Here is a 144,179-nt window from a genome sequence, read left to right on the forward strand (position 1 = left end):
ATGGTTGTCCATTGCAGCCCATCCTATGGACGTGGCACGCCTGACATGCTGGGATCAAATATGAGAGAGAGAGAGAGATGACTACAAAGAAGCCATGCAACTCATGGTTTGAAAAAGAAATAGAGAGTTATTTAATGGAACCCTGTAGAATCCTACATTTCCTAAAGCACATACAATTGGGCTCTTTGAAATTTGGAGCCGTGTAGCTGATAATAAGGTTTTAGCAACTCCCCCGAGCCTCTTGAGTTTGTTTCCCTACACGAATGGTGGATTTGAGCTTGAAGAAAGGAGAAAATATTGCAGCTTCATCAAAAAAAATTTATATTTGTGTGGGTGATTTGACCTATGTGTTGGAAATGCGCGGGTGAAATGAGGCAAAATAAGAAATATATAATTCAAAAGAATGTTCCAATCACGAAGTATGAGCAATCACAAGACAATATTTGTCCCTTATTGATATGATAGGAATAAGTGTGAATCTAAGTTCTTTAGGTAAATTTATCCTCAGGATACAAGGAAGTAGGCGACTGAGAAACTATTTGGTCAATACAAATGCACGAAGATTGTGAAATCTAGAGCACTAAAGTCGCCTATTTTCTAAAGAGTCCCCAAAACACTTTTCAAAGTTGTGCAAAACTTAGAACACTGAGGAGGAAACGAGTTCCTATCTATAGAGAAAAAAGAGTGCATTTTCATCTCGATCCAATGTGACTATTCGAACCAGTTATCTCTTTTGAGTTCATCATGCTTTATGCAATGTGGGTCGCAAGATACCAGAGCACGCCAAGTCACTGGGCACACTCATTTACTGGAGCCAAATTACCAGAAATGACTCTTTTCCATCATGTGGCTTTATCCATAACGATCCTTTGCGCCCTGCAAAAGAACATACGCATGTGCATTCAAATGCATTGTGTGCTCCAGCTGGCCTTCTCTGCCTTAGTTCGTAGAACAAAAGTGAAGAGAATATTTCCATATTTAAGCATGATTTTCCTTATTTCATTATTCAATATGGAATAAATAGCCACAACTTCTTTATCTACAAATAATTTAAAACACCCATTTAAAAACACTATAATATAAAGAGATATTATTTGAAATAATACCTAGTATTTTTCAAAAAAAAATATAACATTTTTCTTCTACAATTTCAAAATAATATGAAAACATTAGGTAACATATATCACTCGTATATCATGAAGGTATCTTTTGATTTGAATCTCCTAGTATATGCTCTATAACGTAAATCAAGTTCCATGGTAGCATACAGCTTTGAACCAAAGATTTTATTCAATATAAGGGTAGCACAATACACAAATGACATACGAACTCTGGTGTCTTTATACTTGCAACTCGTTATTGCCCTTGAGCTTATTCTTGATTTCATTAGTGCTTTAGATACGAGTCCATTCTTATATAAAATGTCCTCACTTTCACACCTATATAGGTGAGTCTATCGACGGTGCCCCTATATATAAAAACACCCCAATTGATGTGAGTTATAGACATCATTAACAGCATAGCTCAACCTCTTTTTATAAAGGTCAACGCTACACTTATATACCATCGATCTTTCTAGAATGGGTTCTTACAAATTATTTAATCATGTCTAACAATCCAACTAATCACATGAATTGTTTATTATTGCCACATTGAATCTAAACCTCTTTGAGTTAACAAAGACTAAATTGGGTTCCCACTGTTGGTTAGTTTATGGACTTTAGCCCTATTCGACATAACATCTTACTTATGTTTTCCATTGCTATGCTTTTGGTTGAAGTATCGATCTAATTCTCATTTAATCCACAAATTCTAGACTTTCTACTCTATCTTTTACGTAATATTTCTAGATTTGTCATTAGAAGTATCACTATTTGCTCGAGTAAATGTGACAAGTTGCCGTTATCGGTTTCAGCCAATATAGAATACCATGAAGCAAGTTTTCTATCACGCCACATTTTCACAAGCAGAATCGAGTACAATAAATTCCGACTCCAAGTGCATCGAGAAATGTACATCTTTTTTTTAGAGCCCCATGTTACTCCTCAAGGTGAATACCCATGCAGATTTGATAGCGAATCTTTGAGTCACACTCTTGCATTACTATATCCAATGTTATATATATGTATATATGTCAAAATTGATAGTTCTTTCGAGATATCTCCAAGGTTGAGAGATTGTATTCGAATGCTCTTTATTTGGGCAACTAATAAATACATCAAGTTTACCCACAATATACGGCTTTGTACAACTCATTGTATACATCAAATTACCAAGCACTCTTATATACTCAATTTAAAAAATACACTTTCCTTCATTTTTTGTTGACTCTATATGAGTATCTATTGATGTAAGTGATGACTTACAATCACCATACTCAAATTTATTGAGCGTGTTTTCGATGGAATGAGATTGGGTTACAACCAAAACATCATATTTTCACACCATCTTAATACCAAGCACCACATCAGCCCCTCTTGGATCCTTCATATCAAAAATAAATATGGGGAATATTTTGATTTTTTATACAATTTTCAAATTAGGGGCCAAATTAAGCATATCATCATTGTACATGCATGATATGAAACTCTTTATGTTCTTGGCTAGGCATAAAAAACCCCTCGGATTGTTCCATTAAAATTTGTTCATCCAGCTCACCATCTTGGAATGTGTTTTTCACATCTATTTGGTGTATAAGTAGACGGTTAGTGCGGCAAGAGCAAGTAACACACACATAGTAGATATCCTTACAACATGAGCATACGTGTTAAAATAGTATATACTTTCCTTATGCTTAAAATCTTTGGCAACAAACTAGGCTTTATACTTCTTAATTGACTGATCAGTATTTCTTTTTCGTTTGAAAATCTATTTATATCTAATAGTTTTTAGAACCGGATAGAAAATCTACCAACTTTCAAGTTTTATTAGTGTGATTTGAGTCATCTCACTATTTACATCCTCACTCAAAATACAACATCAAGGATCTCTTCTCCCTGAAATACTTATCCTCAGTCCTACATCCTCTTCAATGGGTTCATTACAAGTTTCTTCATCTCTTCTTGGAAGTGGATCACTCTTTCACTCTTATTAGTCAAATTCTCAAAGCATTCAGCGTTTCTAGATTCAATTATTGCAGTAGAACTTAGTTCCAGAAAGCGTGGTATACCATACTATTTTGCGTATATCCGATAAACACACATCTGGGGTCCCAAATTATTTATTTTTATATTTAAGAATCTAATATATGCCACACTACCCCACACTTTGAGAAAACCCAAATTTCATTTTTTCATTGAACCATAGTTCATAGGGTGTCTTTTTCACCTTCTTAAAAGGAATCTGATTAATGATAAAACATGCAAAAACTTTCATGCCACAGAGGCAAAGGCAACTGGAATTGATAATCATGGTGTTAACATCTCCACCAATGCCCAGTTTTCTCTCTCGGTTAAGCCATTCTATTGAGGGGTGTAGGAGGTTGTGACTTATTAGATAATCCCTTTATTAAAAAAAATCAATTATTTATCAGAGAATAATTTATTTAAAATAAATGAAATATCTAAGAGTATGAAAAATAGGAAATATCAAATTTCTCTCTCATGTCCCTTCTAAAATTAAATAAAATCATTTTAAATCAGTATTAGTATCACTAGAATAAATAATATTTGTAATTTAAATTTTTAAAAATTTCATCACGTATCTATAGTCTTAAGAAAATTTAATAGTAACATGAGTTTTAAATTTTTTTTGCATGATTCTTTTTTCCCAACAATTTTCTTGAAAGCCACCCTTTATCTCGCCATACACAAGAATCTTTACTAAAATAGGACTTCCAATAAAGTTTTCCTAAAATTTCAAATTTCTTAATGTCAATTGGTATTATCTATTTTAAAAGTTTTGTTATAGATTTGATGTTACAAAGAGGGCATTTTCTAAAAAGCCTTGGACCATCTAACTATTTTATCAGGTCATAAATTGTTTAATATAAAATAAATAACAAGAAAATATATTAAATTATCCATGAGAGATGAACAATATAACGCTTTGCCCCATATCTTTTGACTTCTTTTCAAAAGACTCATAGAAACACATGGTCTTGTGTTTGAATAGTGGCAAATGCCCAAAATGTTAAACTCTCAATATGTGATGGGAATTTTGATAAATTGCCGAATGAAAAATAAAAAATAGAATTAAAAATTGAAATGACTATCAAAAAATTTGTAAACTCCAATTTTGTGAAATGCACATGGCATTAGCGGGTGGATGCAGTGTTTAAAAAAACGCCGAGTCAAACCGGACTCGCCCGGTTCGACTCGGGAATCGCCATGGACGGATCGAATCGGCGAAAAAAACGGGAATCGCCCGGTTCTAGAGTAAATCGGCGAGTCCCGTACAGTGAATCGGCAAGTCCCGTACGGAATTTTTTTTTTTTTTTTTTTTTTTTTTTTGTAATCCATGATCGATTTTTTTTTTTTTCTTTTTTTTTGTAACCCATGATAGAATTTTTTGTAATCCATGATCGAATGTTTTGTAATCCATGATCGAAATGTTTGTTTTTTTTTGTAATCCATGATCGAAATGTTTGTTTTTTTTTTGTAATCCACGATCGAATTTTTTGTTTTTTGTTTTTTTATAACCCATGATAGAGTTTTTTGTAATCCATGATTGAATTTTTTGTAATCCATGATCGAATTGTTTTTTTCTTTTTTTGTAAACCACGATCGAATTTTTTGTTTTTTTTTGTTTGTTTTTTTTTGTAATCCATGATCGAATTTTATGTAATCCATGATCGAATTTTATGTAATCCATGATCGAATTTTTTGTAATCCATGATTGAATTTTTTGTAATCCATAATCGAATTGTTTTTTTCTTTTTTTGTAATCCACGATGGAATTTTTTGTTTTTTTATGTTTTTTTTTTTTGTAATCCATGATCGAATTTTATGTAATCCATGATCAAATTTTATGTAATCCATGATCGAATTTTTTATAATCCATTATCAAATTTTTTGTAATCTATGATCGAATTTTTTTTAATCCGTGATTGAATTTTTTGAAAATTTGTGGTTTTTTTTTTAATCCATGATCGAATTTTTTTTTGTAATCCATGATAGAATTTTTTGAAAATTTGTTTTTTTTTTTTTTTTAATCCATGATCGAATTTTTTTTTGTAATCCATGATAGAATTTTTTGAAAATTTGTGATTTTTTTTTTTAATCCATGATCGATTTTTTTGAAAATTTGTTAATTTTTTTTTTAATCTATATTATTCAAAGAGAAAATGAGAGAGATGATGATTCTGAGGCCACCCTATCCCAGCCATATTATTCACATATCGAGTCCCAACAGCAACAGTGTAGGGATGAGCACGACAGTACAGGTGAGCATGAAAGATGGACAAGCTTCGGGGATTTTAGATTGGAAACACAACAAAACACTAACACTCAGGGATTTGAGAATAGTCATACGCCTGCTAATATCGATGATTCGTTTTTAGATCGAATCAATGAATTGTTAAACGAATTCAATCGATGGCACCAGCGTGACCAAGAAGAACAATAACGTCGTCTATCATTTTATTTTTAGATCATATGTTACTAATTTTATGCTTTATTGTAGTCCATGTATGTTGATATACTTATTCCATGATAATTCTATGTTTATCTTTTTGTATGATGTAAATTAAATGCTGAATGGCGGTTCATGCAGAGAAAGAACATATCAATATTCGCATATTCATTCAAAAATATGAAAATTCTTAATGGAGTACCCTCATTTCTTATTGAATTCCTAAAAAACAATATTTATAATGAATTTTAATAAATTTTTCGGATTTTTTTTAAGCTTTATTCTGACCGATTCATACGATTCCCGATTCGTATCGCCGATCCGAATCGGTTTTTTGGGTGCCCGATCCGGATCACCGATCCGTTTTTTAAACCATTGGGTGGATGTATCATGGTTGACAAGATTGTTTTATCATTGCATATATCAGCTGAAATTAAAATCGAGATAAAAAAAATACAATTAAAAATTAATGTTTGAATAAGTAAAAATAGAGCTTCATTCGACTCACTGCCATTAGCTAATATTATAGCTAATTAATATGAGATTAGAGAAACCAAAAGGGTGATTATGTGGGTCATTTTGGATTTGATAGGGAGAGAGAGATTGTACTTCTTGCGTATATAAGGGGGGATAGAGAGAGATGATACTTCTTGCTTTTATAAGGGAGAGAGAGAGAGTGTGTGTACTTCTTGCATTAATAAGGTGTGAGAGAGAGGAGAGAGATGGTACTTATTGCATTTTTATAAGGAGAGAGAGTGCACTTCTTGCATTAATAAGGGGAGAGATGGTACTTCTTGCATTTTCAGGAAAGAGAGAAAAAGAGAGATAAGGGGGGGGGGAGAGAGGGATAGATAAGGAGAGAGAGAGAGAGATTGATTCTACTTATTGCATTTATAAGGGGCTCAAGGGGTTTTAAATAAAGTGGTGTACTCTTGTCTATATTTTTCCCATTAATTAATTTATTTCCAAAGATAAACATTCTCAGGGCTTCTTTACTTCAAAAATTATTTTCCTTTTCAACTTTCCATTTTTTTAGTCACCAAATTCCCAGATCACATGCACGTCTTCACCTAATCCACACCCTTCATTCTTGCATAATTCCTGGGAATAACTAAGAAAATCAACAAGCACATACCTCAATAATTTATAAAAAATGGGAATCAAAATAACATTTTTATTTTAACATTTTAGAATAATGAAGGGGACAGACATGATGCAGACAACATCGACATTGACAAGGACTATGAGTATTTACAAAGCAATAGCATTAAAAATAGCAATAAACATTTAAAAATAATAAAATAACAATAGCGATAGTAACAAAAAAACAAAGTTTGACATGGTTTCCATGTATGTTATTATATTCAAAAGTGATAATAGTAAATTGACAACATGGGTCAAAGGTGGAATTACCAAGTGATTTTATCCTTATAAAAGGAACCTTGATGGATGTACCAAAAAAATATCTTCCTTTGGTATATTAAATTTCTGAACCACCTTACATATGATATAGGGATATATCATTCTAACTGTCAAAAGACCAAAAAAAATCATGCAAGTGGTTAAATTAATTTACTTTTATAAAACTCTTCCATTCAGGTAATACTTCAAGAATTTTATTAAAAAAATGTCTAATTTGTCTTTGCTCTAGGTTTGTGACATTGAACAAGTGATGGTATTTTGATAATTTAACATGTTTAAGTCGCTTGAGCCGCATAATAAAAATACTTATTCTTGTTCCGGTTTTCAAACTTGAAGCATGTTTTTTCGTTAGAACTGTTATGGCTGGCTTGGAATTCAGAACAAGTAAGGACATTCCTGCAATTAGACTTCACTTAATCTACTCAAGTCAAAAGATGTAAATTTCCTTGCTTGTTCTGCTTTTATAAACATGAACAAAATTTTCTAATGAAAAACATAGTCAAGGTTTGCAACTTGGGACAAGGAGGAATATTTAGTTAACTTAGCATGATTAACTTAAGTGGTCAAACGGTCAAAATGCTCTCACTTCTTCAACATCCAATCTAGAGCATGAGGAATATAGATTTTTTTCAACAAAAATGTTTAGGGGGATCTGAGTGAAATGATTTTTAGATGGAGTTTAGAAAAATTAGCTTATTTAACCACCTCATTGATATTTAGGAGGGTTTGATCATTTTATTAATATTTTCCCGGTTACATATTTAGTCATAATTCAAAAGTTCACTATTATTCTTAGTAGGTTAGGGTTCTAAGTTGTCAAGATCTGACCGAATCAACAACCTAGATGGTCATATTACTAATTGGTGTCTTGTCTGGTCTGGTCCAAACTGAAATTTGGATTTGGTCAAAGACCAGTTAAAATCAATGAATGTTTGACTGGTTTTTGCCAATTTGACTGACCGATCTTAATTGGTTAGACCGGCTATTGAGCAACTTTTTTTTGTAATATATTTCATATTCTTAAATTATTTTATCAATTTTATTTAGTTTTTCAAAATTTGGTCCAACCAATTTAATCAGCTATCCAGCTGGTTTTGACTAAACCAAAGCCCTCATTAGTTCGTTGGTTGGTCCGATCACAAGAATATTCATTTAAACTTTATAGTTTCTTACTTTTTCTATACTCCTTTACGTTCGTCTCTTATAAACCAATAATTACCCTACTCATTCCCAAGTGTATTTTCAAATTTTTATTTTTTTTCAAATTATTTGTGATTCTCTCAACGCCAACTACCATTATTGCTATGTCTAGGGGAGGCCTTTAGGAATTTGAACACACACTTTTTCTCAATCCAAAATAATGTGATAGATTTGTGATTCTCTCAACCCCAACTACCATTATTATTATGTCTAGGGGAGACATTTAGGAATTTGAACACTTACTTTTCTCAATCCAAAATAATGTTAGAGTTTTCTTGGAAAAATATCTTGAAACTCATTATTGTAGGTTTGGTACATAACATGTTAAAAAGGCCAATTCCAATCATGGACCGCTACTGATTATAGTACCCTTACCTGCCTGACAGGTAACTATACATTGAGCCAGCCTGTGTCATTATCACATGTAACAACGGTCCAAATTGGCAATCGACGGTTATGATGGTATGTACCAAACCTGTAGTTGGGATATCCTTTTGGGTGGCTATCAGTAAGACTTGAACTTTGTATATAGTACTGCAATTGTCAACAACTAACCAATCAAGCCTGAGACCGATTCCTTGACATATACTTATCATAGAGTAGAGTCGATTTAGTTTAGCCGATAATCTAACGTGGTAAATTTGCAGATTTAACCTATTCAGCCTCGGCAGCCCTTGTAAATTTTTCAGGGACAAACTGATCCTCAAAATGCTCTCAAACGAGTGTGTAAAATGGCATCCAAACATACCCTAAACCGAAGTCCACTCTCCTAGTTTACTCTTAAATTTACTCTAGTGCAAGGGTAAGGATTCTCATAACACACTATGCAACTGCACTACTAAATTATTGCATTTCTATGTTGTCAACATCATCATCATCCAAGGTTTATCCTAATTATTTGGGATCGGCTACTACATTTGCATGTATATTCCTTTATATATTTATAGATTCATTCTTTATTGCACATGGATGTACATACTTCCATTCTCTTAACACCTGTAAGGGTGAAGTCACCTTGTGCACATGTACTACCATACATATTTACCCCCAAAAAAATGAATCACCGTACATGTACAAGTGCTAGTGTCTTAAACCTAAGGCCTTGAGGAGGGGACAGGTAGGGATTCGTAGCGTCCCAAGCCAGAAGCAGGCAACTTAGCTCAGACAAGTCTGTTCAAGACTTGACCAAGTTGGTCAGGTCTTGAGAGATTTAACAATAAACCTTCGTAAGCTGACAAGACCTGGCCGGTTCATAAGGTTCTTCTTCCAAACTCGATATTCTATCAAGTCTGAATAGTTTTCACCGGACGGACTCGCCGAGTTTTAAATCACTAGTCAATGTCATACATACCATCGACAACACGTTGTTACACCATGCATTGTCCATTATGCCAAAACACATATACATGCATTGTGTACCTTTTCACATGTTACCACACACGTGTGTACTGGCACATGTGGAGATTGATAAAGGCTTGAAAGTGACATAATTGGCTTTGTTTGGGGATGAAGACACGTGAACTCGGGTCTCAATCCATTGTCCCAATTTCCAAATTATTGTTACCCTTTTGCTTAGTTTGCTTTCATTTAAATTCACCTTTAAGAGAACAAACTCCTTCAAAATTTTAGTAATTTACTCATTAATTAAAACAATTAGTTATTTTTCATTCAAAAAAGATCAATTATTTATTTTTCTAAATGTGGGGGAGCCTATTTTTTGATGTATTTTGAAGAAGGGATGTCCCGTGACCCCTTGTCCTCTTCCATTTGTTGCATTGCCACCCATAAAGCATGAATCATTTGTCCCCCCCCCCCCCCCAAACCCTAGCTCTCAAAACCCTAGAACACTAAAACAACTGCATAATCCCACACCGACAAAAGAATGGACGGCTCATATCCTCCACACACCCGATAAGCGACCGCCTCGGAGCATCCGCGGCGTTGATTCCATACCGTGGTTGTTTTACCTTGAGGAAGCCATGAAAGATTAGACATTGCATGGTACAATTGCAGGGTACAAATTCAAGACATGGGAGAAACATGATGGGCTTTGGGACATCTCAACCGTCCATCTAAACTCTAGATAGAATCCATCAATTGTCACTATTTACAAGAGATAGATGAATTAAATTGCATACAATGGTTTTTAATGTTATTAGAAGCTAGCTATATGAAAAGTTAGAGTTTCAAGAGAATTAGGGTTTTGGGGAGCAAGGAAAATCCAATACAAACGACAGTGGGTAGTCATTATTTATAGGGAGGGTGGCAGCAACTGCAAGAGAATCGTCCCCTACTAGTTATAACGTGAACACTTGGGCCCTACAAGATTGTGAGGTTTGGAATCTTTGCAGCTCACAAGAAGTTGACATGAAAAATGACAATCTCATCTCCTTTGAGAAACCAAACCCCACTTTGATTTTGTTTTACTTTGATTGCTTATATGGACAACTAAGGTCTATGGGGTGGTAAATTTTGTATCCTCATAAAATGTGAAAAACCCATGATTGCCCATTGCTTGAATTTTGTCAAATTCTTTGTTTTCTTCTTCTTCTTTTTCTTCTTTTCTTTTTATTTTTTTTATTTTTTTATTTGAGGTAATTTAATGGAGGAAGATAGGTCCCTACCCGTTTTTTTCATATAGATTAAGGAGTTAACTTTTTTGAAGGTGTTAGTGAGCGGTATCTGAAGGATTGGAAACCATATCATGATAAACAGGTATATGGGTGCTACCACCACGACCCAACCCCTTTCCTATTTGTCGAATTCTTTGTTAAGATATACTTACTTCTATCACCTTTTTTGTCATTCATTTTATTCCTTATTCATATTCTTTTTACTAGACACATTTAATTTATCACCTTTCTATTGTTCATTTTATTCGTTATTAATTTTGTTTTCTTGATGGAAGATGGTGAGATGGACCATAATCTATATGATAAAAAAAATAATGAAGTAGTAATGTTGTTCTTTTTCTCTCTCCTTTTTTTTAATTATTTTATTAATCATCTTAAGAAAAGGCCAAAAATATTGTAGTTATAGTTCTGTTTGTTAACTTTATGGCCATATGCCTTTTCATTTTACTAAATCAACGATTTCTACTTGCAATAATGGCTACATAAAATAAAGAAAAATACCATGTTATTGTTTAATCATTCATGGTCTACCCCAAGTGTTTTCTTGAGAAATTAATAGATTAAGAATTTATTCCTTGAATAAACAGGACTAAAAAATGTGTGTTCTAATCTTTATGCATGGTTTTACGGTTGAAATCAAATGCAATTGGTTAATTTAGTGATCTTTTTCTTTCATTTCTTGAGAAAAAAAAAAGTATGAATCTCAATCAAGCATTAGGTTAAACCAATGGGGGACACAATTTGACTCGTTTTAAATCCATTCAATAACCATGCTTCATTGGCTAAGTTGAAGGGATTAGCACATGCTAGCACTCCTGTTTATCCATAAATAGTGTGGAGATGGCCAAAATCACCAAGGAGGTTGAACAACTATCTTGTTTCATTCAGTACATGGTTTTGAATTTACTTTAAACATGCAGAAAAGAGAATCAAGGAAAGATAAATTGGAAATATAAGCAAATTTAATTGGTAAGTACATGGAAATTAAACCCTTGGATGAACGTCCTATGGAGTAGAGATATCTGGATGAATTCTCAGGAGCTCTCCAGGAACTATTTCTCTTAGTCATAACAGAATCCGGTAATCCGGTAATAATGTTGTAAATTCATATGACTTAATGATACACAATGATTTTTCTTCTTAGGGTGCCCTTTTTAAAAGGTGCTAGGTTAGCTTGTTTGGGATTTTCTAGACAGACTTTAAGAGTTCAAACCCTTAGCCTCCTTCACCTAAACTGATATGTCTACCATTGAGCATTGAGCTGAAGTCTGAGAAATGCCTATTTTCCTTCTTTACCTTTAAGGATGTCTCAAAAAAAAAAACATATCACCACAATATATAACAAAAATTGCATGACTTTTATATGCTACTAAATTTCAAGACTCACTAGTGATATAAAGAAACAGTTGTTGAGACCTTGCACTTTTACCTCCTCAAGAGGTAAAGGAAAGGATCCTTTAAACCAAGTATATCCTCAACAAAGATGTGGGCACCAAAAATCTGATCAAGTAAAAGTACCTATGTGGTTTTAATCTGACCTTAAAGCAACAAATTGTTTATTGCATTACAACAACAAAAGTAATGTTGAAAGTTCTCACGAACGGCTTTTGAAGCAACTAGCCTTTACCAATCATTTCTAGCAAAGTTGATGAATCTTGCACTTCACAAATGGAGGTCCTTTGTATGTGTCACTTGACTCAAGGGCACCATGGTAGGGGTCATGCCTTACACCTCTCTTACCTAACAATAAACACATAAGAAAATCCAGAAAACATAACAGGTCTCCTTACACTGAAGTAAATGACAGGTATTCATGCATTTGTCAATCATAATAGTCTTCATAGAAATTAAGATCCATACATGACTAAGGTGTTTGCGCACGTGTTTCAAGTATATAAATATTCAAAACATACAGTAACACAGTTTATCTAGTTTATCTTTGGTACAAAAGGTCCGGTATCACCTCTAGCCACTAGATTCGATATTGGTTCGCTGGAGTCTGCCATTGGCCAAGCTCAAATTTCGAGAGAATTTTCTCAAATGTTTTGCTGAGAAGAGGTCATCGGATTTCACATCTGATGGCTTGAGGTAAATGTGGCTTTCTTTTACCAAAGATAAACAATTTCTATAAAATAAATGTTCGTATTTGTGTATTCACATGCGTACATACATTTGTGTTTTTGTACGAGAATGTACATGTGCCCATCCTTCACTCTTCACAAAACAAGGAAAATAAGAAAATGTCCCTTAACTTATCGTCTTCAGCACAACTAAATGATCCTCGGATTGTATGAAGCACTACTCATGCTTTTACTTGAATACTTAATATATGACAAAGGCTATATAAACTATTGCCGTGTCACTTGTTACAAATACAATCAGCAGGTATTAGTAGAAATTTGGTTGCATAACTACTGACGACTTAGCTAGCATACCTTTGTCATTGCTTTCTCAAATAAAAAGTTCATCAATTTTGAAGTGGATTTCATATTTTCTCTTTTAAAGGGAAAGAATACATAGACATGGCAGACATGCACACAACATATATATGCACCAATAGTTTTGATAAAAGAGAGATTATTTGTTAACTAGTTGCTAGAATGTCCTTCAAAAACAATGCTCTACAATTACAATATTAAAACATTAAATATCTCATAATTTCTACAACCAAGCATTGGAAAGGAGTCAATCCACTTAAATTGTGTTCAAATAAAGTGGATTCTAAACAATTGGATACTTGTATATCAAAACCCTAAATAGATTTAAAATTACAATTTGAGCAAACTTATGGGCACCGGCAACCATAGGCAAATGGCCAAAAATAGCTTTATAATTGATAGTATTTTTCTAAAGGAAATAACAAGAGCTATAGAAAAGTAATTCACACTCATGAATTTATTTTAACTTTTTGGCAATTAAGTTTGAATATCTAAATTTGATCCAAAAACAATCAAAGCATATCAGATATTTAGGTAAAATGATCATAACTTATTGAGTTTGATGCTACCGGCAATATTATATTTCCTTAGTTCTTTTTAAAATGACATGTTTTCTCAAAGGATCATGAATTTTTTGAAGTTGTGTTGTTTCCCTTTACTTTCATAAATATGCTCTAGTCTTGGTTTCTTCATTTTTTACTGTATTTCTTGCTATCTTTGAAAAGTTCTCTCCCTATATTTCTTCACTTCCACATTCTTCAATATAATGCTACAATCTTTGATGCTACACTTTGTCTTTGTTAATTTTTTGTGCGATGTATATGCTACCAATTAGTATCATATGGCTTTAGCTTTTTACAATAACAAGCTGAATATGGATCCTAAAATATGTGTGAAAGTTAAAAACAAATTGCAAATGAAGAGTAGTAACAATAAACATTTGATAAGCGATATGCTAGGTTTATTTGATGATGAAAACCATTTTAGACTTCATGATGAGAGTTTCAGTCACAACTGGTGCAGTAATATTTAATACTGCATTTTTTAGAAGCTTTGTTATTTATCCCTGTAGGTTTCACATAATATGCTACAAGTTAAGAGATAAAATTTAGATGTTCTCCATGGTGGATAAAAAATGTCTGCATATTTATGTGTTTTAATTCATGTGGAGCCCTTCTGGGTTGCTCATGATTGGAAATATATAAAGCTTCTTTATGATTTTTTATGGCTAAATGTCTAAAATATGTCCAGGGATTCAAATTTTGTTTGCAAACGAGTGACAAGCTTTCCTCGAAGATCTTATTACAATGTAACTTAAAATGGTTCAAAAGATTTTATCAACACTTTAAGTTTCACAATTATGTATTACCACATTTCCGAATATTAGTTTAAGAAATAGAAAGTTTACTGCTGGTACACAAAAGCCAAGATCATCCCTAGCCATTAGATGTGAAATCAATCAACTAGGGGTGGCTCATTGGTTGTGTTCAAAGTCAAAAAAAAAATTCTTGGACTTTATGTGGAGAAGTGACATACCTAGCTGATTCTGACATTCTTGTACTAAAAGTAAATGGTTTTATAACAGGGTGTGGTTCGTAAAAAGGGTCAACCTTAAACAATCCAAATAAGGTGTAATTCCAAAGGCCTTCGAGAGATGTAATTTTGGTATCGAAAATTTTAATGATGACTTGAAATTCTATCTAACATCTAATTATGAAATTTAAAACTCAACGAATGATGCAGATCTACAAATACATGAAAATCTTGTGAATGGATGGTCAAGATAATGCATTACAAGACATACCATTTTTTGGACTTTAAATTTATTTTTTTCTCACATCCATACATCTCAAGGTTGAGATGATTAATTAGAGCGTTTTAGCATTGGAATAACCATTTTCAATAAATAAATTTGCGTGCCTTTCGTCTACAGTATAAGGTTCCAACCTTATATGAACTTTTCCCTTTATAATATACAATCCCATAAATATGAACTAACAGACAAACGATATCCCTATGTATCTTTACATGTGAATATCAACAACTCCATATGCATGGTATGTGCAACATACAATTAAATGCACATGTGTATGTAACTGAATTATGTATGCACATTTACATCTATATATAAGAACGTATATGTTTCTATGCATGCATGTGTACCTAATTTGTGTGTACATGAACTTTTCACACTTAAATGGTAAATTTGAAGATGCTACTTGGGTTTTTGGGCCATTATTCTAAGTCTATATAATGTTATGAAGTAGGACAAGCAATCTGAGATCCATAGGTATATAATTTGAGGTTTGAATGAAGACATGTACAAACTATACAAGGAGTATATTTGATCATCTTGCAAATAGAGAAGCAAAAGAAATTGCAAATAGAATATGGTTACTCTTGGAATGGAGCTTGCACAGACAATTTGGATAAGACTAATGCAGGTTCATCTGGAAGATATAATCCAGTGAGCGATGATCTCTCCCACTGTTTTTCTTCCATCTTAGTGTGAGATCCAAGTTTCTTAAGGTTTGAGGCCTTCCTTAACGCTCTTTTATCCATTTTAGAAAAGAAAAAGTAGAACGCTCTCTCTATGATATTGGCACAAATCTGAGCGTAAACAAAACTACAAACAAAAATCTACACATGCATGCAATGTGTGTGCGTGTTTGTATATATAAGTCATCTGAGGGCCTATAGAACAATATAGGCTTAATGGCCTAGATTGAAGCCACGAAAATGAACAACCAGAGTTATGTATAGGTTTTTCTTTAAAAAAAAAGAAAAAAAAAAAAGAGAAATCGGACTTCTATCAACCCCAGATTATGTCTCTTATCTAGCACATTAATTTCTTGATTGATTGAATGAAAAACAAGATAGTATGATTCTCTATTCCTGTCAATGTAATCAACCATTTCAAATGGTTCACTTGATTCTTCTTTCTGCTTGCTACCTTTTCGGAATCCTCCATTGCCATTTGACTCTCTCCTCTATAAGAATTTTATAACACCACGTATCTCCTTATGAATCTTGAATGTATGGTATTGTTCAACATCTTACAACAATAAAATGTGTGGTTATAAATTGATCTCAGACTTTTTCCTTTGACTCTCTCTTATGAGTTAGGCTAGTTAGCATACCCCACAAAATAAAATATAATAATAATAATAATAATAATAATAATAATAATAATAATAATAATAATAATAATAATAATAATAATAATAATAATAATAATAATAATAATAGTAATAATAATAGAGGAGGGAAATATAATAATGAATAAAGGAGTGACATTTAAAGTGTTTCCTACTCATTATTGAGAAATATTTAGAGTTGATTCAACTTTCACATAAGTAAACTTCATTATTGACACAAATTTCCTCATAGAAAGAAAAATTTAGTCGTCATTCAAGTCAACTTGGGAGCAACTTGTGCATACTTTTCAAAATGAAGGAAAAGACACGCATCATTTTTTATTGGGATGCGTTTTAGTTTTAGAGCCGCTTCCTTTTTTCGTTATTATTAATTATTATTTTATTACTATTATTATTAACAAAATTTTAGAAAATTTGTTGTCATGTATATGTATATATAATATCAATGTGAATACTAGAAATAAACAAAAATGATTTCCTTTTTACTCCAAGTAGAAAAATGTAGTTAAAGTGAAGTATGTTCTAATCTAGAAAGAAATTATTGTGTTCCATTATTTTATTTTATTTTATTTTAGTTTATTTTTGTATTTATATTGGTTTGTGGTATTGTACTGCAACGGTCATTGGTGTGTTGAAATTTTGTCATGTTTGACTGTGTAAGATTTTTTGGCTGTTTTATTGCATAATTTCCACAAAAGAGAGAGAAGGTTAAGGGTAGTATTATAGGATGGTAGAATAGTAGAGAGAGAGAGAGAGAGGTGAGAGAAAGGGAGATAGGTTTGGGGGTTGTTTCAGTAAGTTAGAATGGTAATAGTTGTAGTGGAGAGAGAATGGGAAGGTGGAATGCACGTTGTGGTTGTAGAGAGAGAAAGAGAGTTGTAGAGAGAGAAAGATAGTTTTAGAGAGAGAGAGAGAGAGAAGGGGGTGGGGGCTATTTTAGGGTGTTAGCATTGTAATCCACGCTCTTGCATGTATTTCCTCACCTTGAAAAGGCTCAACAACCCTTGCTTTTCATTGGTCTAGCCGATGAACATGCAAACACACGTAAAGAATGTGAAAAGAAATCTACCACCTCTCTCTCTCTCTCTCTTTCTCTCTCTAGGATTGCAGCATTTTCAAAATACATTAAAGAGTCGGAACGAGTAGCTTCTTTAATGAGCAAGGTACTGAAGTGTCTGAAGTCTGTTTACCAAAGAATTGCCACCTTTTGAAGGACATATAATGTAGGACCTCCTTTTGCGCCCAACAAACGAAAGAGCAAATATTAGATAGGCATTTTGCACACACTACCACAGTCATAAGGCATGCATATCTCAGAACTGCATGAACAAGAAGAACATTAAAGCCATCCCCTAGAGAGAGAAAGAGAGAGGACAAAACCTGTGCTAGCATGTCTTAGAACTGGGGGGGTAAGAAGACAATGATAATATGAAAGAGAGAGAAAGACAGAGAGCGGCACACTGAAAGTGAAAACTAGAAAGCACTACTAAGAACAGCAAAGAGTAAAAACATAACAGTGGTTTAGAGAGAAAGAGAGAGAAAGAGAAGGAGAGAGAACTAAGCGAATTCATCTAGCTTAGCAAACAGGTTTAACATACCTTGGCTTAAATCTTATCTCGAGCGCACTCGATCCCGACCTCTCACTGCAAATTCTCACGTCTGTAAGACTTGAGGCCCGAATCAAGCGAAGCCATGGCTGCCTGATGATGGTCCCTCTGTGAAAGTCCTCTCCCCATGTTTCTAGCCATGTTCTCGACCCCTAAAAAGTCCCTTGTCAATCTGTCTCCTCCTCCTCCTCCTCCTCCTTCTTCGATTCTTGAACCCGAACCCACAACTCCATGCAAAAAGCCACCCTGGTGCAATCCATGAACACCTTGCATCATACCACTGAACCCACCATAATGGTTTTGCTGCTCATTCTCACTGTTGCTACAATCTCCTCCAAATGTAGCGGCACCACCGCCGAATATGCCGGTCCCTCCTCCCGCTAAAGAGTTCATAATGTCTTGTATTTGTGCCTCTTCTCCACTAAAATTAGTCCTCATTTGATGATCTAACCCTGAGACTAGCTCTGGTTTTTGTTGGTCTTGCCATGAAAGGCCCATTGTAGAAGAGAGATCAGGCTTTTGATGAGCATTAGTGTTTGACGGAGAGCTCAAACCTCTAAGTAAAGAAGCAGTGTTGGAGCTAGTAGTTGCACCCATTTGAGCAGCTTTCTGTAACAACGCCGTCGCCGACATTTGAGGGAGGCCATGACCGCTGTACAGAGATGAAACACCGCTATTCATTTGATCATTCGCCATAATTCCGAGCTGCTCCGACATCAAAATACTCGAACAATTCGGGTTATTATCACCGGAATTATTGTTATCCTCTCTGCTAGTGCTAGCTCCCATACTGCTATTCTTGTTTCCGGGATTCTGTAGAAAACCGTGTCGAGCTTGCTGTTGGAAATCCGGCGAGCTCCCAGCAAGGATTCCGGCCAGGTTGCCAGAATCTTGCAGGTGGAGGCCGAAGAAACTAGGGTTTGGTGGTGTCTGGAAATTAGGGTTTTGAGGTGGAGGCATGAGGTGGTCCATCTGAGAGTTCCCTGAAAGCCTCAGCAAATTAGGGTTTGGAGGTGGCCTCATAGCTGGGTTGTGAATTTGGTCCAATAAAGAAGCCATTTGAGAGCTTGGTTGATTTAGGGTTGAGTTTGAACCAGTGTACAGATGGCCACTGGCTGAGCTGAGGAAACCAGAGGGGAGCCTTGCACTCTCTTCAGCTAAAGCATCACAGAAGGCTCTATGTGTTATGAAGCTGTCCCTCCTGTAACAAAAAACCGACTTGCTTGAATCAGTAAAAATTCTACGAGTTTTTGGCTCTCTCTCTCAAAATTATGACACACCATGTGGAGTTTTTGCAGGTTGGGGTAAGCTTTGTCTCTCATCTCTCATAACTTTCTCTCTCATCAGATTGTTCAAACTATGACACCCCATATGTTGATTTTGTGAGTTGGGGTCATCTCTCCTCTCTCTTCATGGGGTTCAAACTATGACAGTCAACATGCAGATTACATATGATATTGATATGGAATTTTTGCAGGTTGGGGTAAGGTTTTACTCTTATCAGATAATTCATCGTATGATAGTACCGATATAGAATTTTTGGGGTATCAGAATGAATAATTCTGATTTAGCCTCTTCTTTTGGTTTTTTTCTTTGTTTATTTCCTGTGTTTTGTTTTGGGGTTTCATTCTCACCGTGGAAATCAGTTTCTGTCTCATGGCAACACGTGAACTGAGGAGAGAGAGGTTGGGCGATTGTTCCGATGCACTAGTTTTACTGTGTGTCGTATTGCCACCAGTGGTTTGAAAAGATTAAAGTTCCAGCAAAAAAATTCCAGCCAAAAGAGAGAGAGAAAGAGAAGAGAGAGAAAGAGAGAAGAGAGAGAGTTAGAGAGAGATGGGAGATGATAGAGAGATTAGAGAGTGTGATAGGAAAGGAGGAAGGGAAAGGTAGAGAGATGATGTGAAAGAGAATAGAGAGAAAGAGAGAAGCAAGTAGTAGAGAGAGAAGTAGGAGAAGAGAGGGCACAGAGGTGAGTAGAGAGAGGCTGGAGAAAGTAGTAGAGAGAGAAGTAGGAGAGGAGAGGGCACAGAGGTGAGTAGAGAGAGGCTGGAGAGAGAGAGAAGCCAGAAGAGAGAAGAGGAAGAGAGAAGCAAGAAGAGAGTAGAGAGAGAAGAGGAAGAGAGAAGCAAGAAGTGAGTAGTGAGAGAGAATTAAGAGAGTAGAAAGAGGGCACAGAGGTGAGTAGAGAGAGGTCGGAGAGAGGCAAGTAAGAAAGAAAGGAAGAAGAGAGAGAAGCAAGAAAGAGAAACTAGAGAGAGACTCAAGTAAGGAGAGAGAGAGAGGAGGAAAGGCAAGTGAAGAGAGAGAAAATCTCTTCACAGGAAGACTGTCACGGACATGTATAGACTGTGAGAGATTCCAATCCAAAAACCATGTAAAAACAGAGAGAGCTAGAGAGAGAAAGAGAGAGGCGACAATGGGCGAAAAAGTACAATGGGTTTTTTTTGGTTCCATTCATTTGTTTAATGATGGCAAATGGCTTTTTGGATGCTTTCTCTCTCTCTACCTAGGGTTTTTTACCTGGAGAATAGAGTTCCACAGTCGCATCTATATTCCCTAGTTCCACAGGTCTTAGAGTGAGCCTTCCAATCTGATTGCACTGCATATTTCTTTGAGCATTTCTCACACTTCCACTTCTTCTCTCCATGCTTCCTGCTGAAATGCTTCTTAATCCCTGTTAAATCACCAAGAGCTCTTGATGGGTCATGGTGCACACAGGTTGGTTCAGGGCAAAGGTAAACCTTTCTTCTCACTTCTTTTGTCGACTTTTGCCTCAGCTTCCATGGCAGATTGTGGCCTCTCCTATGGAGTTGCAGGTTTTGCTCTCTCTGAAACCCTTTGTTGCAGACCTCGCATATGAACCTGTTTGTCGCCATTAGCGTCTTCGGAGATAGCGCTATCACTTCTGCATCAGGGTCTGTAACACAGAGAGAGATAGAGAGAGAAGCCATTAAGAAAAAAAAGAGAAATTATTGCTCAAAAGCCATCTTCAATTCACAAGAAAGAGAAAGACTGAGACTAATTCTTGCGCTTCTTGAAAATTACTTCTGTCCTCTCTCTCATAAAAAGGAAGATTGATTCATCTCTCTCTACAACCCAACTCCCCTTTCTCTCTCTATCGATCCTCTATGCTTCTCTCTCTACCTGAACCCCCTTTTTCTCTCTCTAGGTGTTCGGGATGTACTTGCCTGGTGTCCCCGGGAGGTTTCTCTTCTTCTTTTGAACTGTGCTTTGTGATGAAGAATTGACAGGAGCTGAGCCACCTGGTGGTGGCGGCGGCGGCTGAATAGCTTCCGGCAGCCTCTGCGGGGGCATGGAGATCCGATCTTCTTCTCTTATCGTATTGAAATACGGCGGCTTCGCAGAACCAGCCATCTTCTTGTTTTGCCCTAATCTTGACCAGAACTCAGTGTTGCTTCTCTCTCATACACCACGGCTCAATTCTTCTAGCTCTTGCCCTTTTGCTCCCAATCTAACTTATGGGTCTTTATCTCTCTAACTCTAACTCTAGCTTTTGGGTCTTGGGCTCCAATCTAAAAAATGGGGTTTTCTCTCTCTAAACTGCACTTCATTCCTTGAGCAATACCAACCACTGATTCTCACCTCAACCACACAATCCCTTGCCTATAACCAGCAAATGATATAAAAAAAAAAAAAAAAAGGAATAAATAAACCCCACCATATTCATATTTTCATAATACAAACCCCCATAGATTCTTTATTCCCATGCCTTGTGTTCTCCTCCTCCTCTCTCTTCAAAAGCTTCTCTCTCCCCCCTACAGTGAATGTTTTGCTTGATTTGATTTGCTGGTTACTGGTTTTTCTCTTCCAAGGGTCTTACCCCTTTCTCTCACCTCTCTTTTAGAGAGAGAAAATACAAAGGAATTATTAATTGAGGGTCTCTTTTAAGCGTTCATGCTCCCCTCACGCAGTTTGTTGTGTCCTCATATGGCCAAGGGTTGGGGCCACCGACCTGTAGCCCTTACCCTCTCCCCTCAAAAAAATATCATTTCTTATCTACCATGTGGCGACAGGCAATATTTTCGTCCTATACTAAAAAGAATATTTCCCAACCCCTATTTTTAACCTTCCCTTCTTTCTCTCTCTCTCTACCTTACCTCTTTCTTTCTCTCTCTACCCTACCCCTCTCTCTCTCTCTCTCTCTTAAAAGCTCATGCCCTTATTATCTCACTAGTAATCTCGACAACATTTACACGCAAAAGAACACCTTGGTTTCCTTAATGGGCAAATTTGCTCCTAAAATCACGACCCCCACACTTTCTCACACATCCTAAGTGGGGATAGGAAGATTGATGATATTTAAGAAGAGAGAGAAAGTTGGCATATGTTGCATTGAGAGATAGAAAGATGGCACGTTATGAGAAAAATCAAGCGGTTTAAATTCTAAGTGCCCGGTTAGTCGGGTCGAACCAGGTGCATTGGTTCTAGTTTCGATCGGTTTTAGTGAATTGGCAAGAGATTTTAAAAGAAATTTAAAACAATTATATAAAATCTCAAAATCGGTTCTGTAATGTATTCATTTTGGTTGGAAAATTTTTTGGCTATTAAAACTTATTTTCATATTTTTCTATTTTTTAAAAAAAAATTCAAAAATATTCAAGGCACTGATTCTTTTAAATCAATTTTTTTTATAATTTTCAACTTCATTTGAACGTGTTTTATTTAATCATATTTGAAATATATTTTTTATTTTTTTAACACTTTTTTATTCGCTCAGGACTTGCCCGATTAAGCAGATTGAATCGATCGGTTTATCAGTTAGGTTGATTGAGGCTTCCGGCCATATCAAGTTAGCCACTCCGATTCGATTGAGTTAGCCACTCCGATTCGATTTTTCCGAAAAATATATGGTATAGTTGAGAGAGAGAGATATGGTATAGTCAAGAGAGAGATGGTATAGTTGAGAGAGAGATGGTATAATTTAACATTCTCTGGAGAGAGAAAGTGTCCACCCGTGGGGAAAGCATTGTATCATTGCAAAGGGGTCATTATTGGATTTAGAAAAGAAAATTTCTCAAAGTTTGCAATAGATGGACATCGAATGGTACACGAGGATTTATGTGGGTACCAATTGGAGCTCCTTCATGCCTTGAAAATGACATAAAAAATCCCTAACTTTTTGTCAAATAACAACTGTGAGTTTCTTTATCTTTTTCCTTTCGGTGGGACAGAGGCCCACAAATTTCATCATCTTCCCCTTTTTTCCCTAAATTGATAACATTCTCCTCAGCCATTAAAGCCTGGTCAGGGGCAAAAGAGACATTCGTCAGAACCCCACAGAAAGAGTATCTAGTTTTGAATTTTTTTTCCCATATAGATTGAGCATTTTCCAATTCCACAGTTCAATCAATGGTTATGTGTAGGTACCTTTTGGGCTCTTTTATCCATTTTAGAAATGGTAGGCACATTTTAGTTGTTTATGGAGATGGTAAGGGCCAATTTAGCTGATGTTTCTAGTAAAAATACTTTTTACTCTCTCTAATATGGTAGAGAGTGAGGATATTCCATTTTTGTGTAAATTATAGAGTCAAGTATAATTTCATTTTGAGAAAGAGAAAATAAATGAAAGAGAGGATTTGCTACTTTGGGGTTTTTAGGGGAGAATTTACTTTTGTATAAAATTAAGCTCCTCTATGATTTCGAAAAAGATAGTATATGATGGGTCTAGTATAAGCTAGATGGCTCAGATTTATTTTTCATTGTTTTATATAAATGTTTTAAGAGACCTGCACTTTATATTGGTGTAAAAAAAAATATAAAAATAAAAATATGCTTAATAAGCGACGTAGATTCCTTCATTCAGACTAGTGATCGTTGGCCACCTAGATCACTTAATCTCGGACAACCGGCCTATAGCATTTTATAGGTCGGCGCTCATGAACTCCTCATCCCTTATTTTTCAGTGAGAGAGAGAGGATCATGTAAAATGGGATTTATACCTTTACTTTGATAGAATTAAGGATAATTTACTGAGAGATGAGAGAGAGAGAGAGAGGGAGATTATTTACAATTAGATTTGAAAGGGAACTTGTGTTTGAGAGACTTTTAGTGGGGGGTGGGGTAGAGGAGGAATTGGCTTTGAAAGGGAAGTTTTACTTCCTTAAAATTATTATAACTTACTCTTAAAGAGAGAGAGAGAGAGAGAGAGTTTTTTACAATTTGAATTGAAAGGGAAGTTAGGGTTGAGAGAGGGGGGAATTGGTTCTGAAAGGGAAGTTTCATTTCTCTATAGAAGAGAATTAACACAATTTACTCTTGGAAGAGAGAGAAAGAAGAGAGAGAGAGAGGACATTGTGGTCCACACACGGTAAGAATGATGGTCCACCCGGCTGGGGTCACAGTGGTGGACTCCCGGGACTTTTTAGGTCCCAACATGGACTACAGGTTTTATCTAATCTCTAAAGCCCACATCAATATGTCATTCCATGAGATGTTGAGGGCAGCCGCCACAAAATTATGCGGATGAGCATGGAATTCAGTGGGTAAGACTCTCATGTCAAAACAGTCAGCTTTCACGTCTACCCCTCCCGTTTTTTAATCTCCCTCTCTCTCTCTCTTTCTCTTTCTCTCTCTCTCTCTCTCTCTCCCCTCTCTTTCTCACTTTTTCATTTTCACAACTGTTTAATCGCAGACCACTCGTTTGTTATTTTTCGCTAAAGCCAATCTTAAACTACTCACTTAAAAATAAAAATAAAACTAAAAATAAAAAGAGTCAAACTAGTTATCTACTATTAGGGAAATAAACCCATGGAAAAGTATTTGATGAGTTGGCCGGCGTACCCACCTTTGCGTTTCACGTTCCAAATCACTGAAAATTCATTTGTCTTCGACCTGTGAATTTAGAGTTATAAAAAAAAGATAAAAACAAATACATGCATGATATTGGAAGAATTAAAAAAAAGTAAAAGTAAATCATTTTTAATGCTCAAATTTTGGCTTTTTCTTTTTTCAGGTCTATTATCGTGGTGGTCATGATGATTGGCACATAAAATTCCAAATTTCATATCCAAGATGAAGTTTGAGACCGTGTACTCATTGTAAGAGGTACATTCTAAGATGCACCTAAATCCTTCCTTTTTTTAGATTAGTCACACTCATCTAAATCGTTGCTTTTGAGTGTTTAGATTAGCTAGGCTCATCTAGAGGGTCCATTTTAGTAGATGACAACCAGACTGAATTGATGGTCTGACATTTGGATCGCCGACTAGTACTTTAGCCAGTCTGATCTAAAAACAAAAACTAGACTTGGTCGAAAACTAATCAAAATCAGTATTTTGACCAGTTTTGGCCAGTCGGACCAGTATGTTTTACCAATTCGACTAGTTAAATGAAGTTAGCAAATTTTTTTAATATGTTTTATATTTTAAACTTTTATATCAAATTTTGTTTTATTTTTTTTTTTAAATCTGATCCAACTGATTTGACCAATGATTTAACCAATTTTAACTAAACCAAACGTCTCATCAGTTTAGTGACCTATTCGATCTTAATAGATTGATCTCAACCATGTAGGCCGCAAATGGATATGAATTGTATTTTCACCATCATGCCCACGTTCATTTATTAGATGATCTAGGCAGTGAATCGTAACCTAGACATAGTGGAGGCAATGGGGCGATCAGACCCAGTCGGTCCGGCCCTTAAAAACTAGGGCTTAGGCAACAAAATGCAGCTCAATGGTTGGGCCACCACAACCCAAGGGCGAGACCGGTTTCGCCTGGCCCAACCCAACCCTTTTTTTTCCCTATGTTTTTTCTTCTTCTTCTTCTTTTTCCTTTGATTCTATTTGACGTAGCTCCACTTAGCCCGGCCTTAATAAGGCTAGGGGTCGGGCCTCTTCAGGCCAGCCCTATAGGGATCGTGGTAGGCTAGGGCCATGGTTGGCTCAGCCCAAGGTGAAAGCAGTGTCAGCCCTACCTAGATAAGTACATGCTTCATCTGAGCACCGTTGAGCAGCCATGCAAACGGGTTGAGCTTAGGCCAGGATCTAGATTGGGTTCAATCCAACTCGGCCCGACCAAAAACTGAAAGAATAAACGAAATACTATGCAGATAAGTAAATGTTCAATTTTCTATCTAGAAACCAACCCTAATCTCTATATCTCTTTGTATTCATAGATCATAAAAAGCCCAAATTACCCAATTTGACAATAAGAAATTTTATGTGTCAATTGGAAACTCAATATTTTCTTCAAGAATTTATCCAAAAGAATCTTAAGAGAACAGAACTTTTCTACAAACAAAAAATATTTAAAATCTTGAAAAACTACGACAAAGATCTTGAGAATATACCACAAGAATATCATGAGGAATTAAAATCATGCAAGATTTTCACAATTTAAAAAAATTAATAAATAACTGAAATTTCTGAAAAATCAGGTTATTTTTGTCAAATATACCACAAAAATATCATGAGGAATTAAAATCAAGCAAGATTTTCTAAAAAAAAAAATGAAAAGTTTTCAAAAACTCATGTTATTTCGGTCTATATGCGGCGGCGCGGTAGGCATCCTTAGGCCCTTTGACCAAGCTACCCCTGTTTTATGAGTAGATCACTTTTTAACCTTTAAACTTTAAAGAGAGAGAGAAATGGAATCATATTAGAAAAGTGGGCCGTGAAATGAAATTGAGGAAAGCTTTGCTTCGACTTGGGCAGGAAAAGGAGTACGATGTATGATGCCTCATTGACTCGGACACATTCACACACATATGTACTGCTGCTGCTTAATGCCACAAACAAAATTTTGTTGCAAAAAAATCAGTGACTTGCATTCAATTTCCATAGATCATGTTGAAAAGTTACATGATGCCAAAACTGAAGCTCTCTCTCTCTCTCTCTCTCTCTCTCATGAAAGAAGGTGACACTTCTCAAGTATCATCAAGGTGAAACAAATATTTACCGAAAAAAAGGTGAAACAAATTGTAAATGGACACCATTGTTTTCCAACGAAAATTGTTTCATGACCGTATTTCTACATTTGCGGTCCCCGAGGTATAAAACATGTATCTTTAAGATGGATGCAAATAGGGGGTCTATCTAAAAACGATTTGAAACTAATGGTCCAAAAGTTTTCTTAATAGAATTCTTATTTCTAATTTTCAATTCTTATTTTGTTTTTCATATTCATGATCTCCATGTCCTTAAAAATTAAGTCCAAAACTCCATCTCAAAAATAGATTTCTAAGAGGTAACTCTTTTCTACATAGACTCGTAAAAACCATTTCCTATAAATATAAGATTCAACTAGTGTTATTAAAATCAGACCAGCTACATAGACTTGTAGAAACCGTTTCCTATAAATATAGGATTCAACTAGTGTTATTAAAATCGGACCAGCTACATAGACTTGTAGAAACCGTTTCCTATAGATATAGGATTCAACTAGTGTTATTAAAATCGAACCGGTTGGAACCCTGGTGGTTAGAGGCGTAGGAGTCTCAAGATAACATCCCCCCATCCATTCTTAATGTTTAACTTATCAGAAATATATTTATCCTTATCGGATTGTCTGCTAAGGGCTCTATTGGAATGCCACTCGTAATCGGTTGGACCGGATTAAAAAAAAGAATATATATATATATATATATATATATATATATATATAATATGCAATATATTAGTTTTATAATATAAAATATAATGCAATAAAATTGTACAACTTTGTTCGCTAGTTTAATTGGCCACAACCCATTGGTCAGATCATTTAAACATTAACTTTGACTGATTTCTCACCAAATATGACCTCTTTTTTTTTTTTTTAATCAGACCTACCAAAGCACTAGCGGTCCAACTTGTCGTTATCGGATAGTCTACTTTGGACTTGATAGTTGTGATTCAAACTAGAGAATATGAATATTAGAAATGGCATTTAAATTTTAGGAGATAGCCAATCCCAAATAGTATGGGATAAGGCTTTAAAGAAGACGATGATGATATAAATTTTAAGAAAAATATTATCAAAATAGTTAAACCATATTAAAAAAATCAATGAGGTGGTTAAATCAACATTTTTACTAACAAAATGTTATTTTTTAAAAATCGTTTCAAGAATTTATTAAAATGCCTAAATTACCCTAGTCATGGTTGGTAACACTAAACTATATCATTCTGGTGATCTAATTAATCACTTGAGCTAAATTATCTAACATCGTTCTTTCCTCGTATTTTAAATATATAACATATTTTTTTGAAAAAAAACTTGTTCGAAGTTCGGAACAAGCAAAGACATTCTGGTAATTTGGTCCCAACCAAGACACCTAGCCAAAAGATTTAAAAACCCCTACTTATTATTGATTCCAAAATTGAAACCAGATTTTAAAAAAAAAAAAAAGTGGTCCAGTTGTGGAACCCAGAACAAGAATGATTGTTCAGGTCCTTTGTCTTAAGCAACATAACCAAATTATCAAAATACGCTCGGGGTTCCAACCCAGTATCGGCACAACTCCTGTATTTTTTTAAAAACCTCATTGAAGAGGTACCAAAGTCAAAAGATTTTCATAAAGTGACAATATTGTTGGTAAATTAGTAGATTTAACTACCTCATTCATTTTTTGAGGCGCTTGGACCATTTTAGTATTCTCTTCCCACAATTTTAATTCAATACATATTATACATTATCATGCCTTCAAACCTCAATTATGCCATTGAAAACAAGACACTGTTTGTTGGAATAACTAACAAATGGAGCCATGTGAGAACACTTTTATTAACTTCTAATCATATTAATCACAATATTCTTGTTTCTTTGTACTAGTGGCTCTATACCAAAAGCAAAAATGATCACTCAAGGATAGATAACACTGAGGATTTAATTGCAAACCAAACCCCCTGCAGTTCAAATGCTCTACAAGTTAGAAAAGCTTTTCACGGGTATCAACAAAGGTCTTGTAAACAATGTATCAGATTTGTTTTTGAGAAATTTATCAAAACACTTCTAAATTTTCAATAATTAATGGGTGCGGTTTTTATAGAGCCAAGGTTCTAACCAAACAAAGTAAAGCGCACCTTCAAATAGTATCGAGAAATGTGGTTTCAATACTATAAATCTTTGTGATAGCCTTAAAATATATTTTCATCTTTAATTATAAATAGTTTACCCTTTTTCACAATTATCACATATATTTTGATTGGTATTTCGAAACTAAACTAAAGACGCAAGTAAAATGTCAAACAGTTGATCTCCTATATGTATTTTTGATAAATGGGTAAAATTATGAAATTTATACTTTGGTTCAAAAGTTTGGTACTTTTACCACGAGGTCTCGCTCTCTTGAATTTTATTATTTTTTATAATTTTGCTCTCAGTTTGATGTTTTAAACATTTAACATCTTACTACTTCATATTATTATCTTTTTAACATTTGTAGGGCGGTTTGACGTCTAAAATATCAAAATGCCTCATTTTTAGGTGGCATGTTAACTGCAACATTGGATCGCCTTACATTTTTTCCCCATCTTTCTTTATAGGGTAATCCGAAGTTACAAACACCGGACTACCATTTTCTATAGTCTTTTATATTTTAATGGCTGAGCTTTCAAACATTGGAACACAGATACTTAGAAGAAAAAAGGTACTTCAAAAGTGGTGCAAAGTTCGAAAGCTCGGACCGCTACAATACAAAAAACAAAACAAAAAAACTATGAAACAGGGCGGTTCAATGTTTGTAACTTGGACCACCCCATAGAAAACTTTGGTCCTATATTGCATTTATTGGACTGTACTACAAATGGGGCGATTCATTAAAATGCAAATAGAACGACCCCACAAATGTTATAAAAAAAAAAATGGTTAGATATTTGAAACATCAAATCAAGGTGAAATTCAAAAATAAAAATGAAAATGAGGGAGTAGGACCTCGAGGTAAAATTACCCAACTTATACACCAGTGGTTAAATTCGATAATTTTATCTACTTCATACATAAAAAAACCCTCGATAAATTTCCCGTATTTTTTAGAATGAGTTATTAGAATGTCTAGTTTCTACTAATGTTCTATTGGATTTCAAAATATTTGAAGTGATTTCTTTTGGAATCATTCATTGGATTTCTTATTAGTCCACCTAATCCATCCTGTATTTGCAAACTAGAATGCTCTTGAACCTAAAATTGGGTACATTATCTTTTGATGCTAAGGGCCAGTTTGGACATGCAGTTACCTGATATAAGTCTATCACTTTGGCTTCTTTACTCACAATGTCTCTTTCTTTTAATTATAAGGGATTGTATACTATGAGATCATTTATTTTTATTATAGAGAAATCACAAATATCCTTAGCTATTTAATTTCATATTGTACAGCTTGGGATGCTTCATAAAATTCGAGGAATTTGTTTTCTGAACTTTAAACTTTGGTTAGGTACATACTTATAATTTTAAACCTACTTTAGCTAGTTGTCCACACACATGCAAGCATGATAAAGCAAGGGGCTTACTCCAAGTTAGTAGGAGTGGACCAAACTTTTTCCTCTTGTGCCTTCAAGAAAAAGAGGGAGAGTGATGAATTTAGATCTTGTCCGAACTTGCCTTTAGCCAATATTCAAACTAAAACTTTGACCTTTATACTCCAAACTCAGGTTAGATTTAGAGGTCTAAACCTATGGGTGTGGTTTGTATAAGGCCGAGGCTTTGACAGTGTAGATAATACATTACAATATGCATTATTTGCAAGACTTGATATCTATTTTTCCTTATGTCCATACATCTTGAGGTTGAAATGATCGAATTGAGGGATTTTCAGCATTGAAACAATCACTTCTAATTAATTTTTGAGTTGCACCTTAATTTGATTGTTTTGAACCTTAGAATTGTCTAGAAAAAAAATAAAAAGAAAGAAAAACAGAAGTATCTAGCTTTAGACACAATTAACTCCAACTACAAAAATAAAATTTTGAGACAAAAATTGAAACCCTTTAACAAAATTGGTGCCGTGGATGTCAATTGCAAAATTGATGATAGATTTTTCACCATAATCTCTCTCTCTCTCTCTCGCCAAATCAGCCAGAATCAATAGTTGGACAAGATGCTACATTTATCCCATTTTATTTTCGGAATTTAAAACCAGTTCTCTAGATTTCATATTTTATGCTCAAAACTCACTTTTGAGGGTGATATCGTATTTTAATCTTACTTTTTTATATATCTGATTAAGCTCAAACTTGGGACATACATACTTCTCACCATTGTGCGAGTAGAAAATACAAACAAAAATAATTTGTAAGAAATAAAAAATTTACCCAAAAAGGCTAAAAATGAGAAACAGGTATGGATGTGGTTTATGAAAATATGTGGTTGTTTTTCTAATTAGATGAAAATTAAGGTATATTTTTTATAATTTCCCTATTTTTTATAAATGTATAATGGTGACAAATATGGATATCCAAATTTTAAGCTTAATCCAATATATAAAAGAAAAAACTATATTCTGTCAAAAATTGGGACTTGAGTGTAAGTGATAAAATATTTGGGACTATGTTTAAATTTTGAAATTAAAATAGGCTATTTTTTGTAAATTTCTTTGAATTTTTTAGCTTTATATTTTTATCATATTCCTATAGTTGTTACCAGTGTTTAAAAACTCGTCGAGTCGAGCTGGACTCGCCCGGTTCGACTCGAGAATCGTCTAATACCGATCAGATTCCACGAAAAAATCGAGAATCGCCTGTGTCCAGAGAGAACCGGGCAGTTCTCGACGATTCCCAATAGTGAATCACAAGTCTCACCGAGAGTGACTAGTGGCAGCCTCATGAGAGTGACTCGTGGCACCCAAAAATCCCCAGCCATTCCCAATAGTGAATCGCGAGTCTCACCGAGTGCTAATTCACCTCACTCGTAAGCCCCCCTCTCTTTTCTACACGCGCAGCTGATGGACTAGTACACAACATTTTATAGAGAACAAAGAGTCACTCATCTTTCAATCTGGGATAATTCTACAAAAGACCATTCAATCAAAATGATTAAATATGTATTATATTATAGAAGCTAATGAATCACATCAGGCGATGTGGTGATGTTGGTCGTCGTTTATATAATACAACATTTTTTTAAGATAAAGATAAAAAATAGAAATAAAGATAAAAAATAAAAAGATTTTCAAGATAATGAATAAAAAGCTTGAAATAAAATAGAAAAAAAAAAAAAAGCTTTTCTTGTTGTAAAAAAAAGCTAAAAAAATAAAAAATAAAAATCTTTTCAAGATAAAGATTAAAAAATATAATACAATATTTTTTTATTTTTCTTGTAAAAAAAATACAAGGTAATGTAAAAGGTATTTCTTGCAAAAAAATTAAATAAAAGGCATAAAAAAAAATTTTGATAACAAAAATAAGCAAAGGCAGAAAATACTGTTGTAAAAAATTAGAAAAAAAAATAAAATAAAAGGCTTTTCAAGATAAAGATAAAAAATATAATACAACAATTTTTTATTTTTCTTGTAAAAAAAATACAAGGTAATATAACAAGTATTTCTTGTAAAAAAAAAAAAGGCATAAAAAAAAAAATGTACTTTGGCAGCATCATTTTTTTATTTTTCTTGTAAAAAAAATAAAAAGTAATACAACAAGGAAAAAAAAATGTAGCACAACATCTTCTTCTTTTGTCAAAAAAAAAGAAGATAATCAACAAGTATCATATTTATCTTGTAAAAAAAAATAAAAGATAACACAATAAGTATTTCTTGTCAAAAAAATAAAAGGTATTTCTTAATACAACCTAAGGATAAATGGTCTAATTATATTTTTTATTTTTACAACATGATGGCTTTTAACATAAATTTAGTAATATTAATTTAAAGATACCATTCATACAATGAGGCCATTTGAAATCTCTCTTTCTGCTAACAATCTTTTCTACTAATTTATTCTAGAAACCTAAAAAATTAAAGAAAATTGATACGCATTCTAATAATTTCTACATTGATAACCAAATCTTTTATTTTATTTATTAATTTTTGTATTATAAATCATGTAGTGTGCTATTTTTTTTACAGTTATCAATAATACATTTTAAATTAGATGATATTATAAAATATTTTGGATTTGTTATTATTTATATAATTAAATAATTATAAAATATTGTTGGTATATAATATTATAGTTAGTTAGGTTGTAATAATTTGGATTTTTTTAGCGGATTAGGATTTTTCGTCAATTCGAGATTTTAGTGGCCAAATTTTCATCGATTTAGTCAACTCTTTATTGTAGTCCATAGATGATTATATAATTAATCCATGATAATTCTATGATTTCTTTTTTGTGATGTAAATTTAACGGTCAACATAAGTTCATACAGGGAAAAAGTATCTGAATATTCACAAATTGATGAAAAAAATAAAAGTTAATAATGTAGTACCCTTATTTCTTATTAGATTCCTAAAAACAATATTTATAATTAATTTTAATAATTTTTTCGGATTTTTTTTAATATTTAATCCGACCGATTCAGCCGATTCTCGATCCGAATCGCCAATTCACCGATCCATATCGGTTTTTAAGGTGTTCGATCCGGATCATCGATCCGCTTTTTAAACCATGGTTGTTACAAATACTTTCGAACTTCGATCTGATCACTCAATCAATCAAGTGAGGAATTGCAAGGAATTTCCGATTCTCAAGTATAATTGGGCGGGTTCCTTATTAGCCCATGCAAAACGGCCCCAAATAACATATATCCACTCCTACATTTACCCCTTTTAGAAAGGGAAAAAGCCTATATAGAACCTAGGATCTAAACAATCAAATTAGAGCCGACCTCAAAAATTTCACTAGAAGATGTTTTGATACCCAAATGTCATCAAATTGATCATCTCGACATCAAGATGCATGGACATGAGAAAGAAATGCATTTCAAGTTTGGGGCATAGTGCATCTTGTAACGTATTTTTGGACCATCAATTTTCAATATTTTCAAGTTTTAACTACTTTTGAAGCTTTAAATTTTACAATTAAAGATGAAAAATATATTTTAAGGCCATCACAAAAAATTTCAGTATGAAAATTATACCTCTCGACACTATTTGAAGGTGGGCTCTAATTTGATTATTTAGTGGCAACAAAAAAAAATTAAACAAATATTTAAAGTAAAAATAACAAAATAAGTAGTGTAAAATAGATTTTAAAAAAATACAAAGCTTATATAAGGGTGAGGCACTAAACAATCAAATTAAAGTGCACCTCAAAAATTCACTAGAAAAAGAAGTTTTGATGCCCAAAATTCCCCAAATCGATCATCATGATCTTAGGATGTATGGACATGAGAAAAAATAGATGTCAAGTCTTGGAAATAATGTATTTTGTAATGCATTATCTAGACCTTCAATTTTCAAGATTTTCAAAGTGTTTATAGATCTGTTTGATCTACATTATTTTTTAAGCTTTAAATTTTATAATTAGAAATGAAAATAAATTTTGAGGCCATCACAAGGATTTTTAGTACCAAAACATCTTTTGACACTATTTGAAGGTGCGTCTTACTTTGATTGTTTAAAACCTCACAAACTCAGTATGGTATATATTAGGAGGTGCAGGTTGGAGCAAGTGGAAGACTCAAAAAAGGTAAGCGGTAAAGCTCAAAAAGAGATGGTTAGGAGTAGTGAGAAAAGATACAAAGACTTATAGCCTTACTGAAGGTATGGCCCTTGATAAAGAAGAAGCCTCACTGAAGGTTTGGCCCTTGATAGAGAAGAATGGACTATCAAGATTTATGTACTCGACCCACATATTTGAGAAAAAAGCTCTGGTGATGATTGTGTATACTATGCTCCCTCGGGAATATAGTTCACTTTCTCATCCTAGGTCAAAATACCTACTTGGGAGGATTTTCCAATTTGAAAATTTTGTGGACCACTTAAAAATTATTAGATGATTATTCTAAAAAAAGATTTGAAATTTAAGTTTTCGAAGACTTAGATCTCATTATCTAAAAATTGGATGGTCTTTATTCAATCTCGAGACAAAATTTTTTCAAACATATAAAGGTTACATTTAGGAATGATTTTTAATAGGCGTTGACCTATGGGTTGAAGAGGCTACATCCCCAAACATTAGGGTCCCAAAACTAATTCTAGGTGGGGTTTCGCCCAAAGCTATAATATCTTTAGGCATTTTCATATTGTTAAAACAATATGGGCATGTTTGTTTTGGTAGAACTTTCGGGTAATGCGAGACCCAACTCCACCAAAAACCCTTCCATGTTTACTACACCTTGGTCAAAGCCGCAAGAAAAAAGCGTGATGTTCCACGCGGATTTAAATTTGACATCAAATGGGGTGTGTTTTTTGAAGCCTTCCCTTCCATGCTAGAGGATGGCAAGGGTGGGTGGCTTCCATATTTTGTGGAAGAGGGAGCTTTTGCAGCACCTCTTCCACAAACAAGCATGGTTAGGATTTGTAACATAGGCTTCCATAATTTTGATATGGTTAGGATTCTTATGGAATTTGATGACAACTGCTTTTATTACTTTTTTTCCTTCAATTTTCTGGTTTATATTTTATCATTTGCCTAAAGTTTGTTGACTATTGAGTCCTATGACCAAAAAAGAAGAAACTCAAGATGAACACAATATTTTGTATTTGTAATGTTATACGACACACAATTGTGGCGGCATATCTGTCTTCAAACAGATAGCGGAGATGAACTACAAATTCAATGAAGAAAATTATCTCCAGGGTGATGGGTCATCTCTACCTTTATTACAAGAACATTGGACAGCCTATGTTACATAGACATGGATCAGGTATCGATGTTTGATATAAATACGAGTGTCAAAAAGGTCTATTTCAAAATTGACCTTATGAAGCCATACATTCATGTATCATCTGAAGTAGAGAAGTAAAAATTTATATGACAAAAAAATATCTAAATTTCTAAAGTGTCATAAACTATTGCGTACTAGTTGTATCGACACACAAAATGTCAGAGTCCATATTCCATGGTGGATATTATGATTGTATACATGAGCCAAACACAGCTGCATCCGTGTTAGCTATATTTCCTTGTCACTCTGAGTTGACTAGAGTTCTCCCCTATAGTTGACCCCCCCAAACCAAACTAAACCATGGTTAAGAATTTTGTACCTATGTGAATCAAGTAAATAAAATAACCATTGAAGTAAAAATTGATCATGAAAATGTCCAAAAATGCTCATGCCTTAAGTGCGTAGTCCCTAAATCAACATTGTTTGGCTTTTTCTCAACAAGGCTTACTAAATTAGGTCATGTGACACCATGATGACACATCTCTAAAAGTTTTGGCAATATTTTACTAAGTGGCACATGTTTGAGAACTCAGACAAGGAGTGGAAAGAAGTTACAAGACGCATCTAATTAAGGAAATGTAATTAATGTCTTTTCAGAAAGGCGCCAACCATTTTTGAAACGCTTGCACAAATTTGGGGGTACAGTAAAATATTATTTTACCAGCAGTGATTTAAAAAACAACAATCCAGACTGTCGATTTACCGATCCATATCGGGGGTACTCGATTTGGGTCACTGATCTGTTTTTTAAATTATTGGTTAAATATAGGAGCTTCAAATCAAATTGAACCCATCGCGACCTAACCTGACCGATTGGGTCGGTTCTTGGTCTATAACTAAAAAAATATAAATATTGTATATCATATATTTAATATTAAAAAATTATATTATGTACTTAATATGATTAATATGTATTTATATACCAGGTTAGGGTATACCAGGTTAAGATGACCATAACTTGGACTCGACTCGACCCAACAAGATCTAATCTTAAGCTGGACCCAGATCCGGACCCTGACCTGGGTTGGGTCAAGGTCAAATGGACCCAGACCTGACCCTGTCGGGTCCAATACCTAAGTCTAGATTTGGACCCGGTTGCGTTGACCCATCAAGTCCACCCATCCCACCCCTAATTGAGTCTAGGTCGAAATTTATATTTATTAGTTATATTTATAGAATTAAAGATATGTAAATTTATACTTTTGTATAATTTATGAAAGATGTATTTTTGGGTGGGGTCAGTGGATCAACCGGACCTAATAAAGAGACCTACACAAATCCATGTATCCATGCCTATCCATAAATGGGAAACACTTGCATACAAACGCCCCTTTCAATTTGACCATCTAAACAAGATTTGTTTGACTTCAAATTTTAGATACGATCCTAAAAACACTAACCCTAAATCTAACAATGCACCAAATGAGACATTTAAGATCAGTGCCATTTTCTCTCATTAAGAAACTAGTTTAGAGGATATTTATTTCAATATTCTTATGTATATGTTCACTAGAATCAGGGGAATGTGTATTTAAAAACTGGAGTTAAAACATTTCCCCCTATCATCATATTCTTTAAAAAAAAAAGGAAGAACCAATTTTTAGAGCATCAGCCTAGTAGCTAATATAAGCGTTCTCTTATATAAAAAACATAGGAAATGTATACAATAAGACCTTTTTATTTTTGGCATAAAGAAGTCACAATCATTGTTAATTGTTTGATATAAAATTTGGTAGTTAAGGATGTATAACTGACTGGGTCCAAATTAAAATTTTTCAACTTTTTGACACACTTTAACCTGTCGGATTTATATCTAATGGCTGATAGCGATTTGTGTCCTCCTTGTATCGAGAGTAAAAGATAATATATATGGCTATACAAACTTGCCTTTGTAGTTGTGGGGCTCAGATGTTAGTGTTTGCATGTAACTATATATAATATATATTCATATATATCTGCAAATATACATGGGAAAATTGAGAAGATACCACGGATTGGAATTGGAAGTAACCATTAGATAGAATTACATTACTTTTTCATTTCATTATATGCATATGCGTTTGAAGGGAATGGATGACGTGCCATATGTATATAATATACATGGAAAAACTAAGAATATATCACCCGTTTAGAAAATTCTCTCATTAGATAAAATTTTAGTAGATTTATTTTGATTAAAAAAAAATTGTGCCCAAAGTTTTTGAAAAACTAGTTTATAGATTGTATAAAGGAAATATACACAATAAGACCATGTACTTTTGATTTAAAGAGGTCGCAATTACTATTGACCACTAGGTGTAAAATTGGATGGTTGGGATGTGTCATTGATTGGGCACAGAGTCCAAAATAATTTTTTTTTGAATATTATGATACCCTTCAATCAGTCAGATTTTACATCTAATGGCTGAGAGTTATTATAACACCTTAATCATAGCATACAATCCCTACTACATATTACTCACAGAAATGGTTCATCTCCGCCAAACCAACTATGAGGAGGAATTTGTTGCCAGTGTGTGTGTGGGTATATATATATATATATATATAACAAACTAACTCTTCTTATAGGCAAAAATAAATAGTGATTTCACCTACCCTAATCACCGTCCAAGTTTCATCGTGCGGTCACGATTGTCCAGTAGTGTTTATTTTTCATTTTTTTTCTATAAATCAAAATGACCTGGAATTTAAAGAGCATATACATCTTACTGAGGCGCATCTAATAAAAATATAAAAAAAATTATCCGTAAAAAATTGACCAAAATACCCCTAAAAAGTTTTGGGGCTATTTTGGTTAATTTCTTTCATGTAAAATATTTTTTTTATATTTTTTTTGAGGAATCCCCTATTTTTTTATGAATACACATTTCAATTTTCAAGTCATTTTGATTTGTAAAAAAAAAAATGAAAAATGAAACACTACCGAAAAATCGTGACCGTGCGATGAACTTTGTACGGTGATGGGGGTAGGCGAAATCACTGTTTATTTTAGCCTATAGGCGTTGCATAGTATTTTCCATATATATATATATATATATACACACACACACACACACACGGGGGCAATGGTTTCATGCAACGGTTTTATAGTAATATGATGCAACACTTTCAAAATCCATGTTATGGCCATTTGTTCGATCCAAAATTTGAAATATACACTCTTTTCATTCTAATGAACAATCACAAAAAATAAAAATTTGAAAACACAACGAAAAAAGTATTTTTTTAGCCCAATGAACATAGGCCGTTCATTTTGGTGATATGGTTAGATCTAGGCCTTAAAAGGATTTTTCATTTCCAATTTTTTTGGATGGCATTATTATCATTAGATGAACAATGTTAAAAAATAAAAAAATTATTCTGAGTTCATAAAGGCTAAGATCTTGAAATTCACTAAATGAATGGTCTAGATTCGTTTTTGAAGGGGACTCATTTTGACCATATCTACGGTTCAAATTGAATTTTTTTTTTTTGGATTGATTATTGAGATGAAGAGAGTGTGTGTATAAAATTATGGGTCATACAAATACCATAGACATGGTTTTCTAGAAGAGTCATTGCATTATGCTATGATACAACCGTTGCATGAAATCACTACCCATATATACACACTTATCTAATATACATATTTGTATTCATTTTATTTTCTAACTGGGACCTAGTGGTGATCGGTTCAGCCACTTGATCATGTTTTTAAAAAGGAAATTTTTCATATTTTACAATTACTTACTTTTTTTTAGTACATAAAAGTGTATTTTAATTTTATTTGGATTAAGCTCAAATTTGGTATCAAAAATAAATTCAAAATAAATAAAACTACCAAATAAATATTAGGGCATACTGGTAAATTTATTTATTTTCAATTATTTTTTAATACTTTTTATAGGTATATAAAGGTAAGAAGTATGGACTTATCAAATTGGCACTTAATCCAATGTATATAAAAAGAGATAAAATTAAAATATACTTTATAATTTTAAAAAATGATCTTAATTATAAAATACAAATTATATAACACTATAATATTAAAAATAAAATAGAATTTATCTGTAAATTTCTCTTTTTAAAACCTTGAGAAAGATACTTGTGTTTTGGTTTCAAACACTAAGCTAAAAGTCCCTTAATCATCTGGTGTCAGTAAGAAACGGTTTAGTGGATGAAATTTGAGTGGAGTGGAGCAATAATACAACTCAATTGGCGTCTAGGACAGAGAGGGAAGCATATCACCAGCATTGTTGGGGAATTAGTTAAGTTTGCTGCTTAATCTAAGAAATTTGAGGTAAGCCCCACTCCCAAACCCAACCTTGTGGCTACCAATTAAAGACATAACATAACATTTGGTCTGCCAAAGGGTGGACTAGAAGAGGTCGTCCTTCATTTAGGCATCCCTAGGGTATTTGTCTCATACCAAATCCGACATATAAATCCTGTAGATTCTAGCAAAGGAGAACAAAAGAAAATCGAAAAATTAAAAACCCCAGCACACATACGCGCGCACGCACACACACATATATATGAAAACTCTTCCCAACGTTTATAGGCGAAAATGAACAGTGATTTCGCCTACCCTCATCATCAAAGATGGATGAAATGTTTTAACCCAATTATTCTTCTTTCTCTAGTGGTTTATCATGTTTTGTTTTAGTACTGCAATAATTGTAATGACTCATTTGATATAATAATATTCTATACTCTTATCAAATAAAGAAGAAATGTTTTAACCCAATTAAACTGTCTACTAGCTTTTTGTGTCCCACTTTGTCATTGCTATTGTTATGAGGGAAAGCCCCCCGTCCGCATCATGTGGACGGTTGGAAGGGTGCATAATCACTCTTCAATCTCCTAGATTGAACCTAGCCTCATTCAACGCTATAAAATACATTTATTTTTGTTTATTATTTTTTAAAAAAATTATTTATCTAAAATTTGGGGTGTAATTCATTTTATAAGGGAAATAAAAATTATTTTATTTCAAAAATTAGTCAAAATTCCCCTAAATGTATTTTTGTAAATATTTCTTTCAAATATTTTTATTATTTTATTTGATTGTCCTTATAAAAATGAAAATATGCAGTTAATTTTAGATAAATAGAGCTTTTAAATAAAATAAATAATAAAAATAAAATTATTTTATATCCCTTGGATAAGGCTAGGTTCAATCTGAACAGTGGTGCAGCCTTTAAGCATCTACTTGTCGTTGATGCTATGAAATCCCTTGTTTTAAATCTTGTTGCTACTTTCACTTAAATTTAAACCAACATGATTAGTGATTTACGGCCTGTGAAATTACAACAATTGCACTATTTGATCTTACACGGTGATAACCTTTTCAACTTGACAAGGTTCTCGGAGAAAGCATTGCAGCTTAACAAATTAAATAATGAAAAAGAAATTTATCAAAATATCTATGAGAGTTTAATATTTACTCATATTGGTTGATTTAATTTCAAAACACTCTTCAAAACGTACATGATCATGAGTTGGAATAGTTGTAAATGTGTAAAATATTAACATTGTACATGTCATCACAGGTAATCTAATAAATTTCCCATAATAAAAAGATGAAATATTTATCTATGTACTTTATGTACTCCTCCAAATAAAGTGTAGACATGTGGGTGCGTTTCTAGTGGGAGGGCACACCCATGTGTACTATACTGTTGGAAATGATGATATCAACAATCACCCACCTAACGAAATCCCATATTATACGAGGATTGATATTGAAATTGATAAGTTTCTTAAAGGAAATAAAAATCCAAAAGAGAGAGACTCCTAACTTTATATATATGGGATGAAAGATGAAAAACTATGTGTGCCCTATTTAGCTCACCATATAAGAAATGCGATTTCTTCTAAAAAGAGAGGCAGGGGCTTCCCATACATAGGAGGCAAGGCCTCCCCTTAGAGAGAAGATAACTTTCTATGGAGAGAAACACCACAATGTACCTCCCCGTTGATTGAGAGGTTGGTTTCTTGTAAAGAACTAATTCTATAAAAAATTTGGGTGGCTTTCCCTTTTAGTGAGAGAAAGTCTTTGTTACTTTAAAGGGTCTCTTCCTGGACAATATGAGAGGCAAAGCCTTTTAGAGAAGCGGTTCCCTTGAAGATTTTGGGTGGTTTTCTTTTTTAGTGAGATTTTTTGTGCTTTCCCGTTTTAGTGAAAAAACTCTTGATTGCTCTCAAGGTCTCTTATTGAACAACAATTTAGATGTAGAATAGAGATGAGTCTCTTTCTGGACAGTGGTTTAGTTATGGAATAGAGATGAGAGGTTGGCGGGTGCCGATCGAGAGAGCAGATTTAAAAGGGTTTACTCGACTGGATTTTGTCAAAGGTTAGAGATGTAACTCTATGTCCTAAAATCTATGATGAAATGTAATTTTCATTAGTGTAGTAGATTTCAATTTGTCGTACACGAGGATATGGCCATCTCAGGGTGAACTACATAAATCTTTGTGTTCTTTCTTGTACGTGTTTCATACTTTATTTCTTGTATTATGACTCGTATTCTCTCTTCTTTTTTTTCTAGCTGGATAAGTACACGATCTTGATAGGAGCCAACTTTTGGGATTTATGTTTTAGCATTTAAGAGGGTTCTTAAATCATAATATATATTCTCTTCATGCCTTACGTTACTTCATAAGAGGAAGCTGGGGAGATGTTGCACCTCTTCATAAGGGGGTTACCCTCCCATGAATGACATACACTATGTATTCTAATGGTACCCATTCATGAGGAGGTTACTCCCACATGAATGAGGGAGGCCTTTCTCTCATTACAAAAAGGGGAGGGTTGGAGGTCTCTATACACAACAACACATATGATAAAGGGTATGAGAGCTCATATTGAGAGAGAGAGAGAGAGAGAGAGAGAGAGAGAGAGAGAGAGAGAGAGAGAGAGTACAATCAATATCCCATTTAATATCTAAGGAAAGACCCAACCCTAAGAGATAGAGAATTGTGCGTGAGAGAGTTGAGTTCGGACTGCTCCTATTATAAAATTTGAGAGAGTATTCATAAGCTTCCACCTTACTCAGGATTTGCAGTGTAGAATTGATTTCAGCAGCTCTAATAGTTATGGAACTTACATACGCGAGTTGATTATTCATATCTAAAATAGTTGATTAAAAAATGGTTTGTGAGTACTCAGGTATGATACTTGGTACCTGGTTGTTTAAGTTTTGCTTTTACTTCGGCCATTGGACCGGTTATTCTAACATTTAAAAAAAGTTAAATCAAAGAAATAATATAAATTATTGTAAAAACTTCTTTTCAATTAACTTTTAAAAATCATGAATCCCTAACTGAGAAAAGTAGAAATTAAATTTCTAAAAAAGTAGTTTATCTAATAGTATTCATATTGCTAAACAAAAAATTAATAATGCCCATATAGATAAATACATAATTCTTTGGGGAATACTATAGAAACAAATCCTTATATTAATTTGTCAAGAAATAAAAAAATATATAATAAAAAAAGGAAATTGTTGGATAATTTATGCTACTAACCTTTTACTTATGAACTTTAAAATCAATGAAAGAAATAATAACCTGGGAAATTCTTATTAAAAAACCATAAAATGTTTTTTGGTGTCTATACTAACTCACTTCGCTTAGAAGCTCATAAAAAAAAAAGTCCTCAATATAAACCAATGGTTATTATTAATTCTAAAGGAGGGCTCGGAATATGCAATCCTTGAGAACATTAGTGTATGTAGTAGAGACCTTGGTGCAAGAAGGGGCTTTGTATTGGCAAATACTAAGTACCTGTGCATTTGGCAAAGGGTCAGAATTGATTATTTTTCATGAAAATAATGATAGTGTTTTTGTTATCAAAAGTAAATTAGGAAATTTAGGTAGATATTTTTTATACTTTTTGAAATGTCAAAAATATTCTCAATATTTTATACTTTACATTCATGCCCGATTTTTTAAGAGCACATCAGTTTTTCAATTTTATCTCTTTTCTATGAATCTAATTAAGCACAATTTTTTGGTGTCTATACTTCTCACCATATTACAGCTGTAAAAAAAAAAAAAAAAAAAAAACTTAAATACATAAATGACCAAAATGAATAATAACAATAAATTTGTATAAGACATTTTGGTAACTTCATATTTATTCAATGAGAAATGATCCTATAGGATCTTCCCCCACCTATGTGTGTAGGACCTCAAAGAATCACCATTAAATTTGACACGGGTATCTAAAAACGTCAAGTCTCACACCCATGTGATAACTTTTATAGAGATCTGTATTAAATTTAATGGTGATCCTTTAGGGTCCTACATACATGGGTGAGGGACGGTCCTATAGGATCATTACTCGTATTTAAGTAGTATTTTTTTACAGTTGGGTAACAGTGAGAATTATGGACAGATGAAATTTGAGATTTATCCGATATGTAAAAAAAATATAAAATTGAAATACTAAAGTGCTCTTAAAAATAAGACATAAAAATATATATGGGTCAGAGTTTTGTAATTGTTCAAAAAACACCATCCAACAGTTATCAACTGTCAGATCTACAAACAGATGGATGCAAAATGCACACCCCTTTGTCACAATATGCACACCGCTAGTGTTATAAACGTTGGATGCAATATGCACACCACTTGGTCCTAGCTAGTGTTATACAGGTTGGATCTCACACGCATTATGCTTGCGTCCCCTCCGTGTACATTTGCAGGCGCGAGTAGCGTCATATAAAATTAGACTGAGCCTCAAGCCTAAACCCGCATGCGTGCGAGGGGCACCTTATAACACCAATGTGAACATATGAAATACAAAGTGCGTCATCAAGCACCCTTTTACTCTAGCACCATTGTTTTATAAATAAATATAAACCATGAGAATGATTACATATATGTACTACTCATTTTTCACCCTCTTCTTCAATGTGGGACTAAAACCCACACATTTCTCTCTTAATGCTATATGAAACATAGGAAAACTACAATAAAACCTTGTGTTTATTTAAATGCGCACAAGTGTAAAAATACTAACAAAGATAAACTTGAGATTCTTTTTTTTCAATAGGAAACCTTATTATCAAATACATCATCATCATTCAAGCTTTATCATGATTATTTAAGATCAGTTACATAAATCATGTTCTGCCATTTCGCTCTATTAAAGGTCATTACCCTCAGTCAAATTATAAATCATCATATCTCTTCTCACTACGTCCATTCATATCCTTTTGGTCATTCTCCTTGCTTTTTAGAGCATTCACTCGAACCAAATTGCTTTTCCTAATAGGTGTTGTTTTAAGTCGACGCTACATTAATCAGACTACCTAGTGTACTTTCCCTCATCTTGTCGCCTATTGGAGCCACCACTAAGTTCCCTCGGATATATTGATTCCAAATTCTATCTTTTATTGTCATGCCACTCGTCTATGTCAACATCATGTATGATATACTTATTCTATAAATATATTGTTTTTTGACCTCCCAACATCAACGAGTATCAAGATGATAAAATGGATGTAAGATGGGGCAAAATTGATTTCAATAATACAACCCAAAAAATTGCATGGTTTTCAAAAATTTGGAGAATTCTTAATTTTAACCGATTAATCGCCGCGTTTACCAATCACCCCAGTTCTTGACTCTGATCCACAAATAGTCTTATGTATAAGCAAGCCCTATTTGATTCAAGCAATTACGATTCAGATCACCGATTTTTTAAACACAATATATTGCCTTTCAATATTAACTATGCTGGCTACAAAACGTGGGCTAGTAGTAAGGTGAAAGGAAGACCCAACATCCAAGTCATGCCTTGTGCCGGAGGCTTGCTGTTTCCCATCACCATCCGACCCATTGGTTGGACGGTGATGATCACCATGACTACATACCCCATGTGATCATGTGAATATTGATATACTTTGCCTTTGTAGCACATGCTTTTGTTCTTCCATAATTCCCGGATCACGAACGTATAAAGAAATGCATAAGAGGGAATGGGTTGACATGGGTAGAGCAACATCATAATGACAGGTGGTGCAATCTCTATCGTCCATTGAAGGCAGATATTAAACCTGTATCATACACGTGGTGCAGCTTAAATCCGTACACAGGTGGTGTATGGCATGCTTTTCCTTTCCCCAGCTTCCTATATGACGGTGCGCGAAGGACTCAGTTCTTTGATTCCTTGCATTCAAATGATACACAAGCCACGTAAGTGCTTACCAACTCAATAAGTAAGTTTGACCCATCTCTATGTGATAGTAATTAATAAATTTATTATCGTCAAAGTTTTTTTTTTAGGGATAGACTATAATAATGAATAAATTGATAACTAATTGATTAATTTTTTTTAAAAAATATCCAATAAATAATTGACCATAAATGTATTCCCATGAAGCATCGTCAATCGTCTGCACTTACTTCCTCTTTACGTCTTTGCCCCAGCTTGTTACTCGGGCCGAGCTGGGTCGTGCCAAATATATTCTAAAAAAAACAAAAAAAAAAAAAGTTTGTCAGTTGAACCTCGTTGGTTGTCATGATCCTCTACCTGGCCCGGCCTTAACACCGCATGCTACATCTTATGGCCCAAGCCCTTGGTTTAAAAGGCGGGACCAGATTGGACCGCCCGACCCATTGCCACCTCTACTTGGTTTTTCACTTACCTGGAATGTGTCTTAGAATTAAATATCTGACGATTCTCAAAATAAGTTGGACCATGAGTTTATAAAAGACCTGATTACCTAAGATATAATCATCTAAAATTCAATGTTGGCTTAATTTCTATATTAAAAAAAAAAAAAAAAATACATTTACTCCTTAATTTTTCAGAATTTGGTTGTTAAGATTAGGAGATTACCTTCAATTTTGGGTCTTGAAAATGCCAAAATACTGCTTGGTGTTTACGCAAGCGAGCATTTACCCGCGGGGGCACATGATCTTTTGGCATAATAAATATTACCAACAAGTTACAACCACGAAAAAGGTCGGTCTTCGTAGTGAAGTTATCACCGCGAACAATACATTTTTTATCTCTGTGTACGGGTATGATTTAAAGACTATTTCAATCACATAGTCCTCAGGATTATATTAAACTCCACGTGTTTTGAAAGTTGTTTCCTTCTCTCCCACCATTTTTGAAAGTAGTGCATAAAACTCGAGCACCATCCATTCCAACTCCTGAAACTTAGGGTTTGCTATTAAATTAGGGTTCGCTATATAGAGAATTGGTGTTCATCTTTATTTTTTGTGGTTTATTGTTAGGTTTAATTTTTTTTGGGGATTTTTTTACTTCTTGGTTTTCTTCAATTTTCCTCATTTCTGGCTTTTCAATATTCAGGAAGATGATGAGCGAGAATGAACGGTATTCCTTCTTCTTCTTCCTTTATTTTGTTAATTTTTCGTATTACTATATGGTGTTGTTTGGTCATGGAAAAGTAATTTCTATGGATTTATTTATTAATTTTTGCAGAATGGATGATGAGAAGGCAGAGTTTTTGAAGGAATTTGGTAGGGATTATGGTTACCCAGAAGGCTCAAAAAGCATTGATGAGATCAGAGCTTTAGAATTCAAGAGATTGAATGGTCTCTCTCTCTTTCTTTCTCTCTTTCTATTTTAAACCGAATTCAGCTATTGATGATTTCTCTCTCTCTCTCTCTCTCTAAAACAGGACTTGTGTACTTGGATCATACTGGCGCTACTCTATACTCAGAGTTGCAGATGGAAGCCATTTTCAATGACCTGAAATTTAATGTCTATGGAAATCCTCGTATCCTTTACTTTTCCAATTTTCTGGTCATTTGTTCTCTGAGAAATATTCAACTTGAACTCTTTCTTCATTGTAATCACATTACATTTTGCTGTTTCAGTATCAATTTGAACACCAGTCTTCACTATTTTGGGACCAGTTTTTCAATTTTTAACTTAACTTGGTGATTATCAGATAGCCAGAGTGATTCCAGTTTGGCTGCATCAGAGCGTATCAATTCGGCACGCCAACAAGTAACCCTTACTTCTATCTCGATGCAAATGCCTGAATTTTTACACCTCAAGCATTTGTCTGTTACATTTTCATTTATAGATTCAGGATTATGTCTTTCTTATATTCTATCGTACTTTCATTTGCAAATTCAAGAATACTTTGTGCTTATATTGTACAATGCATGAAGTTACTTTTCTGTGCATGAAGTTACTTTTCTGTCCATTGTTATAAGGCTTCTGTAACTTGGCCCTGGCCCGAGCTGAGAAACTCGGTAGTGGACTTGGCCGAGTCCTGCACATGTGCAACAGAGATCCAAAAATCCAAAAATAAAATGTAAAAAAACTGTTAAAAATAAAGAAAATCAGGGAACACTGAAATAAGTAATAGGAATCATTAGAACCAGTGTTTCAAAAAGCGCTAGTCAGCACCTAGGAGGTCGGGGGGTCCAGGCCGCCCAGCGCCTAGGCAGGCGCCCAGAACCTAAGTGGCTCGGTAGAATTTTTTTTTTTTTTTTTTGGGTTTTTCTCTCTCTAGAATAGGTTCTAATGGATTTTAGATTTCAAATGAATGTAAAACCCACAATTTTGTACATTTAGTATTAAAAAAATGACCCAAAAATACATAATCTTGCACCGTATTTAAAAAATGGCCCAAAAATATCTTCAACGAGGGGCATTCCCGCCCCTGGGCCGGTTGCAGGCCCTAGGCGGCCGCCCGCCTAGGTGGGTGCCTAGGTGGGTTCTTGGCTGCCTAGGTGGGTTCTCGACCGCCTAGGCGGGCTCAGGTGGGTGCCTAGGCGGCCAAATTAGGCGGATATCAATGCGTCCAAGCCTTGTGGATCACCTAGGCAGCGGCCGGCCAGGTGCTAGGCAGTTCACTTGTTAAAACACTGATTAGAACTCTATACTAGTTGACAAAAATATATAATAGATGGATTACTAGAAATTTTGATTTATCTTTGAAAATATGGGAAATTAATTAAAAATACCATGAGAGATGCACTATTTAACATTTTCCACCGGTGCGGCTACTCCAACTCATGATCACGTATCATTTGATGGGCATCTTGAAATTAAATCAAACTCCATGGGTAAAGTGCTAAGTAGATCTCTGATAGCTACTTTGATAAATTCCCTTCAAAATTTTCAGAAAACATAAAAAGGAAAATAAAAAATTAGAGAAAATAATGAGAAAAGTTTACAAATCATCATAAAAACCACACAAATTATATAGAAACATATTTTTAAGTTTATATTAGCGATTTTTTAACAAAGTTATTGATTTTTTTAAGAAGGCGAGTTGGACAGTAAAACTTGCCTGTGGCCGAGTTACTAGGATGAGTTTGAGTGGACTCAGCTGAGTCCATGAACCCTGATTGTTATTATTGCTGTTGATTTCTTTACTAGTTGAGTCTGTATTGTATCTACTAGGTTTTCTGTTCTATTTTCTTTGCACGTAGTTCAAGGTGTATTGATTATTGTTGAAGTCAGGTTTTTGCTCATTTGTGTGTTGATCACTATTTTCGTTACACAGGTCCTGGACTATTTTAATGCATCAGCGAAGGACTACAAATGTATATTCACTTCTGGTGCAACAGCTGCCCTTAAACTTGTCGGTGAGGCTTTCCCTTGGAGCACAGAGAGCACCTACATGTATACGATGGAGAATCATAACAGTGTCCTTGGAATCAGAGAGTGAGCTATTAGCCCCTTAAATTGATCTATTTTTTTTATGATAAAACCTATTCTATTAGACCCCTTGAATTAATTTAATTATTCTTTTCTGTCTATTGTTTGTTTTTGGTTCATATTATACTTTGTTGACATGTTTGAAGTTAGGTTCTATGTCTGCTAAACAGTTTAAACTTAGCATTGGTCAATTAGGAATGTATGTGTATGGGAAGATTGTTATGCACAAAAAGGATACAAATTGGACCCCAAATCTCAATGCACTAAGTCATGCTATATTTCTAATTACACCTTGCTAGCCAGCCTATCATCCATCTATTTTACTTCTTGGATTTTGAATTATTTCTCGTATGAGAAATGGCCATCACATGGACCAAGCACATATAGCGGTCCACCAATCCATGCGTCACTGCATTGGTAGGTATTCTTCAGGTGAATTGTATGTTTTATCTCTTCTTGAGGCAGGGACACCAGATCTTTAGTGCTAACAAATGTTATTAAGACTGGACCAGAGCAGCCCGTTCAAACTGGGAACTGGTGGCCTGGTGCCCCAACCAGCGGTTTTAGGGGTCCCAAACCGGTGGGCATTGAATCTGTCAAAACCAGTCTGAACCGAATTGGCTGGTTTAGACCAATTTTGACCAATGTTTTTATATATATTTTGTTTATTTCTTTCAGATCCATTTTATAACATCAGTTCCTAATATTTTTTGAACCTGTTCGTGTTTCTTATTTATTCGTTTGTCCCCTTTTTTTTTTTCTATTTTTTCCAATTTGTTTGTATATTATGAATTTTTAATTTTAAAAATTTGAGCGGTTTGACCGGAAGGGTGGACCAGTCCGGTCAAACAGTCTGACCCCACGGTGCCCCTACTTTTCTGACCTCTGGTCCAGTCTTAATAATATTGGTTCAACTTTTGAAAACTCTCTTGTCTCTATGGGCAATCCCTCCTTATTCTCCCAAAATTAACTGTTCTGTACTTCAGCTTCCCTTTCCTCACTTTAAGATTTTCTGTGACCTTTGAAGTTAATCTACCCATCCACAATGAGCTATCAGCACCATCTTTATCATATCCTTGAAACTAATATGTTTGAAATTCACAATTTCAACTCTTTCAACTCTCAAGGGCACTGGTTGTTATTCTCCTATGATGAGAAAAGACTACAGTTGTATTCAAGATACAATATACATGAATAACATATGACTTTGGACATGAGGCTGAAAGTGCATCTGCAATCAGAGTCCTATTCTAGAGATTGAATTTGAGGGCTGATAGTGATGAATATGTATTAAAAGGTTTTCTATGGTGCATTTGACATATTTACCCTGCAAAAGGTGCATCTGATGTATTATTTTATTTGGTTCGTAGGTGAGTATCCTCTTTATCAGGATGTTTGATTTGAAAACCAGAGGAGAGCTTTTCTTGAATGGATTTGGGTTTTTAGTTTTATTTCGAAATCTTTTTAATCATGAAAGGGGAAAAATACAAATGAATAAGGTGTGCGGTTGGGAAATATTTACATGTCATGCAAGCTTGTCATATGAAAATCTTAAGTTCACATTTGTCTTTTGAACTCAGCATCGTCACTGTCTATGTTGGCCCTTAATATCTACAGATATGCTCTAAATCAAGGATCCAAAGCTGTTGCTGTCGATATTGAACAGCTCAACGAGTGTGGTGGGCAGTCTGATGCTGATGTCTATTCCACTCGTAAATATTTCCATCCCCCACAAAGACGAGACCCCAAACTTTCAAAAGAAATGTCAAATGGTAATACAGTGGCACTGTATTTCTTCTGTTGCATCTTTGTAGTCACTAGCCTATGTTATCTAATTTCTATTGGATGTTTTGGTGCATTTTTTTCTGTTCGCAGAGACATTATATAACTTATTTGCCTTTCCCTCCGAGTGCAATTTCTCTGGTATTAAATTTGATCTTTCCTTGGTTAAAAATGTTAAGGAGGACACTCAATCGTTTTTCAAGGGTTCGCCTTATGGCAGGTACTACTTGTGAACACCTTCCGTTTGGACTTTTTTTTCTTACCATTGTTTATGAAGAAAGATGTGATTTCATATATATGGCTATGTTGTCAGGTTTTTGAATATTGAACCATGCTTCCAATGTCCTAGACATGGAACAAACACATATTCATATATCCATGCATCTTATGAAGCAAGTAGTTGTAGTAGTAGTATTGTTGTTGTTGTTGTTGTCATCGTGGTTATTATTCTTATTCTTATTATTGTTATTACTATCACTATCAGAATTACTATTACTATTACTATTACTCATACTATTATTGTTGTTATAGTTGTTGTTGTTGTTATTATTATTATTATTATTATTATTAGTATTGTTATTATGAGTATTATTACTATTACTATTGTTCTTTTATTATTATTATTACTATTGTTCTTTTATTATTATTGTTGTTGTTATTATTATTATTATTATTATTATTATTATTATTATTGTTATTATTATTATTAGTGGTAGTAAGTAATAGTAGTAGCGGTGGTTGGTAGGGCAATTAAAGGGCTCGGGCCACCCTGGTGGTTTGCGGTTTGGGCACTGTTTCAGTCTACGTCCAGGCTTGGTAGGCCCAAAATATTTGCTGGCCGCACTTGATGGTCAGCACCAGCCTAGGCCGAAAAGTTTTTATTTTACATATATTAAATATTTTTTGCTCTAGTCCATTTTTTACTTTGCAGGCCGGGCTCTGGCCTCGTTGTCATGAATTTGGGCCAGGTCTAGGCCAGCCTGAAATTAAGTTTTCTGGTCTCGGCCCTAACCTATAGCATTTTGGGCAAGGGTTGCGGCAAGTCTGGCCATGCTCAAACTCCACCTTTGGACACCCCTTGTGGTGGTAGTAGTAGTGAGACAACAACTTCAACAACAGCAATAGTAGCAGCAACAGAAGGAACACCAACAATAGTATTAGTAGTAGTATTAGCAACAACAACAACAACAACAACAACTATTGTAGTTGTTAAGACCGATCCAGACTGGTTGGTCTTGCTAGTTAGACCACCGATTGGCAGTTTCAGCCCAATAAAGCCTTGGGTTGGTGTCACCTGTTGAAATATTTCGACATTTAGACACATCTTGACACTTGTGGACACTTGGTATCTAAAAAAATATAAAAAATTTCGTTAGGCTCCCATAGTGGGAGTAGAACTTAAATTATTCAAGCTTGCCATCGTTCTACCACTTCTCTATCCACTACATTTGTTGTATAATAGGAAAATATTATATATATATATATATATATTTATATATAAAATATTTTATAGGATTATATATATATATATATATATATATATATAATCCTATAAAATATTTTATATATAAATATATATATATATATATATATATATATATATATATATATATATATATATATATATATATATCCTTATAGTAGAAATATAATAACTCATACAATAATAGATGTATGGAGGCGTCTAGCTCTATCGGCCTTTTTGGCAAAGTACTTGACACCTTCACACTTATAGATACTAGAACTTGTGTCAATGTCATGTAACACTTTAGATAGTACCATTTCTGTCTAGTCCAAAGTAAAATAGGTTTGGTAAAAATCTTGTCAAAACTACTGTTTGACTGGTCGGATAGGCTGATTGGACTAGTTAAACAAAGTTAGGTAACTTGTTTTGTACTATATTTTCAGTTTTTTAAACGATTACTTTTTTTCTTTATTGTTCTAAACTTCAGTTTAACTACATCAACTGACGATCGGATTGGTTTTGATTGGACTAGATGCGTTTCCTGTTCTTATGCGTCACCCATTTGGTGGCGTTCCAATTCCGATAACACTTGTAGCAGCAGTAGCAACAGTAGTAATACTAGTAGTAATAGCAACAGAAGCAATATCAGGAATTAGCATTAATAGCAGTACTAGCATTGGTAGCAGTAGTAGTGGTGTTAGTAGTAGCACTGGCAGGAGTAATAGTAGTGGCAGCAACAGTAGTAGCAGTGGCAGTAGGAATAGTCATAGCAGTTGCAGTTATATCATCAGTAAGACTGTCAATGGTCTGGCCTGGCCTCGGGATTTGGGGCTGGGCCCGGGGGCTTCGGGCTGGTTTTGGGCTTCGGGCCAGATCCAGGCCGGGGCATAAAAGAGCCCATTTTTTCTGGGTTGGGCTGGGCAAGGCCGTACATAGCCCAAAAGCCTGAAACTCTCTCTGTGACATGAAACATAACATACACCCCCTCTCTCTGGCTTGAAAGCCTGAGAACCTCTACTAAATCAGGTTACCTTCACTCTCTCTAACATCCCATCAATCTCCTCCATCAACCTTGCTCTCCCACCCTTTCTCTGTCTACTCCCCCCGTGAGCCTCTCTCTCTCTAAACTTTCAATCTCCAACCCATTACCCATGGGCCTTTCTCTCCCCAAACTTTCTCCCTCCAATCTCCCCCAAAAAACCAGCCTCTCTCTCTCACCCACTCCCCACCAATCTCTCGAACCTCTCCCCTAAATAATTCCTTGCCAAAACTTTAACAGCTTTTCCTTCACAGTATTATAAATGAATATGCAGATCCATGCACCCTGGCCTCAAGAGAGTAGGGTCCAATGTCTCCTTGTAATTTGTTGTGAAAATCATCACACTCTCCCATCCACAGCAGGACAAGAGTATCTCTGACAGGCAGGACAGTCAGTTAGGGTTTCAGAGGTGGGAAAGGAGGGGATACAGAAGAGGGTTTTGGGAGGGTTAGAGTGGAGGATGGTAGAGAGGCTGCGCCTGAGCAAGCGACCATGGATGAGGCTTAGGTTAGAGAGAGAGAGACGGGCCAGTCGGTTAGGATTTCATTGGAGGGAGAGGGAATGAAGACAAGGGTTTTGGGAGGGTTAGAGTGGAGGATGGCGGAGAGGCCACGCCTGAGCAAGCGGCCATGGACGAGACTGAGGTTAGAGAGAGAGAGAGAGAGAGAGGGAGAGAGAGAGGATATTTGGCGGGGGGGAAGAGGAGAGAAGCGAGAGGTGGGGCCTACTCCTCTTTCCAATGCTGTTTTTAAAATATTTTTAAAGGAGGCCCGAGCCTGGTTTGAGCTTTTTGGGGTGGGGCTCTGGCTGGTGCGATGCAGCCTTAATCTTCATTTCCTCAGTATGAACAGGAGTAGCAGCCTGCAGTTGTAGCAGCAGCAATGAGAGTAGGAGTAGTAGCATAGTGTGGTGGTACTAATAGTAGTGGTAGTGCAGTAGTAGCAGCAACAGCAACACCGGACTAGGAGCTGGAGCATTGACAACATGAGTGGTGGTAGTAGTAGTAACAGCGGCACAAGGGCACGAGCAGTAGTAGAGGCACTAGTGGCAAAGATCAGCAGTAGCAGCAATAACAAGTGTTGTAGGAGCAGTAGTGGCAGTAGCAGCAACAACAATAGAAGCAGTAGTGGTAAAAGTCAGATGGTAGTGCCTAGACAAATTTAGGGGTGGAGTGGGTTTTTTTCAGTGTTTTAAAATGCGGGATGCAGCCAAAAGCGGTGGGGGGGCCGATGCGGCCTAGATGCGGGTGCATCACGACGATGAGGTCAATAAATGTAAAAAAAAATTAAAAAATCTAAAAAAATAGGTTAATGCATAAAATAAATAAATTTGAATGAAAAATAAATTTCCGCCAAATTTTTTTTTTCCCTTGATTTGATGCAAAAAAAGCCACAAAAGTGTCTGGAAATCATCGTTTAAGGGGTTTAATACCCCCGAAAACAGTTTCCTCCATTTTTGGATGGTCAAAAAGACTATTTTGCCCCTCCTCGAGAGGCAAAATCGAAAACAATTTCGGCTGAAGGGGATGCAGTGTGATGCAGGATGTGGCTACGATGCGGCGCATATGTGGCCACATAGGTCAAAATCGCATATGCGGTCAGTCTTGATGCAGAGCCCACCGCATACCGCATGATGCAGCGATGTGGCCACATTTTAAAACCATGTTTTTTTTCTTTTCTTGGGGGAGCCCATCTTAGCCTAGGTGAGGTGCCTAGGCACCTCAGCACCTCTAGGGATTTCCAAGGTATCCAAAGTGAAATTTTAATATTTTTTTTCTAGAAATCTGATTAATTTGACATTTGGGGCATGCCAACCATCTCACACACGCAAAAAAGAATGTAAAAAATAAAATGATAAAAATACTCCTGAAATATTCATAGGGTATTTTGTGAAAGTTGGGCAGGGTGAACTAACTTTTCTCTTTTCTATTAGCTAGAACACTTGCAAAGGTCCAAATACAATAAGAAAAACTCAAAATAAACAAATATGAATGACAAAAGAGGCTATGTACCAAAATTTACATGGACTCATCGGTATATGTGGTTCTCACTTGCTGCCACTAAATAAAAATATTTTATTCAATTTAACCAAAATTTATATGGACTCATCGGGTCTCCTCCTCCGATGGCGCATGCGATCAAGGTCTATCTCAGATCTTCGAAGGTTGGGAAGCCTAGGCTATGTACCCTTCAATAAGAGAGCAAGGTGGAACACAAAATAGGCTCAAGCTTTTGCATGTGGGGCATGCGCCCACAAAATATTTTGAACTCTTAGAGAGGTTTAAAGAGAGATGATAGAGATCAAAGAGAGGGTGGCATGCCACCTTGTGAGGGGGAGAGAGAGAAAGCTAGGTAAGGTGTAAACATTTGGGAACCCCAATAGAGACTATTTATAGACTTTAGACTCAGGGTTTGGGTTTTCTAGGGTTAGCTATCCTTATGGAGAGTAGATCTAGACCATTGATCATAAGAGACCTGTGGAGTGAAAGATCTTAGCCTTACAATCCTTAGATCAACCATCATAATCAAAAGGAAGGTGCTAGAACCTTATCCTTCAGCTTTCTTTACATAATCCCATCAAATATACATAATATGGAAAATATATTTCTCTTTATTTCTTTTCCATAAATTTCTTACACATGCTTTATTTGAAAATCAAATCTCTTTTATTGCAAAATTTACCCTTAAAGTTTCAGTTGATCGAGTGGCTAATTTGGTGTGCCACATAATAGGAAAGAAGCTCCATTAAGTGGGGTGTGCCTCTCATGAGGCCACAAGTGGGCCCCATGCACCTCCCACATGCAATTTTATGGTGGGTCCCATGGACTACAATGGCCCACATGTGTCTTCCTATTCATGAGTAAGAGGGGCAACCTTAGTGGGTGCACGGTTCAGGATAGATTCTGCTATCAATACTACTTCTCCCCAAAAATCCAAGGAGAGCTTTGCATACTCCATCATATTTCTCACCATTTCTACCAAGGTTCTATTCTGTCTCTCGGCAATTCCATTTTGCTTCGGTGTATAAGGTATGAGGCATTGGTGAATAATACCATGCTCTACACGCAGGTCCCTAAAGAGATGTGAGGAGTACTCACTGCCCCTATCAATTCTTAGGACTTTGATTTTCTAGTTTGTTTGGTTCTCTTACTCAGCTTATATTCTTTGAATCGCTCTAAGGCTTCGAATTTTGTGTCCACAGCCATATCACGAGGGGTCATTAATCGATGTGATGAAGTACCCCTTGTGGATTTTGGTAGCCACATTCATAGGATTGCAAATGTCATTGTGATGATTTCTAGAATGCTAGAAGCTCCCGGTAGAATTTTTCCTTATTAATTTTCCTTGCACATATGACTTACACATCTTTGATAAGTCTCCTTTGTAATTTTCCATAATTCCATCTTTTCTTAATCTTTCCGTTCTCTTAAATCCTATGTGCCATAATTGCATATGCCATAGGAAAGCATCAACATCATTGGAGGAAGGCTAGACATAAGCAACCACCTCTTTTATTTCAATGGAATAAAGACCGTCTTTGTGTGGACCAGTCATAACAATCTCATTATGGTTTTTCACTATGACCTTATTTCCAGAGAATGTCGTGATAAACCTGGCCTTAGTAATCCTTGGGACCGAAACCAAATACTTCCTCATGTCAGGAGCATAAAGTGTTTGTTTTAGTACCATGACCTTACCATTCTTTATTTCTAGTGCAAAGTCACCAATAGCCAACACCTCGGTCCTTTGGTTTCCTCCCATGTAGATGAGTTGCTCACCTGGCCCTACGGTTTTGAAGTTGTGGAAGCCATCCTTGGTGTTTGATCTGTGGGCCATAGCTCTGGAGTCTAGGCACCAAGATGCGCCCTTGGGGTCGGCTAGCAAGGTCTTGAATGCAACACACGTAAGTTCTTTATTACCCCCAGGGTTCTTACTGAACCTACAGCTCTTGTCTATATGGCCAATTTTCTCTCTCTCCCTTTTTCTTTTCTTCTCCCCTCTTCCTATTTTTCATTTTCCCTCTCCCTTTATTTGGTTTAAATAGGGTTGAGAGTTTACAATTTGCATCGCATCTTTGGGTGCCGGTGCACTGCGAGCGTTCCACCTCTCCTCCTCGGCCTTGAGTAAGATGATGAGCTCCTTTGCCAAGGAGCAGTCTCTCGGGCAACAAGAGAAGATATGAATATCTCCCAAGAAGTAGGGACAATATTCAGCAAGTGAACCACTTGCATGGGTTTCGGAGGCCAGATCTCAATCGCATCCATTTCTCGAATAAGCTTCTTGAAGGTGTGCACATGATCTGCCATTTTTCCACCCTTGGCCATTTTCAGATCATTGTATTTCTTCATGGCCAAGCATTTTCTCATAAGAAAAGGATCAACATACTACTTCTAGAGCCGATCATGTATCCCTTTAGTTTTAATTGACTCATACTCAAGACGTGTATGAGTCATGCATGGCTACGAGCAAGATATGCCTTGCGCTCCCACTCGGCTTATGCATCTCTTGTAGCCTGAGATGCATTGCCTCTAGGATGGGATGAAGGAGTTTCAGTAAGTATTTCGCTCAAGCCTTCCTCATAGAGCACATAGCCAATCTTGTGCTTCCATGAGACATAGTTTGTGCCATCGAACCTTTCGGTCTTTAAGATCTCGGCAATAAAACTACGTGCAGCCATATGTTCTTGTCTCAAATAAATAAAAGGCCCAAATAACAAAAATAAATCAACCTAATGGCAGCCAAATACCCAAGCTCTACTACCAATGAAAGTTAAATAGGGTGCACTAACACGGTATACGCGATTTTTTATTTTTCTCTTTTCTACCTGCTAGAACACTTACAAAGGTCCAAATATAATAAAATAAACTGAAAATAAATATATATGAATAACAAAGAGGTTCTCACTTGCAGCCATTAAATAAAATTTTTTTATTTAATAACCAAAAATTACATGGACTTAGTCGGGAGCAAGAAACATAAATTGCATAACACAAAAATAAACTGCCAGAAGATTACCTTAACTGGACTTGATACACCGCAGTTTGGGTCTCCTCCTTCGATGGCACACGGTGTCAAGATCTATCTCAAATCTTCAAAGTATGGGAAGCCTAGATTATGTGCCACCTTGTGAGGGAGAGAGAGAGAGCTAGGTAAAGGTGTAGAGATTTGGGACCCCTCCATAGAGACTATTTATAGACTCAGACTCATGGTTAGGGTTTTTTAGGTTTAACTATCTTTATGGAGAATAGATCCAGACCATTGATCATAGGAGACCTGTGGGGTGAGAGATCACAGCTTTACAATCCTTAGATTAACCATCATGATAAAAAAGACGGTGCTAGAAGCTTATTATTCAGTTTCCTTAACCTAATCCCATCAAATATACATAATATGGAAAATATATTTCTCTTTGCTTCTTTTCCATAAATTTCTTACACATTCTTTATTTGAAAAATCAAATCTCTTTTATTGCAAAACTTTCTGTTAAAGTTTCAATAATTGATTGATTGATTTGGTGTGCCCCAAAATAGGAAAGAAGCTTCATTAAGTGCGGTGTGCCTCTTATGAGGCCACAATTGGCCCCTCCCACATGCAATTTTATGGCGGGGCCTATGGGCCATAATGTGCCCCCATGTGTTTTACTATTTATAAAATAAAAATGATTTTTAGAAAATGATTGCTATTTTATTTTTCTATCTATTTTACAGAAAATTCAGTTTTTGACTATTTATAAATCAATTTTTGGGAAAATAAAATACCTAGAGACTGCTAAAATTTGTTTTATCAATCTAAAAATCATTTAAGGCCAAATTAATTAATTCTAAATTAATTTGATGGGATTTGGATCCAACTATATTAAGGAATATCATAATTATTGAAGCACTTCATCTTCTACTAGAGACTATAATCCACACCCACTTTTTCAAACTGACTCAATAGTTTCCATGGCCCACAGTCCATCACAGGGGTTCATGATTACGCTACCAAAGTCAGCAAATAGGTGAGGGACATAATCCTAGTCTATGGATTACAGGTTTTCTCCTAGAGATAAGTCTAAGGTCACACAAACCTGTGTACACACGACGTATATGGTGCATATGGGGTTATTTCTTGCACATGGACATGTATTACCCTAAATGGTGATTTGCTTCCCGATATGGCTCTCATATGTATATGCCGTGTGATGGTTTCAGATAAAGCTTTGGCCCTCGTCCCTACAGGCCCACCACTCACACATAAGGGTCACACAGTCCCTTGACTCACTACCCTTGGCAACTCTGACTTCATTAAGGGATAACCTTGCTCACCCTTATCGGTTGTGCTCTATGACCAGGTATTTAGGGTTTTTGGAACTTGACTGGCCTAGCTCGAGCCTAGTTTGATTCTCGGCAATAATATTTGCCAATCTCGATCCCTCTGGACCATACTCCCATTGGAGTTCTTTGTTCGACTATATTAAAATTAATTGCATTCTCTCACAAGGCGTTTAATGGCCACCAAAAACCCAACAATTTGGCCATTTTTATTATGTGAATTATTTTTTATATTTTATTTAAGTGTTCCTCACTAAGGAAAATACACCCACGAAATTGAGGTTAATCCGATTTGTAAAAGAATTATTAAAATTCAAAAATATTAGACAATCGTGACTGGTTGATGAACTTTGGATGGTCCATGAGCAAAATACTGTAGAAGTTCACTCATGAGTGTTTTTTAGTGTTTTCTTACACACACATACATACATATACCTTTGCAACTAGCATTATGCGATTCTTGAGAAATAATTATTGTAATTGAATGCTTACTTAAATTCAGGATTCCTCTTGTGAGAATACATGTCAGAAATTTATTTTCTGGATAGCCTCATTTTTTGCCATCACCTAGAGTCCGAATCAACATCACATTGTACTATTTTTTCCTTGGAAGTAGTATATTTTATTTTTAGCTACTGAGGAAATATAATTATGTCAAGAATCAATTTCGGAAATTAATCACTGAGAAATTCAGAGATCATTAGTTTCAGAAATTGATTGGAAATTTTTAGAGATACTGTTCTACAAATGTATGATTAATGTAAGATGCTTTGGTGGTCAGGCTCACATTCGCATTATCTTTTTAGTTCAAAGGCACCGATCCTCTTGTGAAATCCAAATTTATTGCATTCTTGGTCTTGAATATATTAAACTCTGCATTTTTTTGACTACTAGTTTTAATGGCTTTTCTTCTTGCTTTAGACATGTTCCCAACTTCATGATCTCACATGGAAATTGTTCTGTAGCACGGAATAGTTGTTCTTTTTTCCTGCATCATAACACTGTATTTGATTACCAGCATGAGGTCACATACCAGTTTGTCAATTGCATTTTCTTTGTGGGTAGAATTTTCTAGAAGTGCCTCATAATTGCCGGTGATGTGTTACACTCTAGAATGCAATACAAATTCTTGGCTGTGTAGGCCAGCCAAGTACTCAAGAAATCAAGAACCTTATTCCATTTCCTTCTAATCATGGATTTCAACAGGGGATGCTGGATGGTGTTGATTGATGCTGCAAAAGGTTGTGCGACAGAACCTCCCGATCTTTCTAAATTTCCTGCTGACTTCGTTGTTTTGTCATTTTACAAGGTATTGCCTTAGAATACCTCCAAGTGCAAATCACCTTTTGGTGTGTCGTTCAGCAACTTCCTTTTCATATGTTTGTTTCTCTCAATATTTTCTCATGATTTACATTTGTGACTTTGCACTAATATTGATTATATCTTGTTAGATTTTTGGCTATCCTACTGGGCTTGGTGCTCTCCTTGTTCGAACAGGTATGGACATTTTTCATGTAATGATCTATCTAGATAACTCTTTGCAAGAAATTTTCTCTGAGAAGATTGCCAACTGCTTGTTGAGATCTATGGAGTGAAGTGGATGATTCTCCATTATTTCCTTTCTGTTCAGCTTTTATTGGACGTCAAAAATTATTAAGGACTATATAACTTGCTTTTATGTTTCCTTTCTGTTCAGTATCTATATTGTATTGGACGTAAAGAAAATATTGAGGAGTTCATACCTTGCTTTTATGATCCTGATTGGTCATATGGAAATTAACCTTTTTTTTCCTTTTTTTGGTAGCTCTGATACAATTGAAAGATTTCTTTTGCTAATGCCACTAGAATAGTTTATTGATTAGTCACTACGAAAATAATGTTACGTGACAAATGATTGCAGAAGCTGCCAAGTTGCTCAAGAAGGCATACTTTAGTGGAGGTTAGTGAACTTCTTGTCTTTCCTTTTTTTTTTAAATATATAGTTTACCTTTGGCATTTACGTTGTTGAGTGTTCCTAAATTAAAAAATCACAATATGTCAGGAACGGTTGCTGCATCTATAGCAAACATTGACTTTGTAAGTAGAAGACAGGGTGTTGAGGAATCATTTGAGGATGGCACACAATCTTTCCTCAGCATAGCTTCTATTCATCACGGATTCAAATTGATCAATGATTTAAGGGTATCTGCAATATCTCGGTATGTCGTATGTGGGTGGAGATATCCTTGTTACAGACAAACCAATTAGATTCTGACAGAGTCTTAGCTCCATGAGTATCAAGATTTAGTAGGTTATTAAGTGGACATATTTTTTGTTGCTATTCATTTACTCATTGTGAAAGGAAATTACTTTTTTTAGATCTTGTCAAAATCCATTAATGAGCTGACCCATCCATAAAATTTGAGAAATGGCATATCACTGTACATTGCATATTGCTATTGTTCAAAAATCTTTAAGATCAATCATTATATATAATGTGAAAGAAGCCCGTGAAATTAAATCTGGTATTCTTTCGATCCTAAAGCAAGCAAAATCTAGCAACTATAGAGAAAGAAATATAGTTGTAATAATGCCAAAAGGAAGAAGTAAGTCTTTCTACTCTCATAAAAAAGCTCCACAAAAAAATATATGTCTTCCATCTAAGGGGAAAATTCCACCTTATATACAAACCAAAAATAAAAAAATAGAATAAAATAAAATAAAACAAAATGAAATAGAACTCTTAAAAAAAAACAATAATAAAGCAAAGAAACCATAAAATTAACTCTCTCTCTAAAGCTTTTGGCTCCCTTATCTCACGCAACTACCACATTGCCCATCTCTCTCTTATTGTACCTCTTATTATTTCTCTTGCAGATCCTATAACTTAAGAAAGATTTCCCTTTTAATCTCTCACCACACACATACCCACAAAACCCATTTAAGTTGGGAGAACAATGAAATGAAGAAAGGAAAAGACCCAATGCCCAACCCATCCTTTTTTCCTAAAGCTATGGAACCGATATGATTTCCCATGAAAATAGGACCCCCATAAGAGCCCCACGTGATCTAATCCCACCAAACAGGTTCCCCACAAGATAGGAAACTTGCTAATAAAATCTAAAAATTTATGTTAATCCTAATAAATAAAAATTGAACACCCTGCTTGCAGTAATATATAAAACTCCATTGTAACCCCCATTCAGTAATTCCTAAAATAAATAAATAAAAAATAACATCTCGGATGTGATTTGCATCAATATTGGGAGTGATCTTTTTTTATTTTTTGTTGGTTTAGAGCCTTTAGACAATAGGGAATTTTTTTTTTATCCTTTTGAGGAATTTCAACTTATTGCTTGTGTTCTGTTTATGCTAGTTGGATGCCATATATTGCACTTTCATTGTTGTCAACTTTATGAGTTCCTTATATTTATATGGGACAGTGGAATGCCCATGCATGCAACATCTTTTCTAATCTGGAGTGTTGTGTCTATTCTGAACATCATCTAGTGTTTTTCAAACCTCCTTTCAAGTTCTAACTTGCTTGACTCCTCTTTCTGTTGTTTCCAACTACCATTGAATGTTTTTGGCCATTTCTTCCTATAGATGTTCTGGTAGCTCTTTGTTCTTTCTGCTTGACAATGCTTATGAACATATATCTGCTCCTAGACACAGTTCCACTAACCAAAACACCCATTGATTGAACTCAATGACCTATTGTTGGGTGTATGTTTAGTCACATACAAGGCTAGATACATTTCGATGAATGTTCGATAAAGATTCAGGTGATTATAAGGCAAGGGTCTAATGAATGTCGGATAAATGCTTTAATGGCGGATAAGCTTGATAACCTTAAGACCTTAAAGATATGTCTTGGTTGGTTATGCTTTTAGTCGTCATATAAGACGAAGTATATTTCAACTGGTGCTTGATGAAGATATCAATATGAATGCACAAGTCTTTGACGAACGCTGGACAGTCTTTGACGTTGCATCAGAGCGCATCAGAGCCGCATAGCTTATCTGGCCGCATATTGTTCCGCGATGTTATTTTCGATTGTGCTCCTCAAGGATGAGAAAAATAGTCTTTTTGACCATAAAAAATTGGGGAAAATAGTTTGGGAGGTATTAAACGCCCTAAAAGAGCATTTACAACCACTTTTGTGGCTTTTTTGGGATAAAATCGAGCAAAAAAATGCGGAAATTGTTTTTCATTGAGATCTTGGATTTGGGGATTGTTTGGTATTTGGATCTTGATTTGAAGATTTTGGTTGTTGATTTGAGAAAGTTTAGGTGAATTTGTGACAAGTAATCGGGGGTTTCAAAGGCCGTGAAGAAATCGAGCACTTCTTCAAGAACCGGTAATTTTTTATTGTTTGTATAGTAATACTTATTTTTGGGGCAATGTCTTCTTCCTAATCTTCTAGTAATAAGGATCCAGCTTGAAAATATGCCAAACTGGATTTTGTGTGATTTGCATGCTCTGTGGAAATACTTATATGGGTGGTATTTTTCGACAAAAAGAACACTTAGTCGGAATTTCTGGGCATGTATGAGCATACCCACAAGCTACCGATGAAATAAAAAAGTAGATTAAAGAATAAATGGATAGATTGAAAAAAGATAAAAGAGTTGAAAAAAGATAAAAGAATAGAAAAAAATGAAAAAAAAAGAATTACTTGATGATATGCAATTATTTGATGATGATGTTGATGATTATGATGATGATGATGATATATCTGAAGTTGCAACGAGGCAAAGGGGTACTCGGAATCTCAAGAGAGAGTTACAAATATTGGTGGTAGTTTTGAAATAATAACACCTCTCTCTAAGGGGCCAATGGATGTTTTTTTCACCCCTAGCCCCGAAATTGTGGTTCAGGAGAGAAAGAAAGAAACAAAACAAACTACAATTGAAAATAGATACAAGAAAGAACATAAGAAGTCGGTATGTAAGTGGATTGCAAAGTGGATTTACATGGCCGACATTTTTTTTAATACTATAACTCTCAATAGTTTTGCATGTATGGTCCAAGCAATTGGGCAATATGGCTCAAGACTTGTTCCTCCTTTTGCATGTATGATCCAGTCAAAACTCTTAATCTTCATGGAGACATGGACCTTTGGTTTGTAGTATCACTGTTTTGTAATTTTAAAGTTTGTGGTTGCAAATTTGTGCTTATGGTTGTTGAATGTTTTATGAAGCTAGAGTTTCTAGCTTCTATTAGGAGATAGTGGATACAGAATCTCCGACAATTAATATTTTTGGAGTTAATCATTAAACTAAAATACCTATTATCACATATATCACTTCCATATTGTTTTCTATGCATTAACCTATTTTTTTAGATTTTTTAGACTTTTTTTATATTTATTGACTGCATCGTTGCGATGCACTCGCATCCAGACCACATCAAGCCGTATCGTCACATCCCCCCCCCCATTGCTTTTGGCTGCATCCCGCATTTTAAAACACTGACGCTGGATAGAGTCACAGTTGGATAAATATGTAAGCTGGATAGCTTAGCCCCCGAAGATATGCTTGAGATGTTGAATGAATTCTTAGCCACCATATGCAAGACTAAGTACGCTATAACATATGTTTGAAGGAATACAGATATATAGCGATGTCTTTTGATGCACACTTGATAGCTTTCTTAATTGACAGTCGATAAATTATGAGCGTGATTCTTGATAAAAACCTACTGAGATATGTCCGTGATATGAAGAGATGAATTGATATGAAAGATATGACATATCCAAAATTTATTATATGAAGGCCCCAATATGACTTCGAAATCTTGACTCGTCAGTCAGCCTTTTTATGACTTACGACCATTGACTCATTAGTCATGCGTGTTCATCTTTGACTTGCAATTGATGATAAAAGATATTAAAACTATCTCATTGTGAAACAAGTTCTAGGATACATATACTCCTAAGGCCCCGATATAACTATCCATGTGATATGTGGAAGAACCTGATGCGGTTTGATATAGATATTTTCCTGATTCATCTGCAGTTATGCATGTACATCATTACTTACAGTGTAATGATAAGAGATCATGAAGACGATTAGATATGAGACGAAACTCTGGGATACATATACTCCCATGGTCCATATGTGCCTCTCCACCGAATGTTGGAGGAGTTTTGGATGAGATGTGATATGACTCTTTTAATTCATTGTCCGTTAAGGATATGGGGACTAACAGACGGGGCATAAGGAAGACCTCTCCTTGTGACGATATAATGAGGTAAATCTTTAAAGATATATATATTGAGGCCTTATAAGCCTTTGCGTCCAAGAATGATACAAATTGGGCAATATTCGGAATTGGCTTGACCCAGTGTCTGTATTCACTGTCAGTTAAGATATGCACGACACCTCGAAACTTTGCATTTTGGAATTGAGCCGAGACTCTTAGGGAATCATGTTCGAGGCATCATATCCCTCTTCTTGGAGTTTCATATCATCCAGAGGTGAATTAACCCATCATCCGCATGCCCCAGCAATTGAGGCCTTAAAAGTCTTATACTCCGTCTGTTAACAGCCAGGACTACCCTTGGTCGCCAAAATTGAGAATTCTATCTCGATATGAAGAATTTTCTCATGGGACCAAGACCATTGGATTCCTGACTCAATGCCCAATCACCCTTACAAGGTGTAGCATCATTTGATTCATATGTTGGAAGCGGTTGCATCTGTAATTCACTGGTTTTGCTGACGCGATATCCAGGAGAAACACTGTAACTTGAATGGACGAGATCGCTCTCATCTGTGATCCATTTTAAGTGAGACTTGAACGATTGTGTTCGTCTTTGAGTCCTCTTTCATCTCTCCAAGTTTCGTGATCAAAGGAATGGCCATCAAAAAGCAACTGAAGAAATACGAAGATGCGTCAAATTGTAGTCGCAAAGGCTTAACTGTCAGTGATGAGAAGTAACAGAATCTTGATATTTCTCACGCGATGACCTCGTCGAATCTCGAATCCATGGATTCAAATTTGAATGTTTTGTAGATGAGCATTAATTGAAACATGTGATTATCATTAGAAGACACCTGTGCGGAAATACAAATCCATTTTAATCCCTGTAATTATCAAGATAAACAACGTGATTATCATCATGAAGATCAATGTGTGAAGATGTAGATCAATGTGAAAACCAAGATGCAGATTAGCAGACGGATAGACGTTGAAGATTTTCATGCTTATCAAGTGAAGATTGATGGTTATTTATTGATGAAGACTATATAAACTCAGCTCTCGATCAGAGAAGGGCTTGATTTTGTTTGGTTCAATTCTATTGGACTCCGATAAGGTTGAATCATTACGTTTAGAGAGAAATAGAGAAGTGATTTTGTACACAGGGTGTGAAGAAACAGTCCACTACATGACGGTCTTTTGAAACATATCTAAGATAGAGAGAGAAAAGTTTATCTTGTTTCATTTAAGCCCACTTGAAGCTCGATTTCGAAGAAGGAGCAGGCTGCACAAACAATACCCCTGCATTTCAGTTCAGGTATATGGGTCAATATACCCTTGGTATTGTGTTTCATTCAAGTGCATCTGTATATTTTCCTTCCTAGAATCGCATGTATAGGTTTCAATACCCGAATCAAGGGTATTTCGTCTAGGTTTAGACTGATGTGAATTGTAATAGAGGAATGTACTAGCAAATTTGGCCCCGTGTGTGATGTCCTCTGGTCATTTGTTTGGCGTCTAATGTTTGCTTAAACATTTCAATCAATATAAACAGCGCATTTTTCGGAGCGTCCACTTATTAGGGTCCTTGAGATGAAAACCTTGACTCTATAATTTCCTTGAATTTCCCCCCAAAAAAAAACATCACCTTGATGACTAGTTTGGAGCATTTTTAGAGAATCATAGTTTTTATTTTATTTTATTCTATATTTAGTAATTTATAGCAATTTGATTTATTCCTCTGCATAAATCTTCTAGTGTGTTTGAATTCTCATGGGATTTTGGTTTCTTCTTTACTTTTCCAGGCATACGGCAGCACTTACTGCTTACGTAAGAAAGACACTTTTGAGCTTAAGGCATGTCAATGGAACTGCAGTCTCTGTACTTTATGGAAGCGATGCAGCCAAGGTTGATTTCTTTTTTCTTAATCGAATTGATCGATATTGCAATGTAGTTTCTAATTCCCTTTTCTAATTTCTTCAATGAGTTTTCGAATCATTAACGTTATGGATCCTCATGGAAGTTGCAATTTTTTGCATTTCATTGGATGTCACCTTATTGCTTATTTGCACTCGTCAGTTCTGAGTGGCCTTCTTGTTGTTTTTTGCCAAATTCTTAAAGTAAATTTAGACAGTAATATGTAGATTCATACCTCATGCATGATTTGTTTTTGGTTGATGAAGGTATAAATTAAATGTGAAGCATGCTTTAATATTAAAGTTTACATATTGTAGGAGGTTACCTAGCATATTTATCATCTTATAAAATAGCTGTAGTTTATATATCAAAATACAACTACCGAGCGAAAACTCCGTCATATATTCAGGTCAAATTATGAAAACATAAAAATTATATGTAAAATATGTATACATTGATTTTACAGAAATATAATTTTTATATGTTTTAATAGATCTTTATATGACACCCAAGTTTGTACACAACCACTTGGCTCAGCAGGGGCGGAGTTTGAGTGACTAGGCCAAGTTCCAGAATGCAGCTTTTTTGTCTTAACTTGCATCAAAGTTTGGCCATGGACAATTTGTGATGTGAACTTTACAAGTTTCGTGATATTCATTTATTCATTCCATCTTGATTCATTTTCATATTGTTCTGCAGTAATTTGATTCATGCATCTGGCTATTTTGGAATTTATACTATTCATCAACTATATGCATAAGGTTCAAATTATGTTGACATGTTGTGCATAATACTTACTCTAGCTGAATGGTTAATGGTAGTTTTCAATACTGAATGGTTAATGGTAGTCTTCAATAAATTGTTTAGGGATTATCTTCGGGGCAGGGTCCTACAATTTCATTCAATTTGAAAAGACCAGATGGCTCTTGGTTTGGCTATCGCGAGGTGGAAAAATTGGCCTCTCTCTCTATGATTCAGTTGAGGGTAATTACCTCTGGCGATTTGTTTTTCCAGTTGTACTTCTTATATCCTACTAGTTGTACTTGGTGTTTATATTGTAATGTGGTTAAAGAAAGATGGCTTCCCTACTCCAAAAGAAGCTATTGTGTCTTTAATGAACTTTTTATACCCTATTGGTTTACTTTATGTCACACTAAAACTGATAGATTTGCAAGTTCTTGCATTCCACTTTACCTCCTACGTGATATGCTTTGGGAATGATGGGTTGCAGATTGCTAGTCATGTATGTGGGTAATCTCATATATACAGCTGTTGGTATCCTTAATGTAGTAAATGCTTCTCCATATGCTACTATGGGTTCTTTTATACTGACCTCAAATATAATTGCCTTGCTGTGCTTAAATAGTTCTAGAAATCAGATTGTGTGGGAGAAATCGATAAACACTTACCATTTTTGTTGTTTTATGAGCATGACTTGTGTATTTATTTGAATGTTGTGGCTATGTACAGTAAGCAGGTAAGGGAAATTTACGCACCATGTTTTCACCTTGCCCATGTGGACAGGTTAGGTTTATTGATAGTTTGATAGACCTGATTAATTTGTCGAAACAAAATTAATGTTGCAAAGTTGGTCTCTGCTCAGGACTCCTTTGAATCAGCTTGTCAAGTCCTGAAATGATTTGACGAATCTCATCCTGTAAGAATTGGCTTTTTTCTGGATTCCCTATTTCTAAGAAGAGTTGAGTAAGACTTGCATGAAATTTAAGAATTACAAGTCTTAGACAAAGCTCCAAAAGTCTCATAAGAGTAACCTATCTTTTACACCTGTCAAGTCCAATTTTTTAAGACTCAAAAGTTGCCTTACCCGAATAAACCCGGGTGAGGCCCAAGTCCTAAAGCTGAGTTGTAAATGTTGGGCATAATCGGAAGATCTGACCATCATTTACAAACTAATAATATTGACTTGATGAGGCGATGATTTGGGCTTACTTGAGGTTTGATCAGTAGGCCAATTATGTGATTTCACTAGTGCTGGTCCTTGGTTTTTATGTTTCTAATATATATTTCCCGAATTTTCACATTCATTAAGACTGAGTTTCATTGCACAAGGAGTTCCCAAAATAAAAGTTCCAGAAAATGGTGACCAAAGGAAGCAAATATTTTATTTATTTATTTTTGAACAGTAGCTATTATGCACGATCGAGGATTCAAGGGGTCAAGGAAGTAGGTCTTAACTACAACAAAATCTTAAAGGGTGGTTCTAAGATGGTCTCGACTTGTTAAAAACCAGATTATAGCTGGTCATATTGCATGGTGGACTTTTTCGTCCTGAATATGTGAGTTTTATGTAAAGAGGTGGGATACTGGGTATCAATTTAGTGCTTATACAATAAATCAGGGACAAGAGAAGGTGAAAAAATGTCTTCAAATTAGCAAAAGGAGAGAGGAGAAGTGTATATTAAATACTACGAGTGAGGATCAGAGGGTCTTGATGAAAGATGACGAGGTCAACAAAAAGTGGATAATTTATTTTTAAGAATTGTTAAATGACAAACGCTATGAGAATACAACATTAGGAGGAAACTTTGACATAAATAAGGGCGGAGGTCATAGATACATTCGCAGGATAAGGATAAGAAGCTTTGAGAAAGATGAAGATAGGAAAAACTTTAGGACTAGATGGTATCCGAATGGAGGTTTCGAAGTGCATGGGGGAGATTGACATATGCTGGCTGACCAAGCTGTTCAACAAGTTGTTGAGAATACAGAAAATACCAGACTAATGGAGAAAAATATTGTGCTACCTATTTATAAGAGCAAAGGAGATATACATAATTATACGAACTATCAAGGGATCCAACTTATGAGCTACACTATGAAGTTGTGGGAGAGATTGATTGAGCAACGACTAAGGCATGAAACGAGCGTATCAGAAAATCAGTTTGGTTTTGTGCCAGGGAAGTCAATAATTGAAGCTATTTTTCTATTTAAGCAACTGATTGAGAAGTTAGAGGGAAGAAAAAATCCCTCCACATGGTTTTTATTGATTTAGAGAAAGCGTACAACATGGTACCTAGAGATTTAATTTAGCTGGTGTTGGAAAAGAAAGAAATCTCTAGAGGTTATATTGACATGGTTAGAGTCATGTATGAGAGCGCTAACTAGTGTGAGACAACAATTGGAGAGACAAGTGAATTTTTAGTGTCAGTAGGCCTACAGTAGGGATCAGAGTTGAGCCCATATCTCTTTGTTTTGATTATGGACGAGTTAAGCCTACAAGACGAGGTACATGGTGTATGTTGTTCGCGGATGATATAGTTTTCATTGATGAGATTAGAACGTTAACTTTGGAGGGATAGTCTAGAATCTAAAGGTTTTAAAATTAGTCAGACTAAGACAAAATATATGGAATGCAAGTTTAGTATTAGTAGGAGTAAAAACGAGGAAGTAGTTAAGATTGAGGAAGATGTCGCACATAGAATTAGAGCTGGGTGGGCGAAGTGGAGATGTACTTCTGGAGTTTTTTGTGATTGCTGCATATCAATGAAATTGGAGGGGAAGTTCTGGAGGACAACTGTAAGACCAGCCATGCTTTATGGACAGAATGTTGGGCGGTCAGGAAACAAAATATCCATATGAGGAATGAAGCTGAGAGGATGATGATGAGATGGATGAGTGGCAAGATAAGAAAGGATAGAATCTTGAATGAATACATTTGAAGGAATTTAGGTGTGGCTTCAATAGGTGATAAGATGAGGTAAAGTAGACTTAGATGAGGTTGACATGTGCAGTGTGGACTTAATACAACACCGATTAGGAGGTGCCATTTGGTTCAAGTGGAAATCTCTAAAAGGCCAAGGGGAAGGCCCAAGAGGATATGGATAGAAACAATGAAAAAAAATATGGTGACATATGGCCTTACTAAGGGTTTGACCCTTGATAGAGCTGAATGGCGGAACAAGACTCATGTCGCCGGCTCCAAATAGTTGGGATAAGGCTCGGATGATGATGATGAAATTGACAAGTTTTATATGTTAATAAAATAATTGATAATTATTTTCCCTAGAGGAATTTACTTTATAAGATTTGAATGTAACTTTTTTAGACCAACATCTTGTCCTAACTTAATATTTAAGTTTTGAGGTTCTAATCATTGCAGATAAAATTATGATACACCTAATACAATCAGGTGTGGTGTCCCTCATTGAAATATCCCTTTGCAGTCGAGATGTATAGGAGTTGCCAAGCCTATTTACCTACCAGAATCGATGAAACCTAACAAGATTGTCACATTCTAGTGTTGACGGCTCGGTAAACATGGTCGAATAACATTGATTCTATGTTCATAGATTTTGCAACCTCTTAAAATATAGTTTTTCCTTGTACTTTCTATTATGTTCTTTAACAAATCATCAGTGATACTAAGGAACAACAGAAAACTATGAAGGAGAAATGGTCTGGTGAAGTTCATGTTGGTCTGAACCTGTTTGGTCACTGGTTGGATTAATCAGAATGATCTTTGGCCGACTCAGTTCGAAAACAATTTGAACTATAAATTGAATGCAGTTATCACCTTCTTCACATGAACTTAATATTAACACATAATGTCTGCTCTGTTCAGTTATTTGTTAGATCTGCATTTGAAGGCTTATTTGTTAGATCAGCATATGAAGGCAGAATGTTCTTATAGCTGCAATATTAAAGATGCAATACATTTAGAATGGTTCTCTGTAGTTGGCTGACCTCTTATTTGCTACTCATATTTTGTAGACTGGATGCTTTTGCAACCCAGGTGCATGTTCAAAATATCTAGGTTTATCTGAAACCGATCTGCGTTTAAACTTTGAGGTATGTCATCCTTTGGGTTTCTGCTCTATGATTACTTCTTTACAAGATGATATTACAGATTTGTTTCTAAATATAATCTGCAGTTTTTTATGCAATTCCATCATGTTTATGATGCATGTGGTTTCGCACATTGTTGCTTTTTGGATCAGGCAGGTCATGTTTGCTGGGATGATAATGACATATTGCATGGGAAACCAACAGGAGCTGTGAGGATATCCTTTGGTTATATGTCGACATTTGAAGATGCAAAGGTAGAAATCTATCCTTATTAACAAGTCCCTCACCTTGGAGACATGCTTTCTTAAGAACTTAACTCCTGGTCCTACAGCAACTGCAATACTGAACAAATGATAAGTTTTTTTTTTGGATGCATTTCAATGAGGTGATAAAACTTTGGAGACAACCTAGTTATTTTTTTGTGCTTTCTCCTAGAAGTTTGTATTTAATGTATTTTGTGCCCTGTGGTTATGATGATGTTTATCTACATCTAGTGCATAAATGCCCAGAATAGTATCTACCTTTTATTTTATCATATGTGATTTTTCTTTCTCTATTTATTATTTTTCCTTGTAGCTGGCAATATGATTCCCCAGTATCTTGTGCTCATCTACATCAATTCAGTTATCTTGGAGGGGATTTTAGATCTTAACAGGAACAACTATTGGAACAACTATTGAATTACTCTGTTCTAAATATTAGATGGAAGCCACATCATGAACCAGCTAATGCACTTCCAAAACTGTTAATAAAGAATGCCTTTGATATCCTGTTTTATGCCATTGCATAAAATATAAATTTCTTTCTCTATTTTATGCTGTTGCTATGTGACATTCACGACGACTCCCCACTGGGATCTTTCTGTTCTGCTTGTTGAAACTTGAGAAAACACATGAGAATTGTGCAACTGTGATGAATTGATTTTTTTATTTTTTATTTTTACATTTACATATGTGTATGTGCCACATGCACAAACGGGCTAAAGAATTGCTGATTTCATACATGGCTGCATTTGTCTATGCTATCTTTTATCTTCAATAAACCTTTCTTTTTGTTTATTGTAGACCTTTTTGTGGCTATGGATTTCTCAGTCGGAATTTTGGAATTTCTTATGTGGTGGAATGATGTTTCTTGCTGATCTATATTCTTCTGTGCAGAAATTTATTAGCTTTCTGGTAAATTCATTTGTTTCAAAGACAACATGCGGGACCAAGTTGAAGTCCTCCATTGAAGGTTTGTTGTTGGACCCTAGCACTTACTGTACTGCATAAGAAAAGATACTCTTTTTAGATAGTTTTTAATCTTCGGGTTTATGTGTTGGGTTGCTGTAATGCATTTAGAGTCTTTAGTTAGTTGTTGGTGTTGAGTATTGTCCAAAATTCAGAAGAACATTTCTCCTTAAAATACGAAATTTTGCAATGACTTAAGCAGCATTCCTGATGATCCATAATGTATGACATCATGACAAGCTTTTCCTTCTGTTTTATATACTTAGTGGTAGTTCAGGATATGTTCATGTTTGGAAATATATGTACTATCCTTCTGTTTTATATACTTAGAGTAATTTCATCCTTTATGAGCATTATGTGCTTTAGTTAGTACAACATTCATTACATACTGTAATGTAGTGAACTAATAAATTGAAAATCATTGATTGGGTACTGATTTGTGCTTCTTGGCTAGATATTTTCAGATTTTGATTTTACAACATGAACCTGAGAACTTTCATCTCTTTCTACATTTGGGATTTTTCATGTGCGATCAAGATTAGAGAATCATGGGCTTGGGTTGGGGCATAGTAATGTCTGGATCTGCGTCGCTTTGCTAGGAATCGGCTAAGTTTCATCAAATAATACTAGACTCTGACAAGTGCTAAGATACATAAGCAAGCAGTCCTGAGGTGATTCGATTCAGGCAAGTTCCAGGTTGACTAACCAAACTTTAAAACTGTGTTCCAGTGTCCTGTAATACTTGCGACTTTGACCTGACCTCAAATCCTAGGGCTGGTTGTCAAACTTTGATCAAAGCCACTCTATTGAGCATCCCTATATTTCAGATGTCATTATCCACATGCCAGCCTCAGTTGCTTACCGATTGGAGCAGCTCATGAGGAATTTTCTGTGGTCTAGCAACGGGGATAGGAAAATTCATCTCATTTCATAGGCTAACATGTGCAAACCGAAGTCTCTTGGGGGGCTGGGCATACGTAACCTCAGAGACAATAACCTTGCCTTACTTGGGAAATGGTGGTGGCGGTTAGCCACCCAAAGTAATCACTTATTGCAGGAGGTGATAAAGTCTAAATACTGTAGCAGCGACCCCTCTTGGGTCCCGTCTAGGCGTGCCCACAGCAACTCCTCTGGAATCTGGAAATCTATCATGCACTCTTACACCCATTTTCAGTCTAAGATCGGATATAGGCCCAGGCATGGTGACAAAACTCTATTGTGGATTGACCCTTGGCATGATGATACTCCCCTTAAGGAACTCTACCACAGCCTGTTCCTACTGGCCTGAGAACCCAATGCAACAATGGAATCCCACTTTCAGTTGGGGGCAACAGGAGGGGTGTAGAGCCCCATCTTTAGAAGACCTCTTTCTGAAGCGGAATTTCAGGATTTCTCAACCCTTTCCAACACTCTAGATTCCTTATTTCTACCGCTTCAGGGACAGGACAGCCTCATTTGGGCCCCCAATCCCTTGGGATACTTCTCGGTGGCCTCTTTCTACTCATCTCTCGCTCACCCCCCAAGCCCCAATCAATGCCCTCCCTCAATGTCTAAAGCTTGGATCTCTCTTGCCCCCCCCCCCTTTCCGCCCCAAAATCCAGTTTTTCTGCTGGATAACTGTGTCCGAGAGGGCCCTCACAGTGGACCAACTGCAAAGAAGGGGATTCTAAATCCCAAACAGATGTATTTTGTGTACTGAAGTAGAGGAAACCAAGTGCCCATCTCTTTGTCCATTGTAAGGTGGCCTCATTTATTTGGGCTCAACTCCTACTGATATTCCAATGGCAGTGGGTCACTCCACCAAACGTCCCGCAGCTTCTAAGTTCAACATTCCCATGGCCCAAGGCTGGAACTCTACTGTGGAGAGCTTTGGTGGCTGCCACTTTGTGGGTAATCTGAAACGAAGAAATGCCAGAATTCCACGGAAGCTCTATTAGATAAGATCAAAGGAGCTGTCATGTTTTGGGCAACCCACCACAAACACTTCAGTGGCCTTTCCCCCTCCGACTTCCTCCACAGTTGGAACCCCATTCTCAGATTCAATCCTCAGAGGTCCCCTTGATCCTCCCTTTGGAGACCAACCAATGATGGGCAAAATGGCGATGTATAAAATTTTTTGGCCTCTATAGACTCCTTGTATAGGGTACCTGTCTGTGGGTAGCCAATTTTTTGGGCGGAACCCATGTGTGGGTATTCAGACCCCCTCTTTTTCTTTGTACTGCTTAAGTCAGGATTATTAGATTGAATGCCAAGAAGATGCTACTGAGAGCTTAGGGCAGTTTGGGTTTGTTTAGTTTTTTCCCCCTCCATCTGAAACATTCCTCACCTAATGAAAGTCCGTCAGCCATAAAAAATTTGAGCAAGGCAGATTTCTTTTAATGAAATATTTTTAGCTTGGCACATCCCTTGACCCCCGAAAAATGACCACCTATTTCCATACCTCTCCCTTTCTCACCCCAACCCAAACCCCCCCTCCCCTTCCCCCCCCCCTCTCTCTCTCTCTCTCACTCTCACAGAGTATATCAGTGTGCCATGGCAAGGCTTTTTCCGCACTCCACAGCAAGCTCCAGGAAAGGTCCGCTCCAACCTCCTACTTTCAGTGGCTATCTCCATCCTTGGTTGAGAAGTGAGAGAACACTACCCCTGTATTCTCATGGAGAGAGAAATAAAGGGTTTAATTGTTCTTTAAGGGGGAAAGAAGGGATTCTTTGGACACCCTGCCCAATTCAGAGAGAAAGAGAGAAGGGGGGGGAGGCAGTGCTGAGCTTGCTCTAATTTTAGAGAGAGGACAATAAAAAAACCTTTTTCTTAACCTCCTTGTTCAAAGAGAGGAAGGTAGAGCTGAGCTTGCTCTGTTTCTAGAGAGAGAATAAGGGTTTCAAACTGCTGTGGTTAGAGATAGGAAGGCAGAGCTGAGCTTACTTTGTGTTTAGAGAGAGGAAAAGAACTTTTTTGGAGATTTGTTTGCTCCTTAAGAGAGATGAAGGGGTCTTCCAATTTGTCCATTTTAGAGAGATAAGTAAGAACTCTGTGCATTATCTTTGAGCTTTGCTTTTGGGCATGTGAAATTGAAATAAGGGGCCTCAAATCTATTGGGATAGTGTGCTTTGCATGAGCATCAATAAGGAAAAGCCGTTGAACTTTGATATACAAAGAGGGTTTCAATTTACTCCATAGATCACTTGAGGATCGATCTTTTGCAGGTGGTTTAAGGGCTTGACTTTCCTTATCTTGTTTCACAAAACTCGCTCTATTTTCTCACTCTTCCCTTATCACTGTTTCTGTATGCATATTCCTTGTACTCTTAATGGTATGTTTCATTAAACCATCTTTTTCAACTTCTGATTATTCTACTTCAGTCACAACCATAGCCACCTTAATCTATGATGAAAAAACCTTCGGTTCAGATTGGCCAAACTCATTAGTGCCCTCTTAAATAAATATTGCATGGTTTTCTATGCTTTTGTTGTTTCACGGGTGGTGGGACTTTGTTACTTCTTATTCTACCCATCTTTCCGATAGATTACATCGCATTTAGGGTTCTATTGTTCAATTTCTCCATTGTGGGTGTGTTGGTTCTCTAAATGGGAGAAAACCAAATTTTTATCACACAAGGTTACCTTGTTCGAATGGGATTATTGTGGCTTATTGGTTATGTCCTTTACCTGAACGGACCACTTAGGTTTTGTTAAATGCTATGGTGCTCTATTATATTTTTGTTGTTTTGGTACCCTGCGGTCCTTTGAGTCCTAACTTGAGCTTGCTTTGTTAAGAGATTCTTTTTTTTACCGTGGGGGGGGGGGGGTTGGGGAGAGAGAGAGAGAGATTCTTGGTTCTGGTTCTCGTTATACCAATAATGGTTCAAGTTTGTTGGCTTCAAAGGACCATGGGCTAATATTTCAAATTCACAATCAAATATTTCAAATTCACAAAGAGAGATGGTGTTGGTCACGGAAGAAGAGACTTCTTGATGGTTTTGGGTCTAGTCCAAATTCAACTCTAGGAAAACTATAAGCTTTTGGAGACAGAAGTCTAATGTTTTGGAATTAGATTTTGGTTGCTTGCTTGCAGTCAGAGATGGTCAATTTACTGGTGATTCGGTTATTGAAACTGGTGCTCCAGGACTTGGGTTTTTTTCTAGAGAATCTGAAACAGTAGAAACCCATGAAACAGTATACTGGTAATTGAGTTACTGAAACTGGGTCTAAGGAATCTCACCCTTAGATTGATCAAGGAATTGGTTTTTCTTCTAATAGGGGATCGGAAACAACTGAAAGCCCAAATTGGAAAGAAGTGCAGCATAATGAGGCAATGAGCCTTGATTCTTCGAGTATCAAGCTTGGTTTGGTTGCTTTCGTATTCTATAGTGTGCTTGTTGTGAGGACATCCATGTATGATTTGATGGCCATATATGCTTGCTGCCTTGCAATTATAGTTCAGCAAGCAGTAACTCTAATGCTCTTGCCTTTCTACCAAAATCAAAGCGTTACAACTCGGCCAAGTCGACTTGGACTTGCCCTAACTCGGTCTTGGAAGGTTGCCTTGCCCAAGCCCCCCCCCCCCCCAGAACTTAGGGTTTATTTATCAATATAAATTTATATTAATATAATTTGCGATAATTTATACTTCAGTTAATCTTTGATTAAATCAGTTATAAAGCATACTTAGTTTCATTCACAATAATTTATACTTCAGTTAATCTTTGATTAAATCAATTATAAAGCATACTTAGTTTTGTTCATTTTTTAATATTTTTTTTTTAAATTTTTCTCATTTTATGAAGTTATCTTTGAACAGTTTTCTTTCTCTTTTTGTTTACTTTTTGAAAACTTCGCATCTTTTATCTACATCTTCTATTGTTTTCTATAATTTTCTTTTATTCCTGATTCAACAGAATGTTTAGGATTTTTGGAACTCTTTTGGCCATTTTGGAGCTCGGTGAGTCGACTCAGATTCGTCGGAGTAACTCGGCCACGTCGGTGGCTGAGTTCTGCTGCGAAGCTGAGTTTGAAAGAATTGACCAAAAGCATTGCCGGGTCTCCCATTGTCTTTAAAAATCCTTTCATTTAGGTGCCACCTCGAAGAGCCTGTTAAAAAATAGCTAAAAAATCAAGAAAGAAATTTATGCGAAGTTGACAAACAAACACATCTAGCGAATAAAATCTGCTTAATATTTTCACAAACTTTCAAACAATCTACCTGCACAATAAAACAAAATGAAAGGATGTTTAAAATGTTTTGATAGGGCTCCAGCCCTATTAAAATAAGTAAATCCTTACTTCAAAACTCATCGAAAATTACAGTTCTTGTGTCGAAAAATCTTCAAATCGATCATCTTGGCCTTGACCAAGTGGTTGTGAAATGTATATTGTAACACCTTATCTAAACCATCTATTTTACTCTAAAAATATGTGTTTACAAATCCCCAAGATCTGAACCATTTTTTGAGCTTTAAATTTCATAGGTGTTGGAAATTGATTTTAGAGCCATCGTGGAGATTCTGATGTCCAAAGTGCTCTCCAGATAAGGATTCAACATGAGGCTTTACATTGTTTTCATAAAGCCTAGTCCTTGCAGAAACTGCATCCTTTTCAATTTCATGGTGAGAAGAATTTGAAATTTTTTTGATGTGAACATTCTTTTCATTAGACATCCAAAATGGCTCAATGGAAAGGTTGAGATTTGCTGTTAATGAGTCCATTTGCTTAGAGGGTGCGGTTTGTTTAGAGCCTAAGCTATAAGCAATCAAATTAGAGCCTACCTTCAAAAAGTGACGAGAAAAGTGGTTTCAATACTGAAAATCTTTGTAATAGTCTTAAAATATATTTTCATCTTTATTTATAAAGTTTAAAGCTTCAAAAATAGTGTAGATTGACAAATCTATGAAAACTTGGAAATCTTGAAAATTGACGATCCAAAAATGCATTACAAAATACACTATTTTCGCAACTTGAAATCCAGTTTTTTCTCATGTCCATGCATCTTGATGTCGAGATGATCAATTTGAGGATATTTGGGCATCAAAACAACCTCTTCTAATGAACTATTTGAGGTAGGCTCTCATTTGATTGTTTAGAGCCTCGGCTCTATATAAAGTTTTCCCTTGCTTAGATTATATAAAGCTTATGTTAGGGTGTCATACTGCAAGGCATCCTCCATGGATTCACTTATAAGTGTGGAATTGGAGGTTGCTTCCTATGAGAATTGGGTATTCTTTAAAGCACTCATGAAAACTAGAAATTGACGCAGAGCCTGTAACACACAATCCTTTAAAAAAGCCACATCTTTCTGAAGGAAAATGTGTGGTATGTGGGAAGCTTATCAATAATGCATATAATTCGAAGTTTGTCAACTCGCTATCCCGATAAGTTTCCGCATAAGACTAAGTCTGTAGGACACCCTCACTTATGCATTGTCTTTTCTAATATGTTTGGGGATTGGCTAGTTATTTTGAATCAGGCAGGGGATTGTTAAATTTTTCTCTTTTTTTTTGGTGTTTCCAAATTAACTTTAATTTAAATTTTTATTCTGAAGTATTCTCAAGCCTAGGCAGAGGAGGGTTCTGCTACATAGGTAGCCAGCATAAAACTTTGCTGCAAGTTTCTGTGAATTATGAATCTACGTTATTTACTCATGCTAGGGCAGAAAGCCATAAGTGACGCTCTGCACCTGCTGAGAAAAGACATGGGAACTTATGGTCTTACTGAGGGTATGACCCTTGATAGAACAGAATGATGGAACATGATTTATGTAGCCGGCTTCAAATAGTTGGGATAAGACTCCAAGGATGATGATCAGTGTTTTAAAATGTGGCCGTGTTGCCGCATATGCGGCTGCATCAGGCACTATGTGCCACCCAGGGCATCGCACTTTCCCGCATATGCGGTTTGGAGAGATGCGCCTGCATCAGAGCTGCATCCCACATCGACCGTATCAGGCCGCATAATCTGTCCACCATTTGGGCAAGGGCAATAATGTCATTTTGACCTTTGAAATTGGGGGGAAAGGGTTTGGGGGGTATTTAACTACCCAAACAACATTTTTTCAGCCACATATGTGGCTTTTATTGGATCGATTGAATCAAAAAAAATTTTGGGCATAAATTTTATTTGTTGAAGTCCTTCGATTGGTAATACAAGATACTACAAACTAAAAGTCCATGAATATTAAAAGTTACAAATCAAAGAACTTTTGCCAGTACTTTTCAAATAAAATTTGCATCTTTAAAGAGTTTCATGGACTAATACAGTAAACTTACAAGTTAATGAGTTTATAAAATTTATTGATCTTCATAAATGCTTTTATATCGTAAAGTTACAACATTTTTATAAATTTATAAAGTTTACAAGTCGAGTCGAAGAGCTTCATGGACTCTTTTCAAAATTAAGAGTTTATAAAATTTGTAACTTTAAAGTTTTTGGTTGCAGATTTGTGCTTATGGTTGTTGATTGTTGAATGTTTTATGAAGCTAGTTTCTAATTTCTATCAGGAGAGAGTGAGTATAGAATCTTCGAAATCTAATACTTTTGGACTTAATGAATAATCTAAATACCTACTAGCATATATAGCGCCTCCATATTTTTTCTATGCATTAACCTATTTTTTTAGACTTTTTAGAATTTTCTTATATTTATTGATCACATCATCGCGATGCACCCTTATCTGGACCGCAACGAGCCGCATCGGCCCCCCCAACGCTTTTGGCCGCATCCTGCATTTTAAAACACTAATGGTGATGACGATGATTAGACTACCTTTTCTTAGTGGTTATGAGACCTCATGAGAGCCTATGTCTATAATGTGGTCCATTTGGACCACTTGGAACATTGTGTTTTTCTTTTAATGATGTGGGATCTTTGGACAGGTGCTATATGACATTTAATGATGTGGGATGTTTTGGATAGGTGCTATATGACATTTAATGAAGTGGACAGTTATAATGAAATGTGTATGGTTATTTTTTTTGAGAAAGTTAACCATTTTTGTTTTGCGCCTTCCACACCTTTGTACAATAGCATGGGTGGCCAATCCGAGTTTGCACCCAAATCCAAGCAGTTTTACGTCATGCGGTAAGATGATGTATTACAATTTAGAGTCATGTGAGTTTTTTTTTTGGGTAAGTGTCATGTGAGTTATTATAATATAAGATATGACGTAGGGCTTTTATGACATTTAATATCTTTGTTATGACACATGTCATGCTACATTTTAATGGTAAAACCCATGTGTTCTCATCTATAACACCTATAATCTCCATTTATTTATTTATTTTTGAAAAAATGCTCTTTACTCTCTCTCATAAAACCCCAGCTTTCATGTTGTTTCTCTCTCTACTCGTTTTTGTCCTCCAACCAAAAACCCAATATTTTATCATCTCACACCTCTTAGAAGGCTTTCATGTATCATTTTGTGTGTAGGAAACCTTTAATATATTTGGTTATATCATTTGGTGTGACAGATACAAGGAATATCTATTCTTGATTTTCATTCCCATCCAAAGCTTTTCTGGCATATTACTGATTGGAAGAAATCAATATCTTTGGCTGTGGTTTTAAGCTAGTATTTTGGACATGCTTCTTAGAGATTCGGCAAGTGTTTTATTGATCTGGCTGTATCCTAGTAGTGTACGCACCAGGACCGATTGCATCTTGGACTTTTACTGACTTGAGGGCATTGAACACTTTAAAGAAAGTGAGTCCATCTCGGGCCTCCAGATTGTTGCCCATAAACTCCAAACCTGGACCTAATCCCTACGGGATTAACTAGAAGTAAGAGTAGTCTTATACACCCCCAAACGGACCTAATCCCTTCGGGGATTAGATAGTAGTAAGAGCAATGGTCCCGACTCGCCGAATCCTTACTAGGCCTCGCCCTATGGGCACGACGAGTTCCTCCTAAGTTTGTTGTACGCCATGTATGTATAACCTATATACATTAATATGTCTATTTGAATAAAGAACGTTCAAATTGCTTGTTGGGTAGCATTATGTTGAGGGTTCGACCCTCTCACAAACACTCCCTCCTCCTTTTAAATTTAATCCTTTTTTAAGGAGTTAAGAAAGCAAGAGTTCCAAAAGGAGCAACCTTGGGGATCGAACCCAAGACCTCTCGGGTAAAGAGTCATAACAATAGCGGCACGACTAACTGATAAGCCATCTTAGGTTTGATGGTAAAAAATGGGAGTTTATATATATATATATATATATATTAATTTTTGGTATGGTTTCTATAAGGTTGCAACCTTAAACAATCCAATTAAGGCGCACCTTCAAATTTTATAATTTTGGTGAAAAATTCTTTAAGATTATCTCAAAATCTATTTTTATATCTAATTATAAAAGTTTAAACTTCAAAAATGGTTAAAATCAAGTAGATCTATAAACATATGAAAATCTTGAAAATGGATGGTCTGTATAATGTTTTGCAAGATGCACTATTTTTGGGACTCAAAATCTTTTTTTCTTTCATATTCATACATCTCGATGTCGAGATGATCAATTAGAGGTTTTCTCAACATTAAAACAACCTTTTCCGATGCATTTTTGACATGCATATGTAATTCTACATTTTAAGGTTGCAACCTTATATAAACTTGTTCCATTAATTTTTTGGTCTTTATTTTTATTTTTCGAACTCAGGGGAGTTACTTGGACTCACCTGAATAACTTGGCAAGGGCCAAGTACCTTGGCTGAGCTGTTTCTCTGTATACTGAGTAAGAGTGTTTCTAAGATTCGTACGGAATATGGACTCTCAAGCTAGGTATTACAGACTTGTTTGAGTCTATTAGGGCTTTTTCTAAAGAAACCATGTTAGAGTCCATGAGATGTAACCACATGGTGAATGCAATGTGTCCATTGTTGTTTGTGCAGGTAATGCTCTTTTCTTTTCAGGGCAGTAAGCATGCCATTTGTTTGCTTCTATTATCAATTCATATTTGGCCTTTCCTAATTGTTCTTGTTGGCCAACGTGTCAATGAAAAGGCATCATTGTTTATTCCAAATCATTGATTAGTATCGGATAATATCATTCAGAATAATATTTCTAATTATCCTCAGCTTTTCCTTCATTTCAATTTCAGGCACGTGGAAAGGTCATTCAGAGGGTGAAATTTATTTGAAGTCAATTACTCTCTATCCTATAAAATCATGTGCTGGGTTCAGTGTGGAGAAATGGCCTCTCAGTAGTACTGGTAACCTGCTACATGCTATATTAATGGGTTTGGACAGAGTTGTTGTGAAATGCATATCTTCATTTAATGTTATAGTTGATTAGAACTTAATGAATTATACAAAACAAGCCCATGAGTAGAAATTAAATATGCAGAGTATACCATGGAGTAAAAAGATACTTTTTCTATAAATTAGTTTCTCCCCATGTCGAATGAATTATACAAGTGCTCCCTGGCATGATATAAGGAGCACTTTGTTCATTCGCCATATTATAATTGTAAATTTTGGGGTAAATTGTGTCATCATCATTCACAGATTGAGAACCTCCTGTTTACGCCTGAATTCACACCGATCTTTGAGCGAGATCAGCTCAAATCTCTTGTGGAACGAGCTAATTTTAAAAATCAGTAGAGAGAGTGGGGTCGCTCAAATTATAGGCTCAGAAGCATCGCAGATCTATGCATATCCAATTCTCTTGTGAGTCTATTGGCAGAAGAGAAAGAGAGATTGCGTACTTGAGAAATCCAGAGTTGGGCCTCGTATCAGGACCGCGGGTTGATTTACACCTTTTGATGCATTCTCTTGCTTTCTTGAAGTATGGCTTCTAAGGTTTTAAGATCTAGGAGAACTTGTTCTTAGGATTTGATCTTGATTTTGGAGAGATTTTGATAGGATTTGGGTCTTTGGAGCTTTAGCCTAAGGCATTCTAGGGTTTTTTTCCTATTTTTCTAGGAGTTTTAGGAGTTTGCCTATTTTTCTAGGTATTTTAGACGAATTTTTGAATTTTTTAGGCTTTATAGAGTTTATTCTAATTTTCTAGGGTTTTTCCCTAATTTTCTTGAGGATTTTCCTAATTATCTGGAATTTCTGAGAATTTCCTAATTATCTAGGAATTTTCCTAACTAATTTTCTAGGGAAGTTTTAGTGTTTTTTTTGGGATTTTAGAGGGGGTATTTATAGGTTTGAGGTAACGTTAGGCTTGAAATTAATTAATCTATTGTCCTACTACTAGTTTTATTAGGATCAGGGTATTTTTCGAATTTTTCCTGAATATTTCGATCAAAAACCGCCTTAAAAATCCAGTCAAAATGGGACTTAAACATGTTTTGGCTTGTCTCGGGCCGGTTGAACCATGCAACACATGGCTTGTCGCACGGCCTAACATGTGTTGAGTCGTGCAGGGGGCTAAAATGTCATTTTTCTGAACAATTTTTCCCCGGGCCATATCTTTCTAACCGCAAGTCGGATTCAGGCAAATCTTGGACCCTTGAAAACTTTGTGACCTCGTATGTTATTTGAGGGGTCTACCAGGCTAGGACTCAGGGTCTCAGTTTTAGGTTTCTGGTTATTAGATTGGCGTTCAGGTCAGTATTCTGGGTTCATAAGACTCATGGGTGTCTAAGGTGACTATTTGAGGGTATTAGGATAGGTTTTGGGTGATCTTGAGACAATTCTAAGTGCTTTACTAGGGCTCATTGGGTTACTGTGGTCCATAGGACTCGGAACTAAGGTCTATGGGAATTCTATTAGCCAGAATTTCTGGGGGGGCGTCCACACCTCCTCTCCCTGAAATAATTTATTTATTTTATCCCATCTTTGTCATCTGTCATCTATTCTTTTTATTCCTCGAGTCCTTGTTGAACCTCCTTTTGCTTGTCTTGTTTTTAATATTGAGTACTTAAATCATCCCTAAGGCCAAACCTTTTTCGTCCTTCCGGACTTCAGGAAAGGGCATATACCATATGTGGAAAGAATAATGGTTATCATACACACATCCTTTTGATTGAATGCCCACAGTTTTGATATTGCATTTCATGACAAGGCAAACCAGCATCTATGTTAATACTTTTGGTCACCTTGTAAATGTAATGCTCACTTTTCTTAAATCTGGACTGCTCTTAGATTGTGAATTTGTTATGGCTCTGTAGTGCATTTTGGTTTATTTATTTACTTTCTACTCTGATATTTTATTAGGCCTACATTATGATCGTGAGTGGCTTCTCAGGAGCATTAATGGTGAGGTTCTAACTCAAAAGAAGGTAACTACAAATTTCAAACTTGAAATCATTATGTGTTCAGTAAAATCATTAAGGAATCAACGCAGAAGTCACGAATTTTTTGTAGAAGCTGTTATAATGCAACTAGATTTGAAGCAGTCATCTCTCAATTTTTTTTTGAAAATTCACATAATGACCCTGTTGTTTGTTGAAAAATGTGAAACACTGGAACTGCACTTTACTTGTAATCATAGATTCTTTATGCATGTTTTTATGTGTGTATGTGGAGGCTGCAAGATTGTGGCTTTGTGTGTGTGCTTGTGTTTTAGAGAAGCAAACTTGGTGCTTCTCTCTCTCTCTCTCTCTCTCAATGTGTTGTTGAGTGAGAGAGGTGGTGCAACATCACCATGTGGTGTCTTTGAAATTGTTTTAAAAGCAAAGTTAGGTTGATTTATGATTTACTGAAGGTATCATATTCTTCTTGTAATGTTTAATATTTTTGTTATTTCTCCAAATTTTCTGGTTTCTCCTTGTGTTGATTTTTATCCAAGCTTGAAGAAGACAAGCATAGATGAAATATGAGTTGTTCAATTTAAAAGTTCTAGGGGCTCATAAGTTAAATGTTATATATGTTATGATTTTTGTGTTTTTTATTTCCTTTATGAGAATGCAGCTAACCAAAACAGACTTGATCATTTGTGAATATGCCACATGTGATAGATTATTAGCCTCTGATTACAGTTTGACTTTTATGCATGTTGTGTAACACTGATAATGTTTTATAGGTCCCAGGGCCATTTAATAATGCATTCTTTATTTAGAGAAATGGGCAGTGTCATGTTCTATTTAATTACACTATAATATGGATTTATAGGTCCCAAGAATGTGTTCAATTAGCACGTTCATTGACTCTACCAAAGGCAAGTTGTTTGTTGAATCGCCCAATTGCCCAGAGCCGCTGCAGATTGCTCTTGAACTGAATACTGTTGGAAGTTTCACAGAGGAAGCCGATGTATATGGGAGAAGGTATACATCTCTTTACTATTATATGACAGCTAAAGTTGAAAACATTCCTTTTCAATGTTTTATCCCTCCCAATGTCACCCTTTTGCGATTTTTGGATTCAGTATATATTTGAATTCTGTTTCCAAAATGTATGCTCCATATCTCATATAAGTTATTGAGAATTTCCTATTAATTTTAGGTAATATAATGCAATTGAGTATCGCCACTCAGTAGATCAGCAGGTTTGAATAATTGTAATAATGTTGGGAGCCCGTGCGATTTATATTCAGTCAGTACAATAGTTCTAAATACTGGAATATTAATGAAATTGATGCACGTTTTTCTATAATTTTTAAGCATGAAGAGTTCAGATCATGGTTTCATCAAATTGTCATTTTTTGTTCTCTATGCGCGTGTGTGTGTGCTTACGCTCATGTATGTATGTGGGATCTTCTATTTCACAGTTTGTGTTCCAGATTTTTCTCAAAAATGAATGCCATTAACCACATGTTATTTTTAAAAAAAATGGTAGGGATCTTTTGTTATTTGTCTGAGGCAATTACAAATAAATAGTATAAAGCAAGGGTGTATATTTAGAAATAATCATCTTTACATGTTGAATTATCTGCCCGTATTATTTGTTTTTCTTCATAACAAATGGTAGTAAATGCCAATGTCCAAAAGTATTTTTGCAAAAGACATGGAAGGGGTGCAAGATTACTTCATTGAAAGCCTCTACCATTGGCAGACCATTGTGTTATCTTTTAATGTGCTTTCAGATCTTGTATAACTCTAGAGTTTAATTATTTGAATTGAACCATTTCTGAGACAAACTCAATACTAGTGCTTTAATAGCTGCAAAACATATACAGCAGAGATTACTAGATACAATACACTAAATGGACAGATGACAAAATGGGTGAGGAGATAGATGTGATGTTCCAAAAGACACAGAAAGACATGTCAGCATCTAGCACTAATATGAGTTCCATCCCCAAAAATTGAACTTTTAGATGCCAGACATCCATACATCATTTAACGGAGGATGGTGAGATTTTAAGTGGCATTAAGTATTTCATATCGACATATCAACTGAAGAGGTTAAGCAAAAGCATCTTGTTGGACATGCATGTCATGTTCTTAGTATGTCAACAAGTTTCAACAGCTATTAACTGTGGTCAAATTACAGTGACAGAGGCTTCACCATGCTAAGGACAAATGCCTCACATTCTGATAGATTGCAATGGTCCTCCTTACCCCCAAGTTTATAAAAAGGAAATTGGAGGAGACTTACTCTTATTTGAGTCTTCTTTTAAGTACAAGAGAGATTGAGATCACAACTTGTAATAAGTGATATCAGAGTAAAGATTTATGCACTATTTGACCATATCATTATTTGCCTTAAGCAACCAAATGCAATTTGTTAATAATGAACATTGTCTATGCTTGTAACCTTATGACACAACCTTTTTCTCTTCTTTCTTTATATGTTAAGCTAATGAATATTGGCAGGGATCAATTGTGGATATTTTCTGGTAATAGAGTACATGCAAGATCTACATATAGGATTGATTAGACATGCACACTAATATATCTTTAAATATTCAATCTGAAAAATATGGTCTGCTTTCACTTATGTACTGAACAGGATGTATTGGAATATTTCAAATATTAAATCCAGTGCTTGGAATAATTGAGCACTACCTAAATACCTACTACATGATAGATTCTATATGAAAGCTCGTGGACAATTTTTAAACTGATTTGGCAACTAACTGATGACCCATTTGAATGTCCTAGATATCAAGTGCAGACTTATGGTAGCAAAGTCAATCAGTGGTTCACAGATGCTGTTGGCCGGCCTTGTGTCTTAATGAGATGCCATGGTGCTGAGTTTACAAGTTGCATACGGGAAAATGACATCAGAGGAAGATGTAGAGATGTAAACAGTAGACTCAACTTCGTCAATGAAGCTCAACTCTTGCTGATTTCCGAGGCTAGTGTTCGTGACCTTAACACCCGGATAAACTCACGTATGTCACTTCCCAGCTCTCATTTCTATAGCCATCTTCTTGATAGTATCTAGCAATATTTTCAAGGATTTAGTTATATAAACTGGTATAAGCATTCTCTCAGTTCATCGTGTTGGGGTAAAAGCAAATTTTGACAAGTTGGCTCTTGCCGAAGGGCATCAGAATCCTTAAATCATGTCATCAAGGATTTGTAATGCGATTTCGTGATTATTTTACCAATCTTTTTTATAGTGAACTTTGTGCAGTCCTGAAAACAGCTGTCTGCATAGAACATGAAATGTTTCAGAGATAACAGACGCTTGAGATACTGTAGTGATAAACAATGACTGTGACAGGTGTACAAAAGGGAAGTTTTGCACATGCCACAGAATCAGTTTATGTGGACCCCATGAGATTTCGTCCCAATTTTGTTGTATCAGGAGCCAATTCATATGATGAAGACAACTGGAGAAGTGTCAATATAGGAAAGCAGCTTTTCACTGTAAGAATCTCACTCATCTTTGAGTTGTCATTATGTGTGTTTCTTATGAGGAGGAATATTTTTCTTGTTGCTACAGGATACACCCTGCCCATTAGTTCTTCACCTTAGTGGTTGTTTTTGTTATTTGAAAGTAAGCTTGGCATCTTCCTTCATTGGTCAGGTGATGAAACCACAGCATGATACCAAGGTTTCAGTCCCACCCCACTTACAGACTGAAAAAACAAGAAACCCAATAATCATTTTCTCAAAGTTTCTTCGTCTGCAATCATTCTTATATAAACATGGTGGTGCTTAGATTTTTACACTTTCATATCTATTATTTTACAGGCACTAGGCGGATGCAACCGTTGTCAAATGATCAATATCAGCCCATGGTCAGGGCAAGTCCAAATGTCCAAGGAACCTTTGGCGACTCTAGCCTCTTTTAGGCGAGTGCAGGTCAGTTGCACGACTTGATTGCCATGGCTTCTAACGCAGATTCTGATTGTCAGCAGTGCAAAATTCATCATAATCATAATAATGATGATGATGAAGAAAAATAATAATAATAGTAGTAATAGTAATAACAATAATAATAATCATAATGATGATGATGATCATGTAAATGAAATGCAGGGTAAGATCTTATTTGGTGTCCTCTTGAGATATGAGACGTTTCCAGTGGTGGATAAAGGGGAAGAGACTGAGCATACAATACAGGTCGGAACAAGAATATATCCTGAAAGAATGTAAAGGAATTGAATTTGAATCAATTTCAAGAGAGTTTAGAAATCGTTACTGATTACAGAAGCTTTCAAACTTGATATGTTTCTCTACATTATGCCATGTAATCCATATATATATGCCATATATATCAAGATAATTTTTTACAGCTTATTTTGATGTTGTAGAACAGTTTGTATTTTATAAATGAGTTGTACACCCTCTCTCTCTCTCTCTCCAAAGTCATACCTCCAAATTCACCAGTAATCAGCACAAGAACAGGCCCCTTCTATAAAATGGTGGAAACGGTTCCGATCTCGCACAATGATTTCACGATTGTAGATCTTGGATATCAGCTTAGTGGCAATGTGGCAATCTATACAAACTCTAAGGTTCTTAATAATCCGGATGGGTGTCTTAGGATCCATGTTTATGAACGCAAATGCAATCGCCAGCTTTTCACTATGATAGGAGAGAGTTATTTCCTTCTCTTCTTCATCCATGTCAACCAACACTTCCCTAATGTGAGGCAAGTATCCATTAGACTTCAACCTTACTTCCAATTCATTCAACATTGCATATATCTCTGTAGTTTGAGGATGCTTTATATCCCCAGCAAGAAACTCATGAACAACCCCGTTCCACTCAATGAAGCTACAACCAGGATCTTTCTTAAGCCCATTCTCTCTCATTTTTCTTCTCAACTCTTGAGATTTATCCCATTGATTTGCAGCTGCATATATGTTAGATAAGAGGACGTATCGACCACCATCATTGGGTTCCAATTCAATTAGATTCTGCCCTATTCGTTCAGCTATCTCTAGATTGCCATGGGTTTTACAGGCAGCCAATAAGGCGCCCAGTTGGGAAGCCTGTGGTTTCATAGGCATGTTGTTTAGAACATCCTCAGCCTCTTTCAAAAGCCCAGCTCGACCTAGCACATCGGCCAAACAACCATAGTGCTCAATTCTAGGGTTTATTCCATAATCCCTAATCATGCTATGGAAATGCATCCTACCTTGAGAGACAAGTCCTGAATGACTGCAAGCTCGTAAAACACCGATGAATGTCCTTTCATTTGGCCCCACTCTAAGAGTTCTCATCTGATCAAAGAGCTCCAAAGCTTGCTTTCCATACCCATTCACCGCTAGCCCTCCAATCATCGCATTCCACAAAATGATATCTTTCTCTCTCATCTCTCGAAACAATTTTAGAGCAATGTCGATGCACCCACATTTTGCATACATATCTACCAATGCAGTTCCAAGAACCACATTGATCGTCATCTCACTCCTATCGATATACGAATGGAGCCATTTCCCTTGATTCAAAGCACCCAAGTTAGCGCAAGCACAAAGGACACTAGCAACTGTGACCTCATCAGGTTCCATCCCAAATTTTTGCATTTCACAGAATAGTCTCAAGGCCTCTAGAAAATGACCACCTTTAACATAAGCATCAATCAAGGCCGCCCAAGAAACCAAGTTTCTATCAGGCATAGCATCAAACACTCGACGTGCAGATTCAAAATCACCACGTTTGCCTATACTAGTGATTAAGGTGTTCCATGATATCAAATCTCTTTCATGCATTTGATCAAAGAGTAGATTTACATCTACCAAGTTTTCACACATAGAGTAAAAGCCCATCAGAGAATTCCCTATAACGGGCACTGATTGGAACCCATGCTTCAAAATTTGGGAGTGAATCTTTTTGCCATCTCTCAGTAAGCATTTCAAGGTGCATGCCTTGATCAAGAGTGAGAAAGTGAAGGTGTTGGGTGGTAGAGAATTCAATAGCATTTGAAAGTACAAAGAAATTGCATTTTCTGGTTCATGGGTTTCGGAGTATCCTTTAATCATGGTGTTATATGTGAAGACATCGGGCGATTCTATGCGATCGAAGACATTGCGAGCATATGGAAGATTGTTTGAAACCACACAAAAGCCAACAATTCTGCTCGCGGAAAATGGGTCTTGAATTAGGCCAGTGGTGATAGTGTGAGAGTGAAGCATTTGAAGGTCTTTGAAGTTTTTGCATGGTTTGATGAGAGAGAGAATGGGGTGGTCCTCAAAGTTCTTGCACGGTTTCCATTGAGAAAGAAATGGGTTTTCTTGCAGGTTTTTGCGTGGTTTTGGTAGAGAGAGAATGGGCTGGTTTGTGAGGCTTTGGCATGGTCCTTTTAGAGAGAGAAAGGGGTGGTGGCCTGGAGTGAATCTGGAGGGAGAGCTGAAGGTGGAGATTGTGTGGTGGCTTGGTGGTGGGAGGTGGAGGTGGAGGCGGAGGCGGTTCAGGGGCAGTTTGGGGATTTTTGTCATTTGGGTTGCTGATCATCGATGTGTGGGGTTTGCGTACTTGGTGTGTTTCAGGGGTAAGATGGACACAAATGTTTGTGAGCCAGAAAATGGTGTTTCTGCTTGCAAAGTGGTGTTAACTGTATATCTGTTCACTTAATCATCAAAATTGTCAAATTATCCTATTTAACATCACGGGTGTTGCTGTTTATTTATTTATTTATTTTTTAACTGAGTCACCTCTTAAAAAATATGGTAATAAAATAAGAACACGGTTTCTATGCGGCAGCCAGCATATTGTAGAAATGCGGGCTTGACAATAAACATATTTTTTAAATATAATTTGGTCTTAAATTTTTGAGAATATATAATGTTTAACATGGAGATCATGAATATGAAAAATAAATAAAAATTAAAAACTAAAACTACTAATTATATTAAAAAAACATTTGAATGGTTAGTTACAATTGTTTTTAAATGGACCACCTATTTCCATCCATCTATAAAATGGATGTTTTGTACCGCATATTATAGAAAAGCGGTCCATGCAAGAAACAATTTTCCATAGAATAATCAATTTGGGATATCTGAATTAGGGACATTTTGGTAGTTTAGCCCACACAAGTTGGTATAACTAATTGATTAAAATACTCTTGGTTGTTGAGGGTTAGCAGCATGGAATTGCCAAATGATGAAAAGTATCACTAGGGTTCGTAAAGTCTTTTTTCTTTTTCATTTTTTTTTTCTTTAATAGGGTTTGTCATTTGTTTGGGTATAAATGGAACTAAATTATCAAAATACATTTGCTTGTTCAGAGTTGCTACTATTGAATAATTAAGAAATTTCCACTATATTTTTGGAAAATTTATCAAAATACACTAAGGGTTCACTAAACATTTATCTATATCTTTTACTTTAATTTTAAAATACCCATCAAAATGTATATCAACTTGAGTCGGAAAAGTTGAAAAATCTATTGGGTGCTAGAAACCCTCAGATGGTGTAAAAATCTATCACCGTTAATTATAAAACTTAAAGCTCCAAAAATAATATAGATCAAATCCATGTACATTTTAAAAATTTGAAATGGACAGTTCAGATAATGTACTATAAGATTGCAGTCATTTTATGACTCCAAAGTCCTATGTTTTTTTTTTTTTTTTTTGGACTGTCCTTGCCTTAGTTAGCAAGTTGGGGAATAATCAAACCAAAACATCGGTAATAAATTGGTTTTATTTCAAAATGTTGGAGGAAAAAATCAGTTAAAAAATACAGATCGCAGAAAAAAAAAGTAAGTCATAAAATAGTGAATATTTTGGATTTGGTTAAAAAAAATGGAGTGAAAAAATTAGATATTTAAAAATGACACTATGGGATTATGATTTGCAATTAATGTTTAGATACATTAAATCTATTGAGCAATAATCTTATGGCCTTTACCTAATGTCATTGTAGTAATACTTGATAATTTTTTATTTAAACTTTCAATAAATCCAACAACATTGCTTATTGTTCTCACAACATAAAACATATAATGAAACTGAAATTGAACTTTTATTACGTCCATATAAGACCCTCAAGATCTATTGGAAGCATAAGATGAAACAACAACAACAATACTAAACACAAAAACTACATTAATAAATAATAAGAACTATAAACCAAGGTATATTGCAGTTAATTAAAACAAAACACAAAGACCCAAATATCTAAAATAGTGGTCCATCCAAATTGCTATGTTGTATATGCCAATGAAATAAAAAACAAAAAAAAAAATTAATCAAGCTTCTTTATATATAAAAAAAAGCAACAAAATGCTTAAGCAGATCCAAATCTCACGATAAAATCCTAGTCGCTTAAATCTTTAATCTTATTGACTTTATGTCTTCCTCTTTATAAGCACATTCTGGGTTTAAAGAAAATATATATATTTTTCATTGAGCTACTCTTCTTCTAAGTCTAGCTATTATCTTGAGATATACGATTGTCTTGATATCTTAACTTTTGGGATATCTTAACTTTTGGGTAATATATTGCTTGTAGTTTTTTGTTCCCTTTTTTAAGGGAACTTATTGGTGAAGATTTTTATGGAATTTTTTTATTAAATCAAGATTCTTAATTTACTCTCACTATTAATGTATTTATCTTTAAATCAAAATTCAATAATATTAAGTCAATGACGAAATAAATTTATAGGGAATAAGTTTTTTGAAAAAGGATAAAATGTTGGTCTATATTGGCTCAATTAAAAAAAAGTGATTTTTGAAGATCTTTTGAAAAATGCGGAGTTCTTAACAGACTTAAAAAAATTGAAGAGTTTTTTGAAAAAATCTTGTTTTAAACGGAGACTTACTAACTATGGTCCTTACATCTCGAGTTCAAGAAGATCAATTTCAGGGTTTTTGGACCTCAAAAGAACTTTTATCATTGGATTTTTGAGATGGAAAAAGTTTATATAAAGATGAGGTCCTAAACAATTAAATTAAGGTGCACCTCAAAAATTCAATACGAAAGGTTGTTTCGATGCTGAAAAACCCTCGATTCAATCATCTTGACCTCAAGATGTATGGATATGAGAAAAAATAGATTTCAAGTCTTGGAGAGAGTGCATCTTATAATGTATTATCTTGACCATTAATTTTCAAGTGTTCATGGATCTGCTCGATTTATAGTAATTTTTAATCTTTAAATTTTATAATTAGATATGAAAATAAATTCCCAAGCCATCACAAAGATGTATGATACTGAAGCAACATATTTTGACACTATTTAAAGGTGCACCTTATTTGATTGTTTAGGGCCTCAACCTTATACAAACCTTGCACCTTGTTTCTTTAGTATAAGATATAACTAGGATGTTTTACATCCGGCCCCTGAAAAAATAAGGAAGAGGGTTAGTTGACTGACAATCCACCCCCTGAACACGATGTGACACCCAAGGGTTTAGGTTCATTTCTTTTTTTCTTTTCCTAAAGATTTTCAAATGGTCATTAGTCACTCAAGATCAATTTCGTAAGATAGAAAATAGGAAAATTATCATAAATATACCATAATTTTCACCAAAATAGAAAACAATTCCAAATTTCTATAAAGCTCGCTCATATCTTTTTTTTTCAATTTTGAGTTTTTTTGGACTAAAATAACCTCCACGGTAGTCACATTACCATGAAGGTCGTCTTTCGCATCACGCTACTCTAAGTACTGTGATTAATTGATCATTTACTACAGCACTTAAAGTGTGGTAATTATATTTCCCCTTGTTCGAAAGGGGAAGAATAGGGAGGGTGATCAGATAAACATTGCAACCGAATCCATTGCATCCTCCCGATGTGTATCATTATATTTAGAGTCACATCATCTCTTCCTCGTCTTTTATCTCTACTCCTAGAGAGAGAACCGTTGGGGGATTTCCTATATATTTATTTCATTTATGGCGTGAGGGAAATAATGATTTAGGGAGTTACGATGGGAGGAGAGGGAATGACTTTTTTTTTCAAAACCTCTAAATTCTTTGGTGCCTTTTAAATTGGATAGGAGGAGATTCTTAAATTAAAATAATGTTTAAGATATAGGGAGAGATATTAAGGGTGTGTGACTAAGAGTTATGTGAGAAAGAGGGAGAGGGACTTTGTTTTTCAAAGACCTCTAAAATTTTTAGTGCCTTTTAAATAGGATAGGAGGTGATTCTTAAAAAAATAATGCCTAAGAGATAGGGAGAGATATATAAGGGTATGAGAGAGAGAGTTAACGTGAGAGTGAGAGAGAGCTTTCAATTTTTTAAAATCCCCTAAAATCTTAATAAAGAAAGATTTAAAAACATATCTTTTAAAATTAAAAAGGATAAAGAGAAGACAAATAAAAAATAATATAAAGATATACCACATATGATCCAAGAAGAGACAAAGAAAAGAGTTATGCAATGAGAAATAAAATATAGGAATAATATCTTTCTAATTATTTGTCAAAAAAAAGAATATCTTTCTAATTATTTGTCAAAAAGAAGAAGAATATCTTTCTAATTTGTAAGATAAACATGAAAGAGAAGATAAATTAAAATATTATAAGGGCGTTGCTATTCTTTTTTTATTTTTTTCACATTGGTGGGGGATGCCATGGAAGGCGCCTCCTTCAATACCATCCCATGCGCCCTTTAAACTACTGGTCTTGGCTCCTCACAATATTTTAAGTGCCGTATAAGATGTCTTATGAATAAGAGTACTTAAAATAACGTAATACTCAATGTCTTGTGAACTTAAAGTACCGTAATACGCATTGAGTATTATGGTATTTAAAGTACAGTAATGCTCGACCTGATTATTATAGTACTTAAAGTACTATAATGCTTATTTGTCAAAAAAAAAAAAAGTACTATAATGCTTAGCCTGGTCATTACGGTAATACGACTACCGTGAATGCTATTTTAGTAAAAAAAAATACCAAAAGTGACGAAAAAGGGCGTGGACGAGGTTTATGAATGTTGATGGTTTTTTTTTTTTTTTTTTTTTTCTAATTAGACAGAAATTAAGATATATTTTTTATGCCTAGAAAATAATTTGGAGCTAATAAATCCTATTGGTTATTCATGGTTTATTCCTACTCCAAGTCACTCCTGCTTGTTTAGAAAAAATTAATTTAAATACCACGAAATTGATAGTTTTTAGCTTAAGAAAATGTTTATTTCGCATTTAGCCCACTTTGGTTTTCATGGATTTAGGAAATGAAACATTTACTTGGACATTTCAAACACATTCGGGTTTAGATCCATATTTCTGTATCTCTAAGGATAGTGAAAATTTTGATGATATGTGAAAGATTAAAATAAAAAGAAATTTATCAGGATACACCTGAGTTTTTCAATTTTTCAATTTATTCATTTCCAACTATTTCAACTCATGGTCAGGTATTTTAATGGGTTTTTTAAAATTATATTTCCGTAAATGAATGATCTAATAGTTAGGATTTAAGAACCCTCTTAGATACGAAAACAAGAATCCCAAAGGTTGGATCCGACTAAGATCGTGTACTTATCCCGCTAGAAACAAAATAGGAGAGAGTACGAGCCATAATATGAGAAATAAAAAGTAAAACACATACGCCACAAGAACACAAAGATACAAAGATACACATGGTTCACCCCAAGAGGACTACATCCATCGGATATGATCTACTATACCAATGAAAGTTACATCACAAATTTTGGGATAAGTGTTATGTTTTTAACTGTCGACAAAATCCAATCGAGTGAACCTTTTAAACCCGGTTTCCCAATTGAAACCATCTCCAATCTCTCATATTTATTTCACATCCAAGAAAAGATCTTCTCCATTCCACAGCTAAACCACTGTTCAGGAGGATAACCTTCCGCTAAACCACGGTCCAGGAGGAGAACCTTAAGAGCAACCGAGACTCACTCACTAAAATGGGAAACCACCAAAAATCTTTATAAAAACCACTTCTCTACAAAAAGCTAGCCTCAATCTACAGGAGGCACATCGTGGTGTTTCCTTCCGTAGGAAGCTCTCTTCTCTTTGAAGGCGAGCTCTTGCCTGTCATGCACAGGAGGCCCGTGCCTCTAGAGAGCTCTTTCTCTCTAGTGGAAGTCATCTTTCCCATATGGTGACCCAAATAGGACATACAAATTCTCTACACTTTCATCCCATATATATAAGATTAGGAATCCGCATCAAATAAAAAACTTCTAAAAGATATATTCCAGAGTACTAATTTTTTTGGATCTCTATTTGTTTTAGGAAACTTATTAATATCAATCACAATCCCTTTTTGGATCTCTATTTCTTTTAAGAAATTCATCAATATCAATCACAATCCCACATACTATGGGATTTCCTAATGTGGGTTATTTTCAATATCACCATATCCAACACTAATAAAAGTTTAAGATAAGTTGTTGTTAATGTTCAATATCTAAGATTACTTTTAAGGGAAAGTATATAATGAGACCGTTTACTTTTGGTACAAAGTGACCACAATTAATCTTGACTATTGGATGTGAAATTGGGTAGCTGCATTTATTTCATTGATCAAACTCAAATTTCAAAAGAAATTTTTTCGAATTTTGTGACACACCCAAGCTATTAGATTTCACATCGGATGTTTGTAAGTAATTGTGACCTTCATGTACCAAAGATAAATTGTCCCATTGTATACAATCTCTATTTTTACTGTTCAGCATATGTTTTTCCAAAATCATGACAGGGGTCAACATTATTTAACTTATGAAGCTTTGGATCCAAAATCCATCTGTAACATGAATTTTAGAAGGGGTATGCATTTGAATAGATGTGTCGTCTAATTCACCAAGGCCCAACCCTTTAGTTTAATGGTGTCAGGTTTCAATTTAACTGTGTACTCATGTAAATCAATCTCTAAGTATTGTCTAAAACGTCGAGATTTAGTTACAAAAAACTTAGGGAAAAAGTTCATATAAGGTTGACACCTTAAAATGTAGAATTAAGGTGGACATCTAAAATCCTTTGAAAAAGTTTATTTTGATGTTGGAAAAACATCTAATTGATCATCTTGACGTTGAATTGTATAGATATGAAGGGATAAAGATATTTCAAGTCTTAAAAATAATACATCTTGCAATATATTTCTTGGGTCGTCCATTTTCAAGATTTTCATGCGTTTATAGATTTGTTTGTTTTGAATTATTTTTAGAGTTTAAAATGTTATAACTAGTGATAAAAATTGATCGCCGCACCATCCTAAGAATTTTCAACACCAAAAGTGTATCCCACAACCAAATTTGGGAGTGCACCTTAATACGATTGTTTAATGTTGCAACCTTATGCAAACCGCACCTAAATCTTATTGCAAGAGACACGAGGATTTAAACTTTTGAGTTTGTTCATCGTGCATGTACGCATTAAAAGCTGACCTAACCGTAAAGAAATAAAGACCTAACTTTAAAGAAACAAAAAGAAGAGATTCATTTCAAATGTAATAATAATAATGTTAAACCTGATGCTTTGGTGTGGATATATAACTATGACCTAATTAGAAAAAGATAACCTAATTAGAAAAAGAAACATCAAAATGTCTTACACAGCTATAATAATTGAATAATCACAATTTTGACAATGAATTCAATGACCTAATCAGATATTGAACAAGGAAATTAGCTAATTGAATTTACCTATACTTGTACTACAGATGTAATAATCAGACTTTTGACCACTAATCCAAAAGAATTAAATAGTTTTTGCACATGAGAAGTTGCCTCATTGAATTTACCTAGATTCCTTCTAGAGAAGGTTTGACAGGAGGAGGGCTTAGGGTGCCCAAAGTCACCTGAATTTCAGGTCCAAATTATCAAACGTTAAAAACAGCACAATGAAAGGAATAGTGCCTTCTAAATTTCAAAATTAAGTATTAAGCCTTTGAAATAAATATTAAAATTTCAAAGTTATGTAGTCAGCTTTTTAAATAAATAAATATTTGGCAAGTTACATCAAATCAAAACATTTTCCAAAATTTCTTCCTTGGGTGCTTGAAATAAATATTAAAATTTCAAAGTTATGTAATCAGCTTTTTAAATAAATAAATATTTGGCAAGTTACATCAAATCAAAACATTTTCCAAAATTTCTTCCTTGGGTGCTGGGGTACAGAGAGAGAAAGTGGATGACTCTGTCATGTCAATCAAAGTAAAATTAAAGAAAAAAGAGCAAATAAAATAGGGGTTGCATACTGTAAGATCATATATTTGTGATATTACGTCACAACTAGCTTTAGTAGTTGGATGTATAATTCTACAGCATAGGGTGTGTCACAAAGCTTAAAAACAATCTTTCGACGGACTTTGCGTGATTAGTGATAAATTGTTAGCCATCCGATTTCACATTGAATGACCAAAGTAACTGTGACCTTATAGCAAATGTAAATTTATGGGGCTCACCCAATCGAGCCATCTCGTACGAATGTGGATATTTGCGCCGTGGAACCATAAAAAATGTAACACAAAAATATGTCAAAGTCGATGTGTTTTTTAGAATAAAAATAAGCAATAAAGCAAATAAAAAAATAAAACTTATTGGTACCGAATTTATATGATTCACCTTTTCAGGCGAGGTCTACAAAAGAAATAAATCAAATCTACTATTAACTCAATGATGACAATGGTCTTTTAATAAACAACTTTTTTTGAGATCACCGATTTCATCTAGAAAAATTTTCTCTCTAGGATTTCTTCTCTGCTGATCTTCTTTCTCATAGGCTTATTTCCTTTCTAGAGGCTCTTTCTTTAGATGTTTTATTTCTCTAAAAAGAAAGCCTCTAAAAGCTACATCCACGAGAGAAAGAGATCAAATCTACTATTAACTTAATGTTATAATAATCTTTCAAGAAACAACTTTTTTTGAATCACCTATTTCATCTAGAAACTTATCTCTCTAAGATTTTTCTCTGATAATTTTTTCTCTCTCAAATGTTTCTTTTCTTTCTATAGGCCCCTTCTCTATAAAAAAGATCTCCCTCACTCTTTTTCTCTCTAGGAGAAGGATGATTTTATCTCTCTTCTTTCCTCTTTTGCAAAAAAATGCTTCATATATTTTTCCAAAGAAGATACAACAACTACTCTGCAAAATAGTCTCCCACATTTTCCTTTTGTATATGGGCTAAGGAATAAACACAATATTTAAAAGTGTACGTATGTTATTTTAGAAAAAGATAAAAAAAATATGTTTTATTTGTGTGGGATGCATCAACTTTTCACTTTTCGATATTGCCCATTCAATTAAAACAATTCTATTGGTGCCCTCCCAACAAACCCAACATAAAGGACATTATTTTATATTTTCCCAATAATAAAATAAAGGCATATGCCCCGTATCCCCAAGGTGTCATGCTTTGTTCAAAGATTTTAATTGACATAGCTTTTCGAAGATTTTTCAAAAAGATTGTATACTACAACACTATTTATTTTTGGTATAAGGAGGTCAGAATCACCTATAGCCATTTGATATAAAATCTGACAGCTTAGTTGCATCGTATGGCTCAAAACAATTTATATTGAACTTTAAACCTATTCAATAGAATAGTGTAACAACTCAATTTCACATCCAATGGTCGATACCAATGGTTTAAAAAACGGATCGGTGACCAGGATCGAGCTTCCAAAAAACCGATCCGGATCGGCGAATCGACGATCCGGATCGAGAATCGGGTGAATCGGTCAGAATAAAGCTTAAAAAAAATTCGAAAAAATTATTAAAATTCATTATAAATATTGTTTTTTAGGAATTCAATAAAAAATGAGGGTACTCCATTAAGAATTTTCATGTTTTTGAATGAATATGCGAATATTGATATGTTCTTTCCCTGCATGAACCGCCATTCAGCATTTAATTTACAGTATTTCGTGCTCATCCCTACACTGTTGCTGTTGGGACTCGATATGTGAATAATATGGCTGGGATAGGGTGGCCTCAGAATCATCATCTCTCTCATTTTCTCTTTGAATAATATGGATTAAAAAAAAAAAAAACAAATTTTCAAAAAAATCGATCATGGATTAAAAAAAAAATCACAAATTTTCAAAAAATTCTATCATGGATTACAAAAAAAAATTCGATCATGGATTAAAAAAAAAAAATCACAAATTTTCAAAAAATTCAATCATGGATTACATAAAATTCGATCATGGATTACATAAAATTCGATCATGGATTACATAAAATTCGATCATGGATTACAAAAAAAAACAAAAAAAAAAAAACAAAAAATTCAATCGTGGATTACAAAAAAAGAAAAAAACAGTTCGATCATGGATTACAAAAAATTCAATCATGGATTACAAAAAACTCTATCATGGGTTACAAAAAAAGCAAAAAACAAAAAATTCAATCATGGATTACAAAAAAAAAAACAAACATTTCGATCATGGATTACAAAAAAAAAACAAACATTTCGATCATGTATTACAAAACATTCGATCATGGATTACAAAAAATTCTATCATGGGTTACAAAAAAAAAAAAAAAAACAAAAAAAGCGATCATGGATTACAAGAAAAGAAAACAAACATTTCGATCATGGATTACAAAAAATTCTATTATGGGTTACAAAAAACCAAAAAATTCGATCATGGATTACAAAAAAACAAAAACAATTCGATCATGGATTACAAAAAAATCGATCAAGTCTATCATGGATTACAAAAAAAAAAAAAAAAAAAAAAAAAAAATCCGTACGGACTCGCCGATTCACTGTTCGGACTCGCCGATTCCGTACAGTGAATCGGCGAGTCACTGTGCGGAATCGTCCGGTTCTCTCTAGAACCGGACGATTTCCGATTTTTCAACCGATCTGGTCCCTTTTCACGAATTTCGAGTCGAACCGGGCGAGTACGGTTCGACTCGGCGTTTTTTAAAACGCTGGTCGATACTATATATGACCTCCATATACCAAATGTAAATAAAGATTAAATACTAAATATTTTAATATAAATTCTATCCTTGTTAAAGAGGCAATGATATTCACCGAAGTGAAATAATCTCTAATCTTAGTGAAATTAATGAAAATTAAAAAATAAATATTCTGATATAAATTAAGATTCTTTAGTCCCTAAGTATTTTGATCCCTTACATAACATTGTCCCCACCCTAAAGAATCCACTTTTGCTACAAATATTTGACAGAAGACTTTGAACAGAAAAAAATTAAAACCTTAAAAGATAACATTGATTTTATCAATAGGACTGTATAATTTTATATCTTTCAAAATTGTTGGTATGTACAGTTGCCAGATTTGTATATTATTTTCTTAAAGAATACAATATTTTGCTGGGTCTTCAAATTTAAGTCATCTATTATGTCAGTTGAACTTAAGTGACTTGAATTTATGAAAGGACTATGCTATTGCAATCATTGATTTAAAATAAAATTATTTGTCACAATCACTTTTTCAATGGAATATTAAACCAAATGGTAAATTAGTTTGACTCCATGTTTCCAAGAATTTTTGTCCAAAGCAAATGGAGTGAGCTATAACACGTGCACACAAGAGGATGGATTCTCACACACACATACATACAACCATGCTTTAGAAATTCAAAGACTACTTAGTGGAAACTCCTCTAATATTGTGTATTTTTTTTTATTGTGAAATATTAAAGTAATATCAAATAATGTAAAAGATTTTATACTCCAGCTTGAGTATGCCATCCTTTTACTCCCTCGAATAAAATAAAATTTATGATTTTAGGACCCCAAAATAAGGGGATGTAACCTCTTCAACCTATAGACTAACTAACTTCAATCGAAAAAAAAAAAAAAAAATCAAATTGTGATCTCTATGGTCTTGAAAAAAGGATTTTTCGAGATTGAACAAATACTTTTCGATTTTTGAAGGGTGAGATATAAGTGCTATAAAACTCAAAATTCAAATTTTTTTCTTGAAAACAATCATCTAGTGATTCTTAGGTGGTTACTAAAATTTCCAATTGAATAATCCTCTAAAGTAGGTCTTCTAACTGACGGAGTAGGTATACAGTATATGCTCCTATAGGAGCATAGTATACGCGCCCTTAAATTACTTTGGGCAAGAGAGTCTTGTTTGTGAAATTAGAGGTGTTTTTTGAGAATGCACACGTAGTTTAAATAGTTAGGAAGGAAACTGATATCAATAGAAAATTTGACTTTAAGCAAAAAAAATATCTCCAAATTTGAGATAAAATACTATGGAAATAACAATCTTATGGAAAGTCTATTCTCATAATGAAGAATGCTTTTTCTCCTCTACCATGTATGGGATGTTTCTCTACAAAATAACCTTCCCATAGAATAAAACAGCTACTTCTTATGTTTTCTCTTCATTATTTCTCTACTTTAATACTTCTTTCTAATTTTTTTCAACTTTAATGATTATAGGAAATAAAAGGCACCACCTCGAATGTTTTTGGAATAAAATTCTTCAACCCCTGTCGGACAAATTTTAGGTATCTTTTGTTAATTGTTGCATGATGGAAAGAAAATTAGAAGAAGTAAACTACTAAAAAATTTATCTTCTAGATGAATTCCATTATTCCCCTTTGCTAATGAATGCTAGGCCTTGAGTTCCATGTACTTAACGAAATTTCCTATGAATTCCTGTGTTACATAGGAATGGATATAGGTGTCAGTATCGCATATGAATATGAATGTCAAAATCATCAATCTTAAAAGACCAATTTCAAATATTAAGTATTTGTATTGGGATTGTATATTACGAGATCATTTATTTTTTATACAAGGTGGTTAAAATTATTTTTAGCAGTTAGATGTGAAATCCAATAGATGAAATTGTCACAGCGTTCGAGAATTTTATTTTGGGCTCTCTACCCAAATAGTGATGCATCTCCAACCACCCGATTTCAATGCTAACAATCAATGATGATTGTGACCTCCATTTAATAAAGTAAATGGTCTCATTGTATATATTGCTCTTTGTATACTATTTAAAAGATACGGAGGTCAGATGATAAGTTATATTAAGTACTTTTATAGTGAAATTTTTAAGAAGATTAAAAAAAGTGCGGGTGTCATATCTTTAGTTTACCGATGCATACAAAAAAACATAAACATACATCCATATTATATAGATTACAACTAAGATGCCGAAAATAAAGCAAAGAATTTGTTTGTTAACAGTTCAGTAGTAGAAATTGAACTTAGAGATATAGTGTTGCTTAATAACAACTTCTAACCAGTTAACCCCAAGCATGATTTCTCCATGTAAGGACTTCAAGTTGCATTATCAACGGTAGTGGACCATGTTTCGCTATGCAACTTCCAAGTTTATTCATCAGCACAATCAATGCTTGGTACCTTTCCTATCTCGATGGGAAAATGTTATTCAAAAATTATTAAGGGGCCAATACATCCCGATTAATTTTAAGGGTTTATTTTTTAATTTTCATTTCATTCAAAAACTTTTTTAGAAAATATTCTATAAAAAAAATTCAAATTCCATTTATAATTTGACCCGAGGTCCTAACTAAACAATGAGAGTACCCTTAACAACACACTTTACAAAAAAAAAAAGTACTATAATCAACGGGAGTATCCCTATTGAAATCCTCATGTTTGTTATGAGAGAAAGCCTAATGCGATTTTGTCAAGGAATATATATATTTTTTTATTTTTCTTCTTTTACTCTTTTTCTTCTTTTTTTTTCTTTTCTTTTGGCAAAGATCACTTACAACTAGTCTTATTACAATAATTATTGCTTTAAAGAAAATAAAACTAACAAATCATATATATTATCGTATAATTTTATCCAAAATAAAGCATGACTAAGTAATGTCTATTAAAGCCTTAACAAAATACTTCATTTTTGGCAATTATAGAGAATTTATCAAGAGATCATCATCACATGCAACACATCATATTATAGACATTATTTAGAGGATGGTCACCAAGACCGAGTTCCATCAGAACACTCTCTTTGTGCTTACATATTTGAATGAGATACACTCATCTCTCGTGTTTTATCCTCAGGGCTCAAAGCCATTGATTAAATCATATATTCATGTGTATCACTACCTTAAGTAGTTCATACTCAAGCACAAGGAGGTACAAAAACACAAGGTATTAAAAATTGGCTCTTTCAAATTTGTTAGCATTTATCACTTAATGTCCATACACTCCATACATATTCATAAAACACTTAGCCAAAATATAACCAAAGCATTTTAAATAAAGTTATTGAATCCTCTTTTCCTATATGACCGTACCATGTAATGTGGGATATAGTTCATAGTTCAAAACGATGTAGTGAGATATTTGGGCTTTCTTGATTCATCTATTTTACTTGTTTGACAAGTTTTTGTGATCTTGGAAGTGCACGCAACTGATGGAGAATATATGGGTCATTGGTTTCACATGTCACAAAGTGTCCGTCTCTTCGGCACTGGGATTCTCCTTTCTTACATCGTGAAGAAAATCTCTTCTTCATCCCATTATTTCAAATATCACAATTTTGATTCTCCCACTGATCTTTAGCGTTTCTATGCTATCACGAAGTCTCTCTATATTTTTTTTCATTTCGAAGAAACTAAAATGCTTTTATAGGTATTGTGTTTATTTTTCTTTCTACTATTCCCAGATCGAATACTCTTTACATAGAGTATCATATATTGTCACCTCTATATTACCTCTCTCTGAAGTTTTATTATAATAAACCATACTCATAACACACTATAAAACCTTTTTAAATGAGACATTTTTATGTGCCTTAACGTGTCACATCTTTTTAATTTACTACAGAATAGAACTTGAGCATCTCATGATAAAAATATGATATCTCTCAACTCATAAAGAGTTAATCTTCAAATCTTTTTTAGTATTGAAATAGACTCAAAAAAATATAAAATAATGCTCAGTTCCATCCCTAAATCATATCATTTAGTGAGTATTCATTTTAGTGACATTTATGTCACAATGAAATTTTTTTAGTTGAAAATCAGGTTGAGCACCTCTCAATAAAAAAATTGTTTCTCATAATCCTCTCAATAAAAAAATTGTTTCTCTTAATCCTCAAAGAATTTCTTCTTGAAATCTTTTGTGTTGAAAACTAGACTCATAATTAAATCATAACATCAAAGTGTGAATTCCAAATAATACTTTTCTTTAGAGAAATAAATAAGTGACATTCACGTCACAAAATAAATCATACTGCAGAATTCCAAGATGAACATTATCTAGCAAAATTGTCTTTTCTCTCTACCATCATGGAGTTTCCCTTTCAAACTAATTTTGTTTGAAAGTAAACACATAATAGTAACACATATATTTTCACAAGCCTTATATCACTCTGTTAAATAGACTTGATAAATATAGATATTCATATCTTCAATGAAGAACATACCAAATTGGAGAAAATTCAGGATAACATCTCTTTAATAAAAAAAAATTATTCCTCTCTTCCCATAAATATTTCTCTCTCAAATACATTTTATTAGAAACTAGACTCAGAATGGAAGTCTAAAAACTTAGTGTGAGTCATAAAACATTCCAGTAAGAGTAAAAATAAAATTATGACTTCCAAATTATAGAAATAATTTTCGTTGTAGAAAATAGCACTTGCGCACCCTTCAATAAATTGATAATATCTTTCAAAGCATAAGGAATTTCTTGATAAAACGTTTTTTGTTTGAAAGTAAACTCAATTTTATGAGTTGTAACAAAATTTCAACAATAAATAAAATCATATCATTGGTTGGAAAAATCATGGAGCTCAGTAGACAATTCCTGGATTTTGCAGGGTCAAAACTAACACTCTTCATTGATGAGTCCATAACTTTCTTAGGACCTCCCACTGAAATTTTGTAGGTAGATCATACCCTTAAAGACCTACAATATCACTAGAGTATACAATATAAAAGTACATCATTATCTTCTTCATATCAGTCAACCAAAATAGCCCAGAATGCCCATTATGAAGAGTGCCTTTTCGGTGTTTGAATATTTCAATAATTCTTAATTGTGGGTGTATTACTTGACTGCAAAGGTCATTAGCTTTCATATATCTTATTCCTAAGCTTGATCTAGGCTCAGTAAAGAGAAAAAGATAGATAATGACATCAAGTATCAATATCTCTGATATCAATATAATTAAATATAGCAAGAAAAAAAAAAAAAAAAGAGTGTCGGAGATTACCTGAACCGGGCTTTTTATACCCTACACCAAGTCACCAACATCCGATGGCGCGGAAACAACAGTTATCTTCAATCTCGAACCGGGAAAGTAAATTTTGGCCAAATTGAGTATTCACCCTTAAATCTCTACAAACTCTAACACGCAAAATTTTCTTGGCTTATCCCTAATTTCTCAACCCTTAGTATTTTTAAAGCATGAGAGAGAAAGTTGTTGACCTAGGGTTGGGGTGTGCCCCTCTAAACGCTTAGGAAAGAGAGAAAGTTGAAGAGAGAGAGACCTAGAGGCCAGAGAAAAATGTAGAGAATCGGGAGAGGGTGCAACCCTAGTTATAGAGAAAAATTAGGTTTAGGGTTTCTCATAATTTACATCTTTCTTGATATTGAATCTGAGTCATCCAATCCATAGATGGGCCATCAACATTATGAAAGGTATTTGGACCATTATCCCCCTTTCCTTAAACCATTTTCCCATCAATATAGTTAAATAAATTGAATCTTGTTTAAATATTGTTCATTCCAAAAAATAGCATATTCTTTCTCATATTATTCAAAGATATGTCAAGTCAAGATATGCTTTTATAAGATGTGGTCAATTTTTTCCATATCTAATATTAGATCATATGCCACAAGATAAATTTCCTAAATTTGAATAACTTGACAACAAAGTAAACAACCAAGAGGTGGGGCGTGACACCATGTGTGGCACGTGTGGACCCCACCCACATGGTACATGGTGAGCCCATGTGCACTATGGGCCCCCATGAAATTTAACAAATAAATTTTTAAAATATTATTTGAATTTTATACTTTTGTAAAATCAACATCTTTATTTTTATAAATCCAAAACTTATAAATAAACTATCAAAAGACTCATAAAAATTCAAACAATAATTCTAAAACAATTTCTATCTTAAAACAAACATAATTAAACTAATATGATAGAAAATGGATCCATATAGTTTAAAAATTGAATTAACAATAATGGGGTATTCCACCTTCAACTGTGGACTATGAACCACACTTGCTTTATCCCTGACCCAGTGTTTCTCATGACCCACAGTCCAAGCAGGGGCTCACTAGAGGGACACCAAAGTCTGGCCGATGAGCCAATGGGTCGCAATCCCAGTATGTAGATTACAGGTCCTCCCCTAGAGACGAGTCAATGTCACCATGACCTTATGCGACCACAGCTCTATGGCGCATACGTGTATCTCTTGCACATGCATCCGCTTCACCCTAAAAGTTGGTTATCTGGTTTTCTCGAATGATCTATCGATATGCATCGCGTGTGATCGATCATGGATGAGGTTTTGACCCCCGTCTTTGTAGGTCCACCATCACACACAAGGGTTACACAGTCTCTCAGCTCATTTTTCTAGGCATAAGTTACGACCTCATCAAGGGATAACCTAGAACCCTTCTCGGTTTGTTCTCTATGCCCAGGTACCTTGGGTTTTTTCCAATCGACTGGCCTAGATCATCAAGCACAGTTCGGTATTAGCAAATATCGTTTACTTAGTATGGTCTTCGAGGGACCACGATCTCACTAAGTTTATGTTCCATTATATGATTTTATTTTAAAAGCACTCATGAGGCCTTTAAAGGCTACATAAACCCTAGGGCAGTTTGATAAAGCAAGTGTGCTCTGTAGTCCACAATTGAAAGTGGAATGCCCATGATTGCAGATTAAATTTCTAAACCATATGGATCCATTTCCCATCAAGTTAATTTAATTATGTTTGATATAATTTTTTTTTAAATCAATATCTTCATTTTTCTAAGTTTAACAATTCTAAATAAAATATCAAAGGACTCATAAAAATTCAAATAATAATTCTAAAATAATTTATATCAAACATAATTAAATTAACTTGATGGGAAATAGATCCATATGGTTTAATAATTTAACCTGCATTCATGGGGCACTCCACCTTCAACTGTGGACTATAGACCACACTTGTTTTATCAAATCGACCCAGTGTTTCTCATGACCCACAGTTCAAACAGGGGCTCATTAGTGAGTCATCAAAGTCTGGCCGATGAGCCTAGGGTTCGCAATCACAGTCTGTGGATTACAGGTCATCCCTTAGAGACAAGTCAAGGTCACCAAGACCTTATGCGACCATAGCTCAATGACGCATAGGGGTACCTCTCGTACATGCATACGCTTCACCCTAAAAGGTAGATTTCTGGCTTTCCCAAACGATCTATCGATATGCATGTCTTTTGATGATACATGGATGAGGTTTTAGCCCATGTCTCTTTAGGTCACCATCACCCACAAGGGTCATACAGTCCCTTGACTCATTCATCCGGGCATGTTCTCCGACCTCATCAAGGGTTAATCCATAAACCCTCATCGGTTTGTTCTTCGTGCCCAGGTAACTTGGCCTTTGAAGGCCTTACATTCTCTCTTCCTCACTTTTTCTTATCTCCATCTCTCTCTCATGTCGTACAAAAACATTAGGGATAACTCTTTTAGCTAGAGGGTCTGTAATCATCAAATCTGTAGATATGTAGCTGCTTTCGATCTCTTTGAATCTCATCTCATTTCTCTGGTGATAAAAGTATGACTTTATATGCTTGTAATTCTTGTGAAACCGAGGTTTCTTAGAGATACCCACTGTTAAGAATTATTGGAATATTCAAACACTGAAAAGACACTCTGCATAATGAGCCTTCTAGACCATTTTGGTTGAGTGAAATGAAGAGGATAATGATATATTTTTTTATTTCATACTTCAGTAATATTGTGTATCTTTGAGAATATGATGTACCTACAAAATTTCAATGAAGGGTGTCAATTCTGACCTTGCAAAATCCAAGAACTGTCTACTGAGTTCCGTGATTTTTCCCACCAATGATATGATTTTATTTTACAAGTACTCTTAAGGCTTTTAAAGACCACATAAACCCAACATATTCAAGGTTCCTAAGCAATTTAGGTATTTTTAAAACATATTTTTACCTCGTCAAATAAATACTAATAATAACAACCAGCGTTTTAAAAAACGCCGAGTCGAACCGGACTCGTCCGGTTAGACTCGGAATTCGCGAAAAGGGACCGGATCGGTTGAAAAATCGGAAATCGTCTGGTTCTAGAGAGAACCGGACGATTCTGTACAGTGACTCGCCGATTCACTGTACGGAATCGGCGAGTCCGTACGGATTTTTTTTTTTTTTTTTTTTTTTTTTTTTTTTTTTTTGTTTTTTGTAATCCATGATAGATTTTTTTGTAATACTTGATCGATTTTTTTGTAATCCTTGATCGAATTGTTTTTGTTTTTTTGTAATCCATGATCGAATTTTTTGGTTTTTTGTAACCCATAATAGAATTTTTTGTAATCCATGATCGAAATGTTTGTTTTCTTTTCTTGTAATCCATGATCGCTTTTTTTGTTTTTTTTTTTTTTTTTGTAACCCATGATAGAATTTTTTGTAATCCATGATCGAATGTTTTGTAATACATGATCGAAATGTTTGTTTTTTTTTTGTAATCCATGATCGAAATGTTTGTTTTTTTTTTTATAATCCATGATTGAATTTTTTGTTTTTTGCTTTTTTTGTAACCCATGATAGAGTTTTTTGTAATCCATGATTGAATTTTTTGTAAGCCATGATCGAACTGTTTTTTTCTTTTTTTGTAATCCACGATTGAATTTTTTGTTTTTTTTTGTTTGTTTTTTTTTGTAATCCATGATCGAATTTTATGTAATCCATGATCGAATTTTATGTAATCCATGATCGAATTATATGTAATCCATGATCGAATTTTATGTAACCCATGATTGAATTTTTTGAAAATTTGTGATTTTTTTTTTTTAATCCATGATCGAATTTTTTTTTGTAATCCATGATAGAATTTTTTGAAAATTTGTGATTTTTTTTTTTTAATCCATGATCGAATTTCTTTTTGTAATCCATGATAGAATTTTTTGAAAATTTGTGATTTTTTTTTTAATCCATGATCGATTTTTTTGAAAATTTGTTTTTTTTTTTTTAATCCATATTATTCAAAGAGAAAATGAGAGAGATGATGATTCTGAGGCCACCCTATCCCAGCCATATTATTCACATATCGAGTCCCAACAGCAACAGTGTAGGGATGAGCACGAAATACTGTAAATTAAATGCTGAATGGCGTTTCATGCAGGGAAAGAACATATCAATATTCGCATATTCATTCAAAAACATGAAAATTCTTAATGGAGTACCCTCATTTTTTATTGAATTCCTAAAAAAAAATATTTATAATGAATTTTAATAATTTTTTCGAATTTTTTTTAAGCTTTATTCTGACCGATTCACCCGATTCCCGATCCGGATCACCGATTCGCCTATCCGGATCTATTTTTTAGAAGCCGGATCCGGATCACCGATCCGTTTTTTAAACCATTGATAACAACCATTATAATGTCAACTCAGATTTTTTGATCCCCTAAATATTTTAGTCCCTTACATGATGTTTTCCCTTTCCTGAAATAAATCACTTTCGCTAAAAGTATTTGATTTGAAGACTTTACCATAAATAAACTAAATAGACAATGTTTTTATGAGCCCAAGGACTTATATGTAGATATGCTTCCCCTATTCATGATCCATTTTTAGATGGCTTTTGGACCTAATTTTTCAGGTATGTATAATCTTTAACATGGAAATCATCATCATCAACATCATGATCAGAACATTTTTCCAACTAGTTGGGATTGGCTATACGAATATTGGTCTGTCATTCTGATCTACTAAAGGTTTTACCTTCATATCTTTTCTCATTAATTCTAACTAAGTTCTTTTGGGTCCTACCAACCTGGAGAAATTATAAATATATAAAAAAATAAATACATTTTATAAACTAAAAATAACAGTTTTTTGAAAGAAAATTTTAAACCATTGTTTTGCCCTTTTTGGAGGGACCCCGACAAGCACACATAAATAGTGCATCTCGCAACATATTATCTAGACCGTCTATTTTCAAGATTTCATAATTTTATAGATCTACTTGACTTTAACCATTTTTTAAGTTAAAAATTTTATAATTAGACATAAAAATAGACTTTTGGATAATCTTTAGAATTTTTTACACCAAAATTAGATGTTCGGATAAATTTTGGAGGCGCGCCGTAATTGGATTATTTGAGGTTACAACCTTATACAAACCACACCCAATAGATAAAATTGTTTGTTGTTACTCAGTGCTTCAAAAGTTCAAATCATTATAATGATACCATTATGAATATGAATGGATATTTTCAATCTTTCAAAGTTGTTGATACGTATAGCTGCCGGATTTACATTATTTTCTTAAAAAATATAATTTTTTATTGGGTCTTCAAACTCAAGTTATCTGTTTACATCAATTGAACTCGACTGAATTTGAATTTATAAAAGAACCATAACCTCACAACAAATGATTTAAAATAAAAGTTATTTGTCTCAATCACAATTTTCATGGAATAGTAAACTAAATTTTAAACTAATTTATTGACTCCATCTTCTAAAATTTTCTCAAAGCCAGAACACAAGAGCGTGAATGCTCACTCTCACACACAAACAACAATGCTTTAGAAATTCAAAGATTACTCGGTGGAAACTCCTATAATATGAAATAAATTTTTTGATTGTGCCATATTAAATTAATATTAAATAATTCTAGGCAAGGGTTACGTGTCTTTGAAATTAGAGGGGTTTTAAGACTTTTTATCTATACTTTAAAATTAAAATTTTAAATAATTAGGAAGGAAAATGATATCAATATAAAATTGAACTTTGAAAAAGAAAAGACCAAATTTGAGGTAAGATAGTACGTACCACAAGATACAATCTTCTAGAAAGTTCCTCCAAAATATAACCTTAAAATGTAACCTTTGTGTAGAATACAACAGCTACCTTCTTAAGTCTTGGGTATTCTCTCATCATTCCAGTGCTTCAATACCTCTTTCTACAATTTTCAATTTTTAATGATTATTATTAGGGAATAAATGTCACTACCTTCTTAAATGTTTTCCCAAGAAAATTTCAACTCTAGGGCAAAAATGTCAATATTTAGTCTTAAGTGAGGATGATTTTCTTAGGAGGCTCCCACCAGTGTTTAAAAACTCCAACTCAATGACTGGTTCAGTTGATGCTAAAGTGAGTCAACATGCAAGCTATTATTATTATTATTTTGGGTAGATATGCAAATAGCAAAGTTAAATAGTTAAGTAAAAAATATTCCACAACTTTTAATTTTTTTAATGTGAAGAATTAGAAAAAGAAGATGGGTTTACATGGAAAGTTTCTCATAAAAAAAGATATCCAAAAATTTTCATTGATAAAACACGCCCGAATTTATATGTTGAATTGGGTGAGTTTTTTGAATCGATACGAGTTTTATTCAGTAGTTAGCTTTTAGAGTTTATTGAGATCTGAACCTTCGACATCATGTTGCGGATCTCAATGTCTTAACCACCGAATCAAGAGCTAAAACTGCCTACAATGGCCTACCTCTAACTCGTTAGCTATTACCATTTTAAACTTTTTTTTTAAGGTGCGATTTGTACGAGTTGTCAACCTTAAACAATGAAAGTAAGGCAAACCTCTAACTCATGTTAAAAGATATAGTTCCGGTATCGGAAATGCATACAACAGCTTAATAAGATGCTTTCGCATCTAATTATGAAATTTAAAGCTCTAAAGATAGTATAAATCAATTAGATATATAAACATTTCAAACTTTTTAAAATGAATAGTCCACACTATTTTTCAGATTGAAATCTTTCCTTTCTTTTTTGTTTTTCTTTTTTTTTTTCTTCAGATACATGCATCATATCGGAACAACCATTTTGAGTGGGTTTTTGAAGGTTCCCTTGGAATAAAATTGAATCTTACATATACTTTTCATATTTTTTATTATAAAAACAGAATAGTCAATTTTGTATTTTCCTCTGAGAACCAATTGTTGAAAATATCTCCTTAACCAATGATATTGATCCATGTCAAATACCATGATAGTCATGGAATGCATATTTATTACTAGATACAGGGAGGTCACAGTCACATATACCCGTCAGATGTGAATTAACAGCTTGGGTAGGTAACGTAGTTTGAAAAAAATTATTTGGAACTTTAAGCCTAGTGAATCCAACAAGCACAACCACCCACTTTCATATCTGATGGTTAGGATTAATTGTGACCTTCATGTACAAAATATAAATATTCTTATTGTATACTTTTCTTATATGGGCAAGCTTTCTATGCTTTCCCTACCGCATAAAACTTCTATAATTCCCCCTATCCAACCGTCCATTCTAAATGGACAGTTGAGATGGCCCCAATTACAATATCACGTCTCCACACTATTTTATTTTTAATTTTTTTCTACAAGCTATTTTGCCACCAAATTTTGGGCTTCTACTCCTCTATTCAACTCACAATTGTAAAAAATATAAAAAAAATATTTTCAATAAAATAAAATAACCAAAATACCTTTGAAAGATTCAAGCGGTATTTTGGTTATTATATTTTATCAAAATATTCTTTTTAATAATTTTTTTAGGTGCCCCGATTGAGAAGATGGCATGTACGTAATGTCATATTTATATAATTTGTATAAAAAAACTAAAAATAAAATACTCTGAGGTGTCGGATCTATATCAAATGATGAGTGGCTCGCTTGATCTAAATTGAAAGGCTGGATGGGGCGGGGGGCTATATATCTTTTATGATGTAGGAGAAGTATAGAAACATTTCCCTTCCTATATAAGGTGTTAAACTTATAATGTAAAGTAAGACAAGATTCAAAAATGTATCCAAAAAGGCTACTTTGATACTAAAAACCCTCTAATTGGTTGTATCGAACTCGAGATATCTAGTTATATATATAAAAAAAGAATTTCAAGTCCTAAAATTATCTTGTAATATATTGTCTCAACAATCTATTTTCAAGTGTTTGCAAATCTGCTCAATCTGTACTATTTTTTTAGCTTTAAATTTCTCAATTAGATGTAAAACAGATTTTCAGGTCATCATTGAAATTTTGACACCATAATTATATCTTTTGGCAAGGATTAAAGGTTGAACATTACTTGAATTGTTTAAAGGTGATGTCTTGCGCAAACCGCACCCATATGGTTTGCATAAGGTATCAACCCTAAACAATTAAAGTAAAGCACATCTCTAAATATTGCTAAAAGATGCAATCTAGGTGTTGGAAGCCATTTTGATTGCCTAAAAATCTGTTTTCTCCTTGATTATAAAACTTAAAGTTCCAAAAATTCTCAAATGCTGTGACACACTTTCATCTATTGGATTTCACATCCAATGGCTAAAACATAATTGTGACCTCCTTCTACTAACAATGAATGGTCTCATAGTATATAATCCCTAAGAAAAATTGTAAATGTTAGACAAATAGCCAAACTCTTAAGGGGATTTGTTTTACCCAAAAAAATGTAAATCATTAATCTTTACCTTGTGAAGGATTTCAAAAAGAAAAAAGGTAACTGAGATAAAATGACCTAGATCCCGTGGTTCAAGAAACAAACGGTCTAAATTTATTCATGGAGAGAGAATTCACCGTGGTTTTTACATTTAGAGATGAGTAAAAATAATTTTAGAGTTTTGTAATGAATCAAATTCCGTAGATTCATTCCGTAGGTGTTTGGCTATGGGCTAACTTATACAATTCTTAGCTCAAGGCCATCAACTTTAAACAATCAAAATAAAGCACACATCTGAATCGTGCTAAAATATGCAATTACAATATCATATGCCCTTATGATGGTTGAAAAATTTACTTAGTGTTTGTTTTATCCGTAATATAGCGTTTGTTTCCATTTTTTTTTTTTTTATCTTCCTTATTTGACCATATAGCATACTCATGCAAGCACAATATATACTTACCCCCTCGGGCAAACGATCGACTTTGATATATTTTCTGGACGTAAAATTTTGTGATCCATTTTAAAATCATGGGATTATTTTCATTAAAACATAAAATTTAAATTTCCAAACATTTAGATATGACTATCCATAAATTGGACAGTCCATTCAACCTCATGTCATTATTTTTTTAGGCACATATAGAATAAGTACCACCTTTTTTAGGTTTGTGAGTAAGTTTAAGAACTTATATCCCTGAACTTTGGGGTCTTAATAATACCCCTAAATAATTATCCTAAAATTACCCCGAGAGAGGTTGGAACATACACTGACAAAAGCATATATCTATTGGCCTGAACCCAGCATGAGGTACCCTGTTTTTATTGTTTCTTTACCACTTTTGATTATTCAACATGTAACTCTCATTTTTTAACATAACTTTCCTTTATGAGTGTTATTCTCTGAGTAAAGTTTTCCTTCATTATTTTCTAAGGTTCTGTTTGGAAGCTTGGAAATGGGTCTCCAGGAGACTTATTTCCATGGAGATTGGCCATTTCCGCAGTTTGCTCAATCTCCAAGTGGATATCTATTTCTATGTTTTGAGGCCAAAACGTGGAAATCTGTATTCCGCTAAAATAGGTGGACTACAAATCTCCATATTTTGAGGCCAAATTGTGGCAATGTGTATTTCAACAAAATAATAATAATGATAAATATTATTATTATTATTATTACTACTATTATTCTTATTACTCTCAACATTTATAATATAGGATTGTCTACAAAGAGATCATTTATCTTTTGTACAAGGAGGTCACAACTATTCTCATTCATTAGATGTCAAATTTGATGGTTTAGTGTGAGTCACAAAGTTCAAGAATATTTTTTTTGAACTTTGTGTTCATTCAATGACACTCTTGCAACCACCCATTTTGAAATTTAACGAACAAGAATGATTGTGACCTTGTACAAATGATAAATGGTCTATTTGTAGACAATCCTTTAAAGTATATGATAATTGAGTAATATTATACATATTACTATATTGTTACAATTTTGATTAGTAGTAATTCTACTAATGTTTTTATAATAGTATCATAAATACTTTATTATTATTATTATTATTATTATAATACATTGTTATTGATATTTACAATGCAATAATATTAATATAATCCAAACATGCATCTCCAGTGTCCAAACGTCCCCCTAAGAGTAAAGGTATATCATACGCATAACATCGATTTTATTTAATTGGGATTGTATATTATGAGATTATTTATTTTTTGTACAATTAAGTCACAATCATTCTTAATTATTGGATGTGATATTTAATGGATTGAGGTGTGTCACAACACTCAAGAGATTTTATTTCAAACATTGTGCCTAGTCAATGATCTATCTTCAACCACCCGATTTCATATATAATGGTAAATACCCGTTGTGATCTTCTCGTACCGAAAGTAATATTTCCTATTTAAATAGAGCACCTCTCAATTATCATCTATTCTAAAATCAACTATATAATTACATTACAATATGCAAGGTACTTTTCCTTTTATTCGTGCCTTGCAAGGTACTTTCCCTTTTATTCGTAGTTAATGCCTATGTGAGTTTGCACCCTTTTCATGAATGATATTTTCCATGTAAGTTAGTCGCTTGTTTAAAAGTTGGAGTTATGCATTCTTCTGTAATTAAACATTAGGTGTGGTTTCTATAAGGTTTCAAATTTAAACAATCCAATTAAGGTGCACCTTCAAATTTTATGATTAGATATAATTTTACTGTAAAACATTCTTAAGATTATTTGAAAATTTATTTTCATAACTAATTATAAAATTTTAAAAGAGAAGATATCTCGATACCCCCAACTTTTAGGTTTCATTTCACAAGAGACCCAAGGTTTTAAATGATATCCTGGGCTTAAAAATTGTAGTTTTATTACTTCTAACCCCCTGAGCTACTTTAAACCTATTGTTTTAGGCCAAACAAATCTAAAAAAATGTCTTTTTTAAAAGCCATCCTCCCAAAGTTCTCTCTCTCTCTCTCTCTCTCTCAGTGCATCCTTTCTCTCTCTCTCGATCTTTTCTATCTCCAACCTCTCACTTTCTCTCCTCCCAAATACATACTAAGTATATGGAGAGAAAGAGAGGTGTTTGGATAAACACAAGAAGAGAGTGGTGTGTTAGGTGGTGAGAGGTAACAAGGAGGATAGAGTGAGATGTTTGGATAAACAGGGAGAGAGAGAGAGAGGTGTTTGAATAAACACGCTAGGAAAGGGATGCTTGGTGGTGAGAGGTTATCGGAAGGAGATAGAGAGAGGCGTTTAGATAAACACGAGATAAGATAGTGGTGTTTGGATAAATGTTTGACAAACACAAGAAGAGAGAGAGGCATTTGGTGGTGAGAGGTTATCGGGATGAGAGAGAGAGGTGTTTGATAAACACGTTACGAGAGAGATGCTTAGTGGTGAGAGGTTACTAGGAAGAAAGAGAGGTGTTTAGATAAACACGGGATAAGAGAGAGGTGTTTGGATAAACACAGAAAGAGAGAAATGTGTTTGGGTAAACAAGGAGGAGAGACAGAATGTAACACATGAGAGAGAAACAGAGAAGTTTGAGGTATATAAATGAAGAGAGAGAATGGATTGGGTTTAGAAATATCATGACTTTCTCACATTTGTTTAGATTAAAAAATAGGTTTAAAGTGGTCACAGGGTTGAAAGATATTTGTTGAAACTTTGAATTAATTAAAAAATAAATTCTAAAAAAGGGGATATGGAGATAGTTTCCTAATTTTAAACTCCAACAATAGTTAAAATCAAGTAGATCATAAACATATGAGCATCATGAAAATAGACGGTCTAGATAATGTGTTGCAAGATGCACTATTTTTGGGCCTCAAAGTCTTCTTCTTTTCTTTTTTTTTCATATTCATACATCTTGATGTCGAGATGATCAATTAGAGGGTTTTTCAACATTAAAACACCATTTTTCGATGGATTTTGGTGCATATTTAATTCTACATTTTAAAGTTGAAACCTTATATAAATTTTTTCCTTAACATTTTATGTGATGGTAAATCTTTGTTATTGAATATTGGAAAAATTATATACAAAACACCTTTTCAACGGCTTCATCATGTCTTGAATCGAATTTTTGTAAAAAATTACGTATTAATTTTATTTATTTTTATGTTATTTATGTTTTTTCAAAATAGACTTTCTTTTATTTTTAATTGATATTTTACTTTGTTATTTCTAATTTTGTATTTCTAAATCTCTATTCTATTTTTAAGTTTACTTTAGATTTCTGTTATACCATTCTATCGTGTTATAAAACTTGGTGGTGGAGTGATGAGGTTCATAAGGCTATTAGCAAAAAAACGACCAAGTTATAAAACTTGACAGTGCAATCGAAATGATTAAAACTTAGAAGAATATAAAAATACTAAGAAAATCGCTCAACAAATAGCAAGGCTAAATTTAAAGCATTGATAATCTATATAGTAAATTGGGAACAAGAAAAGGTGAAAAAGATAGAAAAGGGGTTGAGGTAAAAAGTAATGCAATTTCAATATTTTAGGTCGATAATCCAGAAAAATAGAGAAATTGAGGAAGATGTCGCACATAGAATTAGAGCTAGGTGGGCGAAGTGGAGATGTGCAACTGGAATTTTACGTAATCACCTCATACCAATAAAGCTGAAGGATAAAATATCTATAGAATGAGTGTAGCGGAGATGAAGATGTTGAAATGGATGAGTGAAAAACAAGAAAAAATAGACTTTGAAATGTTTACATTCAAAAAAATTTAAGTGTGGCAACAATAGGCGATAAGATGAGAGAGATTAGACTTGGGTGGGGTAGCCATGTGTGGCAAAGACCAAGTCCAAAACTGTTAGGATGTGCGAGTTAATTCAAATATAAGGCTGAAAAAAGATAAGAGGTTGGCCCAAAAGGACATAGTTGGAACTAGTGAGAAAATATATGTGAACTTGCGGCCTCACAAAGGGTACGACCCTAAATAGAGCAGAATGGTGGATCATGATTCGTATATCCAACCCTAATTAGTTGGGAAAAGGTTTTGATTATGAAGATGATGATCATTACCTAAGCCCTATCCTGACTATTTGAGATCAGCTACGTGAAGCTTGTTCTACCAATCTGCTCTTTCGAAAACTATACCATCAGGCAGACTAAAAATCACCATAGCTCTTCTCACTACTTTCATCCACGTTTTGTGGACCTTCCGTTTGTGCCTTTAATGCTCTTCACTTGAACTAAATCACTCCTCTTAACCGGTATTGTTCTAGGTTGACACATGGTGACACTACCTAAGTTGACTTGTCCTTATCTTATCACTTATTGGAGCCACCGTTAAGTTCCCTTGGATGATAAAAAAACTTTTTGTTATTTTTAATAATCTGCAAATAAATGCCATTGACAATAGCCAACATCCCACATAACTTAAAAATAATACAAAATTAAATCTATTAAAAATCAGTCCACATCCTACAAAACTGGCATTGTATCATCACTCCTCCCCACATCTTATTAGTTATTATTCTCAGTACAAAAACACATACAGATGCATATATTATAGTCAATATTTACAAGAATCCATTGGCCTCCATGCCAAAATTATTTACAACTAAACATGCGTCATCCCATGGAAACTCGCCAAGGAGGTTGCCTGAAAATCCTGACTGAAAACCCTGATACATGTTTGAAACTGGTGATTGATCGGATATCTGGCCAGGAAAAACTATGGTCTTTTCTTCATATTGATTTATAAGGGGCTTCTGCTCAAAATGGTCGAAATGTGATACCCCAAAACCGCTATATTGATTGATGGTTTCCGACTCTAAACTGCTGCTAGAATCGGTGGTAACTGTTTCCTTCGATGTAGCTTGCTTCCATTCCGGCACGTATTTTCGTTGCGATACGATTCGCTTGAAAATCCGGCATATGGTCCATGTTTCCTACATTTGCATATGGCTATATGTAAGAAAGCTAGCTAAGCATCATCAGTGTGAGATGATGCATTATTCAACATTTTACCCATATTGTTTGATTTAATTTTGGAGTATCAAAAAAAAACACATGATCATGAATTAGAATAGTATCAAAAGTATAAAATGCTAAAGGGAAAGTATATAATGAGACCATTTACTTTTAGTACACAATAGTCACAATTAATCTTGACCATTAGATGTGAAATTGAGTGGATGCATTTATTTCATTGACTAAGCTCAAAAGTTCAAAAGAATTTTTCTCGAACTTTGTGGCACACCCAAGCTATTAGATTTCTCATCGGATGGTTGTAGTACTTGTGACCTCTTTGTATCAAAGATAAATGGTCTTATTGTATACAATCCCAATGCAAAATAATATATCTCTCATAGATATTTTGATAAAAAAAATTTATATATGTTATAGATTTTTTTTCACCCAAACAAGTATATAAAACTGTGTAAGTAAAGATTGCATCATTTATTTTCTCTTTTGCTAAGTAAGAATACTTAAAAGATGAAAAAGTTTATATAAGGTTGAGGCCCTAAACAATCTAATTAAGGCGCATTTCAAAAATTTACTAGAAGAGGTTGTTCATATCAATCATCTCAAACTCGATATATGTAGACCTAAAAACAATAGATTTCAAATCTGAGAAATAGTGCAATATTTAACATGATTGAGAGATCACAAGAGAGTAGCTAGTGCTACTACTTCAAACTTTTAAGTATTGTACTAATTCAATTTCAAACCAATGCCATACAAATATCCATGTATTCATATCTCCATGCATGCATACACCCATAAAGGTGTGTCCATGCATGTTTTTATCACATGTATTCTAGTTTGCATGCATACAATTACGTATGCATGTGTGTCCATATGATTATTTCTCTTCTAGATTGTGGTGTCCAAGAGCATATGAGAGAGAGATTGTGAGTGAGAGATATAAGTTACTTGAGAGAGATTGTGTGAGAGAGAGATATAGATGTTACTTGAGACACATAGAGACATACAGAGAGAAATTGACTGAGACAAGTGTTACTTGAGAGAGAGAGAGAGAAATGTGTTACTTAGAGAGAGAGAGAGAAATGTGTTACTTAGAGAGAGAGAGAGAAATGTTACTTGAGCTAGATTGTTAGAGAGAGAGAGGAAGAGATTGTGAGTGAGAGAGAGTTATGTTACTTGAGTTAGATTGTGTGAGAGATAGATAGGTGTAACTTGAGACACATAGAGAGATACAGAGAGAGTGAAGAGTTACTTTGTTGATATATATCTATATATATATATAGAGAGAGAGAGAGAAAGAGAAAGAGAGAGAGAGAGAGAGAGCATGACTGACTGGTTCATTGAAGTTCTTGTTGGATGAAGAAGAAAGTAGAGCGGGCTTGGGCAAGGAGGCAGTTGAGGATGGTAGGCGAAACTCGTGCATCATCCAATCAGTCTTCGTCCCCTTCCCTGCACTCCCTCTATAATACACAAGCGACTTCTTCAGCCCTATTATGCATTCATGCCCGGGCCCTCCGCTAGATGTTGAATAAATCGGCCTATCTATGCCCGTTGCCTTCCAAAAGCCCGAGCCCGTCACTCTATTGGGCCTTATACTGTTCCTGTACTTCCTCCCCCTCACACAAAAGAAGTACCACTCTCTATCTCCCACCGTGCTCAATCCTAACAAAAACAACAAAATAACATAAAATATCATTAGTACTTAGCACCACGCCCTCCCTCTCTCTCTCTAAACCCCATTGCTTTGTCTCTTTAATTTTCACTCTCTAGCTTCTAGAGAGAGAGAACTACCATAGGCAACACACCATTGCTCTCTCTCTCTCTTCCATAGAAGAAACAACCATTAACACTAGCAAAGGAAAAATTTTATACAAGCTTAATGTATTCGTGGTCGGTACCAACTACCTTATTTGGACGGTGTAGATCGAAAATTATCTTAAAAAGTTGTATGTCTTTTGATGTATTTCTAGAGAGAGAGAGACATAACTAGCACCAGCGTACTGCTTTCTCTCTCTCAGAGCTAACTGAACAAGCATCAGCATTTTATTAAGGGGAATATATGAGACAGTTGTATAATAGTGAGGGGTACATGGACGGTGGAGATGAGCTATTGTTCCACCGGCCATTGATGAGAATGGACGTCATGCGTCCTGTGCAGGCGAGTGCCTCATATGGAAAGGGCGGTTCTTTAGCTGACGTCCACCTGTAACCATCGCAGTTACTGTTGAGACAGAGGATTTAGTGATTCTAGAAAGAGAGAGAGAGGAATTAGTATTATTATAGATATGGGGTCAATTCTAGAGAGAGAGATAGAGGATTTAGTCTCGTACATTTATACATATGGGGTCAATTCTAGAGAGAGAGAGAAGTTTCGGTATTCTACACAAGGAAGTGGTCAATTCTAGAGTGAGAGAGGATCGAATAAGTTTTTAGCTTAAAAATATGGGCGTGAAAGCAAATTGCAAGAAAACAGATACAAGGAAATTATATTTAAGTAATATTTATATTAAAGTATATGAAGAAGAAAACATATTTAAGTACCTACTAATACGAATATAAGGAAATTATAATTAAGTAATTTTTTTTATCTAATTATATGAGGAAGGAATCATACTTAATTTTTTTTATCTAATTATATGAGGAAGGAATCATACTTAAGTATCTACCATTAAAAGATAAGAAATTATATTTAAGTATTTAAGTTGTAAAATAGGATCACAATATCAAGTCTATGATGTCACACTCTCCCAGTTTTTTCACTTGCAGAACCAAAACACTTTGGCAAATCTCAGGAAAGCCATCTTCAAAGTTGATTTCTCTCTCTATCTCTCTGAGAAAGCCAAAACTCAGTTTTCAAGCCCCTAACGTCTCCTTAAAGCCAAGGCCATCATGGTGGAAGAGAGATGAACCAAAAAAAAGAAAAGAAAAACTCAAAAAGAAAGAATAGGTAAAACAAAGGAACCATCTCTGCTTGCATGAAAAAATGAGCAACAAACTTTAAAGGATTATTTGTAATTATAGGAGATAAAAACTGAAGTAAAACCATTGTTTAGGAGATAAAAACTGAAGTAAAACATTGTTAAGAGACTAATTAGGTGACCCATTTTCACAATTATTACTATCATTATCTTAATAATGGTAAATAGAAGGAGGGGGAGAGAAAAATGTTAATACTAATAAGAATAATCATGAAACTCTCCTTAATAGATAGGATGAAGGGGTAATGGTGAGTATCCTAATTAAGATAAAAACTGGTGCAAACCATTCATACTTGGAAGATCCCATGGATCGTATTTGTACACGTCGATTTCCTTGATGACCTCGATCGATATCGGCTTCTTGTCGATCTTCCGCCGGAGATAAAACCCGACGAGTTCTTCGTCCGTGGGGTGGAACCGAAATCCGGGGAGAATCAAATCCTCCTCACCATTTGGCTCTGATCCCATCTTTTCCTGCATATCCATTGCCCTTTTCCCCTCTCTTGATTTCCTTCTCCTCCTTGTGTTTTTTACTCAAAATAAGAAGCACTAGCACTTCTTCTTATGAATGGATAACACTGATTTTTAAAGCCTGGTTTCTTCTTTGTGTGATGCATGCTATGATCATAATGCACTTTATATAAGGACGAAGAGTTATTTTTATCGTTTGATTTCACAAGGTCAAAGTCATGAGGTTTGATCTTTGAAACTCCCAACTGAAGACTTTGTTGTTAGGGTTATATGTGGGGTATGCTCAATTTTCATTTTCATTTCATTTATGGTCAGGGACCTCTCTAACCCCACCTTGCATTTGTTCCAAAATTGGGTCAATAATTTCAGAATTGCCATTGGGAAATATGAACCCACATTTCGTCTAGTTGAAAAAACTAGAGCGTGGTCCCGTATAGGTACACTACAATTTTATAGGCCTGCGAGAGCATACTGTGCATTTACTACCTCGGGTGGAAGAGCTACTTGGGATGACTTTTTGTTTATGATTAAGGATGCATATAAGAATTGTTAGATGATTATTTTTTTAAAGTATGGATTTTGAGTTTTTCAACGCTTAGGTCCTCACCCTTCTGAAAATTTTGAGAGTCTTAGGCACATACAGTATGCAATTTGAAAAGTTTATTTTATTTATGAAAATGATGGCTAAGTTGAAGAGGTTGTAGCTACAGAACTTCCTAAAGTTATTCCCAGGTTGGGTTTTAGGGAGAAAATGAACAGTATGCCTTTTGGAATATAAATTTTTTAGCTAAAATTATTTCACCAGCAGATAACCTAATTAGGAGGATTTTGAGTTCCCAAACACTTAGACCTGACCATCCAAAATTGGAGAACCTTCACTTGACCTTAGCATGTTTTTTTTTTTTCAGGCACATATATGGTAAAGTAAAAAATTTCTTTTATATATGGAGATTATATCCCTAAATTTGGAGGTCTTAAAAGTACTCTTAAAGAGAATTTTAGCAGGAGAGTGACTCTACGATATGCACACATTTTTTGTGTAAATATTGTATTTTATTTAAATTTTGTTCATGAATGGACCCAAATTATAAATAGTCAGGTTGGTGGGGTGCCACAATATGACATCTTAAGTTCATTCTTATCACAAGTAAAAGTCCCTTTCCCTACCCAATAAAAGAAAAATAACTATTGAAACTCACAAGTAAATATTTGGATACAAGTATTGTTGACAATTATAGAAACCAGATATTGGGTTTCATATCTGGTTTCTATAACTGACAGTAAACATACAAAAACAGAGATTATTGGAAACTTAATTCTTATTTTCAAATTTTACAAATTAAAATTTTTCTATAAAAAAATTGTGTTTTTACCATCTCAAAATTGTGGTAACAATAATAGAAATATGTTTGGCACATGCCTCTTGTTGATTCATTACATGTCTTGCTAATCCATTACTACCAACCAATCAAATTATAATAATTTAAAAATTCATATTTTAAATTCATAACTTTGAATAATGAATTTTTTAGTTGAAATATGAAAAACTGAAAGTATCATTTAATTACTCCTTAATTTGAAAGTACAGGGATTCAAGATAATTTTGAGAATGTAGTAAACCTTATTTGTTAGGAATGTTAGAAATTCCACCCCCCCCCCCCCCCCCCCCCCGCCCCTCCCCCCCTCTTCCCGGGCCAATCAAATTTTTTTTCTCAACTTTTTTCTTTACTTTTACCTGAAAACATACTTTTCTAGCAAATACCCCTCAATTAAAAAAATAAATAAAAAAGATCAAAATCCCCTCCCCTTTGTGGTCCGGCATAACCATGTCCTGGTCCAACAATATTGGCCTAAGGCTATCTTCACGCGAGTCCGACAATTTTTTCTCTCGGTCGGGCGCTATGTTCATGATTTTGTCAGGTTTGGCCCAACATAAATTTTCTCTATATGGGAAATGTTATTTTTGTAAAAAATATATAACTTTTTGACTTAGAGGGTATTTGCTACAAAAGCTTATTTTTAGATAAAAATTACAAAAAAAAACTTTATTGAGGGGAGGTTGTCTAAAAAGTATACTTTTGGGGGGTTTTTGTAGTTTTCCTTTTGTACAGAGTGGTCACAATTAATATTGACCATTAGATGTGAAATTGGGTGGCTACATTTATTCCATTGTCCAAACTCAAAGTTCAAAAAAAAAAAATTTGAACTCTATGATGCACCCAAGCTCTCAAATTTCATATGTGATTTTTATAAGTAATTGTGACCTCTTTATACTATAGGTATAGGATGTGGTTTGTATAAGGCTGCTACCTTAAACAATCAAAATAAGGTGCACCATCAAATTTTATAATAAGATGTAATTTTGGAGTAAAAATTCATAAGATGCTCTGAGACTCTATTTGTCGCTAATTATAAAAATTTTGACTCAAAAAATATTTCGAATCATGTAGATCTATAGACAGTATTCAAAATGAACGGTCTAAATAATGTGTTGCAGGATGCACTATTTTTTAGACTCGAAATCATTTATTTTTTCATATTCCTCCATCTTGATGTGGAGATAATCAATTACAGGATTTACCAATATGAGAATATGTTTTTCCAAATTATTAGGATGCCCTTCATGGTTTTGAAACCTCTATAATGGCGTCATTTCCATGAAGGAAAATCCTGGGCATTTTACATACTCATCCATCATGTGCATCTCATAGGAGCATTTTAGAGCATTTTAGATATTTAAGGTATTTTCATTGGTTAAAGTTGATGATGGTGTTAGGACCGTGTAAACAGAAATGACATTTCCTGGTTTTGACAGTTAAAGAGAGAGGATCGGAAGATTCGCCTCCTTTTAGATTTGTATGTTTTCTCCTTGACTTTGAGAGACCTTTAACTTGAGGGAAAAGTTTATATAGAGTCGAGGATCTAGACAATCAAATCGGAGCCTACCACAAAAATTTCACTAGAAGAGGTTGTTTTGATGCTTAAATATCTTCAAATTGATCATGTCGATATCAAGATGGATGGACATGAGAAAAAAATGAACAAGCTTTGAAAATAGTATATTTTGTAACGCATTTTTGTACCGTCAATTTTCAAGATGTTCAAGTTTTCATAGATCTATCGATCTACACTATTTTTGAAGCATTAAACTTTATAAATAACTATAGAAATATATTTTAAGGCTATTACAAATATTCCCAATATTGAAACCACATTTCTTGATACTATTTGAAGGTAGGCTCTATTTTGCTTGTTTAGAGCCTAGGCTCTATAGAAACCATACCCTTAACTTTAAGTGCCTATACTATGCTCCCGAAGGAGCATAGTGTACGCCTTCTCCCTCAGTCTAAAAGGGAGGATTTTTTAAACATGTAATTTTGAGAAACATCAGATCACTAGATTACTATTTTTTAAATGAAAATTTTGAATTTAGAGTTTTTTTAACGCTTAGATCTCTACCTCTAAAAATGAGATGGTTTCTATTCAATTTTGAGACATTATCTTTTTACAGGTATAATTAGGAAATTCTTCTTCTTTAAATCAATCTAAGATTTGAAAGGTTACATCCTCAAAATTTGGATTCCTATAATTGGTCCTAGGTGGGTTTCATCTGAAGGAATAAATGGCCAATATACTCCTACAGGAGTATAACATCTTTTGGATTTAACAGGTTAGGAAAATGGTTAATCCTCACCTTATAACTAAAAATTACAAGTCAAACATTGGAAAACCTTTACATGGATCATTTCGACTTGAACATTATGGTTGTAAAAAAAAAAAAAAAGAAAATTCAAGCTTTAAAAATAGTACATATTATAGCAAATTTTTTAGACCGTCCATTTTGACTTAAAAATAAGTGTTCACAAATCTGAAAGATTTTTTACTTTTTTTTTAGTTTCAAATTTAAATGTTGATGTTGAAAATTGATTTTAAGCCATCATAAAGATTTATGTCACCAAAAGTACTTTCCAAACGTGGATTTGAGGTGAGGCTTTGTTTTCATAAAGCCTAGGCCATATAGAAAACTCATCCTTTAGGTTATGTTTTTAGGAATAGAGATGCGGCATGTAGCACACTCACAGTGAGCTATGGGGACCATTTACCCTCTATTATCAACAACAGACGGTTGAGATCAACTAGCTACGTTTCCCACGCATATACACTGTTCTCCTTGTGCTATCTTATTTTGTGCGGTTGAAACCAAGTGCGTTTCATTGAATTTTCGCCCAAAGAATAATAAACACGTTATGATCCATTTTGTCAACACGTGCAACTGAAGGTAGAAAAGAGCAGCACCATTCAAATGGAGCTAGAGTTCATTGGTATCGTCCATCATTAAATCAAACGGTCGATGCACATTGGTTATGTGTATGAAGGCCACACATCATATATCGACTAGTATTTTTCTTTTCTGTTTCTGTTTTTTTTTTATAAAATATTTGGACTATAAGTTTCTCATCCCCAAACATGCAACCGTTTACCTTTCCTATTTTTGCCCCATCTAATTTGTATGATATTGCAAGTAAACATTGTTTTCATTTCGCTCTGATGACTTAGGGCTACAATAGGGTCCATTGAGAGATCAAGAACCCGCAGGTTCGGATGGATTCCAACCCAGTAGGGTCTGAGCAAGAAGAGAATCTGGTGAACCTGGACCCATACCCAACACACCTGCCCAGGTTGGGTCCATGTTGGAATTGTATAATTTATGTTTAGGCCCTAAATTTTTTTCTAAAATATGAAATGCCTCATTTATAGACAGAAATTATAAAGAAAGTCAGTCAAGCCGCATGTCTATTTTTTCCAAAATTGTTTCTCGATTTTGATGATGAAATCCTGAATTCAAATTTCAATTTATTTATTTTTTTACTTTTTTTGTTAGCAGGGTAGTACCTCGAGCTTTAGGGTAGTGCCCTACTAACCAAGAACTTATTTAGAAAATTTTGGATCCAGGGGCAATTTTAAAAAAATGATAAAAATGTGTTGATTGACTTTTTATGTAATGTTGACCTATAAATGAAGCATTTTTTATTTTAGAAAAAAAATTTAAAATTCGTACGTCTTATAACATAACGTATTAGAATAGATAAAAAACACCATTTTAGGATAGCTCTGCACGTAATAATTGTTAACTAATGAAAGGGCACCCGAGTGCCATTAACTTGTAAATAATGCGAGATCAGATCTGAGCCGTTGGATTAAAAGGAGCCTACGCGTCATGCATGCATTGTTGCAAGGGGTAGGGATGGGATTGGGCCGAGCCAGGACTGGCGCAAGTCTGGCCCTGATAAGTTAAGCCCGGTTTGGACTGGGCCAAGGATGCCGTAGCCCAGACGCAATCTTAGTCCTCAAGCTATGTGGCCTTGTCCCGGTTCAGGACGGGTGGGGCCTAGTGTAAATTAAACAAAAAACACACACAAATATGAAAAATAAACAGGGGCGGGCCAGGCATGGCCCTTCGGTCGAATGGTGTTACTCGGCCCCAGTATTGCCGGGCCCAGCCAACAAATGCGCGTGAGAAAATCAACGGTTCGATCTCCTCGTTTGTGACAATCTGGTCAATCACTTTGAAGGCTCATTACAAGGTCAAATTGCACGTGTATTGGGAAATAAATTTATTTTCCACTTTTTTAAGAGTCTAGAAGCTCAAATTATTTTAAACTCCCAGGTAATCGGATCAAAATAATAGTATAAGCAAAAGGCAAACACGACTAAGTGCATTGTGGGAGACTTATTCTTGTTCAGCTTGACCACCAAAAGTGGGGAAAATGCTAAACATGGACTAAGTCCCCAAATGGAATGCCAAAAAAAATAAACAAACCCCAACATGTGTAATGTCCAAGAGACCTTCTATTCGACTATGCATGATCAATTGGTATATCTCTCTCTCTAAATTAGTATTTGATAATGGGGTTGCCCTCGTGGTTGTAGCATTATTTGTGCTTCAGGTAAGATGGTTTGTATTCTTACCTTAGGCATTAATTAAAAAAAAAAGTAAGATGGTTAGTATAGAGCCTAAGCTCTAAACAATCAAATTCGAACTTACTTTCAAATAGTATCGAAAAATTTGGTTTCCATATTGCAAATCTTTGTGATAGCCATAAAATATATTTTTATCTTTATTTATAAAGTTTAAAGCTTCAAAAATAGTGTAGATTGATAGATGAAAACTTGAAAATTGACACTCCAAAAATACGTCACAAAATACCCTATTTCCAAAACTTGAAATCCATTTTCTTTTTTTCATGTTTATGCATCTTGATGTCGAGATGATCTATTTAAGGATATTTGGCCATCAAAACAACCCCTCCTAGTGAATATTGGGACGTAGGTTTATTGGCAAGTAGGTGTATTTTATAAAGGAAAAGTATACAATGTGACCATTTATTTTTGGTACAAGGTCGTCACAATTAATCTTGACCATAGGATGTGAAATTGGATGGTTGCATTTATTTCATTGACTAAGCTATCAAATTTCATATCGGATGGTTATAAGTACTTGTGACTTCCTTATATCAATGGTAGATGGTCTCTATGTAGATACTTTTTTTTATAAATATAATTAAATAAAAATGATTAAAAAATATTTTAAATAAAAATTTACCAGAATACTCTAAACTTAATTTGGTCAATATTTTATATTCGAAATATTTTTTTTATTAATTTTATTGAATCTTACTTACAAAAATGAACCTAAAACCAAAATATCATATTAACAACAATTTAAATGAAAAATTACAATTTACAAATAAAATTCATTACTGTTTCTCGGATGAGTGTGGTTCAATCTGAACGGTTAAAAGGTGCATGTGCAACTGTAAAGCGTCCACATGTTGTGCATACAATACCCACCGTACACATCAACAATCCTAAATTATATAAAGAAAAAGGTTATATAAGGGTGAGGCCAATCAAATTAAGGCACACATCGATTCGATGTTTGAAACTCCTTAAATTAATCATCTCAACTTCAAGATGTACGAATAAAAGAAAAAATGGATTTCAAGTCATGAAAATAGTGCATCTTGTAATGCTTTTTTTACAACATCAAATTTTAAAATTTTCAAGTGTTCACAGATCTGCTAGATCTACACTATTTTTTAAACGTTAAACTTTATAATTAGATATAAAAATAATTTTCAGGCCATCGCAAAATCTTATAATATTGAAACAACATCTTTGACACTATTCGAATGTGTGTTTTATTTTTTATTTTTTGATAAAGTAAAGATCTGTTTTACTTTAATTGCTTAGGGCCTCAGCCTTAAACAAACCACATCATATATAGCTCATATGAACATATGAGCCCAATGTTTCAGATTGAATCTGGACCGATCTGACGATCACGGATGTTCGGTAGTATTTGAATTTTAGCTTTTTTTTTTTTTACAAATTCAAATCACTTAAAATTTTAGATGTATGTTCATAAAAAATAGGTGAATCTTTGAAAAATATCAAAAAAATATTTTACATGAAATAAATTGACCAAAATACCCTTGAAAAGCTTTAGAGGTATTTTGATCTTTTTCATGAATAATTTTTTTTTATATTTTTATTAAGTGCGCCTTGATGGGAAGAACGCACACTTAAAATTTTAAGTAATTTGGATATGTAGAAAAATAAAATAAAATTCAAGAGCTACAGAACATCTGTGATCGTCGGATCCGCCTAGAATCAATCTAGCCCGTTGGGCTCATATGTTCATATGAGCTAGTGGGCTAATCCCATCTTTTCCCATATATATATATATATATATATATATATATATATATATATAAGGTTGCAACATTAGAGAAGATTGTTTTCATGTTGAAAAGCCTTCTAATTGATCATTTTGACATCAAAATATACGAATATAAAAAAGTAAAAAAAGTTTTCGAGTTTCAAAAATAATACATCTTGTGACATTATCGGGACAGTCCACTTTCAATATTTTCATGTATTTATAAATTTACTTGATTTGAATTATTTTTGGAATTTAAAATTTTATAATTAGAAATGAAAACAAATTCTTATATCATCCTAAAATATTTTGACATCAAAATTACATCATGATATAAAATTTGGAATTTTGGAGGTGCGCCTTAATTTGCTTGTTTGAGGTTGCATTCTTATGCAAACCAAACCCTTGTATAAATTTATTTCTAAAAAACATGTTAGGATACATATAAATTTATTCCTGAAAAAAAATATTTGATGCAATGATCCATTGCATCATTGCAAAGAAAAAAAACAGATTCATAGGATCCATTGAGAATCCGATGATTGATGCAAAATTCGTGGTTTCTCTCTCTCAAACCAAATTTTTTTACTCATATTTGCCCGTACAATCCTCCTAATGTGGAAGCATTCTGATGCTTTGACCAGACCAGATAATGCTTCCCCAAAGTAAATTTTTATGGAAATACACACATCTAATTACTAATTTATAGAGAGAGAAAGGAACTAAAAACACTTTCTAGTGAGAGAAAATTTGAATTTTTAGGTATTAAGAGTTTGCAGCTAAGAACGATTGGTACCCACCTATATTCTAATTCAATGCAAAGGCTAACTTTACCTGCTGAAAAAGTCATCCACAATAGGCGGGTCATCATATTTGAATGCTATTTTTGTGAAGTCTCCAAATCTTTATTGCGTTAGGAGAAAAAGATATTAACTCCAACTAGCTTGTTGAAATTTTCTTTGGAATGATAATTAAATAAAAGATCATTTGTATGCAGTGAAATTTGCCTTGGACTTGGGCTTATGCAGACCATAGCCAAGTTCATTGTTAGCATTTTATCTAGGACCACTTGTGAGTTGTGACAATTGTTCACAGACTTAGCCTGTGAAATCGGAGCCAAGTCAGGTTTCAGCTAATTTTGGTAGTCGGGCCGGGTATTTTAAAAAAAAATATTATGTTAGGGTATATATATATATATATATATATATATATATATATATATATATATATATATATATATGAGTATTCTAATGATGTGCTCAATATTTTTGAACACTCACATAGTCTTCTCTTTGTACTACAAATTTTTCTAGTATGGGCACTTTTGGTAATTAGGATAAGTAAGTAAGATTGATATTTTTATAAAAAAAAAATGGCATTTATTAGTAGTCAAAAACCAACCAATATTCTATTTGGGTGATATCATGATGATGTTATTCTCCACTATAGATAATAAATGTTATTCATTCTTTCAAGAATTTCAATTTTACCTGGAGTAAAAGTATTGAATGTCAAAAAATATTGAGTACATTAAGTAAATATTCATACATATAAGTACCATGACATAAGCCTTTAAAACTAATTAAAAAATTAATATAAAATCCCAAGAAATAATAAATTTATTGGTAATATGTTCTTGAATGTTTGTTATCATTTTTAGAAAATATTGGAAAATATTTTGGCAATGAATACTTATTTTTATATTTTCCCATCTTTTTAAAAAATTTCAAATTGAGCGCAAATCAATTTTTCAAAACCCATTTTTTCTTTACTTTTCAACATAGTTTGGATGTGTTTTTTTAATCATGCTTTAAATACACTTTTTATTTTATTTTTATATTTTTATTTTTGGATCAGTTGAAACTTGCCCGGTTTGATTGATGAAATTCGCTGGTTCGATTTTTCAAATGCTGGTTGCAACTCTCTGTCACCCCTCTTAGAACACATAGACAATCATACAAACATATAGGAAAATTTTCGTATAAAACCCTAATTCTCCATCTTATTTTATGATAAACCCTCTTTTCATTTTTCTTTCAAGCGGCATAAAAAAAATCCTTATACCACTTCAACTAAAAAACGTTTCAAAAACTTTTTTAACCCAAAAACTTTTTTAATCTACCCCATTATATCTTTTAACCCAAAAACGTTTCAAAAATATTTTTAATTATATTTTTGCCTTTTTAGCCCCTCAATGCCACGTTGAGAGGTCCCTATCTCTCTTTTATATTGAGTTGAAATGGTATAAAAATGTTTGTTGAGGTTAATTTTTATAGTCAAAAGTGAATAAATAAGAGATATAAGAGATGAAGGGATATGGTGAAATCCTTAGGGATTTTTTTATGCCGTTTGAAAGAAAAATGGAATGAGGGTTTACCATGAAATAAGATGAGAAATTAGGGTTTTGGACGAAATTTTCCCTAACATATATCTATCTATCGCACACAAACACAAACACAATCATGTAGGTTTACGCGTATGACGATAGCTCATTTGGTCCATCACAACCCAAAAACCTAAGACTTGGGCCGCAAAGTATGACCCAAGGCCTAAACTCCATGGCCGGTAAGGGCCATGCCCGGCCCAAACAAAACAGGACTATACTAGGGCAGGACCTTGGTTAGGGCCCTTTGTACCGGTCTAAGCCAAGCCACGCCGACGTTACAGGATCCTACACAGCATTGGCCTGGCCCATTGCGAGCCCAAAGACTTGCCACTAAATAATTTGTGAGAGAGAGGGAGATTTTTATTTTATTTTTTAAACATTAACACGTGACTATTACTAACTATGGAAGGATAGAATTACAAGAGGATCTAACTACATAAAATACTTCACAAAAAAATGTGGTAATCAGCAAGTAGGATTGAAAAGCACCTCCGGGAATCCCTGTTTTAGAGGGGAAAAAGTTTATATAAGGATGCAACCTTGTAGAACTATGGATGCACTTCAAAAATCTATCAAAAAATATAGTTTTAATGTTGAAAAACCTTTTGATTGATCATCTTGACATTGAAAAATAAAAAGATTTGAAGTCTCAAAAATAATACATTTTGCAACATATTATCCACACCGTCCATTTTCAAGATTTTCATATTTTTATAGATATACTTGATTTTAACCATTTTTGAAAATTTAAAACTTTACAATTAGATATAAAATAGATTTCGAAATAATCTTAAAAACATTTTACATCAAAATTATATACCATGATAAATTTTGAAGATGCACCTTACCTCTACCGCTACTAATGCATCCGTACGTCAACTCTTTAGAGGGAAACTTGACACCAAATGTTGTGATAGAGAGAGAGCGAGGAATTTCTTCGAGGGGACCCATATTGGCTGACTTTGTCACAAATACTGAAAGTAAAACCCTTCAAAAATACCCAACCCTTCTCATTGGTTAGAACCGTAATAAAACGTTTTTTAAACAACATACATTTCATTTTTTCAATTGTTTTCTATAAAAGGCTCTAGTGTTATGAGTAATCATTTGACTCCAAAGCAGGTCCTGACGGGACCACGAAAGGGGACCAGGTAGAAATGCATGGCATGGAGAGCCCCACAAGAACTTTCCTGGAATTTTCCTATGTTGCTTTCATGTCTGTTATTTCAAATCTTTCTTGTCTTGAAACGTCTCTTTTCACCCTGGAGATTGTTATCTTTCACGTCATATTGATATCGCAAGACTGTCATTTGGGGGGGATCACATTTTCTCACTCTAAAAGTCTAAATAGAACACTCTTGTCTTGAGAGAAAACAATTGCATAGACTTCATGTGATAGAACCTGCACCAATGCATCTAGAGAGAGAGAGGCTGCTAGCCATACAGGCAACAAATGGTTGCAAATGCCTCTAGATTGAGGCCAAAGGTTCAATTAATTGAGGGCGGTGACAATTTTAGAGAGAGAGTGTGTGTGTGTCTGACAATTTTGGAGAGAGAGACTCAAGCAAATAGGTCTTCTAGTGAGAGAATGCATGTTAAGGGGCCTCTAGAGAGAGAGAGAGAGTAGGTGCAAGCCATATAGGCAACAAATGGTTTCAAATGCCTCTAGATTGGGGCCAAAGTTTCAAAGGCTTTAATTGAGGGTGGTGACATTTTAGAGAGAGAGAGACTCATGCAAAGAGGTATTCTAGTGAGAGAATGGATGTTAAGGGACAATTTTAGAGAGAGGGAGAAAGACTCGTGCAAAGAGGTCTTTTAGTAAGAGGATGCGTGTTAAGGGACCCTCAAAAGTCTTGCACATCAGGAAAAGGAGAAAAAGCCTTAAAAAGCAAGAGAATGGGAACAAGTTACTTCTTAATGGTTGCGTGTACATTTAAAAATGGCGTGACAAGCTGGTACGTGTCTTGGTACGGTCGAGGACCTTTTTCAAGTACATATTTTCTTTAGAATTCAATGGTTAGGATTTAGAGAGAGAGAGAGAGAGAGAGAGATTTAGAGAGAGAAAGAAGAAAACTGCTTCTTCCTAGCAATAGTAGAACCCCAGGATGAATAGGACTTGGAAAACCAAATGGCTCAAAAGTCTCAATATCAAATTTTCAGAGTAAAAGACAAAAAGTTCCTATAAAAGATAGGTCTAGATATGTATCACACATCAGTAGTGAAGATAATAAAAATCAAATTCAACAAAAAAATATTATTCCGACGCACAATTTATACTCATGTTTCTTAGGAATCCTTCTGTCCGATTTGTAATCGTAACTCGATGTACAGTTTAGACTCATAAGACCAAAAGTTACTCCACACGAGTCTCAATCTCAAAATTTTCAAATTTAGATAGTAAAAGACAAAATATTTCTATAAAAGATAGGGGAAGATATGTATCATACATCAGTAGTGACGATAATAAAAATCAAATTCAACAAAAGAATCTTATTACGATATACAATTTAGACTCATGTTTCTTGTGAATCGTTCTTTCTGGTTTGCACTCGTAATTTGATGTACAATTTAGACTCGTGCGATCAAGGGTCATTTTGCAAAAGTAAGAGGCAAAAGGTGAATTCTATAAAAGATAGGGGAAGATATGTATCTACGTCAGTAGTGAAGATAAAAATCAAATTAAACAAAAGAATCTTATTGTGACATACAATTTAGACTTATGTTTCTAGTAAGTCAATCTGTCCGGTTTGTACTCGCAATTCGATGTACAGTTTAGACTCATAAGTCCAAGAGTCATTTTACAAAGGAAAAAGTTTAAATAAGTGCTACCTTCTAAACAATCAAATTAGGGTGCACCTCAAAAATTTCATTAGAAAAGGTTATTTTGAAACCCAAATATCCTCAAATTGATCATCTCGACCTTAAGATGCATGGACATAAGAAAAAAAAAAATAGATTTCAAGTTTTAGAAATAGTACGTCTTGTAATACACTTTTGGACCGTCAATTTTCAAGATTTTCAAGTTTTCATAGATTTGCTCGAATCTATACTACTTTTCAAGCTTTAAATTTTATAATTAAAGATGAAAATATATTTTAAGGCTATCAAAACGATTTTGAATATTGAAACCCCATTTCTCAGCACTATTTGAAGTGCGATTTACTTTTGCTTGTTTAGGGCCTCGGCTTTATACAAACCACACCTTTTTAAAAAAATATCCATGTCAAGTTGTTTAGATCCTAAGCTCCATACAAACCACACCCATAAAAGATAGGGAAGATATGTATCATACATCAGTAATGAAGATAAATATAGAATTCAACAAAAGAATTTCATTATGACATACAGTTTATACTTATGTTTCTTGAAAATAGTTGTCCGATTTGAAGTCGTAATTCGATGTATAGTTTAGACTCATGCGTCCAAGGATCATTATGTTTAGGTTGTATTCATACCACAAAGTCAGAATTTATGCTTTTGTAGAGAGGGTTTATACCAGAGCATAGACTTAAAGGCAGTAGGTGATGTAGGAAGCAGGCAGCAGCAGAAACATTTTGACTTTTAGGTTTATTCGAATCATTTAAATGAGGCGTACATCTGCGAAAATTTTGGATCCAATGGACGCCTACTCTTTTTCAGAAAAGATTAGTAACATGCAAGCGGTTTACTTTCAAATCCTTCAATAATACGCATTTTATGAGGATTTTTTTCGCAATAAAAGGGCCTTACCATTTAGACTTCTTATTTAAGCTCGAGCTCACCTTATGAGTATCGAGCAATGCACAAACATTCATCTTGCTTGAATGCACAAACATTCACCTTCTTATCAAATCAGCATCCAAATTAAAGAGCTTGATTAGGACCAAATCCCCTTGCTTGAATGCACAAACATTCACCTTCTTATCAAATCAGCATCCAAATTAAAGAGCTTCTCATCCCAATCTTCCCTAAATAAACCACTCTTTTAACTTTCTTTTATGACAGAAACTATGCCATAAACCACTGGAATGAGGCATATATTAAACCCAATTTTGTGTCCCAAAATTACAAATCCAAAGCTTCTCTTATGAAGAGAACATACCTAGAGTGGATGTCCCATGGTGTATATTATCAAAACAACTTGAGGATTCATTATTAGAATAGTTAGCTTTGTTGTAATTGAAGGTAGGGCCTTTAATAGAGCAGAATGGTAGACCAGGATTCGTATAGCTGACTCCAAATAGTTGGGAAAAGATTTTGATGATGATGGTGAGAGTGAGTTTTCTTTAAGATGTCTCTTGATTCAAAAACTTCACCCAATTTCCATATAAAAAAGATGTAGGAAATTTTCATAAATATTTCATAAAATATGCGGAATTAAAAAAGAGAAATTCATATAGAAAGATCCTTTTATTTATTCAAAGTTTAAAAATAACTTATTATTTTAGGGTGAGGTTTGTATATGGTGTATTCACCACTTGAATTTGCCTATATATGTAATTCTAGTGTCGAAAATCCTAAGATGGCTTGGAAATATGTTTTCATCTCTAGTTATAAGATTTAAAATATGAAAAATAGTATGGATCGAGCAGATCTATAAATACTTAAAAATAGACGGTCCAATGATTTGTTACAAGATCTACTAATTTTAGGACTTGAAATTTTTTTTTCTTTTGTATTTATACATCTTGAGGTTGAGATGATCAGATTGAAAGGTTTTCCAACTTGGGATACTCTCTTCCAGAGGATTTCAGAGGTGCATCTGACTTCAATAGTATAAGATTAATACTTTAATAAATGTTTTCCCATATTTTATATTGGGTACAGTTTGTATAGAGCCTAGGCTCTAAACAATCAAATTAGAGCTTACCTTTAAATAGTATCGAGAAATGCGGTTTTAATACTGGAAGTCTTTTTGATAGCCTTAAAATATTTTTTCATCTTTATTTATAAAGTTTAAAGCTTAAAAAATAGTGTAGATTGAGATATCTATGAAAATCTTGAAAATCTTGAAAATTGATGGTCCAAATTGTAAAATACACTATTTTTAAAACTTGAAATCTATTTTTTCTCATGTCCATAAATCTTGATGTTGAGATGATCAATTTGAGGATATTTAGGCATCAAAATACCCTTTTCTAGTGAAAGTTTTGAGGTAGGCTCGAATTTGAATGTTTAGAGCCGCGGCTCTATATAAAATTTTCCCTTTTATGTTTTGTACTTAAGTTCCCATTTATGTACCGTGAATATTGTATTTTAATTTTATTTTCTATATATTTACTTGAGCTCAAATTGGGGAATCCATATTTCTCACCAAAAAGTAATTCTAAAAGTATTAAAAATATAACTAATTTAAATAAAATAACCAAATTACCCCCACAAAATTCAAAATATTAAGGGTATCTTGGTAATTTTATTTATTTTAAAATATCTTTTGATATTTTACAAATGTGGGAGGGTGTGAAATATCAGCTCATCAAATTTCAGCTCAATCCGATATATAGAAAAGGAAATTAAGTTAAAATACGTTTAGCACTCCTAAAATGTGGGACTTCAACATAAAAATATAAAATATACCGGATTAATTTTCACAGTAAAGTGGGATATTTCCATAAATTTCCCTTTGAAAACTTTCTCTAATGATTCATATTTTATCTTCCATGTCTTTTTAATTTTATTTTTTTCAAAATACCGTTGGTTTGGAACTTTAAGTTGTAAATTGAAGCCTTTTTTCTTTTAAAACCATGTTCAGTTCGGACTTTCAATGTCGATTTTTCAATAACTTAACCAAGAGACAAATGGCCTAGTTTGGATTTTCAATGTCCAAACAAGCTCACTAGTTTTTTTTAGTGAAAGACCAATTTACAACTTAAAGTTTCGAACCTACCTTTTACTCAAAGAAATGACAAGTGAGCCGGTTTCAGAGCTAACTTGTCTTTTTTAGAGCAAATGAGAAAATCAAAACTTCAAGTTCTAAACCGTGTGACTGGGTGACTAATTCGGATCTTCAAGTTCTAAACCGGTCATTTAATAAAAGAAAGGCAAATGACACAGTTCGGATATTGAAGTTCTAAACCAGGTCACCTATCTCAAGAAAGTGATTCAGAACATTAAGTTTCGAATTGTTTAGTTTAAAAAATAGGAAAAAGTTTATATAGAGCCGAGGCTCTAAACAATCAAATTAGAGCCTACTTCAAAAAATTCACTAGAAGTGGTTATTTTGATGCCTAAATATCCTCAAATTGATCATCTCGACTTCAAGATACATGGAAATGAGAAAAAAATGGATTTCAAGTTTTGGAAATAGTGTATTTTTTAACGTATTTTTATACCGTCAATTTTCAAGATTTTCAAGTTTTCATATATCTATCTATCTACATAATTTTTTAAGCTTTAAACTTTCTAAATAAAGATGAAAATATAGTTTAAGACCATCACAAAGATTTACAGTATTGAAACCATATTTCTCGGTACTCTTTGAAGGTAGGCTCTAATTTGAATGTTTAGAACCTCAGAAAAAATATCAGTGTGGATTTATTATTATTATTATTATAATATGCTAACAATGGGAATGGAGGGTATTGAAAAGTCCAAAATGATATCTCACTCAAAGAAAAGACGTTGCTCTGGAACTTGAATGGGGTATTTTGATATTTTGGCTTGGTTTTCTTATTTTCTATACATTTCGCATGACAATATTCTAAAATGTGAATAAATGCTTCTAGGAAATGTAAAATATAGATTGGCTTCAAAATGTATTAAAGAAAAGACGTTGCTCTGGAACTTGAATGGGGTATTTTGATATTTTGGCTTGGTTTTTTTATTTTCTATACATTTCGCATGACAATATTCTAAAATGTGAATAAATGCTTCTAGGAAATGTAAAATATAAATTGGCTTCAAAATGTATTAAAGAAATTTTGTGAATTCATAAAAATTAGTAAAAACAAGAAAGGATAGAATTCGAAATAAATACATCAGGATAATTTAGGTGTGGTATCAATAGGCGATAAGATGGGAGAGAATACAACATCGGTTAAAAAGTGTGACTCAGTTCAAGTGGGAGGCTCCAAAAAAACAAGAGGTAGACCTAAAATGACATGATTATAAGTAATGAAAAAAGATATGGAAGATATATAGAGCAAATGGTACATCAAGATTCATGTAAGGCCCCAAAGTAAATGGGAAAAGATTGGATGAATTCATTTACTTTTAAAAAGTATACAAACTTGGTTTTGTTTCCATTTTCCATCTCAACATTTTCCTTTTTTTTACTTTCTAGTTTCCTTTAAAATTTTAAATTTCTTACTAAGACAGGCCTGGGATTGGCCTGTGACAGTTTTTTAGTATTCAACCACTTCACTGTTCCTTTTGAAAGTGAAAGAAAACCTGTAGATGCCTTTCCCCAAAAATGAACTGTCTTTTCATAATTAAGGCATATCAAATTTTCAACAATTATTCAAGAGCATAAAGATTCAACAGTAAAAAGTGACCAAGAACAAAATCTAAGGTGGTCAAATAAAATTACATTAAAAAAATAGGTGGTCAAAGAAAATTAGGTTAAACAATATTGTCAAAAGATTCAACAAGATACCTAAAAGATTTCAATTTAGAGAAAACCATGTTGTCACAGTCGTGTTATCAGAATTCTCCCTTAAATCGTTTAACTCATGATCCATAGAATTTAGATGATGTATTTTGCCATGTTTTTTGTATTCATTGATTTTTGTCTATAGTTCACATTTAACCATGACATGCAAGGGTGCAAATTTCAAAGAAGGCATGCAATATCTATAAAACAAAGGTATAAGTTTTGTTGCTTGCGTAGTAAAGTGAGAAAGAAAAGAGACGAAACATTGCAAAAAAATAAGCATTTTGAAAGACAGAGAAGAATAGGAAGAAACGTAATGTGAAAGAGAAGCATTTTACATGTAATAAGCTTAGTCTATAAATTTATGTACATGGAATCTCATACTGATTTTCCTGATTTTTTTTTTGTTTTTTGGTTGGTGCTGATGCAATTCATGGAAACAAAATTAGGTGACTAGGGGAAATATCAAGTGACTTATTTTGACAAATTAGTAAAGGATGAGGTTTCTTTTAGGCATAGGATTTATGAAAACAAAATAAAGCCTCACCTCAAATCCTCGTCCGGAAAGTACTTTCAGCAACATAAATCTCTATGATGGCTCTAAAATTAATTTTCAATGCCGACCATAAAAATTGAAACTAAAAAAATAGT

At 34.3% G+C, this 144,179-nt stretch overlaps 3 protein-coding genes and 1 pseudogene across 9 annotated transcripts; 1 reads left to right on the forward strand and 3 right to left on the reverse strand.

The window, feature by feature from the left end:
• Positions 1-12,165: 12,165 nt before the first annotated feature.
• Positions 12,166-21,769, reverse strand: LOC18443109 (protein indeterminate-domain 4, chloroplastic). 3 transcript variants are annotated; one of them, XR_016048943.1, is made up of 5 exons: positions 21,221-21,769; positions 20,553-20,949; positions 18,021-19,230; positions 17,613-17,741; positions 12,166-12,566 (listed from the first exon to the last, which is right to left on the reverse strand). XR_016048943.1 is itself a non-coding variant. In XM_006853308.4 (4 exons), the coding sequence occupies exons 1-3, from the start codon at positions 21,405-21,407 to the stop codon at positions 18,063-18,065; spliced, it is 1,752 nt and encodes a 583-aa protein (XP_006853370.1). In that variant the 5' UTR covers positions 21,408-21,769; the 3' UTR covers positions 12,166-12,566; positions 18,021-18,062. The 3 variants fall into 3 exon arrangements, 2 of the variants coding, with proteins under 2 accessions (XP_006853370.1, XP_088713709.1); XM_006853308.4 differs by lacking the exon at positions 17,613-17,741; XM_088857583.1 differs by lacking the exons at positions 17,613-17,741; positions 20,553-20,949; positions 21,221-21,769 and adding an exon at positions 19,664-20,382.
• A 25,006-nt stretch (positions 21,770-46,775) lies between these two features.
• ABA3 (molybdenum cofactor sulfurase (LOS5) (ABA3)) lies at positions 46,776-90,741 on the forward strand. Of its 4 annotated transcripts, none has more exons than XR_016048944.1 (23): positions 46,776-47,138; positions 47,247-47,359; positions 47,446-47,544; positions 47,719-47,777; positions 49,291-49,451; positions 51,063-51,217; positions 51,321-51,447; positions 61,251-61,353; positions 61,496-61,541; positions 61,945-61,983; positions 62,086-62,242; positions 68,033-68,135; positions 69,012-69,128; positions 72,876-72,953; positions 73,107-73,204; positions 74,108-74,183; positions 84,259-84,369; positions 86,324-86,388; positions 87,221-87,372; positions 89,152-89,384; positions 89,720-89,865; positions 90,193-90,303; positions 90,481-90,741. XR_016048944.1 is itself a non-coding variant. In XM_006853309.4 (23 exons), exons 1-23 carry the CDS (start codon positions 47,119-47,121, stop codon positions 90,595-90,597), a joined length of 2,490 nt encoding a protein of 829 aa, XP_006853371.2. In that variant the 5' UTR covers positions 46,776-47,118; the 3' UTR covers positions 90,598-90,741. The 4 variants fall into 4 exon arrangements, 2 of the variants coding, with proteins under 2 accessions (XP_006853371.2, XP_088713711.1); XM_006853309.4 differs by having other exon boundaries at positions 73,103-73,204; XR_016048945.1 differs by lacking the exon at positions 84,259-84,369.
• LOC105421337 (pentatricopeptide repeat-containing protein At5g66520 pseudogene) lies at positions 90,686-93,048 on the reverse strand (annotated as a pseudogene). The gene has a single exon (XR_016048946.1). The product of XR_016048946.1 is annotated as a pentatricopeptide repeat-containing protein At5g66520 pseudogene (transcript).
• Positions 93,049-121,904: 28,856 nt separating this feature from the next.
• Positions 121,905-126,092, reverse strand: LOC18443112 (transcription factor JUNGBRUNNEN 1). Its single transcript, XM_006853311.4, has 3 exons — positions 125,672-126,092; positions 123,734-124,062; positions 121,905-122,360 (listed from the first exon to the last, which is right to left on the reverse strand). The coding sequence occupies exons 1-3, from the start codon at positions 125,862-125,864 to the stop codon at positions 121,989-121,991; spliced, it is 894 nt and encodes a 297-aa protein (XP_006853373.1). The 5' UTR covers positions 125,865-126,092; the 3' UTR covers positions 121,905-121,988.
• Positions 126,093-144,179: the final 18,087 nt, after the last annotated feature.

Source organism: Amborella trichopoda, chromosome 2, assembly GCF_054954075.1.
Source record: "Amborella trichopoda isolate Santa Cruz 75 chromosome 2, AtrichopodaSantaCruz75HAP2 v2.0, whole genome shotgun sequence".
Taxonomy (NCBI): domain Eukaryota; kingdom Viridiplantae; phylum Streptophyta; class Magnoliopsida; order Amborellales; family Amborellaceae; genus Amborella; species Amborella trichopoda.

Coding starts and splice junctions, on each gene's coding strand:
- LOC18443109 (XM_006853308.4), bottom strand. CDS start 21,407: ATGGCTGGTTCTGCGAAGCCGCCGTATTTCAATACGATAAGAGAAGAA. Junction 20,950..21,220: donor AAACCTCCCGGGGACACCAG/GCAAGTACATCC, acceptor TCTGTGTTACAG/ACCCTGATGCAGAAGTGATA. Junction 19,231..20,552: donor TGTGGAACTCTATTCTCCAG/GTAAAAAACCCT, acceptor TTTTTGTTACAG/GAGGGACAGCTTCATAACAC.
- ABA3 (XM_006853309.4), top strand. CDS start 47,119: ATGATGAGCGAGAATGAACG. Junction 61,984..62,085: donor GAAGGCATACTTTAGTGGAG/GTTAGTGAACTT, acceptor ACAATATGTCAG/GAACGGTTGCTGCATCTATA. Junction 62,243..68,032: donor AGGGTATCTGCAATATCTCG/GTATGTCGTATG, acceptor TTACTTTTCCAG/GCATACGGCAGCACTTACTG.
- LOC18443112 (XM_006853311.4), bottom strand. CDS start 125,864: ATGGATATGCAGGAAAAGATGGGATCAGAGCCAAATGGTGAGGAGGAT. Junction 124,063..125,671: donor CGATCCATGGGATCTTCCAA/GTATGAATGGTT, acceptor TGTTTTTGTTAG/GATTGAGCACGGTGGGAGAT. Junction 122,361..123,733: donor ACAAGAACTTCAATGAACCA/GTCAGTCATGCT, acceptor ATGCAAATGTAG/GAAACATGGACCATATGCCG.